This window comes from Xyrauchen texanus, chromosome 31 (assembly GCF_025860055.1).
Source record: "Xyrauchen texanus isolate HMW12.3.18 chromosome 31, RBS_HiC_50CHRs, whole genome shotgun sequence".
NCBI lineage: Eukaryota > Metazoa > Chordata > Actinopteri > Cypriniformes > Catostomidae > Xyrauchen > Xyrauchen texanus.
This window is the reverse complement of record NC_068306.1, coordinates 12,711,746-12,855,924: the sequence shown is the minus strand read 5'-3', so window position 1 is coordinate 12,855,924 and position 144,179 is coordinate 12,711,746. Positions and strand designations below refer to the sequence as shown.

General features: G+C 38.8%; 1 protein-coding gene across 1 annotated transcript; it reads left to right on the top strand.

Moving 5' to 3' along the window:
- Window positions 1-37,082: 37,082 nt before the first annotated feature.
- LOC127624766 (splicing factor, suppressor of white-apricot homolog) lies at window positions 37,083-134,510 on the top strand. Its single transcript, XM_052099634.1, has 19 exons — window positions 37,083-37,416; window positions 39,649-39,812; window positions 44,449-44,579; window position 46,098; window positions 48,739-48,818; window positions 52,274-52,499; window positions 53,048-53,157; window positions 55,819-55,966; window positions 61,192-61,477; window positions 62,535-62,696; window positions 62,816-62,909; window positions 83,545-83,629; window positions 84,838-85,074; window positions 91,252-91,436; window positions 116,028-116,335; window positions 123,804-123,950; window positions 127,822-127,983; window positions 128,719-128,791; window positions 133,866-134,510. Exons 1-19 carry the CDS (start codon window positions 37,223-37,225, stop codon window positions 133,929-133,931), a joined length of 2,859 nt encoding a protein of 952 aa, XP_051955594.1. The 5' UTR covers window positions 37,083-37,222; the 3' UTR covers window positions 133,932-134,510.
- Window positions 134,511-144,179: the final 9,669 nt, after the last annotated feature.

Below are 144,179 nucleotides of genomic sequence, written 5' to 3'. Positions count from 1 at the left end.
ATCTCAGTAACTTGACATAATGGCATAATGGTGCCATTATCAGGGTACTTGAAGATTTGAAAGCTACATGCTGTTGACAAAATGTTCTGTATCTGTGTTCCGATAGAGCCGGGTGTGGGTGTGGTTTAATCCGGAAGTGAGTTAAAACTGGAATGTCCATTAATAAATGTTACTCTTACGTTTATAGTTGTTATGTTTACCCTGTCTTGTTTCACTGTTGCCCTCTTGTTTGCCATTTTGTCACTTTTGCACTTCTTAGTTTTCACTTTAGTCCCTTATGTAACTCCATAGTCCTCTGTTAGCGTTCGTGTTCCCTGTCATTGTTTTCACCTGCCCTCATTAGTTTGCCGTTTGCCTCTGTTAATCACCTTATTATCTTGTTTGAGTTCTGTTCGTTCATTGGCCCCTTTTTCCCTTGTTTATGTATTTATACCCTGTGTCTTTGTTTAGTCTTCGTCTATCGTTGTTTGATGTTAACCTGGTGTATCTTTCCTTCCCAAGTCCCCTGTTTGTTCACATCGTGTTTAGTTTAACTATTCTATGTTCCTTTTCCCCATCGTGGGTTGTTCCTTTGCGTTTACCTGTTTGTTTATTTAATAAAGTTCTAACTGCGTTTGGATCTGCATCTCCTCGTCTGCCTCGTTACTCAATCGTTACAATAGTTTATATTAATAAAATATACTATGTGTAAGCCTTTTCATAATAATAACCTAATAATTATTATAATAATAATAATTACTACTATTATTATTATTTTACAATTATTATTTAATTAAATGATAGTTAAAAAATTCTTACCAGATGAAGCTGAATTTGTTGGCCAGATTAACTGTTGTAAATATGTTGGTAACTTTCTCCTGGTATTTCTGATAATAATATCTGCTTGAAACAGAATTTCCGTTCATCTGTTCATGTATAACAACATTATTCTGGAGGCAGAAGGTGTCAAGAAAAATGGGAAATGTCATGCACACATTTTTCAGTGAATTCAGTGAATTTGAATACAAATTCAAACAATAAAATAAATATAATATATTAAATCAATATAGCCTACAAACAGGTGAAAGTCCCATAAGTCTATCAGGGATTTTATGATAGGACACTATTATTTAGTTAAATAATAATAATAATGTTAAATTTATACAAAGCCTTTTCAGAACTCAAGAACACTAAACATTCTCAAATTTAGCACAGTTTAAAGGAGACCAAGAAGAAAAAAGACAGAGCAAGTTTCAGTTTCTATGTTTTACATAAGCAGAAATATTCCAAATAAATATTCCAAATAGATGAATACTAAATGGAGCATATAAATCTTCATGGAGAATTGTAACTTTTTGCAGAATAAATTCTTAACCAGATAATCACCTTAATCGCTGATGTGAATATAAATGTGGTCCACATTAAGAGATGGATAGACGAGCTCTGATGTGAAATTATCACTTCAGGTCTGGAATTTAACATATCTGGATGCCTTTCTCCGATCTGTTGTTTGCCTGTGGATTACTTTCCCTGTTCTCACCGCTGATGTGTCATCCATCAACTCATCGACCATCCAAATCACCTCAGTGCTCTGCAACCTGTGCCAGAAATCTCTGGTCATTATTTCATCACTGCATTTATCTCTGTGTTTTAATGAAGAAGCATTAATTTATTCCGTCTGCATCAGGGTCCTTCCTGGTGACAGAACAATCTGGCCATCCATGGACTAGCAGAGGGAACATCACTACACACAGCTATCTCACAGCAGGGGGCACTCCTTGGTCATCATCAGGATCAACTCACAGACTCCAGTCAAGCCATTGAGGAAATGGCTGGGTGGAAAGCCGAACTCACATTGCAGTTGGAACAACTTCAGCTCTCCTACCTTGCCGGTTCCACAGTCAAAGTAGCAGCGCCTTCCACAGCAGCTACCACCCTATCGAGACAAGGCAAGGCCATGAAAATCGGGAGAGCTCGGCTGTCCCCCAAAGATGACACCAACACTTTATCAATGGCCTCTATCTGTACTGTGGACGACCAGGGCTGTAGCTTCCTATCCATTAAAAGGCACTGCTCAAGGTCTACCAAGGCTTGAGGGTGGTGTTCAGTAGGTCCCGAGCTGCTTCTCTTCCTCCTCAGAGATCAATCTCCTTCCTGGCACTTCTCCACCTCTGGGTCATCTGTACTCCCTCTCTGCTCCTAGGAGGGAGGCCATGGAGAAGTAATTTGGCGATTCTCTAGCAGCTGGTATTATTCGTTCCTCTTCTCTGGATGGGGCGGGGTTCTTCTTTGTGTGGAAGATGGCTCTTTGCATCCCTGCATAGATTATAGGAGGAGAATGATATCACAGTAAAGAGTTGCTATCCTTTGCAATTGATGTCTTCAGCCTTCTAACTCTTTCAGGGATTTTCTGTCTTCACGAAGTTGGACCTTTGCAATGTTTATCACCTTGTCCAGATTAGGGAGGGGGGAAAATGGAAGACGGATTTTAACACCCCAACAGAGCATTTTGAATATTTGGTAATGCCCTTCTGCCTTTCCAACACATCGGCCGCCTTCATGGCATGGTCAATCGGTTTGTATTTGTCCACCTCAGTGAGATTTTGATCTTCAACCCAAAATATGTGTGACCATGTCCAGCATGTCAGGCGAGTTTTACAGCAACTGCTGGAGAATCACTTATTCTCCAAGTTGGAGAAGTGTGAGTTTCATGCATAGCCGGTTCTGTTACTGGTATTTATACTCTCACCCGACAGCATATGAATAGACCCTTCAAAGGTGAAAGCAGCTGCCGATTGGCCTACCCCAGATTCACGTAAGGTTTCTGGGGTTCGCCCATTTCTATCAACGGATCATTTGAAAGTTCCGTCAGGTCGCCGCTCGTCTGACGAGTCTTACCTCCACCAAAACATTTTTCAGTTGGGCCATGCAGACTCAGTCTGCATTTGAAAAGTTAAAGAGCTGCTTTGTTTCAGCCCCAATTCTTGTTAATCCTGACCCATCTCATCAGTTTGTGGTGGAGGCTGATGCATCAGAGTTAGGGATTAGGGACATTTTAGACCATGGTCTCACATTGCCATTTGTTTCAATAACAGATTACCCCGTCCAGTGGCAACACAGTCAGATGACTGCTGTAGACTGGTTCTCGATGGTGGCTCATCTTATCTCCCTCCCCAAATTACCTTCAGTGAGGGTGACAGCAGTTGTAGTCATTGATCATGTCTTTTGCATTTCGCATTCATGGCCTCACAGTAAATGTGGTCTCCGACGGCTCCCCCATAACACAGAAGGTCTGGTTGTCTGCTCAGTTTCCTTTAACCATTTTCCCTATTTAACATTCCTATATATTCTTGCTTGTATGTGGTGTTTGTTTCCAGATTGTTTTAGTGTGTCATGTCTATGCAGTCTTGCCTCCTTTTCAGTCTTGTTTGTTTTTACTCTCTCCCAGTTCTATTTCCTGTGTGGATTACTCCCGATCAGACTTGCTCCCTGGACTGCCTTTCTCTGAACTATGGTTTGTCTGTGTACTACTTCCACTGTTGTCACCATTTATTTCTTCTCTGCCATTCTCTGCCCAGGTGTCCCATGCTGGTTCAAGCCATCAACTCATTAATCATCCATATCACCTCAGCGCTCTACAACCTGTGCTGGGAATTCCTGCTCATTATTCCATCACTGCATTTATCTCTTTGTATGAAAAAAGGCTCATTCTTTGATTCCCTCTGCACCTGGGTCCTTCCTTGCAAACACTGCATGACATATATAAAAATAATTACATTTTTAATTTATAGGATAAAAAATTTTCAGTGTTTACTCATAATTTTTCCAAATGACGATGTCCCTAAATGACACCAAAGGGAGACTTTGTCAGAACTAACTCCCTTTTGGGGACAATAAACCCCAGACTAACTCAGTACATACACAAAAATGCACACTTGTGAATACACAGCAGTGTCAGAGCTTTATAAGGAGTTCATCGGTTTCTCTGTGGTTGAAAATATTCCATAGCAAAAACCATATCACTTTGAAGCAAATATGATCACAAAATCTGAAAAAAAGAATAATGCTCCTTTCAGTAAATAGATGCTCAGGTCTCAATGAGAATACTGGATGAAGACATGTCTCTCAGCCTTTTTACATCAAAAACCTGATCTTCTGAGCATACATGTTCACCCTGTTCAATCAAAGACTTCAGATCAATGGAAGTCCAGAGAGCATGTTGATCTGTACTATCAGCCTCAGGAGAATCTGGGGATTTCAAATGCCATGAGAGTAAAAATCAAAAGGCTTTTAAATGAACACATAAAATGACTTCTCACTTTTCAGGAGTGCTCCTGTCATTCATAAAAAAATATTTCAAAATAGATATATACAGATGATTATAGAAAAAAATTTGATCTCAGTGATTTCGACCATGACATAATTGTTGGTGCCAGATGGGTTGGTTTGAGTATTTCTGTAACTGCTGATCTTCTGGGATTTTCACGCTCAACAGTTTATAGAGTTTACTAAGAATGGTAATGGAAAAAAAAAAATATCCAGTGAGCGGCAGTTGTGTGGACTGAAGCGCCCTGTTGATGAGAGAGGTCAGACTGGTTTGAGCTTACAGAAACGGTACGGTAACTCAGATAACCCTCTGTATAATTGTAGTGAACAGAATAGCATCTCAATATGCTACAACAGCAGAAGACCACAATGGGCACTTTATTAGGACCATAGTGCTCCTAATAATGTGCTCTGTGTGTATGTACGAAGGGTACAACAGGGCTAAAGTGTCACGAACCCCGCTCCCTCGCTCCGCCCCCTCGAGCTTCCACACTCGTTCCACCCCCTCGAGCTTCCACGCTCGTTCCGCCCCCTCGAGCTCCCATGCTCGTTCCGCCCCCTCGAGCTCACACGCTCGTTTTGCTCCCTCGAGCTCGCATGCTCCTTTTGCTCCCTCGAGCTCGCACGCTCATTTTGCTCCCTCGAGCTCGCACGCTCGTTTTGCTCCCTCGAGCTCTCATGCTCGTTAGCAGGTCTCCCTCCTCGGGCTCGCATGCCCGCTCTCCTATCACCAGTATTAGTTTCACCCACACTCGTCCCAATCACTAGATCATTAGTTTCACCTGTACTCGTCTCATCACCCATCATTGGTTACACCTGCACTCGCCCCTATATATATATCACAACCCTTTCGTCTCACTGCGGTTGGTTATTGTATTTAGTTTCCCGTGTCTTTGCCCCCCCGCTAGTTTCGTCTAGTTTTGAACTCCTCTTGTCCTCCTCTTAGCTTGCCAGCTCCCCTTGTTCCCCTGTCTTTTGCTCCCCACTAGTCCCGTCTTGTTATTCTTATTCTTATTACCCCGGCTTTGACCCCCTACGCTCTCGTTGACCACTCTCTCCCGGATTTGCCCCTCCATTCTATTCTGATTCCCCGGCTCCGACATCACGCTCCCCTTTGACGCCTCTTCACTGGATTTGCCCTGTTTGTACTGTTGCCTGCCTTTGTTGGAATAAAGCAGTTTTCGCCGACATTGTGACTGTCTCGTCTTGTGTTTGTGTGTGCGGGTTACAAAATAACCAACCCTTACCGAGACAGTCACATTGCCCCGCGCTGAGGATTTACGCAGCTCACTAGAGCGGATGTTTTCAGCGCACTCTGCGACAGGATCTACCGTTGGGAGTCATGATCGCGTGCTCACAGCCCAGGGACAGCAGGTACGTGCAATTTTTGATTTTTGTCACCCTGTTCTACCTGTGTCTGTCCCTGAGCCCGTTTATGCTCCCAACGCATTTCTGAGCGCCGTGAGCCTTCAACCCCCTGAGAGGTTTGACGGATCTTCGGGCACTTACCAAGAGTTGGTTATGCAGGGCAGCGGTTATAGAACGAATAGCCGTGCCCTTAACATTATGGACACAGCGGCCCAACTCTTGGTTTTGAGTCAGGGGAGTCAACCCTTGGAGGCTTATGTTGTGGATTTTTGTGCCCTGGCTAACCAGGTGAATTTTGATGAGGTGGCTCTGAAAGACATTTTTCAATATGGACTGAATGAGCCAGCCTCATCATTCATGCCTGGTGGTCGCTGCTCTCTCAACCTGGCTCAGTTTATTGACCTCGCCCTACTGTACGCTGGTTCCTCGTTTACTGTGGGGGAGGCAGAATCTGAACCAGCGTTCCATACCACGGCCCCCGTCTCGAAGCCTACCACGGCCCCCGTCTCGAAGCCTTACACGGCCCTAGTCCCGAAGCCTGACACGGCCGTAGTCCCGAAGCCTGACACGGCCCTAGCCCCGAAGCCTGACACGGCCCTAGCCCCGAAGCCTGTCACGGCCCTAGTCCCGAAGCCTTACACGGCCCTAGTCCCGAAGCCTGACACGGCCCTAGTCCCGAAGCCTTACACGGCCCTAGCCCCGAAGCCTGACACGGCCCTAGCCCCGAAGCCTTACACGGCCCTAGTCCCGAAGCCTTACACGGCCCTAGTCCCGAAGCCTGACATGGCCCCACTCCCGAGGCCTGACAAGGCCCCAGTCCCGAAGCCTGTCACGGCCCCAGTCCCGAAGCCTGTCACGGCCCTAGTCCCGAAGCCTTACACGGCCCTAGTCCCGAAGCCTGACACGGCCCTAGTCCCGAAGCCTGACACGGCCCTAGTCCCGAAGCCTGTCACGGCCCCAGTTCTGAAGCCCGACACGGCCCCATTCCCGAGGCCTGTCACGGCCCCAACCTCGAAGCCTGGCACGGCCAGCGAGTCAACGCCCATGCCCGCCACGGCCAACGAGCCAGCGGCCATGCCCGCCACTGCCAACGAGCCAGCGCCCATGCCCGCCATGGCCAATGAGCCAGCGCCCATGTCTGCCACGGTCAGCGAGCCAGAGCCTGTAGCCTCGACCGTCCCCATGGCCACATCCCCTGTTGGCCGAAGATGTCAGAGAAGGAAGAGGGCCCCTTCTCCCCAGTCTCGTCTTGTACTCAAGACCGCAGAGGTTCCCTCAGAGTCTTCCACGGCTCTGCTGGGCTCTGCTCCGCCCTCAGAGTCTTCCACGGCTCTGCCGGGCTCTGCTCCGCCCTCAGAGTCTTCCATGACTCTGCAGCCTCTGCTCGGCCCTCAGAGTCTTCCACGGCTCTGCCAGCCTCTGCTCGCGGCCTCCGCCTCACGAGCCTCCCAAGGCTCCTCCTCTCGAACCTCCTAGGGCTCCGTTTCTCGAGCCTCCCAGAGCTCTACCTCCCAAGCCCCCCAGGGTTCTGCCTTTCACGCCTCTCGGGCCTCCTACGGCTCTACCCCCCGAGACTACAGAGCCTGCCAGGTCGTCGCCTCGGGGACCTCCCACGGCGCCACCTCCCTTGGCTTTACCTCCAGAGCCTTCCAGGCCTACCTCGCTAGAGCCTCCCACGGCGCCACCATCATTGGCTCCACCTCCTGAGCCTTCCAGGCCTTCGCCCCTAAAGCCCCCTTCGGCTCCACCTCCAGAGCCTTCCAGGCCTCCGCCTCTAGAGCCTCCTGCGGCACCACCTCCCTCTGCCCTGTCTCTTGGGCTCCCTATGGCGCCGCCTCCTCAGCCTCTCAGTGCCCCGCCTGCCGAGTCTCTCACGGCTCCGTCTCCCAAGTCCCCCACGGCTCCGCCTATCACGGCTCTTCCCTGGGCCCCTGACCCCATCCGGTGGCCTCCTGACACTCTCCCTGTCCAGTGGCCTCTTCCCTGGCCTCCGGACCCTATTCCTGTCCGGTGGTCACCTTCCAGACCCCCGGACCCAGTCCCTGTCCTCCAGTCGCCTTCCAGACCCCCTGACCCAGTCTCTGCCCTTTGGATGCCCCCTAGATCTCCCGACCACCCGCCTGTCCGCTATGTTCCCCCTGACCTTGCCTTGAAACTGCCCATTGACCCCATGGACTGTCTCATTTCCCTCTGTGCCCCTTGGACTGCCCTCAATTTTGTTTGTGTGTTTTGTGGGTTGTCTGTTCAGGGTTTTTTGTTTGTTGGGATCATCCAGCACCACTTCCCAGAGGTCGCGCTCCTCGCAACAGAGCGCGGCCGTCAGGAGCCGTCCGTTTTAGAGGGGGGAGTACTGTCACGAATCCCGCTCCCTCGCTCCGCCCCCTCGAGCTTCCACGCTCGTTCCGCCCCCTCGAGCTCTCATGCTCGTTAGCAGGTCTCCCTCCTCAGGCTCGCATGCCCGCTCTCCTATCACCAGTATTAGTTTCACCCGCAATCATCCCAATCACTAGATCATTAGTTTCACCAGGCTATTTATTATCATTAGTTCTCATCACCCATCATTGTTTACACCTGCACTCGCCCCTATATATATATCACAACCCTTTCGTCTCACTGCGGTTGGTTATTGTATTTAGTTTCCCGTGTCTTTGCCCCCCCGCTAGTCTCGTCTAGTTTTGAACTCCTCTTGTCCTCCTCTTAGCTTGCCAGCTCCCCTTGTTCCCCTGTATTTTGCTCCCCACTTGTCCCGTCTTGTTATTCTTATTCTTATTACCCCGGCTTTGACCCCCTACGCTCTCGTTGACCACTCTCTCCCGGATTTGCCCCTCCATTCTATTCTGATTCCCCGGCTCCGACATCACACTCCCCTTTGACGCCTCTTCACTGGATTTGCCCTGTTTGTACTGTTGCCTGCCTTTGTTGGAATAAAGCAGTTTTCTCCGACATTGTGACTGTCTCGTCTTGTGTTTTTGTGTGCGGGTTACAAAAAGGCACAACTTAAGGAAACATTTTTTTTTCTCAGGTCAAAAAGTGTATCAAGATTCAAGGAATACTTCTATTTAAATTAAATATTGATGGAGCAACATCATTTGTGTGAAAAGAAATAACATCAGAATGATGTTTTGAATAAAATTCATAAAAAAGTGGCAAGGTTGCCTTTATCCCACATCTGGGTAAAATAAATAAATAAATTAATTAAATAAAGCACACCAGGGAGAGTGCTGTGTTTTTTTTACCCTCCCTTTTTCTCCCCAATTTGAAATGCCCAATTCCCAATGCGCTCTAAGTCCTCATGGAGGTGTAGTGACTCACCTCAATCCGGGTGGCAGAGGATGAATCTCAGTTGCCTCCGCTTATCACGTGGCTTGTTGAGCGTGTTACCGCAGAAACATAGCACGTGTGGAGACTTCACACTATTCTCCACAGCATCCACGCACAACTCACCACACGCCCCACCGAAAGCGCAAACCACAATATAGCGACTATGAGGAGGCTACCCCATGTAACTCTACCCTCCCTAGCAACCGGGCCAATTTGGTTGCTTAGGAGACCTGGCTGGAGTCACTCAGCACACCCTAGATTCGCGACTCCAGGGGTGGTAGTCAGTGTCTTTACTCGCTGAACCTACCCAGGCCCCCATTTTTTATGCTATTTAGTGTTTTGAGACAAAAAATACTTCAATAATACACAACAAAAATACCCAAAGGTCCAGTGACCATCCATAAAAGAAAAAACTATTACAATTGCTTTGATTAAGAAGTGTCAGGCTTTGGAATTGAAAGGTTAAATTAATTAATAACCTTTATTTTACCAGGAAAGAAGACTCACTGAGATTAAAATCTCTTTTTCGGGAGTGTCCTGGCCAAGATAAGATAAATGAAAGAACCAGACCCTTTAGGGAACACATCAAAGTTTGAAGTATTGTGGCGGCTCTCCCTGTGAACATGTCAAATAATTTTTGAGATGATTAAAATGTCATTGAATGGATATGCTTTACTGACTATAATACAACATATTTGAACACCAAAGGAACTGTCTGTAAACATTTTTCAACTCTGTATTCTATTAAATTCGTTTAAACTAAGTGGGTGTTATGAATATAGAAATGAATCACTAAAGAGATACAAAAGAAACAAATAGTCATGATTTTGAATTATGATATTCAGTCATCATGCATGTCACCTGTAAACTGCACATACAAGGGTGGTCTTACGTTTAAAAGTTGACTCATATCACATGTAACATAGTACAAGATTATATAGTTTTGAATATTTTTTAAAGAAAATTATGAAAAGGTAACCTTTTTGTTTTACAGTATACAGGGGCTATATTCGCAAACAGTCTCAGGAGACAGAAGGGAATATTGTCATTGGACCAAGTGATTATATTTTGATGAAATTATTTATTTTATGGAGACCATTTTTATTATGTAGACAAACTGTTAATTTTTTTTAATTAAAATTTGTAATTAATTTATTTGTTTATTTATTTATTAATTAATGTATTTTTATTTATTTATTTATTTTCATTTTTCTTTTCAATAACGTGCACAGGTGAATCATGCACATTAAGACCCTGACTGTGTTTATAAAGCATAGGGTCAATTTTTATTTCATTTGAACTGTAAGACAGGAATCTTGTGATTTAATTCTGAATGCTGTGAAACCAAAGGTTGAAACACCAGACTTTGGGATTTTCTGTCTTCTAATTACAGACATCCTTAGATTGCAGAGGAAATTCTTTAGTTTAAGTCTGTTAAAACCCTTTACATTTTGACACAGTCTCTAAATGAACTGTTCTTTCACAAGCACACACTTTAAGTAATCAATGCAGGTCTTTTTTAAGAAGTGGCTGACCTTTTCCTTCTGACCTTTATCTTAAGCATGGAGCTTTATTAGAGAATCCACACCAGCAGGAGGAAATTACAGGTAAACAAACCCACCCAGCTGGACAGATTTCATAAGACATACACCGCCATCCACCAAGAAGTCAAACTGAAGGAGCACTCGTGACATTTTCAAATGTTATGCAGTTTTATTTTATTTTAATCAGTTGTGGTATGGTCTGATGGTATGGAATTTGCAATTTGAAACTGAATAAAAAAATCAAAATTTTGCCAAATATGCCAGACTGGGTACGGCTATTTTACCAACTTAAGTGGAATGCTTAAAGTTGGTACTTTTCAATGATCCACTAGGTGTATAGACATCAAAATATAATGAAATATTTTCAAGTTATATATTGCTTGCAACTACTTTTGAATGGATGTTAATGAAGAGAGATGCTTTTTTTAGGATTATTATGGTGTTGTTATTGCATCTCTTGCAGCTTACTGCCCAAAGCAAACCAGCCAAACCCTAATCCATTGATAAAAACAGGTCACACCCATCATTATTGTAATGGAAAAGTTTTTAGCAAGACCAACATTTAAATGAGAACGTTAGAAAGAAATCGAAGGAAACAGCTAAGGGTTACAGTCGTATCGTGACAGAAGACAGGTGGGGTTTTCTTGGTTGCCTTGGTTGAGGTCAATTTTTGAGGTATATAAATGTGAGAAATACAGATGTTACGCTCTCACAAAATGATGTATTGCCCAATTTGGTCCTGTGGTGATATTGCAGTCAGTGACTGGAGATAGATTAATTACTTCACAGCTATTACAGGCCATTAGAGACAGACAGTAGAGCATGACGAGGGCAGCACTGTAACAGTGCTCATGGTGTGAAACAGGAGAACCACAATTTCAGAACATACATTTGATCAGAATGTGGGGAGGAAAAGTAGTACAAAGTAAAAAAGGTATCATATTAAGAGAAGCGAGGTGAGGTGAAGGAATATAAAGGACCAAAAAGTAAATGGATGGAGCAAACTATATCAGCAGAATTATGTGTCCTATATATGTAGGTGCAGATATAACTGGGTGGCATGGGGTGGAAAGTGCCACTCTAAGAAAAAGTATTGCCACTCCATCTGCCACCCCAGCTTTTAGTATCCTAACGTATAAAATATAAAAGTAAGTATATTATAGTTGATGCTGATGTAATGTAAGGGTTTATTTATGTCGAACTGTCTCAACTTTAGAGTTTAGCAAAAGCATAAAGACTTTCAGGCATCCAACACACCCATGCACACGTGGTCTAACGTATACCTGCATTTTTCATTGGAAACTGGATGTGGGTGACAGACTGTCACAAGGGAACCCATTAAATTTTTCCTCAACCATGATAACAATGGACAGATACATGGAAAAATAGGATATTAGGATTTTTCTGTAATACCTTATACCTTAGCAGTATTCAAAACGCTTTACACTGCATCTCATTCACCCACTCACATACACATTCACACACCAGTGACGGCAGAGCTGCCATTGATATTGGGAGCAACTTGGGGTTCAGTGTCTTGCCCATGGACACTTCAGCATGTGGAGTCTTGTGGGCCGGGAACCACAAACCCTGGGATTAGTGGGCAACCCGCTCTATCACCTGAGCCACAGCCGCCCCAAGGTACCCTAGGATCTGCAACAGTATGCCCACTCACTGACATTCGGCATTTCCCACCAGACCTTTTTGCATCGGTTTCAGTGTGTTTACATTCCCACATGGTTCAAACAGCAGCACGTTGCGTCAGCAGCGTGAGAGACCCGGGATCGTATCCATGTTGAAACTAGGAAGTAATCGCATTCGCTTAATCAGTGGTGAGCGTGTTAGCACTCCCCCCCCCAACATTTAATTTTTACTCCACTAATGATTAGGTTTGGGTTTGGGTTGGGGGGTAGAGTCCACTCATCTTTACTGTATTACATCCTGAACTGCTGAAAGGATCTCGCTTCACAAATAGCTTTTGGTGACTTCTTCTGGTCATAAATGGAGCTCACTCGTGCCTGTACACCCTACAACACTTACTGCTTTGGACACTGGGGGAAGGGTTTTACATTTTGGCAAGAATATCCCATTTTTTGCTGAAGAAACTTGACCTACTCTTTCCAATTTCACAGTTAGATAAGGCTAAGAATAACATAGTCTGTACATCCACTCTCCATCCATGGGTACATCAAGTTTTAACAAATCAAAACAATTCGGCCTGTCCTTTACACTCCTTCACATAACCTGCCATTATTAATAAAGTTTTTTTTTTTTTTTCACGTTTGTTACTTTTTATGCCCTGTGTTTATGTCTTTTCCAGCCCCTATACTCATTATACTTTATAGTGTGATCTGTTAACTGACTTTAGATTACCAGATCTTAGTGTGAAATATAAAAATTTTTGTTTGTAAAAGGATATAATTATTGAAGCCAGATTATTTTGATATAGGGAAACAAAGGCTAATTGTCACATGGGGAAGTTGTTATGAGGGCTTTATTTTAGTAACCATTAGGAGAGTAAAATGTCGAAATATGAAAAAGTGTGCTGTGGCAGTGGTAATGGATGCTGGTTTCAAAGACCCTCTTAAATTACAATATTATTATTTTGTTTGTGTGTGTTAATTAGATCAAGGATGATCTCATGAATCCTATACCACTGGTTTAATGCCAGGTTCCATTGTAACAACTAACCCCTTGTGGACAAAAGGTGAATGTGTGTTCAGCAAATTGGGCATAGTTGTCACACTTTTTATTCTAGCAAATAGTTCGCAAGGTAGGTTTATTTTAAAGACAATTTATGACGCACCTAAAAAGTCTGCCTACTGAACATTTCCACCAGTATTGCCCATAAAGAAAGATACAGTTGATTGAATCCACGTTGACCCAATAGCATGTTCAATGTAATCACACTGTTGTAGATGGGGTAAGATGTCATAATGGAAAACTTCCATTACATTGCCTATTATCTGATTTAATTGGTCCTATGATTTATGAAACAGCAAAAATGACAATGCAACAAAAAGATATAAACCATAATGTTGGCCAACAGTTAATTAACAAAAAATATCCTAAAGTAAATCAGTTTTGAGCTAGGAGCTAAAAAAGAGAGAACAAACATATGTTTAATCTGATTTTTGACTCAAAACAATTGGTACTGAGATATAGGCTAGCCTCTGTGACAACAGAATTCAACCAAAGTTAAAATTCAACCAAATCTAAATCTGCTTAAAATCAGCAGGTATATTATTTACCAGAGTTTGGATTGAGGATGTTTAACATCTGCTGTCCCATCTTCTTGGAACACACTTTAAAACCCTCTAAAATTGCAAACTCTAGTGCCTTGGTTTTGGGACTTCAGTGTCAGTGGTTTAATGTATATTTATTTACATACTGTATATTTACATTTTCTTTTTTATATTGTGCCTTGTTTTATGTTTGTTGTGTCTTATGTTGTAATTTTTTACACTGAGATTTTGGCTAGATCTCTGTCGAGATGAGGACTAACCTGGTAAAAATAAGTTTTAATAATTAATAGTACAAGAAAAATCTAAGAAATATGTAGTAGTTGATCCAATAAAAAACAATAAAAATCATGTCTGTGAGTTGCACTTAAAAAAAATGAAAGTCCTTTCTCTTGGTGCTATAGATTTACATGTGTTGTATTACATTGATAGACCGTTTCATTAGTAAATTAGAAGATAAAAGAGACGTGCACAATAAAGTGGGCCATTTGGCCCTTCCCCATCCAAGCAGTTACTTTAATAACATAGCAGTCATACTGCAGTGCTGGCTCTCGTTGGCATCAAGCCAAATAGTAAAAACCTATGGAAATGAATATCATTCTTTACAAAGCCATCTGCCCTCTCATTTGTTTCCATTAGTTGAAATATTTTCTTAACATATTTCAAAGTCAATGAGGTCTCCATAGACCACAAAGCTGAAGTACTGCTGCAAGCAGCAGGCACTACACATGACTCTTGATTCAGAATGATCCACAAGTTCCAGAGAAATATAGTCTTGGGAAAAGTTTAAATGACAGTTATCTCTCTCAAGACATTAATGTCTGTTGACATTAATATTCAAATGCATTCGCATGGAAAGTGTACACATACATGTTTCACATAAAAATCCTAAAATTCCTTAGGAGAGATGAAAATAGACACACATTAGAGAAACATTGACAGTAAAAACAGAGAAATGTTGGATTTAATTTTGGAATCTCAGACTGTGAATGCAGACTTTAGTATCTTGGAAAATCTGAAAACACTTTTAGACATGTTTCAGGGACAGCTGTATTTAGCTGAAGAGTGTGGCCCATATGTGTTTGCATTTGTGTAAAGTAGTTACTAAAAAACAGTTTGTTTTCCTCTTTATTACATGCATTGTTTTAAGATTTGAGAAAAAAGATATTGGCCAAAATTCAATCAGTATTTAATAAATTTCACACAGGTAAGTCATCCCATGATTACACATTAAACTTCTGTAGCCTTCTATTCAGATCCTTCAATATTTTCAATCTAGTCAATAAAGTATGCAAATTCAGAGTATTCATACACATTTGTAGCCATGGTATCAAGCACAGACCACAAGCCAAAAATGTTGTCTTCTTAAAAGTCATGGTCTATCGACAATTATTCAACAAGTCACTATGTACTTGCCATATAAAAACAGCGCTGGTCAAATTGATCAGGTGAAATGAACAACAGGCAGCATGTTTGCCTCCATTGCTCAAGATGACATCTGCTGGACGTCATGATAAATTGCATTTGATTTGACACTTAATAAGTCTCCTGGATAAAGAGCACAAAGAAAGGGCAGATTGGTGTAAAGGAAGGGGGGTGTCACACTTTGGATGGAAGGAGAGACGAAGACGGGAGTTGGAGTGAACCCAATTGCAGCGTGATTAATAACAAAACAAAACTATGTTCAAAACTACAAAGAAAACACTGAGCACTATAAAAGGCAAAACTAAGAAGAATAACACTGGAAGGCAAAATGAAGAGGAACAACTACAACAACTAACACAGGGGCTGTTAGCAGTGCGATGAGGTATGGTGATCTGAGATGAGACTTGATGAAGACTGAGTGAATGAGGTGAGTATTTATAGAATCCTTGATGAGGAGACAGGGAACAGGTGTGCAGGTTAGAATGTGGGTGAGTTAGAGGATGATAGCCGGAGTTGGAGCGACTGATGGGAGCATGACAGGGGGAAAGGGAAGCTAAACCTTTAGTAATTCCCTTGTTCTGTTCTTGTTGTATTTGCACAGAAATGTCTCTGTCCAGTTCAATCAGCTCGGATGATGATCACAGGGAAACAAAGAAGATCGCACCAGTGTATTAGCCTGTTTGATTCTCAGATGTCGTGCTCTAACAAATGTCTCTGGATCAAAGAGATGCAAATAATTTCGAAGCAAAGCTCCCTATGTGTTCTTGTGTGTTATAGTTTAATTGTGGTACTGTTTAGCTTTGCAAAATGCAAGTAATACAGATTATATGGGTTGTGGATTTACAGTATATGGGAAGTCATGTGACTCTGAAACAACATTTTGCTATTTGGATCAAAGTTATTTTCCATGCAGCTTTTATTACCTGAAATCCTTGCATTGTAAGCATTCATAACAGATAATTATATTATATCTGTCTGTCTCTCCTGCGATGGACTGGCGACCTGTCCAGGGTGTCCCCCGCCTTTCGCCCAATGTTAGCTGGGATAGGCTCCAGCCCCCCGCGACCCTGTACACAGGATAAGCGGTTGACGATGGATGGATGTATGGATGGATGTCTGTCTCTCTCTCTCTCTCTCTCTCTCTATCATGGGATCATGTTTATGATAATCATTTATCTCTAGCTAGGCTAGACAGATTTTATGGTTTTAAGCATCAATTTAGTTCTTTTAGAGATAGTTCAATTACTCCTGTAAGTTTCTCTGACCATATTTTCAATCAGTGGGTCATGTATTTGAGTTTTAACTGGTATTTTAATAGTAATTTATAGTGTGACAAGCATTTTAAATATGTTTTAAAATAATTTTGGATTAATTCAAGAACAACAAAATCCAATTTTCAGTCTTTACAGCAGTGGTGGGATTTTACAAAAACACAGATTAAGCAATTATGTCAACAGTATACTTCCAACGTCACGAGAGACATAACATATTCAATAAAAGTAATAGAGAGAGAATTGGTAGATCTTCAAGAGCTTATGGAGACCACAAAAAAATAAGACCAATTATTGGTTTCTTAAGGAGAAAAATAATCTCTTAGCTGACTATGTACTGTGACACAAGGAGCTTTGGTTTGGTCACTCTTTATTGATGGATCCATCCATCCATCTTCAACCGCTTATCCGAAGTCAGGAGGTGGGGGCAGCAGCTCCAGCAGGGGGCCCCAAACATTCCTATCCCAAGCCACATTAACCAGCTCTGACTAGGGGACCCCGAGGCGTTCCCAGGCCAGTGTGGAGATGTAATCTCTCCACCTAGTCTTGGGTCTTCCCCAGACCTCCTCCCAACTGGACGTGCCTGAAACACCTCCCTGGAAAGGCTCCCAGGGGGCATCCTTTCCAGATGCCCAAACCACCTCAACTGGCTCCTTTCGACACAAAGGAGCAGCGGCTCTACTCTGAGCTCCTCACGGATGACTGAGCTCCTCACCATCTCTAAGGGAGAAGCCCCCCCACCCTTCTGAGGAAACCCATTTCGGCCGCTTGTACTCGCCTTGTAGTTCTTTTGGTCATGACCCAGCCTTCATTACCATAGGTGAGGGTAGGAATGAAAATTGACCGGTAGATCGAGAGCTTTGCCTTCCGGCTCAGCTCTCTTTTCGTGACAATGGTGCGATAGAGCGAGTGCAATACCGCCCCCGCTGCCCCGATTCTCCGGCCAACCTCCCGCTCCATTGTCCCCTCACTCATACAATATCCCGAGGTACTTCATCTCCTTCACTTGGGGCAATACCTCCTTCCCTACCCGGAGTACGCACTCCATCGGTTTCCTCTGAGAACTGATGGATGTACCCTCAAATTTTTTCTTCAATTTGGAAAAGAAGTGATGTATGAATAATTTTCCGACAAAGGTTTTTTTTTTACAATTTGCCTCAGATATTGAAGGAAGCTAATGCTGAGCTTGGTAAATATTTTTTTTCTTGAGGAATTAGAAAGAGCCCTCCAAAGCATGGAGTGTGGCAAAGTACCTGGCATTGATGGTTTAACAGTTGATATTTTTAAGTCTTTTTGGCCAGATGTGGGGCTAGATCTAATGGATGTACTTAATGAAAGTTTAGTTAATGCCTGCCACTGAGTTGCCATAAAGTATTTCTCACTCTGTTGCCAAAAAAGGGGACTTAAATGATATTAAATATTGGAGACCAATCAGTTTGCTATGCAGTAATTATAAACTGATCTCAAAGGCTCTTGCTAACAGATTAGGGGAAGTTTTATAGCAGGTTATCCACCCTGATCAGACATATTTTGTACCAGGAAGACACAATTATTATGATATCTCTGTTATTAGATATTTTTAAGATATCGGTAAGCAGCTCAATTTGGATTTTGGGATTGTATCAATAGACCAAGAAAAGGCCTTTGACAGAATCGAGCACAATTATCTATGGAATGCTCTGACAGTGTTTGGGTACTGTGATATTGAAAGAATACTGAAGGTTAATGGTGAATTTGGTGAACAAGCTAAGTACAGCATTGCATGGTTTGTACATTCCCATTTGTACAAATGTGTTTAAACTGTCAGCATATGCTGACAATGTTTTAGTTTTCATAAGTGGCCAGAGAGACGTAGAACTAATGCTAAAAATATTACATTATTTTAATGTTCTATCTTCTACCAGGGTTAACTGGTCAAAAAGTGAAGCTATACCAGGGTGCGTTTCCCAAAAGCATCATTAGCGAACTATGGTCTCAAATTTCATTGTTACCAACATAGTTCAACGATTTGGTGTTTCCCAAAACCGCAGTTCCAACAAACATTCACTGACAGTGTCGCAAATTTGTGTAGTTGGCACTGCAGCTCTCCACCTGTGGTTAGAAGCATAGTTCCTAGTCAGTATGCATTGTCGACGTCATTGATTTTGCTGCAGCTGGGGTGTGACTATTCAGACTTATCACCTTTCAAAGACTTCAACATCCACTCTGAGAGCTTTGAAAGGCTAGAAGTTGTGGTGCTCAAAGTTATATTTATTGGAAATTCAGTTTGAAATGATCTTATAACTTGATTGTCACAACTGTTCTCCCTTCAAAGTGACCTCCGAAGGCACTATTTATGACGTTTGAAAACACAAGACTGGCTTTGTTGTCGCATAGAAAAGGTGAGTTATTTCACATATGGCTATATATGTAAAACACAATATGCATGTTAATGGTTTTCACTGATAAAAAATATTATCTGTGCTGAACATATATGCAACAGATCTGCAGTACTTTGAGTATAGTATCAGAAAAGCACTATGTAAATGTAAAATTCATTCATTTACATATTTCAAAATATTGCAATTTCGTATATGTAAAACATAATTTCCCAAATCATAGTGTAATTTTATATGGCCAATATGCCTAAATAAATGATCAATAATTGTAGAAATATACATGAATGACCATATATCTGATTTCTGTTCTGGATAACATGTCTGTGTAAGTGGTTTAGTGTTTATTGTGAGGTGTTCACAGAGGTAGAATATAATATGGAATATTCTCAATAAGCTTTGTTATAGAAGATGTCTAGGTTACTGTTGTAACCTCTGTCTCCTGATAGAGGGAACGAGACTTTGTGTCAAATGAAGCAACACTAGACTTTCTTGAAGGCCTCAGTTACCTCTGAACTTGAGAAAAGGCCAATGAGAATTTGGCAAACAGAATTTGCATGTCCCTCCCCCAGACATACGGGAATAAAAGGAGGGAATCGTGCATCTGTTAATTCAGGTTTTGCACTGGGGAGCTGAGAATAAAGTTTGGCCGTTACAGTGGCTCGGTTCAGCGTCGTGGCCGGGGGGACACAACATCTCGTTCCATCCATCAGGGAACGGAGGTTACAACAATAACCTAGACATTCCCCATCTGTCGCTCACTCGACATTGTGTCAAATTAAGTGACACTAGGGGTCCCTATTCAATCACGCCATGCGCTTAACCGTGTACGAAAGGTGCTATGTGCATTCCTAAGTTCTATGTGCCCGGACCTGAGACACGGGATGAAACCGACTCAACCCTGAGATTGTAAAATCTCTTAAAGGTATTGGGTGTTGCCCAGCCTGCTGTTCTGCAAATGTCTTCTAGGCAGGTGCCATTGGCCAGGCAAGTGTCACTGAGAGAGAAGGCTTGCAGGTCCCCAACCCTATTGATGGAAGCGAGCACGATCAGGAGGGCCATCTTCAAGGAGAGGGCTTTGAGCTCGACTGATTCTAGCGGCTCAAAGGGGGGTCTCTGAAGGCCTGAAAGGACCATGGAGAGATCCCATGAGGGGAACAGGCATGGCCTGGGAGGGTTCACCTTCCGAGCGCCTCTAAGGAACCTGATAATCAGATTGTGCTTCCCTAGGGACTTACCGTCCACTGTGTCATGGTAAGCCGATTTGGTGGCTACATAAATGTCCAAGGTGGACCTTCAGTCCCCCTCCAACCTCTCCTGCAGAAATGAGAGAACTGACCTGACTGTGCATCTCTGTGGGTCTTCAGATCGGGAAGAACACCAATTCGCGAATAAGTGCCACTTCAGGACGTAAAGTTGCCTGGTAGAGGGAGCTCTGTCTTGGTTGATCGTGTCTATGACACTAAGTGTTAGGCCCCTTAGATCTTCTGCATCCTGTCCAGGGGCCAGACGTGGAGGTTCCAGAGGTCTGGGCACGAATGCCAAAGGGTGCCCCGTCCCTGAGAAAGAAGGTCCTTCCTCAGGGGAATTCACCAGGAGGGGGGAATGTCACGCGAGGAGCGTGACATCCGAGAACCAAGTCCGTGTGGGCCAATAGGGGGCCACTAGAGTGACTTGTTCCACGTCCTCCCTGACCTTGCACAGCACCCATGCAAGTAGGCTCACTGGAAGAAATGCGTACTTGCGCAGCCCCACTATATACTTCTTGTTTGCAGTACTTTTTAAATTAATGTTTGCAGGGGAGGGGGGTTGGGGGCTTAGACCAAGGTAGGAAATTACACAAAATATTTATTAACACAAGTTAAGTCAGTCAGATGTAGTAATAGAAAATACAGTAACTAAACTCTATTTAAAAATGAAAAAGGTTACCAAACTGTAACACAGTTGAAGGATGGGCAAGGAGGAGGCGAGAACCGGCTTGTCAACATAAATTATATTTTAATGAGAAACTTAAACTCAAAAACACATAAACAAACACACATGACGGACATGTCCGTAATTCTCTCTCTCTCGAACCATCGTCACCGGCCGCCTTTATCCCTCGCACGCCTCATCAGGCTGATTGGGGACCGGGCGCGCGATATTCCGACCGGCCCTGCCCCCTCCGCTCCACACTCCTCCCGGCGTTATCTCAGGCCGGGTGCCACCGGCATGACGTACACCCCCTATCCCTGGGGCGGGGTGTATCTTACGTCCCGCGTGGTCATCCCGCCTTCCTCGCCCTGGGAGGAGACAGGAGGGAAGACAACAACAACAAAACAAAATAGGTGCGGGAAAAGGCCAACACGGTGCGACAGGGAGAGAGAGAGAGAGAGAGAAAAGCTCACTCACCGGTTCTCTGATGTACCGTCAGCGTGGTCCTCGAACACTCCTCCACACTCAGGCGGACGACAGCCGCTCCAACACCGGGCGAACCGGAGTGAAACCGCCGACCCCCAGCGGGTAGAACGCACCTCCGCTTTTCTGGCGGCAAATGGGGACACTCCTCCGCCCCTGGCAGCGGCTCTACCACTCCGGGCGGTCGGAGAGTTTCTTCCCTCCTCCCCTCGTGGACGGCGGTCTTCCCTCGACCCCTCCGCGTCTCTGGGGACGGCAGGGCACTCCTCCGCCCCCGGCAGCGGCTCCCTCGCTCCAGGCGGTTGGGGTATCCAGTCCCCACTTGCCCCGCGGACGATGGCCGTACCCCGCATCCGGGCGGTCGGGCTACTCCGTCACCCGGCAGATGGCAGCGGCGCTCCCCTGGGTGGACGGCAGTGTCGAGGACTCTGCGACGGGCATCCCTCCTCCTTCCCGGGTTTCAGCACCAATGTAACACAGTTGAAGGATGGGCAAGGAGGAGGCGAGAACCGGCTTGTCAACATAAATTATATTTTAATGAGAAACTTAAACTCAAAAACACATAAACAAACACACATGACGGACATGTCCGTAATTCTCTCTCTCTCGAACCATCGTCACCGGCCGCCTTTATCCCTCACGCGCCTCATCAGGCTGATTGGGGACCGGGCGCGCGATATTCCGACCGGCCCCGCCCCCCTCCGCTCCACACAAACATTTTCTGAATTAAATGTTCTCTGACTTCTACTGCTGCAGGACGTATTCTGTCTTGATGTGATCATCATCATCAGCAGCATTTTAATCATCATCAGCACCAGCATGACCCCCTCTTCTTCCTCAAGATGTTGAACTAATTTCTATGACTGCTATGTTTTGACAGGATATTTGGGGAAAGTCAGCGTGGTGTTCATAAGCTGTAACAGCAAAGGTGCTACTGCTTTCACAGCCTTGCTGACCTAAGACATGCTGAGCCACAGGCCATCACCAACCACCTCCATAAAATTTCCCACAGCACAATAATGCAGTGCAGCTAAGAACTGCACCCCTGGACTTAAGGCGTAGTTTCTTCTTGTGGCCCTCTGAAGGTGTGGATTCACAACCTGCAGCAATTCATGGATCTTGGTCCTTGGAATATGGAATTTTCTAATGATGTTGTCATCAGATAGAGAGTCAAGTGAGGAGACATTTGTCCTTGTTTAGGCATTCATATACAATACCTGGCTTCTGCATTGCCTTCTGTGCTCAAGCTGTAGGATTCTTTGTAAAGCCGCCATTGTTGAGCATTTGATACACACATACATTCTGTATTTATTAGGAGAGTCAATAATACACCTGCTACTGATGCACTATTATTATCTAAATTAACTAGCTAAATGTGAGTATTTCATCACAAATTTGTGACAGTAATAGAGAACAGCTTATTTTGATTATCACATTATTGTATTCATCTGTTAATGGGTTTTAAAATAGGCTGCTTTCATGCTGTTTTTTCATAGATTTCATGCTGTGGCTTGGGAAAAATGAGAAGGCCTCTCTTTAGGATTTTCTGAGGATTTAATTAAAGGATGTGTTTTATGTCATGGTTGACTTCTATTATCATGACTATTATCTTGTGCATTGAGAAAATCTTTATATAGTAAACTTAAGATACTGTTATATTTTATGTGATGATGGATCATCACCTCTGCATCATACATAGGATTCTTAATCACACTTACATTATATAATTTATTAACGACATTCTAATGGTAGCTGATAATGAATTAATGACATTGCATGACATGATACGCACAATTATTTTTTACATTTGATCTGGCATTCCAATGCTACTGTGATGCACCAAGTCACAAGTATCACATATTATGTGGTCATTTCTACATGTTAAACTACTGGATGAATTCCCAGAGTATTAGAAAAGCACTAAATAAAAACACATAAAAAATGACAGAGTATTTTTGATTATCAAATGGTATATTATATGTTGTATTAAAATTTTGATTGTGAAGGGTTTTAACTTCTGTCACTGAAAAGCAACTTGAAAAACATATGTTGCCATGCAGCACCACACAGCTTCACCAGAGGCCCATTTGACAGACCCATTTTTTCACTCCATATATATTTAGTTCGATTTATCTCATTGTGTTAATAATAAAAGTGACATTCTTATTGGTTTTTAAAAAGTGTTCTTATGTATGTGCTCAAGTGCGGTAAAGTGAGGTAAGAGGGAAACCCAACTATTGCTGCAAGAAGTCGTGATGAAAAAAAAACACACCAGCAACAGAGGGGCATGTGAAAATAAACAGTGGAGAACAGAAAATAACAGAAGTAGTCATCAGATGCCATATTCATTATTTATACCAGCGTCCTGGGGAAAAAACGTTGCTGTAGAGCTGCATACTGACCGAACCGCTTGTATACTGTAGTAAGGATGACAGAACTTACAAAGTGCATATCAATGTAAATGTCTATTTCGTGTCTCAAGCAGTTTTTTCACAATAAACAGCTTTCTGTCCATGTAAATGAGCTGTTATAATTTGATATCCATTCGATCTCTGTAGAAGTTATTACTCCACCCCCTGAATACCGTCAATAATGACAGCTCTACATTGTTGAACCAACATGGTATTAAACATGGAATAAAGTTATTAGGGTTTCGGGGAAACAGTAGTGACTAGCTAGATTGTTTCTTTAATGATGCATCATACTACAGTAGTTAAGCAGTGAGTTACGTCCTTGTACAGGAAACGAACTCCTGGTTGGGAATTGGTAAAATGAGGAGCCAGGTCTCCCTTATGGTTTAAATCTGAGCAGGAAAAGTTTGAAATACCTTGGGGTTTTTCTGAAGAATGTATGTACGAAATTTTTTTTAAGGGGTTGTTGAAAAGACAACTTGTCTTGAAAAATAAAAATGTTTGCTCTCAAAGATTTTCACTAATAATGAAGTTGCTTCTGCCCTCTGGCATCAGTTAGCTTGTGTAGATACTCCACTTGAACTTTTGGCAAAAATTCAATAAATTTTAGTTGATTTTGAGCTTCACTGGGTACCAAAATATGTTTTATATTTACCTAAGGAAGAAGGAGGACAAGGAATTATATACACTTGCAAAGCAGAATGGTAGCTTATACAAAGATTTTTGACTGGTTCGGTGGACCCAAACTACAGTGGCGGAGCTAGGGGGTGGCCACTCGCAATTGCTGTTTTAGTCAATTTTTTGGTCATTTTTTGGGGCACAATTTATTTCTTTAGAGGTGAAACCATCTCTGTACAAATGTACAAACTTCACATGTGCGCACACCAAGGTCACCTGCTTCTTAATACAGGGCAAATAACACTTGGACACCTACTACAGATAACAGGAACAGGTTTAAAGAATGCATTTATACATTGCTGTAGATTAAAACATCTATTTATTGTATTACGGAAATTATTTAATCGTTTTAATGAGGTGTTTTCAATGGAAATTTTCATTGGTGGGTTCAAATATGTTCGGCGACATAATTTTCGATGTCAATTGTTGAATTTACTTGCTAAGCCAAGCTAAAATGGCAATTTATGCTAGCAGGAAAAGAAAAGTTGAATAAAATGTCATTTTTAATTCTGAAATGGTGTTTTCAAGTCTTAATTGACTTCAGATACTATAAATCTATGAAAGACATTCTGTCGTTTGGATTGATCTGTTTTTTTAAGGGAGCTTTGTGTGAGGTATGTGATGATAACCTGTATTTCACATATGTGTTTACATTAAGGTGTTTTTTATTTTGTTTTATTTATGTGACTTCAGATCTACCCTTCTTGTTGGCTATTTATCTGAATTTGTGATTGATTATGTTTTGAATGTTATAGATAAATGTATTAAAGTTATTTTGTCTCTTTGAACACAAGCCTGCACAGCTCCACTGTCGACAGTGGAGGTGTAATTATATGTGAGACAATTAGTAAATTGTGAATTATTAGCATGCAAGCAGGTCATACTGTGAGAACCAGACATGCCACATACTGTATTTATAAATACAGATAATAGTTATTAAATGTACATACAGTACAGTTAAATATTTACTATTTTTACATATGTTTTAAATATTTTAAATATCAGATACTGACAAGGTTGGTGTGCTTGTCTCTGCAATAACTCTGAGCTTCAGTCCAGTTTTTGGACTGTTTAACAAACACTTAAACACATTTTTTCCTCTTGTGTGTTTCAAAATAATAATTTGAAATAAATTATGAAAATAATTATTTGATGAAAGTGATACCATTCTCTTAATCCTAAATAAACAACAGTCTAACTGCACTACTCACTTTCATAGGAAATTAAAAGAAGCAACATTGAACATGGAATTTCACTCCACATCATGCAGTAATTCTTCAGAGGCACATTCCAGTTTTCTGGTTGAATACCAGTTTTAAAAATCTCCCCTCACACTTAATTCCCCAATGACCACCTCCAGCTGTTCAGATCATCATACAGTCCAATCCAGACTGAGCCATTGTAACTGCCTTTAACTGTGTTAATCAGACTGTTAATTTCATCCATGTTATCAATAGTGGCCAGATCAGTGTAATTCTCTCTGCAGTGTCTCTGAGCTTCAAACCAGGTGTAAAAGACTTATTATCCAACCCGTCCTCACTCCCCTGCGAGTTACTGTAGTAATGGCAAAAACACCTCACACTGTTTACTGACACGGCCAATAAGCTCAAGACAATCTTATATGGAAATGTCACAGTCAATCTTTAGATATTATTGTGTGTGTGTGATTAATCGCAATACATTTTATTGTACTAAAATGTTAACTTGTATGTGTTCCTGCCTGAGCCCTTCCTGGAAGTTTCCTCTTGTTTATATCGTTTGTTTCCCCTTGTGGTTGTTTTGTTTGTTCCAGTCTTGTTATTTTCAATAAAGCTGCACGTAGATCTTCACTCCTCGTCTGTCTCGTAACAATGGCGAACAAGGAACATGATCGTTGAATGATCATTGAATAAAATAGTTTTAATTGTTTTGTTCTTCAGACAAAGCAATCAGATTTGGAATACACCCGGAATGAAACATGTTACTTGAGCAGAATGTGCACAGAAAACAATGGATTAAACATTAACCACTCTGAATAAATGTTGCAATAAAAATAAAAGAGTTAAAATAAGAAAATGAATACCCCAAATTATCATGTCACTACAACAATATTTTCCCCCAAACATGTATTTTCAGGATGATAAATTCTGATGTCCTTCGCGCCAATGGCTTCTAATTGAAAGTAATTTGCTTGCTTTCCATGTTGCAAGACAGATGATAGAGGGTGCTTTTGGCATCTACTTTGTGACAAGCTGGACTCTTGCACATGTGTCAATATTTGACACCGTGTGAGTGAGTAACCCTTGCATTATTAGCTTTAATAAGAAAACAATATATGGAATATAATGTCTTCGTGTATTCAGTATTCAAATGAAAATCAAGTAATATTGAAGCAAGGGTACAATGAATGTGATTTTGCCAAATGGCAAATGTTCCTAGATCAACATCCTTGTCTGTCACGATACAATGTAGATTGACGAGGACTCAAGCATTTGCCAGGTCCAGCAACAGGGCAACTAGATTGCTTCTGTTTTCTTGGGCTTCCCTAATCAGCTGGCTCCTGGAATCCTCCCGTCTGCACTGAGGGGTTGATGTAGTTATTTTTTGAGAAGAAACTCAGTCAACCTTCAGGAAACAATGCTGAAAAACTCTTTCCCATCGACACTCAGCAGCAAGACTGACCGAAATTCGTTGATATCCCTTGAGTTTTCCTCTCTGTGGATCCAAACTCCCTCAGCGCACCTTCCACTGGTAAGCCACTCTCCCTCTACACCATATCACCCTGAAGATCTTCCATAGTTGCCGGAGGAGCTCTGGGCAATGCTTGTAAATGACATAGGGTACACCACTGGGGCCTGTAGCTGAGGCTGAGCGTGCTACCTTAATTACCTCTTCAACCTCCTTCAGGCTTGGCTCCCTCAGGTCGAACTCTGTTGTTGGTTGGGCTAGGCTGATATGTTCGGTTCAAGCCACTGTTCCCTCATCAGATCGCTCAGGGTGCCATGGAGAAGCGACTGACCTCCTCAGTTGAGCACACAAGAATACCACTACGCTTGTCTCCAAGCAGCTGTTTAGTAAAACCAAAAGGATTGGAAATTAACACAGCAAGCTTTCTGGCTCTCTCTCTCCTCCTTCTGCTGTGCCACTCTGCTCTACGGAGGGTCATAAGGCTTTTCCTCAGGATGTCTCAAAGTTCGGCTAATGCTAGCTTCTCCTCTTCAGCGGAGGTCTTGTACTGCTTTTTGATGGTTCGGAGCTCCTGTAGCAGTTGGTGTATTTTGGTGGCCCTACAGTTCATGATGTAGATGGTGGGTTTGATATGACCTTTTTTAATATTGCCAAACCTTTCAGAAGCGTAATTAACAAAGATGGAAGTCATGGTTTTGAGTCGATTGTCTGTATCACCTTTGGCTGTGGCTTGAATGATGTTGGTCATGTTTCTGTCAAACTGTCAGGAACTCGATTTAACATCTCATCCAAAAGACTCTTTACTGTACAGCATCACTGTACTGGGGTGTTAGAGCCCACACAGACAGAGCACCCCCTGCTGGCCTCACTAACACCTCTTCCAGCAGCAAACTTAGTTTCTACCAGGAGGTCTCCAACCAGGCACTGACCAGCCTCAACCCTGCTTAGCCTCAGTGGGTAACCAGTCTAGAGATACATGGTGATATGGCTGCTAAGTGGTGTTGTTGTGATATGTTGGGGAACTTCAGTTGTGTGCACAAGATGACATACAGCAGCCAATCAGAGGCAGTGTCTTAGCAATTTAAACAAAAATTAAACAATAATAATGAAGTGCTACACAACTGAAGTGTGTGTTTCTACCAAACACTGGATTTTAAATAAAAGTGAAAGAGGGTAAAGTGACAGATGACAAAGTGCTAAATTAACTCTATATTGTAATATAGGAAATGGATACTGGTATAAAAAAATATCTCATCTGTCCATCAACCTGAATATCTCTGAATGAGAGATAATGCAGTACAGGACAAGGAATGGCTGGTCTCCAGTTCTCATAACTGGAAATCTGATAGTCTGAAATTCCACTGGTTACAATTGTGATTGAAATATAGTTCGAATTTTTTAAGGGTCTAAGAAGAATTGCTTATGTATTTTACACATAGTTGTCAGTTATAAATGACAGTGCGGACTGTCTTGATTTTATGTGAACATTTTACATGGGTGTAAATGGTCAATGTGCTTAAGCTAACAACACACAAACAAATATAATCTTTCACGTCTTTATTGACCACATCCAAATAAACATTAAAATGTTTTTGGAAAAAGTAAGTGAACTGTTGGATTTAATTACTGGTTGATCCTCCTATGGCAGCAATAACCTAAACAAAGCAATTCCGTTAGATGGGGATTAGAAGTGCACAATGTTGAGAAGGAATTTTGGACCATGCATCCTTTCAGAACTGCTTCAGCTCAGACAAGTTCTTAGGATGTCTGGTGTGAATGGCTCTCTTGAAGTCATTTCACAACATCTCTATTGGGTTAAGGTCTGGGCTCTGACTGGGCCACTTCAAAAGGTGGATTTTCTTTTTTTCTCTAGTGGATTAACTTCAATGTTTAGAGTTATTCATAGGGATAGGGATAGGGATATCTGTCATAGGGATATCTGGAAAAACATGAGGGAATAAATTTTTCCCTCGATGATGGCAAGCAGTCCCGGCCCCAAAGCAGCACAGCAGCCCCAAATCCTGATGCTCCCTCCACCGTACACAGTGCTGGGAGGGTTATTTTTTAAATGATTCCACTATAGATTACAGAATACATGCTTTCCCATGCTCTTGGGAAACTGGGCTCTCCCCAGTTAAGAGCATCTCTATTCTCGGTATGGAGTTAGACTTGTTCACAAGGATAGCGCGCCTCACAAGCGAGCGTGCACAGTCGGTGCTGACCTCACCCTCTACAGTGCACAATATAGTTAAAATATTTAAGTAATTTGGTCAAATCTCGGTGCGTAAAGTGCAAGACGAAAACCACCTCTGAATGCGCGTGATCTCTGATCCCTCAGACGTCACTGTCTTAAAAAACGGCATCTGTAATGGAGATCATGAACATGGGCTTGGGATAACTTTAGTAGGGTGTCTAAACCCATGGCATGGGTAACTCGAACATCTGTGAGAACACCATGAATGCAGACAGATATATGCAAATTTTAGAGCAACATATATTGCCATCCAGCACCATCTTTTCCAATGAAGTCCCAGCATTTTCCAGCAGGACTAATTCAAAACAAATACTGCCCAGATTACAAATGCATGGCTGTGTAAGCAGAGTGTGTGGGTGCTAGATTGGCCTGCCTGCATTTCTGACCTGTCTCCAATCGAGAACGTGTGGCACATAATGAAGCACACCATATGGCAACAAAGACCACGTACAACTGTGCAGCTAAAGACCTACATAATGGATGAATGGGGGACAATTCCACTTTCTAAACTTAACAAACTTGGGTCTTCATTGCCCAAATGCTTAATAAGTGTTATTAGAACAAATGGTGATGTTTCACAGTGGAAAACACTCAACTGTCCCAAGTGTGTTGCAATCATCTGATTTGAAATAACTGTTTTGTTTTAAGTTGTATTGCTTTCAATATAGCAAAGTGTGAATATAAATCACAAATCAATAATTTTTATTCTGTCCCAACTTTTTCATATTTGGGGTTATACTAGTTTGCCTAATGGCAGCTTTACTGTATATTTAGTCAAAATGTTTGCCTAAGAAACCCTTGAAAAGAACATCTGTAATTTAAAAGACTGATGTCTCAAAGTTGATTTAGAAATCACATTATCCAATAATTTCCCTTGGGTTAATATGGGGCACATGCATTACTTATTTTCCAGGCTGATATATTGTATACTCACCGTTGTAGCAAAGGAAAGTTAACTCATAATTGCAGTTTTCATCTGTCCATTCTCCAAAGTCCCTAAATGATACTGCACTGCAGTATTCACTGTTTCTAGCTTTATCTGGCTGTCCTATCCTCCAGTTACTGAATGAAGAGTTGCTCTGATCTGACCAAGATCTATTTCTGTACATACCAATCCAACTATAGTATAAATTAGATTGGATAAATAATAAGATTGGCTCTTCTGGTTTTCAATGTCATTCCTGATGCTGACAAGGTCTATGTGAACCTGTCTGCAGTAACTCTGAGGTGGGCCAGATTATCCAATGGCATTATGGGCATGGGCCCAGGGGCCCATGCACACTTGGGGCCCAAGCAAGGGGAAGAAAAATAATATTTTCTTTCTTTCTTTCTTTTTTTTACATTACTGATAACTGAGGGCAATGTCTGGTTGGGACAAACAATATTAAAAAGGACAGTTTTTTAAGGCAGTAGGGTGTGTGGTTCTAGAAAGTAGCTTTTGGAGCGTTCGACCCAAGTTCAAATCCGCCTTTTGCCGAACTCGCTCTTTTCCCATCACATATCAGCTCGGAAAGGCATTCATTTTCAATAAAATGAAGAAAATATTTGTGGAAATAAAGTGCCTAATGACTGTTTAATAATAAATTGTTTATCGGTTGGGGTGTATTGAGGGCTTTATTATCCATTTAATAATTTTTATAAATATAGATATTAACATTATGTTATTATTTCTTATACTGCATTTATAACTGCATCATGTTAATGTACAACAATACTGAGGTGCACATAGTATCTGCCACTATTTATAAGTATAAATAACATCTAACAACTCTTTGCACTTATTGCAAAGATCTGCTACTTTTATTTTGTGTAAATTGAATATATCACTATTTATTTTCACTTAGTGTAAATAGCATATCGCTAAGAAAATGCTGCTACTGTCACTTAGTGTAAATAGAATATATTGCTTTTTTCACTTAGTGCAAATAGCCGCTGCCTTCAGATAATGACACCTAACCAATAAAAAGCACCAAGACATTGTGCTCAGGGGCCTCTGGAATTTTAATCCGGGCCTGGCTCTGAGCCCCGGTCCTGGTTTTGTACTCTCTAACCACAACATAACTAACACTGACATTTGCTCTTCCTGTGAATCAAAAAATGTGCACATTCTTAGAAAAAGTGAGCAGTTCAGGAATTTTTTAATAGTGTGTTCTTATTAGTTTCTTGAAAGTTCAACAGCAGTTCTCACCATCACAGCAAATATAGGGAAGTGTACTGGAGCAAAAAGGTTCACTCCATCTTCCCTGGTAATATGACAGGTACATGCATAGACTATGTCCATTCAAGTTCCTTGGTTGTTGAACATATCAGCTTTTAAAACTTCCACCGTACTCTGTTTTTTAAAGACCATCTCCAGCTGTTCAGATCATCATAGAGGCAAATCCAAGTTGAGCCATAGTAAGTCCCACGTACTGTTTTAATGAGCCTGTTCATTTCAACCATGTTATCAATAGTGGCCAGATCAGTGTCTATCTGCCGTATCTCGGAGCTTCAAACCAGGTCTTAGACTCAGACACAAAGTGATACTGATGGGGGTTACATTAAAATCCTGAACATGTTCCTGTAAATTGCAAATATAAAACCCAGTAACATTGTATTACAGGGGCCATGAAATGGAATTCTATCTTGTGAGATAGACAATTTCAATGTGCTATGACAATGCAATGATCACAGTGCAAAGCTTCCAGCATCTCATCCAAGAACATTTATTTTATCTTGCAAAAACATGTCATTCAAAAACCTTCATGGTTGTGACATCACCGGCTATGTTTACACATCAACGGCCTGAAAAAAACTTGATTAGTGCTTTTTGCAAACCTTTTCAACATAAACAGTATTAACATAAATGAGTTTAATTAGGGGAATTGGCCCAACTTCATGTTATTTGTCATTTGAATACACACTGTAATTATATTAAAGAGGCCCTATTATGCTTTTTGGGTTTTTACCTTTCCTTTAGTGTGTAATATAGCTGTTTATGCATGTAAAAGGTCTGCAAAGTAACAAAGCACAAAGTTCCCGCAAACGGGAGTTATTCTCTCCCACAGACAACACTGCTCCTGAACTACACGAAAGGCCTGGTTTATAGTCTAGCCATTTCGTCCATAAAGTATCTAAGTCACTATTTGCATAATGCCCACCAAAGGGCTACTTTGTCCTGCCCACAAACAAAGGTAATTATAGCCGAGACCAGGATGAATTGGGTTAGTGTTGTCGCCATGTCGAGAAGACACTGTTTTCTTCATTGCAAAAGAAAAACCTCTTTGTATGGACTCCATACAAAGGCAGACGAATTGAAGTATCAGTGGTTAAGATTTATTGTTACCGCTATTCCTCAGCAGTACAACCACAGCCAATTCCGGATTTTCAAGACGGTTACTCCTGAATGGTGCAGTTCCCACTTTTTGGGACAATCTGGCGCTTCAGGATCACAACCTGTATGTATTTTTGATTATTTGGAGTTTTGTGTTTTAGCAACGGAGTACACCAGTGTACAGCCAAAGAACTCTGCTAACACTAACACTGATCAGGATGCAGACACACTCACTGAGTTTAAGTCTATACTAAGACTCCTGTCCTGAGGTCACCAGAACCAGCTGGATCCAGCTCCATTCCTGCTTCATGTTGGACTCCACTGCTATGTTTCTCTGAGTGATGACGACTAAATGCAGACGGTGCCTGCCAAACTTCACTTCAGTCTATTACGATGGACTTCAGAGGATGAACTGATGACAACTCCAATGATAAGACATGGGATACATCATATGCCTTTGCCTGAACCTTGGATTTAGGATAGACTTCAACAAAATTACCGGCCGGTTAAACTGCGATGCACCTCACTGATCTCTGCCTGCATCACCTTGGTCTAATGATGGACACTGACCCTTAACTCTAACATAGATGTACGTATTTTAATAATGTAATAATTTTAAACCATGACATAATTAAGTAATATTGGCATTATTTTCATGATGTTAGCCAGAGGGTAACGGGCCCCCACAGTGAGCCTGGTTTCTCCCAAGGTTATTTTTCTCCATTAACCAACATCTTATGGAGTTTTGTGTTCTTTGCCACAGTCGCCTTCGCTTGCTCACAGGGTTTCTAAATACAGTTATTATTTGATTACTTGTTTATAAACACAATTCACAATCATATTTTATCAAACTACACAATGATGACTAGATATCATGGTTTCATTTTCTGTTAATGCATGATTTTCTGTAAAGTTGCTTTGAAAGAAGTGTGTTGTGAAAGGTGATATACAAATAAAAATGACTTGACTGATTCTCCGTCAAATTTCTCATATTGGTAAGATCTGTGTAATGCTCTCTGCAGTGCCTTCAAGCTTCTGTTCAGTTTTCATATTGATAAACAAAAATATAGCATTCAGTAGCACTCTCTCTTCCTGAAATATATTAATGCCATACTTTAGCTAAGTGAAATGATTGTTATTTCAAATTAAAGAACAGTTGTAGTATCAAGCCACACAATCAAAATGGCTGAAAAGTGTTCAAACATACTGTTACTCATACTGTTTCGTAATGCAACAGCACAATTTTTATAGTAACTTTTACTCTTCAGTTGATCACCGGTATCTAGAGAATAGCAATGTTCCTTCTAAATTAAAGGTGGTTTTACAGGGGACGTGGTGGGTGGCAAGATTTGCTTGCATTATTGTTATAAGCTCATGCTTGCTTACTGAAATTCCGCCAACAGAGGTGTGGAACGCTGCAAAAGCTGCAACATATACTTTTAGTGTTGGTGGGGGGAAACCCGCATCCAAGCGCTCTTGCAGGAATTGAAGCATCACTTTTACCGAGTACTCTGCTGGGTTTTCATCCTGTAGTGAACAACAGTCTGAAAAACTTGCCACATTAGTGCATGGAAGCGCTTGGTAGAAGGGGGCGAATGGGGGAAAATGCTTATTTGCGTTTCTCCGATGGTCATTTGTTTCCATTTTCTCGATCTGTGTGGAAATGTAAAAAATCCACAGGGTTTTCATACCGAGATGAATACCAGACTGTAAATACATGCCCTTTTCAGGCACCAGTTTTCAGAAACCAAAACTGGTTGGGCCATTCCAGCGCAATCCATAGCCTTGTATCCTTCCTTACCTCTGATTTTGCACAACGTTTTGTTGAATCAGATATATGAGGGAACGCATATTTGCATTTCTTCACTCATGATTTAAGGTGTCCAAACCCAGCAGACCGACTCATGGGTGAATTCCTTGTTGCAAGAGCAGGTCAGCTCCGCAAGTCAGTTGGCTGGGAAAGTTTGAACTGCTCTGACAAATTCAACATTTATTTCAGAGCCAGAAAAACTGCCAGTTATTTTAGGCACTTTATATGCCATATTAGCCCTACTGGACTTGTTTGTGGTGATCATACTGAGTTTGGTCATTCAAAAAATTCCTTCATTTCAAGTACACAGCACGGCTGAACAGTGGCGTGTCATTAAGAGTCTCTGATATCATGTAGTGACATAATACATTCTATAGCACTCTCACACTGACCCACATTGAAGGGGTCTCATTTGCAGTGAGCTCAGCAGTGTGTCAGCATCTGGGGCAACCATTAACCCAAATGCTTTCTGAAAAGTTTTCAGAGGAATCATTCTCCCCAACTTGAAGCTTTTCAAGTGATGGAGAATAAATTGACTGCGAGTGTCTGCGGAGAACTCTTCGCTGAGTTGACTCTCAGCTGACATAGTCAGGAGAGCTTCGGCTGGCCCAGGGGGTTTTCCAGTCATGTGCGCTTTAGTCTCACTACCAGCTTATTGCCGCTTGGCAGAGCTGAAGCTGTAGGAGCATTCGTTTTGGCGGGGTGTGGCCCTGACGGAAATTGTGAGCAAAGCTGCTTTTCAATGGCTGCAGCACGAATAGGCAGGACATTTTTCATAGCCTGCGAGTGCTTCTGTGCAACTTGGAGTTTTTCTGAGAGAACGTTTTTGCATCTCCAAACAAGCTCAGCGAAACCAGAGAGTCAGGAAGCCTTACCTTGTTTGCCTTGCACATCTCTGAAACCCAGAGATACCGGTTGAGCACTACCGAACTTTCAAGTGATCCTCAAGTGATCCTGGTTTGGGCAGTCATTTAAGTTGTGTGCAATGCGATGCGCACACATCTCTAGAGATTCCACTTATCCATGTCCTCCAGGATTTTACTTGAAAGACCTGCAAAACTGCAGGTCTGATCTGACTCATCCAGGGGCTGTGGGAGTGAAGGGTGTTCCTTATTAAAACATTTCTACTACACATGGTTCAGCATGGTAGAGGCATTCAATCCTGAAAATGTATATAAATGACTTTGAAGTGCACATCTTCAACTTTGTTTGAAATACTAAATTTATAAGGATAACCAAGACTTTTTCCAATCAAAGTCGAGATTTGAGCATTCCATTTATATGTATAAATTTTTCCATCTGAAATGACTAAATATTAAATGAAACAAATGACAATAAAATGCAAAGTAACCTCTCCAGTAATCAAAATACTTTTTGAATGTAACGGTATTCTAAATACCAATGATTTAAATTGTAACTGTAGTGGAATACAGTTACTAATATTTTGTGTTTTAAATATGTATTCCCAGTACTTGTATTTCTTTACTTCCAAAGCCTGCCAATAAGCATACATTTCTGTTATCTTAGACAATATGCACGCCTTATCTGTTTGCCAAAATTAGTTATCGGACCTTCTGGCTTCTTTTTAATAGTGGAATCTTGCCGACTAGTCTATGTTATAAAAAAGAACATTTAATCCCTTTTATCAAGAAAGTGTACATTTCAATAGAGTAGTTTAACTAATGATTGTACCATCCAGTGATTGAGGAACGCTTCCTCCACTGTGTACCATTCTGTATAATATTGCTGCACAGAGGAGTTTCCCATAGCATAGTCATGTAGGCCATGCAGCCTTAAGAGTTTTCCTGGTTTACATAATGCCCAGGCTACTCTACATATATGTTTTATATGTTTAATAAAAATATACTTACAGTTTATCTCTGAAAGGTGTCATATATAGATTGTGGAGTATGTGGGAAACTTTTAAATTCTGCATGGCAGAATTATATCATATAAATATATATAGATTATATCCACACAAATGTGCAAATTGCCAATCAAATTTATTTAGTCAGATATTAAGATTTTAAAATGATTAAAAGGTCTTTAAAATGTATTGTCAATAAGTAGAATAACACTTTACTAAATTTTATTGTGAACTTCTTTGTATTGTAAAGCCCCCAACTTTATACCGTACTGTATACGCTCCTTTAATTGTACACAAATGGAGAAATTATTATTTGTATTATGTATTTATTTATTTTTTCTTCTTTCTCTCTTCTTCAAATTAAACAGTGTAATTATATAATTTCTATACTGATGTATCTGATTTTTTTGTGAACATAAAAAAACATGTTGTTTAAGGCAGAGATATCTTGCTATTGGGAAAGAAAAAAATAATATCTGACAAAATGTGCCCCAAATCATTCTCTGGAGAAATCATTATTTATTTCGTCTTCTCATCACATCTATCTACGTTATTTTAACTTGTAAGAACATGTTCACTGTGGCGCCAATATGCTCCTTCATTTCATTTTCACATTGACATTTTCGGCTAATACGCGCCAGAATAATTTCCTTCTTTACTGGCTAAGTGCATTTCATATTATATGAAAACATTAAAAAAAGCTTAAAACTTATATGTGAACATCCAAACATGTTTACAAACCAAAACCGCAGTACTACATTACATTTTCGCTTGACACAAAACAACGAATCTGAGACTCCGAAACTCAACATTTCTCAACACGTACACCATATTTCCTGAGCAGTGTGTTGCAATGTGTTGTTGTGTTTGTTAGCACACAGCAATTTAATTCACTTTCCCCCACTTTAACAGCAATACTCATAGATTTCTAAACAACTCATCATTAATTTCGTGTCTTGTGGATATTATTTGGAATGTACCGGCGCGGGGCGAGCAAGAAGGATAAAAACAAACCGGCTAAGGAGCAGAGCGACTGCAGCAAGTATGCAGAGCTGCTGGTGTTCGGCTACGCCTGCAAGCTGTTCCGGGACGCTGAGAGGGCCAACTTCCACGATCAGGGCAAACATCTTATCCCATGGATGGGGGACAAGAACGTCATGATCGATAGGTCGGTTAAACAAACCTAATCGGATTCATTGCTTAACCAGCTTAACGTCTTCCAAAGGGGACATTGGATGTTGCCTTTTTGTTTTGCAGCACAGGAGGAGCTGGTGGCCAAACATGAATAAAAGATATTTGGCAATGACAGCTCTAAGATAACTTCGCTTGGATTGTCATTTTTGTACTGACAGCTGTGAAAATGGTTATTTTAAGTTAGTTCGGGGATGTTAATATCAGAATCAGAACCTTCTTATTACAGAAACAGAATCCTTGCTTATTATCAGGCCCTGGATAGAACAATATATAATTAATTATCATTTAAAAAGGATGGGGCAGAATCTCTCTCTCTCTCTCTCTCTCTCTCTCTCGCTCGCTCGTTCGCTCCCTCCCTCCCCTTTCCATAGACATATACACACCGATCAGCCACAAAACAGTGCCAACCTGCATTCTTCTCACCACAATTGTACAAAGCAGTTATCTGAGTTACAATAGACTTTGTCAGCTCACACCAGTCTGTCCATTCTCTGTTGACCTCTCTCATCAACAAGGCGTTTCCATCTGCAGAACTGTCGGTCACTGGATGTTTTTCTTTTTTTAATTTTTTTTTTAGTCTTGTGTGGGAAAATCCCAGGAGATCTGCAGTTTCAGAAAAACCTGCCCAACAATCATCCATGTGATTATCAAATCAGCCAGTCGTGTGGCTGCAGTGCATAAAATCATGTATATATGGGTCAGGGGCTTCAGTTAATGTTCACATCAACCATCAGAAAGGGGAAAAAAATTGATCTCATTGACTTGGACCACGGCATTATTGTTGGTGCCAGATGGACTGTTTGAGTATTTCTGTAACTGCTGATGTCCTGGGATTTTCACGCACAACAGTCTCTGGAATTTAGTCAGAATGTTGACAAAAACATAAAACATCCAGTCAGCAGAAGTTCTGCAGATGAAAATGCCTTGTTGATGAGAGAGATCAACAGAGAATGGCCAAAGTCTATGGTAACTCAGATAACCATTCTGTACAATCATGGTGAGAAGAACAGCATCTCAGAACAATTTTATGGGAAAAAAGATGCCATTAAAGTGAATGGTGAATGAGATTGTCAGTCCCTAAGAGTAGTATCTCCTTTTGTGTTCCAAGGAAGAATAAAAGTCAGAGATAGAATGTACAGGAGAGTAAATTATGCCCAATTATTTTTATTTTGAGTGAACTATACATTTTAATCAAAACCACAGCAAATTCAAGTTGGGTTTACTTACTACTGTAAATGAGTCTGCATTAAGGTGGTTCTTAAAGTATAATGATGATGATCCAAATGCTTTTGTGTGTGTGTGTGTGTGTGTGTGTGTGTGTGTGCGTGTGCTTAATCCACTGTCTAACACTGTTCTCTTACAGGATATTGTAACATGTGATCTGTCATTGATGTTCTCCCCCCATCCTTACAGTTTAACTGCAGCCCTTTAAAAAGAACTGACAGTGGCTATAGAACCAAGAGTGCTTTGCAGCGATTTACATTGAACCACCTTAATCTGCATGGATCTGTTTCCAATATGTATGTGTGTCTCTCTATAACGTAACGTAGAACTTATTTCCTCAGCATTTAAGGCTAAGGGGTCCCACCAGGCCCCGCTTGCCACCTCATCACCCACTTCTTTCTTTTGCCGAAGAAACTGGAACTGAGAAGTGGAATACAGCAGCGAGCGCAGGAAAATTTCCACCATATGGGTTCTAACGGATAGGTATTTATGTGCTCGGGCTTTTGTGGATGTATTTCTTTTATGGTAATTTTTAGGATGGCAGTCTCAAAAAGTCTCAGTTGTCTGACAAGGGTACAAGTTGGAATGGTTTATTGAACCATGTAAGGTAAGAAGAGAGTTGTTGTTTGCATTTTAATGTATTTCTTCTTTACTCAGGCCTGTTGCATCTTTTTAAGGTTTTAGTGAACAATTAGATGGATTTTGTAAGTTTATCATACAAGTGCACATATTTGTTTACCTGTGCACCCTCTGGAGTGCAGCATATAGTCCGTCTGCCTTTTTCCACCAAGGCAATGTTCAGTTCTTGCATCTCTTGAAAAGCTTGGAAGTGAAGAAGTAGAATCTTGGTAATAGAAATGCATACATAAATGAATATATAAACAAGTCTCTACTTATAGGGTTCCCCAATGTGGTGAGTATTTGTTGTAGGTGAGTTAAAGTTCATTTCACTTTGTCTTTAACCAGGTGATTCGTATTGCAGGTACGATGGCCGCGGTCATTTACATGACCTTTCGGAATATGATGCAGGCTCGTGGAATCACGATTACCAGTTGTCAGAGGAGGAGGCCAGGATAGAGGCTCTGTGTGATGAGGAGAGGTATCTTGCCATGCACACTGATCTACTGGAAGAGGAGGCCAGGCAAGGTAAATGCATAGTTATCTACCACGATTAATCAACTGAATCAGATGCTCTGCAATTATATACTTAATCTGTGTTTGGCATCTCTGTAATCTTTAGATTAATTTGAGAGGTAGAATTAAATACCTGTTCCTTGTTTTGGGTCATATTGCAGCTAATAGGTCAGTCTTACTGGCCTGACAAGTTTTGCTTCAACTAAACTTCAGACCTGAGCCACTGCAAACACCTTTGGTTAACTGAATTGTTTTTTATTCTTGGCGTACAGCTGTCCTCCATTTAAATTCAAAGCTTTTCTGTTCTTCACCCTCAATAGAGCACAGCAAGCATGAGCCTTTTCAATGGTATATGCTTCTGTAGAAGCCACAAGTTGGTGTGATTTAAAAGCTGTATTCCAGGTGAAAAACCACACTACCCGTAATCCTGAAGAGAGATCCTATATGGAGAAAATCAATCGGAAAGATAATTCTGGAACCAAGAACACTGGCTCTTATTATATACTTTATTATTTTGGCATTTTTACGGTATTGAAAAATGTATTGTAGGGGCAGAATTTAATTTTAGTTCCTTGTTTAGGCTTATATTGCAGCCAAATAGATGAGCCCTTTTGGAGTGATATGTTGATCTGAGCCATTGCAATGTTGACCTTTCTTCAACAAAAACACTTATGTATCAAGAAAACTGGTTTATAAAATGACTGATAAAATGTCAAAATATATGGTACCAACAAATATAATTTTATTTTAGAAATTGAAAATGTATTGAAATTGGCAAGTACATGAAAACTTTAACACAATATTTATTTAATCTTCCCAAAAGCATTTTAAATCAGTTGTTGTGTAAAACCAGCCTGTCTGGCACCAACAATCATGCCCAAGTCGAAATCACTAAGATACATTTTTTATCCCTATTCTGATGGTTGATGTTTACATTTACTGAAGCTCGATGCATGATTTTATACATTGCACTGCTGCCACACGAATGGCTGATTAGATAATCACATGAATAATAGGTGTACAGGTGTTTCTAATAAAGTGCTCGTGTACAGTATAAAGGAATTATAATGCAAAAATACCAAGTAAGTACAGAAGCACTCTCGTTGTGGAATAAATGGAGCTGGAGCTGCCTCTCCGCTGAATCGAAACTTGCACTTTGAGCGTCTATAAAGGAAACATGGCAAAAAATAGTTTTACAACAATCTGTCGCGGGGACACTTGTCCCTCGAGCACACAAGCTTAATGCATCTAGATTATAACGTGATGGCTCGCGACTTATTATATCATAATATATGTCACTGTGCATTTCTTATCGTGAAGAAAATTGGCAATATGCAGCGTTCTTAATATGATAATTTTTTTTTTTGTGAGATAAAGATGGATTGTAGTGACAGGTGTGAGAGGGCAGTCTTAGCCCCATTATACACTGCAATACAATACGTTTATGATTTGTTTTTGTTTTGGCTTGTTTTCCAATATAAATATCTAAAACTCTTTTAAAACAACGTAAATATTTTTTAGCAACTATACTGCTGAAGAAAAAATTGTTATCTGAGAATGTTGAATATAATATTACAAATTCAAATATTTAAAAATATCAAAAAATTATTTAAAAAAAGATGCTTTCACCTGAGAAGCAGCATATAAGATATTTAGACTTGATTTTAGAGAATAGATCTTGAATATAAGAATATTTTGACTTCACTGCAGTCGCAGAAGTATAACCAAGTAAAAAATACACTTGTATACAAAATACACTTACTGTACATTTAAGATACATTCTCTTAAAGCAAGTCTAAATATCATATATGTTGCTTCTCAATTAAATATATCTTGTTAAGGATGTTTAGACATTTTTATATCGAAAACAATATTGATAACAGTAGGATTTTTTTTTGCAGTGAATTTATTTACTGAATTAAACAAATAAAAAGTATTTTTTTCCCCTTTAATTCAGTGAATGTCATTTAGAGGTATTTTTAAAAGATGATTTTGTCCTCTTTGTTGTTAGTAAGCACGCTTAATGCAAACTTTAAGTCAGGACACAAGCTGAATAATTGCTTGAGCTAATGATTAATTGTAATAATTGCTGAATAGTCGAATTATCATTCTACTAATCGTTAGATTAATCGATTATCAAAATAATCGTTAGTTGCAGCCCTACTCCACAGATTTCATATTAGTAAACTATAGTTTTGGCAAGTTATTTAGGACATCTACTTTGTGCATGACTTGAGTAATTTGTCCAACAATTGTTTACGGACAAATAGTTAAACTTTTAACCGACTATCACAATTCCAGTGGGTCATGAGTTTACATACACCAAGTTAACTCTGCCTTTAAGCAGCTTGGAAAATTCCATAAAATTATGTCAAGCCTTTAGGCAATGTGCTTCTGATTAGCTTCTGGCTAATTGGAGTCAATTGGTGTAAACTCAGTGCCTCTTTGCTTGACAACATGGGAAGATCAAAAGAAATCAGCCAAGACCTCAGAAAAAAAGTCTGGATCTTCCTTGGGAGCAATTTCCAAATGCCTGAAAGTACCACGTTCATCTGTACAAACAAAAGTATGCAATTAGAAACACCATGGGAACACCATGAGATGCATTCTGTCTCCTAGAGATGAACGTAGTTTGCAGAGAAAAGTGTAAATCAATCCCAGAACAACAGCAAAGGACCTTGTGAAGATGCTGGGGGAAACAGGTAGACAAGCATCTATATCCTCAATAAAATGAGTCCTATAGTAACATAATCTGAAAGGCTGCTCAGCAAGGAAGAAGCCACTGCTCCAAAACTTCCTTAAAAAAGCCAGACTACAGTTTGCAAGTGCACATGGGGACAAAGATCTTTCTTTTCGGAGAAATGTTCTCTGGTCTGATGAAACAAAAATTGAACTGTTTGGCCAGTATGAACATCATTATGTTTGGAGGAAAAAGGGTGAGGCTTGCAATCCGAAGAACACCATCCCAACTGTGAAGCATGGGGGTGGCAGCATCATGTTGTGGGGTGCTTTGCTGCAGGAAGAACTGGTGCACTTCACAAAATAGATGGCATCATGAAGAAGGAAAATTATGTGGATATTTTGAAGCAACATCTCAAGTCATCAGCCAGGAAGTTAAAGCTTTGTCACAAATGGGTCTTCCAATTGGACAATGACCCCAAGCATACCTACAAAGTTATGGTGAAATGGCTTAAGGACAGCACAGTCAAGGTATTGTAGTGGCCATCACAAAGCCCTGACCTCAATCTGATTTGAATAAATTTAGATAGATTTGTGGGCAGAACTGAAAATGCATGTGCTAGCAAGGAGGCCTACAAACCTGACTCAGTTTCGCCAGTTCTGTCTGGAGGAATGGGCCAGAATTAAAGCAATTTATTGTGAGAAGCTAGTGGAAGGCTACCCAAAATGTCCCAAGTTAAACAATTTAAATGCAATGCTACCAAATACTAACAAAGTATATGTAACTTCTGACCACTTGGAATGTGATGAAAGAAATAAAAGCTGAAATAAATCTCTACTATTATTCTGACATTTCACATTCATAAATTAAAGTAGTGATCCTAACTGACCTAAGTCAGGGAATGTTTTCTACAATTAAATGTCAGGAATTGTGAAAACTGAGTTTAAATGTACTTGGCAAAGGTATATGTAAACTTCTGACTTCAACTTTATATTTGCATTATATTTGCCATTGGCCACCCAATATTAACATAATCAGAATAAACAATTCCTCCATCATTAATATAGTTCACTAGTCTAACTTTAGGCTGTTTGCAGTTGCCAAGTAGTTAACATCCATTAACATATAATACAGTGTGATGCAAAAAGTCCACTACTGAAAATGCTTCTATTATGCAATCTTTTATAATTTAATTCAAATATTTTCATTACAAATGCTATTATTCTTGAAAATATTTAGATAAAGGTTGAAAAACGAATTTCTGAATTTCTTAATATTTGCGAAGTCCCCCTTTTTCTTTGATGATAGCATGAACTTGAGCTCCAAAAGTTGTCTAAATTTATTCAGAACATGATGATCTATGTTTTCCTAGCATGAGTCAATAATGCCCTGCTCTAGCTATTTAAAACTCTGTAATGCAGAGGTGCAAAGTAGGTGGGAGTGAAATATGGTGTCCTTAGATGGTAGTTATGGTACGCAAGTCATTATTTACATTTACATTTATGCATTTGGCAGACGCTTTTATCCAAAGCGACTTACAGTGCACTTATTACAGGGACAATCCCCCCGGAGCAACCTGGAGTTAAGTGCCTTGCTCAAGGGCCTAACAGTGGCATCTTGGTGGTGCTGGGGCTTGAACCCCCGACCTTCTGATCAGTAACCCTGAGCCTCAACCACTGAGCCACCACTGCCCTCATTATCTATGTAGTCATCATGTTGATTCGCCCTTCAGGGGGAATTTAACCTCATTAAACCAGGCTATAATCAATCTGTCAACATTAACATCCTATAAATGATAATAAAGCATTTGGACTGTTCTATATTGGACTGTCCTTGTCATTGTTGCAATTTTAATAGCTATGCTATTCTGTATTTAGTGTAAAAACTGAATATATCTGGTACAGAACCACTCACATTGTCTTCAGAAATTGTTTGGTTTATGGATTTGTTTTTCTATTTTATTTGCAGAGGAGGAGTATAAAAGACTAAGTGAAGCTTTGGCCGATGAAGGGACCTACAACGCAGTGGCCTTCCGTTACAGCGCTGACTACTACGACCCCTCCCAGCCCACTGAGGAAGATGGGGCGGCAAAGAAACAGGTGGGAACCATACAAGTTCAGAAAACATACAACTTCAAAGCCCACATTTTGAACTGGTGGCTGTGAGTGTGCCTGAGGAGATGCACTTTCTGAGAGAACTGTATGTGATCTCAGATATACTTTTGCAAATCAGCCTCAAAATGCTCTGGGATGAAACAAGGCCATTTTCCTTAGGCCAAGTAAAAATCGTTTTGAAGCCCTGAGGCAATAAAAAGCTCAAAATCTTCTAAAGAGTGTGCAAGGCAGACAGTTGAAATGCAGAGACTGTTAATGACCAGCAATATCCTGCAGTTTACTGCTAAAGAGTTTCAGCAAAAACATCACACTCCATGGCTGATAGCTATATAAACAGAGGCTTGGAATTTGTTTCAGGCCTGGGAGCTCATCTCGAGTGGGAATTCAGCATGCGGTGACAAGTGAGTTTTTAAAGCAAACAGTTATCACACGCCAAGCATTTGTTCTGCTCATTCACACCTGTACAAGCCTTTGTTAAGGAACAGGATGCTTGGCCTGAAGCAAATAGTCCTGATCCCCCGTCTCATTACAAGCACACAGACAATAGTTTTCATTGATGTCTTTATTGTGACTTTATTGTGAAGTTGTAAATTGTGAGAGAGCTGAATTTGATGCCAGACAGTATACCTTCCCTGAATATCAGCGAAAGAACATTGCAAGGTGCCTCCAGTTTTGATGTTTGCCACGGCCGGAATTGCTGCTTATGGTCGATATGCCAGATTTGACAACCAGAGAATGGTCAGAAGTGCTTTTACAGAGTGCTTGACCTTTTCAATGTGGTTGAAAGGTTTTTACCAGGACTACTTGGAATTACTTATATTTTACTGTTACAGACAGTTGTATGCTTAAGTTTGCTTTATTGAAGTTTAATCATTAAAAATAAGAGGGATCTTAAAAAGATTTTAAGTGTCTTTTGTGATAGTTGTTCATGAGGTCTGCTTTGACCCGAGCAGGGAAGCTGCCCACTCTTCTTAAGAAAAATCCTACAGGTCATGCTTATTCTTTGGTTTTCCAGTATCTTCTGCACATTGGGTTATTCCCAACAGTGACTATTTGATCTTGAGATCCAGCTTTTGACACAGGACAATTGAGGGATTCATACACAACTTTTACAAAAGGTGCAAACATTAATTGATGCACAAGGCTATATTCAAGGGATAGTTGACCCAAAAATGAAAATTCTCTCATGATTTTCTCCTGATATCCCAGATGTGCATGACTGACATTCTCCTGCAGAACACATATAACCTCCATATAAAGGGAGCCTATGAGTAACTCCAGTGGCTATATCCATGTGTTCAGACATAGTGTGTGTGTATGTGTGTGTGTGTGTGAGCGTGTATTTATCACTTTGTGGGCACCAAATGTCCCCATAAGGATAGTAAAACCCGAAATGTTTGACCTTGTGGGGACATTTTGTCGGTCCCCATGAGGAAAACAGCTTATAAATCATACTAAATTATGTTTTTTGAAAATGTAAAAATGCAGAAAGTTTTCTGTGAGGGTTAGGTTTAGGGGTAGGGTTAGGTTTAGGGGATAGAATATAAAGTTTGTACAGTATAAAAACCATTATGTCTATGGAAAGTCCCCATAAAACATGGAAACACAACGTGTGTGTGTGTGTGTGTGTGTGTGTGTGTGTGTGTGTGAAAAACAGATCAATATTTAAGTCATTTATTTTGTCATAAATTATCCTCCCTTCCCAGTAGCTGAAGAATATAAATCTCCAAAAACATAAGAAGAATGTTAAAGTGGAGATTGAGTGACCAGGGAGGAGAATGTATAGTAAAAAAAAATACTTTTAACATTGATCTGTTTCTCTCCCACTCCTATTACAGGGCTCGACAATAAGGACTGCCCAATGGACTGGGGCCAGTGTGAGAGAGATTCGGTCCAGTTGCTAGAACTGCCACTTGCCCGATCGGGCCAGTGCTGCATTTATAACGTTAGCAGATAACAAGCGAGAGAGCACACAAAATGCACGGAGTGAAAGAGTGTGATTATATTTAGCTTGCAATGACGCGTGAGTGCATAATATACTGGAAGATGTGAGAAACAATCTCATGAGCGCACGAGCGTGCAGACTCCGAGCGCGCTCTCCTAGAACTGTCCTCACTTATTTCCAAGTGTCTTAGCAGCAGCCATCGGCATTATTAGTCCTTTTTTAGGAGGGCTTCAGCCCTGTTGTGTGAGCCAATAGTATTGGTGTGTGGGCTGTGAAAGACCATATCATTGGTTTGAGCCACTGAACTAATACGCCCCATTTCCTCATACAATTTATTAATGAACAAGGATCAGCGTCTTATGACCAATTGACAGAGGAGGCATGTTGCTCGTTTAGTTCGTTAATCCCGTTTAACAAGGAGAGAAAGGAGCTGGATTAATTAAAAGTAAAAGTGACTAATGACATCAGGACATAATTAAAACCTGTAATTACTTTCAGGCTATGTTGTCTTTTTTGTATATTGCTTGATGGTCATGCACAGCCATTCACAAAATGATATGCTTTGTTGTAATTTGCAGGGAAAACACTTATGACATTTAAACACTGATAAAGTCTCTTAGTAGACACGCTGGTTTGAATAAAGTATAATTAGATTTGTTTCGGCCTCTGTGCTTTATCAATGGTTTAATGACTCAAACACATGAAATATGTTGATTTGCTGCTACCTAATTGTGATTTACAGAAATTGTTATCTGAATGAATCGGTAAACAAATTTGAATGAATCATATATATATATATATATATTATTAAAAAATATATATATATTACAGACACTGGCGGACAAAAGTTTGTACAGATTTTGCTGTTTCGGAAGGAAATTGGAACTTCAAAGTGGCATTCAACTGATCACAAATTATAGGCGGGACATTACTGATCTAAAAAACAGCACCATTACTATTTGGGAAAAAAAGTCATTTTTGATCCAATCTAGACAGGCCCTATTTCCAGCAGCCATCACTTCCAACACTTTATCCTTGAGTACTCATGATAAATTGATCATTTGATACTAGAAAATAACTTGCCATTATATCAAACAATGTTGATTTGGTTCGTTAAATTAAGCTTAACTAAACCTAAGAGGATAAGTACATCAGAGTCTCTTGTTTGAAAAATAGATGCCTCACATGTCCTCAGCTGACAGCTTCATTGAATTCTACCCGCTAAACAGCAGTTTCATGTACAACAGTAAAGAGAAGACTCAGGGGTGCAGGCCTTATGGGAAGAATTGCAAAGAAAAAGACACTTTTGAAACAGAAAAAGAAAAGGTTAGAGTGGGCAAAGAAACATAGACATTGTACAAAAGATAACTGGAAAAGTATGTTATGGATCTTAACCTCATTGAGCTTTTGTGGGATCAGCTAGACTGTAAGATGCGAGAGAAGTGCCATACAAGACAACATCTATGGCAAGTGCTACAGAATGTGTGGGGGAAATGTCACCTGAGTATCTGGACAAACTGACAGCTGGAATGCCAAGGATCTTCAAAGCTGTCATTGCTGCATGTGGAGGATTTTTTTGATGAGTAGTTTAAGAAGTTCTGAACATTTGCTTCAAATTGTTTTAGTAATTTTTCACATTATTAATGTCCTGACTATACATTGTGATCAGTTGAATGCCATTTGATGAATAAAACCTTTCTATAAGGGTAAAATCTGTACATTATTCCAAGCTTTTGTGTGTGTGTATATATATATATATATATATATATATATATATATATATATAAAATATTTAGCTTTGGACAATATTTTTAAGCCATGCATATTTTTAATCAACTATTTTTCATTTTTGTTTTGGGGCCAGTGAATGACAGCAAATGTCTGAAGCACTGGCCAGTAGAAAAAAATCCTTAGCGTTGAGCCCTGTATTATGTAGTTTAAGAAGACACTGATTTAAACCACTGGAGACAAATGGCTTTCTTTTATGCTTCCTTGATTATTTGTTTGAACTTCCAAAGTTTTGGTCACCATTCATTTGCATTGATTTGACCAACAGACGTGAGAAATTCTTCTAGAAGTCTTTGTGTTCAGCACAAGAAAGAAAGTCATACATATCTAAGGATGGCCTGAGGGTGAGTAAATGATAAGAGAATTTTCTTTTTTTTTTTTGTTAACTCTTTTATTTCACTTTGACCTCAGATCAAGATCAGCTAGAGGAAGAGAGTGAGGAACCGTTTGTGGCGCCCCCTGGCCTCGTCATCCCTCCGGACGTTGAGCTGGTGAGCTGATTATAAAGTATACTCAAGCATGTGTAACTTAAGGGCTTTGCTAATACTGGGTTAGAATAATCATTCTTCATTTGAGCTAATAATTCATCTTTGTCAGGTTCTGAGATTTTTTTTTTAGTGTACATTTGTAAACCCTGGGATTACATTACTTTTTGCATGTTTACAAGCACTCGCCCCACATGCCAGTGGTGGAAAAAAAATTGATCGCAATGCCACTGGTTGAGCCAATGTTGCATTGGCTTGCTTATAATAACGTGCTTCTAATTGTCTGTACATTTTAAGATGGAATAGTACTTTTTTTTTTTAATCCCTTTTTCTCCCAATTTGGAATGCCTAATTTCCACTACTTAGTAGGTCCTCGGGTGGCGCAGTTACTCACCTCAATCCGGGTGGCGGAGGACAAGTCTCAGATGCCTCCGCTTCTGAGGCTGCCAATCCACACATCTTATCACGTGGCTCGTTGTGCATGACACTGTGAAGACTCCGCATGTGGAGACTCATGCTACTCTCTATATTCCACGCACAACTTGCCACATGCCACATTCAGGGCTAGAACCACTAATCGTGACCACGAGGACGTTACCCCATGTGACTCGGCCCTCCCTAGCAACCGGGCCAGTTTGGTTGCTTAGGAGACCTGGCTGGAGTCACTCATCACACCCTGGATTTTACCTCACGACTCCAGGAGTGGTAGTCAGCGTCAATACCAGCTGAGATACCCAGGCCTCCGAATAGTACATTTTAACAGAAAAATTGCGCTCTTCACCTTTTAAGTCTTCTGAAACCTACTACAAATATAATACAGTTTCATTATAACTCCAGTTAATGCGTTTGCTATAATTTTATGCTGACATTTTTAACCGTATCAGTCAGCTGTAACTAAACACTGTGTATGAAAGTGTTTGTGACATCATATAAAGTGCATGAATGTTTAATGAGATAAGCACTGAGGCACTTTATGATTTGGAAAAGTGTTAACCCAGGGTTAAGAATAGCCTGATTTTGTTGCCTGTCAAATCATCATTGTGTCTTATCACTATTACTTAATTACTTCAACTATGTATTTGATTTTAATAGATTTCCCGAGCTGGTGGATTTTGGAATTTCATCTGTAATAAAAAGTAGCGGTCGACTGATGTATTGCAGAGAGCGATAAATCAGTTGAGATTCGTAATTTTTTCATTATTGTATTGGCCCAAAGGTTTTCCAGTTTGTCTGATTGGTTTCTCAAGACATGAGGGTGCCGAGAATCATCTGCTATGCACATGAGTTATCTGAGACATGTAAATGACCAATCACAGTTTTATTTTTGCTGTTACGTGACATTGTGTTACCACAATAGTAGACTGCCATTCAACAAAGTCTCATTTAAACTGTCCACATTGTATCAGCCTGTCCCTCTGACTCGCAAATGTTGCAAGATGATCAGTCTATGACACTCCATGCAGGTGATCAAGGGCCATGTGTAAACTGAATGCTGTCAGTAGACTGCTGCTTGCTGCATTTGCACTTTGCATGTGCTGTGAGTAAATTTCATATTCACTGTGTACTGTACAGTATGTACAGTGTCTGTAATTAGTATGATTTGATCTTTTGTGGCAAAATGAGATTGCATCATCCTTTAAATAACCCATATCGGTCGACCACTCATTTAAAGGTTGCAGACCCCATTTAAACTACACTTTTGTGGTCCGTTTTAATTAATGCCAAAATAACTTCCAAAAAAGCTTTAGGGTGCTTTCACACTAGCATTTTTTCTGCACACAGGAGTTCGAATGACATCAAAGTTTCATTTTGTTTGGGTGGTGTGAACGCTGTTTTCCAAACTTGGGTGTGCACCCGCAAACTGCACCCGAGTTCGCTTGAAATGGTGGTTTGGGGTACGGTTCATGTGAACTCCGGTGCGGTTTGCTGCTAATATAAATGCAATCGTACCACATTGTGGAATTGAACCGCTATAGATGACGTATAAGTTGCATCTTTGCAGGCTCCTGATTGCAATTATTATGGTTTAATGTATTTCTCAAACCAGCTTGTGTCCAAATAAATCACCTTCAGACAGCAGCTCACATTCTTCACATCTCTTTCAACACATCTGCGGGTTCGTGGCAGACAAACGCTAATATTCCTCACATCATTGCACATTCAATGAATCCCTGGCAGACAAACATAATTGTTGTTTTGTGTATGTAAAGTGTTGGTGGTAAATCCAAAGAGATGAATGCTTTAATAACTCAGCGAAGCTGAAGTATTTTTGAGTTGTTGCCTAGTTACAGTGGTAAACAGCTGCCGCTTGTACTCACGTTGATGATGGTGTAGTGGTCTAAAGCACATAACTGGTAATCTGGTAATCAGAAGATTGCTGGTTCGATCCCCACAGCCACCACCATTGTGTCCTTGCGCTCTTAACTCCAGGTTGTTCCGGAGGGATTGTCCCTGTAATAAGTGCACTGTAAGTCGCTTTGGATAAAAGCGTCTGCCAAATGCATAAATGTAAATGTAAATAATCAGACCGTGGTTCGGATGCCAAAAAAAGAATGTGAACAGAGACCAGCAGGGGACAGGGTTTGTCCAAGCAGTCAAACCAAGTGTGAAAGCACCCTTAATGAACTTGGATGCATTTAGCAACACATTTGGATTGGTACTTTGGAGAAAGGAAGGAGGCGTCAGTGAGGCACAAAGAGGCGGACCATTTAGCAGATGCTGTTAGCAGTGCTGAATCAACAAAGAACTTCACAGTAGCAGCAGCAACACTTCTGCTGGGATTCCACTTTTATATACATAAGATGAATGTGATGCCTAAAGATGCGGCCACACTAGACTTTGAGAATATAAATTCAACCCACAATGAAAATGGGCAACAGGATACAATGTCAAACTCTAGGTCAACTGTTTTGATTAAATTAATTATAAAGTAATAAAAGTCAACATATTAATTAACCTCTACATAACCTTGACCATACTTTTTAAATACTTAATGTGCACAGATTTATTTTTGTCTCTGTATAATTTTTATTGAAATGCCATCATTTGCTCCGCCTCTGAAAAAACGTTGAACTCTGCAAAGGGCCATTTGTGACACAATCCCTCAGCTTTGGTTTTGTGGCATATAAAGAAACTATTGTGTTCTTATTAAGTTTCATAATTTGCTTATGACCTGCTCTGACTACCATTATTTATTGTAAGGCATTGTAAGAAATCTTGAGAAAGAACACTGGCTTGTTCATCTTCAAATTAGCTAGTCATTATTTGACTTTCAAAAGTTTTAGAATGAAAGATTCTGTGCATGAAGTAATTTATTATAGATGCATTTTGTATGCAATTTTTTTCCTATCCAAATTTTTCTAGTTAATCTGATAATTATTCCCTTTTCCCAAAAGTTGGCCTACTTTCTAAGGTATCTCAGATTCTTAGCCTTGATAGCTCTCTTTGTTGTCTCCTCTTAGCCTGCGACCACCAAGACTCATGCCATTATTGAGCGCACCGCCAGCTTTGTGTCCAAGCAAGGGGCCCAATTTGAAATTGTGCTGAAGGCGAAGCAATCTGGGAATTCCCAGTTTGATTTCCTGCGGTTCGACCATTACCTAAACCCTTACTACAAACACATTCTTCTAGCTATGAAGGAAGGGAGGTACACACCGGCTTCAGAAGGCAAGCAAGACCAGCAACAGGGTAAGATTTTCCAGTTTTTAAGCATTTGTTAAAGTCAGAATCATATTAAAATGGACCCTATTTACTTAAAGCTGAAGTGAAGTTTTGAACCACTAGCAACATCAAATGGAATTGCAAAGTTATTGTTTTCAAACAGGTTCCTGAACTCGAATAGTCTGCTATTATTTCAGGCTGGTTGACCATCAGCTGTATCAGGCTGGTCAGCCACATTGGTCAATTCTAGTATGGAACGCCCATTTTTCGCAATCCAAACAATTATTTTCTAGTTTAACATCCCATTTAATTATCAAATGCGTCAAATTACGGAAGTAAAATGGGTTGTGAATGCTGTTTCGTGCTGACTGTAATTGTTTAATTTAATTTCTCTGTGTGCTAAAATAATTTTTGCCATTATTGTGAAGGGCACATAATAATGTTTAACAAGAGTTACATTTGACCTTTCTATGATTAAAAAAAAGAAAATTGGATTGATTGTCTAAGGTTTATCAACAAATGTGACATTTTTTAAGGTGGTTTACAACCCAAACAAATGTCCCCTTTTGAAACAGAATCAAAGTCAAATGATTCTGATGACGACGATGATGACGGTGATGGAAACTACCTCCACCCGAGTCTGTTCGCATCCAAGAAGAGCTCTCGTCTGGAGGAAATAATGAAGGTATGGCTAAAACACTTCCCACTGTGCTTTGAATTATTAATACACTTGTTTGTCATTTTCAGACCATTATCTGTTCACCCTGGATATCAGTTCATACTATCATCTGTGTTTATGTCCAACAGAGCAATGAAATGTAATTTAGCCCCCTACTGTGCATCAAATCCCTAAATATACATCAACGTCCTCTCAGTTAGTCCAACAGTCCATGTGTTTCTCTATTTAGGCCATTTAATAATTTTTCTAATTCGATGTATGTTACTAAATGTTCAAAGCCGCACACTTCAAAATAATGTCATATTACTGTTAAGTTGTTATATTTCTTGGCAGAATTGGGCCTGATATCAAAGCATCTGACATCAAAGCATTCCTTTTTTATATATTTGTTCAAAATAAGGAGACATCAGATGCTTATAACTTTGATTTTCTTGATTTAATATTCTGTATGTTTAGACTGAGTTGTTTGTGTCATTTTGAAAAAGTGGCGTAAGGAGAGAGAAGGGAGATAAAAGCTTGTAAAATAAACTAATATGTTATCTGATTTGGTTTCCTAATAATAGACATCAGCTCTCTCGCCTTGATGGTATAAAGTTTGCTTTTCAATTATAAACTTAATTTTTCTTTTCTTATTTGCAAAGGAAGAGTGACTGTAGAACATTCATCATCACAATTCTAATGGTTGATATCTGAATTTCCTGATAGCCAGTTGCTTAGCCAGCCTGTGTTTTTTGGTTCTTCTGGTATAAGGGATTAATACCATCCACATGTTGTCCTGGATTGTTAATTTAACAGCAAGTCTCCAATCATGTATGCTTCATGACAAAAACAGCTTCATCGTGCTTGCCGAGCAAGTGAAAATTAAACTACATCTGAATCAATGTGAAAACACCTTGTTCTGATTCTGTCTGGTGAAAAATTTACTTTTTCTTTTTGCATACACGGTCTCAAGCTTTGTTCTAAAGACATTTTTTTTTTTATTCTATTCATTCGTTTTATTTTTCCAGTCTCATGCATACTTTTCTTCAGGCTCCATTAGGTAATTTAATTGAAAGGTAAAGAAAGGAGCTAATTTCATTCTTGCGGTGTAGATCATTTTAAGAGCCATTCAAGTGCATTTAAAAAATTAGCCCTTGAGCAATGTTTGCTGCAGATATGATGATTAACATTTAGCATACAGTAGTCAGAGACCTTACTTGTAACATACAGTAAAACCACAAACTGTATCTTTAAATATATGTGTTTTTATATACAGGACCTACTCATTACTTATTGTGACAATTTTTCAAAATTAGTCAAAAAAAAAAAGTAAGAAAGTCTTCAAAACAACACAAATGAAAATGGAAATTATGTTGTGACAAAAACAAAAAAGTAAAATAATTAAAAACCAAAATTTAGCTTTTCCAGAGTAGCAACCCTTGGCCTAGATTACAGTTCTGTGCACTCTGGGCATTCTTTCAGTCAAATGAATGAGATACCGTCTAGGATGCTTTTTAGTGAAATATCACTAAGTTGTGGTGGTCAAGCTGTGCTGTGGCAATTTGTGTAGACTGGACAGGTTGAAAACAGACAATGCACTGGAAGACACTCATATGCTGTCTTCTTCTGATGAACAGTAAGTACTATAAAGTCCACTTCCTTAAGGGACTGAGGGAAATCTAGTAAAGTACTTGCTCAGGATCCAGACCGAGGATCCAGATCTTCAAATTCAAGTAGTCTGAAAAGAAGTGATCTCACAGGGCTAGCAAAGAAACCATTCTTTCAGGAAGGCAACTTGCAAAAATGACTATAGAAGGGATCTACTCGTATGTTTGTATCAATTAGAATGCAACAATAATAGTCCTTCTACAGTATCTGAAGTATAGACTCAAGCCTGTGAATTTTGCATTAGGTATTAAAGTATAAATGCAGCTGAATAGACTTGCGGATGTCAGTTATGTCAATAACATTTTAGGAATGTTCCAGGTTCAATACAAGTAAGCTCCATCGACAGTATTTGTGACAATGCTGATTACCACAAAATAAATAAATAAAATAATAATCATTCTGTTTAAGCTTGTTGACTGGCCCCATTTTCTACCATTGTAAGTATCAACTACTGAAAAACCATAGATTTAAGAATGCAAACGCCCATAATGCATGGAGTGACATCCGCTGACAGAAAGTACTGTGGAGAGAAGAGTGTAAATTTAGAAATTTGTCTCATAGCAATGCCAGTATGTCAGAGAAAGACTTATTGGTACAATGTTTAACTGGCTACCACAGAGCCACCAAGCACAATTTAAGCTGTCTCTGATCCCATGCACAAGGTAAAGAACAAAGAGCAGCCTGAGTCAGAAGAGGGATTGGCAAATTGTGCAAGAAGCTTGGAAGGATCTGTCACAGTGGCCACCTGAACAAACTACAGAAAAGCATTTTAAAGTGAAGTGCTTCCAAGGGGCCACACAAAATACTGGCTGCGTTTAATACGTGATTTATTGACTTAACATAAGCATATGTTTTTTTTTACAAGCAAATAAATCCTTTTTGCCGTGTTTAAACAGCTGCAAACATATTTTCTGGGTTGGCCTAAGACTTTTGGAAAGTGCTTACACTGTATATACTGTAGAACATGTATACTGTGAAAAGTAGTACACAGCCCATTGACCTTGTGTGTTTTTGTCATAGCCTTTGCAGGTCATTGACCCGGATCACCCTTTGGCTGCACTGGTTCGGAAAGTCCAACAGGAGAATAATGGTGCTGCAGCAGTGGCAACCAGAGTCGAGGGAGATCAAACCTCAGTAGTAACCACACAGGCAGGATATACCACTGATAGTGAGTATGGCCTCAAATCAGCAGGCGATCTATATGGTTAAACAAAAATCAACAGACAAGCTTTTCAGCCTGTGATTAGGGACCTTAAAGCTAAAGTGTCATTTCTGCACCAATAGTATCACCAAACAGAATTGTAGAAATAACAGATTCTAACAGATTCCAAGAAACTCCCCATCTTCCATTGGTTGCACAAACAGATAGCTAGATATATAATTTTGTTTTAGGGGTTTTACCTTTATACAGTTGAAGACAAAATTGTTAGCCCCCTATGAAATATTTAGTTATTTTTCAAACCATTCCCAAGTCCTGTTAAATGGAGCAAAGATTTTTTTCAACATAGAATTTCTAAACATAATAGTTTATGTAGGCAACTTAGAGTTTATAATACAAATAGAAACAAAATTATAACCAAGAATAAAAAAAATAATTTTAGATTTTCTATTTTTGATTCAAGTCTGGGCTTTGTGCAGGCCAGTCAAAGACATTCACTCGTTTGGAGGTTGTTCACCAGAAGTGAGGTATGCTTTGGGTAGTTATCATGATGGAAGACGAAATGTCGACCCAAACCAAGTTTTGTTGCAGATTGCCTTTCAAAATCTTCTCATAGTCTTCCTTTTTCATGATTCCTTCAACCCCGATGAGATGCCCGTTCCAGACACACTGAAACATCCCCACAGCTTTATACTCCCACCGCCATGTTTCACTGTGAGAACGGTGTTCTTTGAGTTGAGTGCCTTTCCCTTCTTTCTCCAAACATAGGCAACAACAAGTGGTGAGCGCAATCGGAATGTAAACCAGGCCAGACTAAAACCTGTGAGCCAACAGCTCCTATATGTCCTGAGCTTGTGTGCAACTACTGTGCCACAGCTCTGACAAGTACTATTTTTGGATAATAGAAGTTGTTTTTTGGCAAAGTATATATGAGTATCTCCTTGAAATTAGCCTTTAATGGATTGGGATGACTACTGCAATGCCAATTCTTGATAGACTGTGGTAAAGCATTAGCATCTTGCATTATTTTAGGGTGATTGATTTTTAGGGTGTCCTTGAGTGAATGTGACAGTGCTGCTGACCCTGTTCAATATGAGCAAAGTTCATTAAATTAAGTACTAAAGCAGGCAGGGTGCCCATTGTGCCTGCTTATCTTCAGTCATTTATTATCTACTTGGCAACATAAGGTGAATTTTTTTTCTTTCTGTGTTAAAATACTTTCTCTTCTCTCTGCTTAATAAGCAGAGATAACCCCTAAAAAGTGTAAACTCCGTGGCTCTGTTGCACTATCAAAATATCGCTCCCTGACTAGTCTGACACTAGTTGTGCAAAAATAATACACTTTACCTTATAAAAGGCATTTTGTTTCCCATCACAAACCCTCAAGTTGAGCCCTGTTACATGCTGAGGTATTTGTCCTTTCACCTATTCTCATTGAAAAGCCAACACTTTGGAACGGCCCTTTTGCTAAATTGAGTTGGCAAGCACTGGCACATTTGTTATACCAAAGAGAATAAGAAGGTTTTTGACCTATACAGCCCCATGGGTCTAAAACTTCAGTTTACATTTAGTCTTTGCTCCTGCTTAAAATTGGAAGTATTTTTAAGGTACCGTGAGGAATGAAAAATTATTTTTTTATTGAAAATATAGAAATTAGTGCTCAGCTGTTGAGACTCAAGCTGGGAGCTCTGATTTGTCTTAATTAGCCTGACTAAAGGAGCTCTTCTGGTTTCTTGAGGACGGTATTGAAGGATTACTGTGCCCCAACGCAGTTCAGCGGCCAGTTTCTCTGTGTAAAGCTACTTTGATTGCAAATGTGTATTTTCTAGGATTAACAGCATGACAAAGAGACGTTCTGTGGGCTTAACCACAGTCATCCTATAATCTGAGTCCAAATTTGAGGGTTATTTTTTTATGGCTTTGGCCTGGATCTGAGGTTTTCTGTATATTTGTCTTTAAGGCACTCTTGGCACTGAACATTGAAGTTTGGTTAAACATTGTTCCCTCTCTGCCCCACTCGAGTTTGAATTAGTTTATTTTCTTGATATATTTAAACTGGTTACCATCAACCCAAGCCCAAGTTCCCACCATGTGGGATGTGGAAATAAAAAATGCTTTAAGAATACAGATTCCTCTGGTTAATGGGCGGCAGGAACTCATGGTGCTAGTGGAAGTGCACACTCAGCGAGCTCCAGGGACGTGCACGGCTGGCTGACCCCAAGCTTTCTTGTATTTCCTCTTTTAAGAAGGCCCTAGATTTATTACGTTAAGCACGCCATTCCACTCATTCATCCCAAAATGCTCTGCTCATCGCCCATGAGTCACCCTGGCGCCACACCACATGCCATGCCAACCTTTCCCTCCCGATGGGAAGGCATCACTCATCTACTGAAATGTTCAGTAAACTTCACTGATCCACATCCATTCAACCCACATGATGAATGTAATTTATTAAATATGTTGACAGTTGGGAGGTGTGAAATTTGAACTCTTCAATTACTGGACCAAGCGGCTGCCAAGACTGCAATCCCAGCAGAATAAGTTGTCTGTTGTTTTTATCGTCATGTGTTGTAAAATGGGCCATTTGTTTCAATGAGCAGGATTCCTTTCTAGGTGGGTTTACAAAAATTGTTTTGTCATAGTGGAACACACAACACTCCAGTTAGGATTCTGTTAGTTTCGGCACTGTCAGTTTATGGACCATCTGATGAAAATTGCACCCAAAATTGGCAAACACTACTTGAAATTGTCAGTTCTGTTGTGATTGTCTAGCTTCACACAACTTCTCGGAATCAGGGTGCACATGACAGGTTTCTACCTGTCTGCATGCTAGAAGAACCAATTACTTGATTTGCCAAAGTTTGATAGGTTTGTGGCATCAAATCTTTAAAAATAAACCTTGAACTTAGGAGCAAGTAAGATAAACAACACATAAAATATAGAAGTCCTTTTTATGTTGGTGAAATAATCAGGACTTAATACTTTTGGACAAAAACAATTCAGATCGTAATTTTAACACATTTTACCCACATTTTTTGTGGGCAGTTCTTAACCAGAAAAAAGCCATAAAGTCCTACTTAGCAAGTTTAGGGTTCTGTCAACGGCACCGCACTATTGGGTTTCAAATGCTGGTCTAGATGATGATCAGCTCCTCATCTACCATTATCAGTAGGACTTATCCATTGACCTTTATAAGACAATTCCTACTCCATTCAGGTCTTTCTTATCCAACCAAGATTGTTAGATTCAGCAAAATAAAACTTTAGAACTCACTCTGTCAACTTAACAAACGTATTTGCCTAAATATAAATTTGTTTGTTTTTGCGACGTGTTCCCCTACATCCCCAGGCATTCAGGATTGTCTGTTGATTCTTCAGGCTAATCTTGCCTAAATACCACTTGAGTTAAATCTAGCAGCACATGCTGAGAGCTCAGCTCCTCTCCATCTCCAGATCTTCCACAGCTCGCTGCCTCTTTAACTCCACAGGGAGATGTCATGAATAATTAGATCCTATCGATGAATATAAAGCCTGGTTAGTTGGAGCTGGAGTTAAAGCTCAGTTGTTATGAGAAACGTGAATTTTAGTGTGGTTATTATTGTTGCAATGGTAACACTTTACAATAAGCTTCCGTTTGTTAACGTTAGTTAACAACATTGAGCAATTGAACTCAATTTTAAACAAATATAGAAATGCATATTTAAGTCTGTATTATTTTGAAATATTTCTGTGGTCTTATATTAAATAATAATAATAGTAATTAAAAAAATAATATTTGGGCCCCCTAGCTAATGTGAACCAAAATATTATTTACAAACTGTTGAACTATTTAACTTATTTTAATATTATGTCATACTACCATGTGGAAGGAAATCCATCCATTTTTATTTGTTTAAAAAAAATAAGCAAATGCTATAGCCCTTGCTCTGCCACATCTCAAATAATATTTACACTCGCCAAACAAGTCTCATTGTGCTTTTCAATCACTTCTTACAAAATATCTTTGTTGCTTTCTCTCCCCATGCCTTATTTCTTTCATGGCTCTCGCTCTCTCTTGAGCTCAGTTTCTCTCTCTCTCACTGTCTCTCTCTCCATCTCCATCTTGCTGTCACCCCCACACTCATATGCATGCTCACACACCCCAACCAGTGGTGAAGTAAATGTATTTGTGTCCAGATCCCCAACGCCCCTTTCCTCCCCCTCCTCTTTCAGCTCCCTTTGATGTGTAGCTGCAGTCAAACAGAATGCTGAACTCACCTAAATAAGCAGACTGAGTCTATTGGTCTCTATCGGTCTGGCTTTCTTCCAGGGCTTGAACAGCCCTCGTTTCAAGTGTACCCAGGAGATGGCATCACTTTTAATTCAGCTGCCTTTCAATTTTTTCATTATTATCATTTCTTTTGTAGTTTTTTTTACCTTTTTGTTGCCTTTACCTTTTTGCAAACTCTTCAGTGCTCACTAGGGCTGCACAATTTCAAAATAGTCTTGCAATTAGGGACTGGTAACAATGCTCGATTGCTGTTGTCCAAATAACTAATTTGTCCTGTTGTAATTTTTTTGTTTTGTTTTTATAACAAGTCACTCTATAATGTTGTTCATACTTAAGTGCCCACTTTAATATCTTAAGAATGTGGATTTGCACCACACTTTTACTTTATTTGATTAACAGCACAGAGTTGCTTGTATTGATCTTAACAGAGCTTGAACTTGTGGCTCTGTTTGTGTTAGGTTTTTATTGAACTGCATTGTTTTTGTTCTTCTGAGATCTTTTCTGTCATCTTATAACATTTGACTGAAGGAAAAAGCATACCCTGACGTTAATAAAGCTAAATTAAGTGTGTTTTTCAAAATGTCTAAGTCTTGCTTGCCATCTCAATATGAGGGGAGAACAAAGGAATGTGATTTTTCTCTTCCACTCTCGTTTTATCTTCTGCTTTAAAAGGAAATGTAATTATGAGGAGAGATTTTGAATTTGCGTCAACAGCAGAGGTCCCTCATTGTGCTTCCTGCCATTCTAAGTGAAACAAAAATGCTATCAACAACCTGTTTTAATGTATATCTATTTTGCTCACCCACACATATATAAACAACTAAGTTGTCACTTTCAATACAAAGTTTTTCAGTAAAGGGGCAGGCGAGCATGAAACAGCAATTTCATATTGTAATTCATACAATTTAATTTGCCCTTGTTGGACTTATTTCTGATTTAGTCATCATATTCATATTTTTCCACAGCTAATGTGGCGGCAATGTACTATGGCTACTGTATGCTGCCTGACGGTACATACTGCCTGGCCCCACCGCCTCCTGGAATTGATGCCAATGCCTATTACACCTCACTGCCCACAGACATGATGCTGACTCATCCTTCGACTGGCCTACCACCTCCCCCTGGCACCACACCTACCTTGGAACCTGTGGTTGCAATCCCATCAGTCTCTGTTGCAGGTCCAGTCACAGTGTCAGCTCCTTCCTCTGCTCCTATCACCCACACTGCTGCTGCTGCCCCTCCAGCTTACAGGTCTGCATTTAACTCTCTGGTTTTGCTCTCTAGTACCACCCAAGTAGGCAGAACCTTAAGGGATAGTTTACCCTAAAATTACTATTCTGTCATTATTTAGTCACCATCGTGTTTCAAACCATGTATGCAGAATGACAGCCTCCATCACCATAATTTAATTGTATATATATATATATATATATATATATATATATATACACACACACACACACACACACAATGAAAGTGTATGGTGACTGAGGCTAACATTCTGCCTAACATCTCATCTTGTGTTCCACGGAGGAAAGAAAGTCATTCAGAACAACAAAGTTAATGCATTTACATTTATATTTACATTTATGCATTTGGCAGACGCTGTTATCCAAAGCGACTTACAGTTCAATCCCCCCCCCGGAACAACCTGGAGTTAAGTGCCTTGCTCAAGGGCACAATGGTGGTGGCAGTGGGGTTCGAACCAGGGACCCTCTGATTAACAGCCCTGTGCTTTAGCCACTACGCCACCACCACTCCGACAGAATCTTTTTTTTTTTTTCTCAGTGGAGTGTTTCTAAAAGCCTGTATGTGCTTCTTCATTAGGAGCCATTCACACAGAAACCATTTTTTCATTTGGAATTGTTTTTGTTTTGTTTATGTAAACATGACCTAGATGGACGTATTTACCAGCAACTGCAATTTGCACCGCATCTTGTTTTTCTTTAGCCTTTTGCACAGGAGTGCCGCATTTTTAAGATGCATGTTAAAAGAACTTAAACATTAACCGTATATTGAACCGCTACATGCGTTCGCCTTTTTAGCTTTTTATACGTGTGTTGTTGTTTTTAAGTCCCTTAAAGTGCAGCATCATGCAAAAACAAAAATGTTTGATTAACAGTGTCATTGCAGAAATGTGCTAATCACAGTCATGAAAGATTCAGTTTTTGTGTTAGTAAGTGTTTGACGATTGGGGCTTCGGCTGGTGATTCAAACCTAAACTTACCTAACACTTTAAAACTTTTGTTTTGCTAGTATAATAGTATTTCTTTCATCAAATGCTAATTGTTTTTCTTTAATCCTTTAGCTCTCAGCCTCCTCAAACCACTGTCGTGCCGGCAGCCGCCCCTGTCGCAGCCATCATCCCCCCACCCCCCGACATCCAGCCTGTCATTGATAAACTAGCTGAGTATGTGGCCAGAAATGGGGTGAAATTCGAGACCAGTGTACGTGCCAAGAATGACCCACGGTAAGCAATTACAATCCTCCTCGTTAAGCCATCCTTCAAATACGGCAGTCTCACTGCTCCTGTTAGATCACTATGACGTGTAATAACTATAAAATGTTGGTGTCTTTTACACCCTAAAGGTTTGACTTTCTGCAGTCCTGGCACCAGTACAACTCATATTATGAGTTCAAAAAGCACTACTTCATGCAAAAGGAAGGCCCGAGCGTGTCAGAGGTAGTTACAGCTATGCCTCTTTACCTTACTTCACCTTCTCCTTCCTTCCTTTTTCACCCCATCACTTGTTTCTTATAAATTCATTCATTATTGCAATTACTAGTGGTGGTCTGATTTATTGGCCAGGGTAATTGACCATTACCCAAGTCTGGTTGGGTGATAAATAGAACAGGTATGTCAATGGATAATAGATCATTTCATAATTTTGGCATACAGTAAATAAGTATTTAATTTAAAAAAATGTGAGTACTTCTAATTTTTCTTGTTTTTAAATTGTGTTAAATAAAGTGTTGTTTGCTATATATTGGCATTACATTTACCATCGTCTATTGCGCCTTTTGATAATGGTATCGGCAGTGGCCAATAATGTTGTCAAATAAATATACCAACACAAATTAAAGGGATAGTTCACACAAAAAGGAACATTTACTCTCCCTCATGCCATCCCAGATGTGTATAACTTTTTCTTCTTCTGAACACAAATTAAGATTTTTAGAAAAATATCTCTCATTCTGTTGGTCAATTTAATGCAAGTGCTAGATGATCAGACCTTTTTATAGCTCAAAAAATCACGTAAAGGCATCATAAAAATAATGCATACGACTTTAATCTATATCTTCAGAAGCGATGTGATGGTATGGATGAGAAACAGATCAATATTTAATTCCATTTTTACTACGAATTCACCACCATGCCCAGTAAGTAGCTATGTGCATGAAGAATGTGAATGCCAAAAACAAAAGAAGATGAATATGGACGTGAAAGTGGAGATTTAAAGTAAAAAAAGGATTGAAATATTGTTCTGTTTCTCACCCATACCTATCATATCTCTTCAGAAGACATGGATTAAACCACTGGAGTCTTATGGATTAATTTAATAATGCCTTTATGTCCTTTTTGGAGCAACAAAGTTCTGGTCACCAATCACTTGCATTGTATAGACCTGCAGAACTGAGATATTCTTCAAAGAATCTACATTTTTGTTCAGCAGAAGGAAAGTCATACACACATGGGATGGCATGAGGGTAAGTAAATGATGAGAGAAATACAATTTTGGGGTGAACTATCCTTTTAAGACTTTTTTTATTCAGCTCATATTGATGTTTCATTACCTCTCAAGGTTTTAAGAATCTGTGGCTCTTCTCCAAGGATAGTTTTCAGATTTTTGTATTACTGATTCACTCCTGTCTGTCTTTGTTCATTGAAATTGCACATTTTTACCAAGAGAGCCTTGAAACGAGATGTCCACATGACTTGCATCAGTGCATTTATTCAAAATACAGTAAATTAATTTAAAAAAATAAATGAATAAAGATTAGGTGTGTTATCTCTGTGACTAAAGGTTACTTTTGTAGCAAATTCGAGCATAGGTACACACAAGCAGAATTATAATACAAACAAAAAGCCTAAAAATAAGAGCTGCACAAATTTTGTATAATCCCCAAGGTTAATGTAGACAAATGACAAGTCATTGCAGTAAACTAATTAGCACCTTATGGTCCTCTAGCATTGTAGAAACAGCATGATACTATGCAATGCAATTCAGTGTAATGGCAATTCAATAAGGCAATTGAGGACACCATAAAAAGTGTAATATAAGGGCAATTAGTAAACAGTGAAGGTTTTGTGCAGTCGATACAGAAGCAGATTACTTTGATCCTCTCACAGATGTTTTGTAGAGGGACCGAGGGATATTTTGCAGTTTATCAGAGCAGAAATATTGCAGGATGCTAATCACTCTTTGAAGAAAATTATTTTACTTGGTTGCCTTGGCTATTTGCCAGACGTAAACAAACACTGAGAGAGAAAATTGCATCTTGATACATTTATCAGTCAAATGGTCATGGTGACGTGACAGAAATGAAATTGCTGCTTGTCCTTATTTTTCGTCACATTTGTTGTTGTTGTTGTTGTGGTGTTTTTTTTTTTTTGTTTTTTTTTTCATATTTTGTTTGCTTTCTGCCTCTAATGATTTGTGTGATGCTGTAAATCTATTACGCTAAGACGACTTGTCTTTTTCCCTGTCATTAGTGACTATTAACTCGCTGGACATTTTTAATGGACTGAGAGGCAAGATGGACTTAACTGTGCATCTGTGCATTATTAAATATCAAGAGTGAATTTAATTACAAAGAGGACGCTTTATGAATGCATCTTTCCATAAGTGCTCACACTGGCTTTTTGGTATCTTTCCCACGCATGGCACTGGCTAATACAAATTTCGTAAACAAATGCTAAACATTGATGGACTGACATAATGTTTAGTGTAGTTTGGAGGCGGAATTCCTTGCGTTAATCATATGCGAGTTCATTAAGAAGAATGCATGCTTTAAATTATTATTTGCCCATGAACTCTGTTATTGAATCTTATTCTAGTGGACACATTTTCAGCTTTAAATTGCTGCCGCGTTTGTGCTGTTTAATGTAAATGTGATCTTAACCTGCATTTTATTTCCTAAGAGGAAATTGTGTCAGTTGACATGATTAGGAGCACAGTAAGTGGTTTCAGAGTGAGCTGAGGACTGCGTTGAGAGTATGGAGATAGCTGCTGTCTGTCTGTGTGTGTGTGTGTGTGTGTGTGTGTGTGTGTGTGTGTGTGTGTGTGTGTGTGTGTGTGTGTGTGTGTGTGTGTGTTTATACAACACTTTGACTTAAGAGCCTCCTTCACCTGAAGAGACCACCTCAGTCCACATCAGGCACATTGACTTGGCTGTGTGCCTCCATTTGTCTTTGTTAAAGTTTGATGGGGCATTTACAGATAGCAGAGTTGTTGGTTTTTCCTATTACACAATGCACTGATGTTATTGGTAGACAGAATAACATGCCAAAGCTTTTTAAAATCTAATCTCGAATGTGATGTATTGCTGGTAAGAATAAGATGTCATTTTAATTTCACAAGGAATCAATTTCCTTGCCACTATCAACTAAATGGGATAGTTCATCCAAAACTGAAAATTCGGTCATAATTGACCCTCATGACGTTCCAAACCCATATGACTTTCTAACTTTTGCGGAACACAAAATGAAGACCAGTCACTAGTCGACTCCAAGGTTAGTCAGGATTATAGGGGAAGTTCCAAGGGCATGTTTCATTTGTGGTGTTGCACTGATGGATCTGGGGTATGCAGTTTCTCTCGAAAGATACCGCAAGCCCTGAGTCTGATAAGGATCTTACATTTGAAATCAAATCAAAGCAGCCAAGCTTAAAAAACAACCCAAAATTATCATAAAAGTAGTCCATGTGACTCATGCATAAGATTTTGTTGAAAATCAACTCCAGAAACAAACTGAAAGTAGTTTGTCTTGAGGTCTATTGAATGTTCATCATACTGTTTAGCTTCAGAATACTTAAAATAAGACACATGAGTCGCATGGATTATTTTATGACACTTTTGCCCTCTTTTTGAAACCTGGTGCTTGAAATCACTACCCACTGCTTTTGTAATAAAAAAGACAGACTGGGTTATTCAATAAAATTAGGTAGCATCTGTTACCTACAGCTCTCTAAATGGAAAGATAGAAAGTATTAAGGATTTAATGGAAATAAGAAATTATGAATGTGTAGAAAACATTATTATAGTGTATTAGTGCTGTTCCAGGAGGGCTTTTTTATTTGCTGCCATTCCAGAGACGGAGCTGGGCTGCTGTTTTGGGTAATTATGTCACTTGATCAGAACTTTTTGCACTCTAATCTTTGCAGTTTTATCATTTATTTTGAACGAATCTTAATTGTGCTTCCAGCTGGGTGGCAGTCGTTCCAGTTGTCAGATATTGCACACCCAGCCCAGCCCCTCAAAGTTTTGGCTTTGGTTTGGGTGCATAAACTTCACCACTGCTCTCATCAGATCAACTGGAGAGTTTTTAAGATGTCTTTGGATCACTGTTGGACTGCTACTAAATATTTTTAAATAGGTGTGGGAACCAGCAGGGGCCTGGCGATGTGATATTATGTTGTTATCTGGGACGCAGTACAACGGTTTTGTGCTTCTTTATGTTTAGTGCATTGCAAACAAAGTGTACTGCAATCAAACAAACAAATGTTTTTTAATAGTGCAATAGTGTATCTTGGTTCCAGTGTTTTATCAAGTTATGGACTTTTATGGAGAAATGGTGTTTGCATCTTGCTCGAATAGATATAATTGAGATATAAAATATAGATATATTGAGTGACCTAACTACATTTTGTCTTCTTACACACTTGTTCTTTAAAATATTAATGTGAAAATGTAAAAAAAAAATATATATATGGATTATTGTTGTTATATCAATATAGTATCTTAAAGAAGAAAGTCAAAATTATTCCCCCCGCCTCTAGTTTGACACCCTGTCTACACCGGATGCATTCGTTGATGTGAAGCGCCGCTCCACAACAGCTAAGAGATGTTCAGATTGCACGGACCAATCAGCTGTTAGCTCATATAGACTTCAGCAATGGATAAATGGTCAAATAACCAATATTCTACTTTTATGTTTTACTGAAATTCACGGTTATAAACATTTACTTATTATACAATTATTATTGTAGTGTTATTGTTGCTAAAACTGTTTATAAATATGGTTAGAAACAAAATATTTTTTTTCATATAGTAGACCAGAGACCAGAAGCCTCACAAGCTGGGTTTAATGTAGCAGTCAGAATGTATTTAAATTTGTAACAAAAAAGTTAAAATTGTGTCATCCATTTACTGTTGACACTACTGTTAGAAAAAAAGTGCAATTTTTTTTTTTGTACCTTTAGGGGTACAATGGCTTGTCACTGGGGCAGTAACTGTGAGGGTACAACACAGTTGTAAGCTGTACCCTATGTGATCACAAATGGACCCCGAACGTACCCTTTTCTCTGACAGTGTACGCAGGCCCTTCCAGTGTAGACAGCTGCTTTGATTAAAGTTTGTTTTTGCAGCAGATTTTTCTCTCCAATTTATAATTTATTGATTTTCTCTTTTGAATGTTTTGTTAAAGCAATGTTGCCTTAAACTACCTGTTTTATCACATCATTAGAGTGAAAAACTGAATGCTGTCTAAGTATTCATATTGTTTTGTCAGTTGCAGTGAGTTTGCAGTCAGCATTTGTGCACACTACACTGGTTTCAACTCTGAGTTTGTTTGGAAGACTTTTATTTCTGTGATTGGGACAGAAATCCTGCAGTTCAAAGGAAGGACAGAAGAAGCCCTAAGCCTGTTAGAATCAATTTGTTCTTGTAACTTGTGTACATGCCTCAAGGACACCATCCCAGAACAGTTGCTTTGAGCGCATTCCACGCAATTGGGGTTTATTTGGTCTGTCATATTTTACCAACACCCACAGCCTCATTGAAAATTCATGGTCTACCAAGTGCCTGAAAGCCAGATTTATTTATTTATTTATTTATTTATTTATTTTCACTTTTGGATGAATAAAAGCATAAAATGCAAGGTTTTATTTAAATTCAAATTCAGAAGAACCACAATCTGAAATTATTTTCTCTTTTAACACTGTTTGAAAGTGTGTGCGGATGTTTTAAAATTATTTTTGGGTTGAACAGATCACAACTAATACTTAATATTTTTCAGATATCTCAGTTTTCCCTTTCCACACAGCAATGGGAAGACGGTGTTTTCAAATGTATCCACTTGCAGAGTCTGAAATTCAGCGCGGTATTGCGCATAGTTTTAACCATTCCCGCAAGTTCCACATTCATAGCGTGGGAAATTCCCGCACACTTTTATTCACTTTACAGTGCAGAATTATTAAACCAGTAGATACAGATATAGTCCCCTCTGTCTGTTTGAAAAGCCTCCTCACCAGCTAGAAGCCAAAATTGTGTATAATTATTTAGTTAATCAAGTCTGAGAGAACACAAAGTCTAATATAACCAAATGCTACAAGGTAGTTAATAATAATAATATAAAATAATTATATCTGGATAAATAGCCTTGATGTTAAATAAAACATTATGATACAATAATAATTTTACATTAACCACTTTTAGTGCATGAATCATAAATCTTGACTAATTTACTAAAATCAATCAATTATTGACAAAAAAAAAATATTTTTCCATTATTTTATTCAATTGGCATGGAGTTACTAAGTTTTTATTTTATTATTATTTTTTATGATATTTGATACAAAAATAATAATTCTCCTATCATTTACTCTGATACCCTCATGTCATCCCACATGTGTATGACTTTCGTTCTTCAGCAGAACACAAAATACGATTTTTTGAAAAATATGTCCGCTCAGTAGGTCCAAACTATGCAAGTGAATGATGATCAGACATTTGTAGCTCCAAAAATCATATAAAGGAAACATTAAAGTAATCCATATGACTCCAGTGTTTTAATTTCTGTCTTCAGAAGCGATATAATAGGTGTGGGTGAGAAACGGAACAATATTGAATTAATTCTTTACTCTAAATCTCCACTTTCACTTTCACTTCCAGAGTGAAACTAAACAGGCACCACATGTGACTTTCAGATGTGGAAGTGGAGATTTGAGTTAAAAAAAAACTTTTGTCTGTTTCTCCCCCACACCTATTATATAACTTCTGAAGATGTAGATTTAACAACTAGAGTCATATGGATTACTTTTATGTTACCATTATTTTATTTTTGTAGCTAAAAAGTTCTGATCACTACAGAGCTGAAATATTCTTCTAAAAATCTTAATTTGTGTTCTGCAGAAAAAAGAAAGTCATACACATCTGGGATGGCATGAAGTTGAGTAAATGATGAGAGTATTTTCATTTTTGGGTGAACTATCCATTTAAGCTCCTCATTCCAAATCTGGAGAAATGCTGTCATCATCTCCTCCATGTCGATGCATTAGTTTTGTAGGCTTTTTTATGTTAATTTCATAGCCAAAATACGTGAATGAGAGTTTTTTTTTTCCAGTAACAAAGCACATGTGCAATGTACAGATCATGCAATTATGTAATTATTGAAACATGGCATTTTCAAATTTAATTAATTGCTTAAATTATAACATAAAATGAGGACATGGTCATTTTATAAGGATAGAATAGAAAAACAATTGCCCCTGTAAAAGTAAAAAATAGCCCTGGGAATAAAATGTTTCCTTAAATTTAAAAGTTTATTTATGACACAGGATCAATCTGACCTATACAGGAATTGAGAAAAGTCCAGTGTTATGAGTGTTAACTCATAAAGCCCCCCATCCCACCTTTTCAGAAATGAATTTCAGGCCCTGACTTGGGAGAGCGTTTTTGAAAAGCTCCCATTTTGCTGGACAAAAATGCCATCTCAGTGTGGACTGAACACTAAATAATAGTGATAGATGCGTTTTCAAACGAAAAATAATTAGTGTGGACGTGGCCTCAATCTCCAAAAACTTGACGGCCATCCTAAATGGCAAACCCAAAATTATTGGCCACAAAAAGCATAGGATTCTCCCCCTTTTTTTTTTTACTTTTTACTGAGTCTAGAGCTGTCACAGAGACAGGTGTTATTTACCTATTGCAGAGATTTCTGTCAGATAGAGATTTTTATGTGTGGTGTTGCTTACATAAACTGCCCAGACAAGATTCTTTCTTACATTCACTACATCCTTGCAGTCTATGGGGCTCTTTTGTTCTTTCTTACTAATTAGGAATCCACAAGGAACTTGAGAATTGATTTGCAAAGTTCAGCATTCCTGTGAACTCATCAACCACAGCCAGCATTTAAACAAAGTTCAGGGACTGTCTTCAAAGCGAGTGACATTTGGTTCAGATTTCTCTCATTCTCAGTCAGACTTATTTAAGCCTGCTATATTTAACCACATTTATTTAATAGTTTTTCCCCCCACCCATTCTGTGTTTTGGGGGTAATGCGCAAGGGAGCATGTTCTTTAAAACATTTTACAATGACGACATTTCCTGCATACTCTTAGAGTGTTATGATCTGACTTTGAAAGGTAAATGTTTTTAACCAAAATTAATTATGTTTAATTTCAAGTGATGAATTTGACCTTCAAGTTGGCAGATTTTGAAAATTCCTGTTGCTTGTAATTGTGGCCCATATCTGTTCAATCATCATCTCTGTTCATGCATTTTGTCACTGTTCTTGAAGTCTTCTCCTTGAAGAACATGTATTGGCCTTTAATGAGGCCATTTAATACATGGTAATTGGCGTTCTGTAACCCATTGCACTGGTGTATTCTCCTTTTTACATCTTTTTAGGCTAGTTTTCCTCATCAGTTCCACCAAAATCCCTCTGAGATTGTGGAGCACAGAATTTTAGGATGAAAGCAAAACTGTGTCTGCTGGAGCAATAGCAATATGAAGCTTCTTTAATGGATTTTATTTATGATTGTAATTTTAAAACATAACATTTTTGTCTTCTTTCTCCCTTTATACCGTGAACAGCCCAATATTCTCCTTTATTCATTTGAATAGATCTCTAATAGATCTTTTGTCCTTGTGTGGCATTCTAGAACCTCACATGGGGTGTTTTTGTGCTCCGTTTGTTGGAGTCCTCGTTAATATTTCCATGCATAATATAATCAAGGCGTTTGGCCGGTCCCTTGCCTTTCATAAATCATCTGTATTGTTTTTGCACCACAGCTTTTTGAATTTCATTGGTAAGGCATAAATGCTGCTGCACTTATGGTTCCAGCTCTGAGGTTTTGGCACGCTCTTATGTGTAAATGAAATGGTCGGCCTTTTTGCTGCTTTTAATGAAAAGTGGAAACATTTCTCTCCACTTCCAGACCTCTGTGTAACTGAGCTTTCATTTGATGATTATGTTTTCTTCTTTCTGTTTATTACGAGTAATGGAAAGAAATTGGTTGATATTTTATTTGTATAAAAGTGCACAACAGTTATACCACAAAAAGGTATCCATCTCTTTTTCCTAAACAGACACATTGCCATGTTATAAAAAGAAAAAAAAGTTGAACAAAGTGTTCTCATATCGCCTACATTTCCACCCTATGTGAAGATAACTATAGTGGGCTTTCTGCTATAATGCAGTAGAATCTCTTCTATCTTCTGCTTAGAATCGGTTGTTTTGTAAGTCTCTTAATTGAGTCTAGTTTTCCCTGCTTGCCTACTCCGGTGTTTGGCTCTGCCAATTTGTCCATGTCCTTCTTAAACTTAGTATATTAAAGCTAGAATTTTTAGAACTGTTTGTTTTTTACCCTCTGGCGTGGTTTCAATATTCCCTTTAAATTTCAGCAGACTGCCTTAAAAACATGAAAAGAAAGAAAGAGGCATTATCTTGGTTTTTGGGGTGGGAAGGGTAAGACATATTTGAATGTTTTTGTAAATACACTCACACACACATAGTTTAGTTAGAATGGTGCAAATTATGTTAAAATCACATTTTCCAAATTAGAGGTGTTTTGTGTAATCAAAGGAATACAAAGTGTTCACTTAGGCGGTGGATATGGAGCCGATTAAATGAAAGCTGTAATAATTTTCTCATTTTTTTTTTAATGTATTTTTTTTTGGCAGAATGAAGCATGGCGTTCATGTCAGTGACTCTGAGAATGAGTATCTCAGTTACGCCAGTGGCGCTTGGAGGCAATCTGCACAATTCTAGCAGCATGCTATTTTATAGCTCGCTTTAGGATACGTTCTCGCAGTTAATCATTTTTGTTCATGTGTCCCAGTTGTGTTTTATTTATTTATTTATTTATTTATTTATGTATGTATTTTCAATGCGACTCATGATAAAGTTACCGAGTTCCACATGGCTCCCAGAGAATGAATAAGGAGAAGACAGACCACTCATTGAAAAATCAATTGTTAGAAATAATAATGCTTTTTAATGGTGGCTGTTGCAAAGTCACGCCTTTTAAAAGAACTAATCACCTTTTCGGTAAACGCATTATTTCATCTTTTAGCTCTAGATTGCATTCGAAGGCAGCAGTGGAGCAAAGAGAGTAATCATATGCACTCACCTAAACCGCTCTCTCTCTATAAATGTGGTGGGTGATGGCGGTAGACGTGTTGGGTGGTTTGTCAGGCCCCACTCCAATACTCTCTAACTAATTTTTTCAAATAGTTACTGGTTTAAGAACAAAACAAAGAAACCAGTTAAATAATAATTATAGAGATGAAGGAAATGTTTGCGTATTTCTGCTTTGCTGTTGGCTTCTGTTGTTGCCACTTGGACAACACCTAAGCGCAAACAAACACATGTCTCAGGCTGACAACCATCAGTCAGTAAATATGAATGGATTACTGAGATTAAACTTCTTCGGACATGGATACCTTGTCATCTACTCGATCACTAAACAATCTGATCACCCCCGTCGCGGCACGCCAAGCAAACAAAACAACATTGTCATCTGTTCGAACACCAAACAAATTGAACTCACCCATCGCGGCACGCTGAGAAAGCGTGATTACCAGAGAGGCTGCAATTGGCGTGGTTTCGGTGTTCTCTTGACTTTGATTTTGCTGTCTGGTGACGTACAATTGAATCCAGGCCCATTTGTTGCTGGCCTTTCCCCGGAGGGTGCATCGGCGGGTGGATTGTGCGTGCAGCCGCTGAGCTCCGGAGAGACGGACGTCTTCCCCGAGGTAACAGGAATTCCAAACAGTGACGGTATCCAATCAGTAAGGAAGCAACGAGAATTCAGATTTTTTCAGACTGTAAACCACGCACGGGTAATATGGGAGCCTATGTCTAAACCTAAGGGTATTCTAGGTGGACATCTGAACATTCGGAGTATATTGCCTAAATGGGATCAGATCCAACATCTGTTAATTGACTCTAATTTAGATTTTTTAGCGTTGAGCGAAACTTGGCTGCACAGTAATATCCAGACCAGTATGATTGATGTCCCTGGTTACATTTGTCATAGAAAGGATAGAACATCTAAAAAAAGGGGGTACTATTCTATGTTAGGGACACTCTGAAATGTAATGAAATCAAACTGGATACACCACTAGAATGTTTGGCTTTAAATGTTGTATTATCCCCTAAGATGAATTTTAACATTATAGTGCTGTATAATCCACCATCACATGATGTTTCATTTTATGAGAATTCAGACACAATTTTTAAATATGTAAATACTTGCACCGAATCTGTTTTTCTTGGTGACTTTAATATTAACTGGCTAGAGAAAAGTCAAAGAAAAAAATTAAAGAGACTGTTGTCAAAACACAGTCTTCATCAGATGATTAAAGGTCCAACAAGGATCACACGTTCGAGTAAAACTATGATAGATCTGATAGTCACTAACAGACCACAGAGAATTATCAGAACTTATAATTTATTAACAGGGCTTTCTGATCACAATATGACCATGGTTGTACGGAAACTTACTAAACAGCGTTTACCCAAATTTATGAACGAAAGTAAACCAGGGTACTTGGGTATCCCAAAAAACAAGTTGACACAATTTAAAAATGATTTAGATAATTTAGACTGGAATAATGTCTTACAATCGAATGATTTAGAAAATTGTTGTAACTCTTTGATGAAAAACCTCACAAATCTGATTGAGAAATATAGTAAGACATTTAAAGGTATGCAACGAAAAGCCTCCTTACCATGGCTGAACAATGACATTCGTCAGCTAATGAAAAAAAGAGACTATGCACTGAAAAAAATCGCTGCTCTCTAAAACAAATATCGATTTCCTAAACTTTAAAGGATTGAGAAATGCAGTAGTCAGAGAATTGCGTAAAGCAAAGACAGCTTATTTTATGCAGTTGATTGAGGAATCGGAAGGAAATAGTGCATCCCTTTGGAAGCACCTCAATAGCCTTACTAAACTTAAGCCTAGTTAACAAAAAACAATAGCTGAGTTGGAAGTGAATGGAGTTATCAGCACTAACAATTCAGCTATTGCAAATGAATTCAATAAATTCTTTATTCAGTCTGTGGAGGAGCTTGCTGAGACTTTTGAACCAGCAACCCTCTCACAGACTATAAAGTTTGATCAATCAGATCTTTGTCACATTAAAGAGGTTAGTCAGGAAAAAGTACATACAATTATTAATAAATTAAATAAATCTAAGGCAAAGGATGTATTTGGGTTGGATACTGCCTTTATTACAACTTACTGCTCTGCCTTGATTAAACCTGTAACCCACCTTGTAAATCTTTCCATCAGAGTGGGCAAATTCCCACAAAGTTGGAAACAAGCTATCATTACACCGATTTTCAAGGTTGGTGCAGAGAACCAAGTAAGCAACCATAGGCCAATCTCAATACTGCCGGTTTTATCCAAAATTTTAGAGAAAATTATCATAGAACTGTTAGTAGAACATCTTGAAGGTAATAAACTTATCAACTCCAAGCAGTTTGGATTTAGAGCAGGGTATTCTACAGAAATGTCTAATTGTTATCTTACCGAGAACATTAAGAGTAAGCTGGACAAGGGTAATGTTGTGGGAGCTGTGTTTATAGACCTAAAAAATGCCTTTGACACCATGAACCACAACATACTCTTGAATAAACTTACCACCTTCAACTTCTCTGAACATGCCATCGGTTGGTTTGCTTCATATCTGGAGCATAGAGAGCAACGTGTTAAAATAATCACCGAACTCTCAACATCATTACAATCCACAATGGGTATTCCACAGGGCTCCATTTTGGGGCCTCTGCTCTTTAGTCTATATATAAACGACTTACCTACATGCTGTCAGTCAGCCAACTGCCAAATGTATGCTGACGATACAGTAATTTATGCATCAGCTAGGATAACAACTATAGTAGCAGAGACCCTGACCAAGGAAATGGAGGGTATATCCCAATGGCTTAAAGAAAATCATCTGATGCTTAACATCAAAAAGACGGTATCTATGTTCTTCTCAATTAGAGTAAAAGCTAAATGTACTATTAAAATAGATCAAGAAGCAATAGAGGAAGTTGAGGAATTTAGATTTTTAGGTATTATTCTGGATTCCCAACTTAAATTCAATATACACATTAATAAACTCTGTAAGACTGTCCAGACAAACCTAAACTGTTTTAGAATGATTAGGCACCATATACCTGTCAAGGCAGCTTTGCTGTTTTTTCATGCTATGATACTCTCTCATTTATCTTATTGTGTTACTATATGGGGCCAAGCCTCCCAGACAACAGTCAAACCCATCATATCATTATACAAACAAGCACTGAAAATTATGGATCAGAAACCAATTATGTGGCATCACTGTTTAATTGTACAGAAATACAAGCTTTTAGATTTTGATAGTTTTATTAAGTTTTCTTTTCTTAAGCTGATTTTTAAATGCACAAATAATCTAGCTCCAGCCGTACTATGTCCTTTTGTGACAAAAATAAACACAAGGAGAGTTGCCACTAGGAGAGCAGCGGTGGCAACTGCATAGCAGAGGGGCTAAAACCACTTTTGGGCAGTCAAGTTTTTCAGTGATAGGGACCCATTTTTGGAATGATTTACCAACAGAAATAAAAACAGAAACTGACCTGAAAACATTTAATAGAAAGGTGAAACACTGGCTGAAAGAAAATCAAATATGTGGACATTGAGTCATTTTTGTCTGTGCTGGATGTGATGTGTTGTTTTGTGTAATGTGGTCGGGATTGTGTAAAATGTCAATGTTAGTGTTTATAATGTATTTGACGCATGATTGTGTAATCTACGCCATGTTTAGGTATATGTTTTTTAGAAAGGCCTGACCAGGGACTGGGGTTGCAAATTGGCTAGAAACATTTTATGCAACACATTTACACATTTTGTTATGGCTTTGCCTATGATAATTACATATGTAATAATGTGCGCTGCATTGTCCCTGACAAATAAACTAATAAAAAAATTTAAAAAAAATAGTGCTGTAAAATCCAAATTATTGAAGTGAATCGATTCTTCTGACGGTTCATGTGAATGTACCGGTTACAATTTGACAGACGATTCAATCATATTTAGCATTGGGCATTTTTAGCATACAACTCCAATTTGTTTTAGTTAGTCGGTTTGTTCGGATGGTAAATTAACTATTTCTCATAAATGATTCACTAATTCACTTGAGCACTTGCACAGCCTTAAAAGGACTTGGCGAGAAATTACTATCTACTTTTTTAAAGTGAAATATTTCGATAATTGCTGATGTTTATTACTGTATTTACCAAGATGGCCACCAAGTAAACCGGCTTTCCTTGTAAGGTCATTGGTATAGAATCAGAGTCCATAAAGTATGGAGCTACATGCATGCCAGTCTTGCTCCACCTTTGCCAGGAAGTCCTTTGCAGTCAGTTGGATGTTGAAATATAGCCAGACGTGTGTGTGTGTGTGTATGTGTATGTGTGTGTGTGTGTGTGTGTGTGTGTGTGTGTGTGTGTGCGCGCGCATGCAAACATATGTACTCATTATAATACATAGCAGCATGGACTTTGTAAGGCTTATCCTTTGGCATCCTGTTTATCAGCTCATTGTGTCACTCCTTACACCCTTGCATATGGGTAATTAATGCATAACATGTCCAACATCAAGATGGATGGATGGATGGATAGATGGATAGATGAAAGTATAAAGGAATGTATATTTGGTACTGTGGAATGGTATTGGAAAGGAATGGTACTGTGCATGTTCACCATTTCTTTTATTTTTTCACCATTTTTAATCACCTTTTTGCCTGTCCTAGTTTATTTTAAATGGTCCTGCTGTGTGACAAATACATTTTGAAAGTACAAATATTCCATTTATTTTCTCAATTGAGTTCACTAAAACTGCCTTCTTAATTTGTATGAAACAATTTGCCAAATGCTGTTTAAAATTAGTTCTAGATTGAGTATAGCATATCACACTGCAGAACATGTGAACTTTCCTAAGTATTTCATTTCAACCGTGCTGGCTGTGGCACACTATAGTACACTGAAGGACCAGCATACTGCAAATATGCCTGGGTATCTGCTTCCTGTCAAGTCTCAACACTGCAATACTCTCTCTCCTACCTACCCTAAAAGCAAAGTCTGTAATTACAGAAACTGGCAGGCCATTAGCAGCAGTACTAAAACAAACAGCAGCTCTTCTGTTCACTTCTGTGGTGATTCAGCAGGCATATTCACAAACCGAAACATCATTTTTAAGCCATTAAGCTGATTCTTTGCCTTCAAGTGACTTTGATTAATCAATTATAGATTATATATGTAATTAAAGTACAATGAACAAGGTTACAGAGCACAATTTACTAGGATTGCCAAAGAGACAGTATCTGATTTACAGAAAATTATCCAGTGTATTTTATTAATGTCTTGGCGATTATAATCGTACAATATGGGGATTTCTGTGTTTAAATGGTGATTTTCCTAAAATATGAAATGGGTTAACATGAGACTAGTGATAAAATCATTTTCTAACATTGACTTTGTAAAATTATATCCAATCTTTCAACTCCTGTCATGACTTTATGTCAGTAAATCAACTTTTTTGTATAAAATGCTCAAGAATACCAGAAAGGAGTGTTGGTAACTGGAAGTTCATATGCTTAGAACAGTAGTCCCACATTTAAAAGGATGATTAAGGCCACATCGACACTAAAGGTTTATGTTTGTCTTTGCACAGCGAAATTCCGCAGGCGAAGAGGGCGTGCATGCACGGACGTTGAGCGTGCGTGGAACCAGCAGACTATTTGTCAACTAGCCTCTTTTTAATGCTGCACTTGATACTCTGAGAGTGAAGAAACTCATCACTAAACTGATATCTTTGTCCATTGCGAATATCCGTTGTAGCTGTGTACGAAGTACCACCCACACAGAAGTCACTGCCAAACCAAGCAACTTCGCCTGTCAAAGATCACCAGACTTGAACTCCACGCAAAAGCTGCAGGGGAAAATTCTTTGCCACCAGAAGTCCATTGTGCAAATTTGCGATTGTGCAGTGTCCTATTGAGAAGAATGCTTTTCGCCCATGGAATTTCACCCTGCGTAGGTAGATGTGACCACGGATGAATCCATTTTTGTTTTTTATTTCCTAACATGAGTGTTTTCCAAAGTATGCTGTAATGGAGAGCGTTTTTGAAATGCTCCATTTTCGATGTTGGACAACGACATTCTAGTGTGGATGAGAGGGATACATTTAGTGAAATCATTCATATTTGTGTGGACGTGGCCTAAGAAAATAGCTGAAATGACATATTCTTACAAAAATTTGATTAAGCACATTAACAAAAATATGAGCAGTGCATTCCTCTAAACATGATTTTTCCCTGTTTTTACAAACTGAGAGACTAGTCAAAATTATTTCCTTTTTACAGATACTGTTTATAGAGCTTCCTTATAGATGCCTTTGCTTGTGAGGAACATTCCTTTAAAACACAGTCCACTTCTCCTCCTCCACCTCATCTTTCTCTCTCTGCCGCTACCTGTTTTTTGTTTCTCGTATTTTAAACCTATCCACACGCCTGTCATCTAACTTTAGCCCAGTTAGCCCTGCTCTCGGAAGCCATTGTTCTTGATTTGTGCCTGCATCCCTTTACTCCAGCTCACTTTTGAAGAGGTGAAAGAGCCAAAGAGTGCTTCAATCGCCTTGCTTTCTTTGTTTGCTTCCTTTCATTGTGTGTTCCTCTGGGGAAGTGAACCTTGAAAACACTCAGTCGCACCTACCCAGCCCCCCCATCCTCAACACCCTCCCTTAGCTTGTCATTTCTCTTCCTTGTTATTCTCCTTTTTGTGTCCTGTTAATATTGTTATCCACTGTTGTAGTTGTCTTTGCTAGGGGTAGAGGGAGAATGCTGTTGTGGGGTGGCAGTGAATTTGTGAGATCACAGAGTTGTTTCAGTTTATTGCACTTATGACTTGATTAGTGGAAATAATCGAGCTGTACAGAAGGCCTTCAGCAGCTCATTTAGACTGATTTGTTAAGAGATGCGGGGCGGCATTTCTAATGCCCTTTTTCCACCAAAATGGTGCTTGCACGAACCTCTCTCAGAACTGCTGCGTGATTCCACTGACTTGATAGGAGACTATGATGTAACTAGCCATGTACTTCATTACTTGTGCAGAAATAAAGAAGGCACATCACAGCCTTTATTTATGGGTCAAATACATTTTGGGAAGATATTTTAACATCCAAATTAATATGGCTCAGCATCTTTATGCTATCACGCCTTTTTTTTTCCAATTTTGTTATTTAAATTAGAAGTTACACATTATCAACTAACATAATCCTGCTCCACAGCCTCTGATGTTAGCGGTTTCTGGTTCGAGACCAGCAGGTTTAAAGAAAGTTCACCCAAAAATTTTAATTCTGTCTTTATTGACGTTTATTGTTTATTTGGTGGAACAATAAAGGAGGTGTTAGGCAGAATGACAGCCCCATTCACTTTCACTCTATAGAAAATAAGATGTAATGAAAGTGAACTTGTCATTGGAAAAAGGGGTTCAATAATTCACCAGCTCCTTCAAAGCAGAATTTTCCATTAGGTGCTCTTCTCTGTTTCTCTACTGTTTTCTTTTTTATCTTTGAAAATCTGTTTGAAAATAGTAATTTTTGCAATTCCGTTTGGTGATGCTAGTGGCACCGTAATTACACATTTCACCTGTAAGTTTTGGTAGTAAATCTGAAAAGAATAATAGGACAAACTTAAGTAAATAAATAAAAAACAGTGAAGCGAATTACACTTTCCATTTTTAACTTTTCATTAATGGTTGAAGTGTACCATGGTCAGGTGAAAACAGCCTGAGAGATGGTATATTAACTAAAGTGAGAGATGTTATTAGGAAATATATTTTTTTGTGACACCACCATTTAAAGAGTTCTGGAAATTCAAATGTATGCGATTTATGCGCACATGATCTTTTCTGCAAAATTCTGTTAGAATCATAATTCCCTCAGCATCATGACCTCTCTTTAATCCTTCCTGAGTGAAACCTACCATTTCACTTTGAATTACAGTGCATTAACTCTCACATAGTCATATTGCTTTATCCTGCTTAACTCATGTACACAAGGACGGGCTAAATGAAGTGTGTGCCACATGCTAACGAAAAGCTCATCATGTTTTGTTATTATGGAGGTACTTCCACATGCCACGGTCCATCAGCATGCATTTCTTCTGTTGACTTTACCCATAAACAGGATTAAGGGATTACCGCCTTCATATGAAAGGATGAAGACATTCAGTATGGCACCATCTCTACAGGGGGAGAACGTGTTCAAGGAAAGCAAAGCCTGAAGATGCAATGTCGCTCAGTGGGGAAGACTTTATAACTATATAACTTGTTATTAATGTTAATTTGATATTAATTTGTTAATGTAAATTGACAACAAAGGGCTTTAGTGAAGGATTCTCTGTAAATGGCATAGCACATTGGGAGTTACATCAGTAACACATAACCAGATGTTCGTCCACATAGTTCAGCAGAGTGTGAGCATCAGTCACCATTCACTTTTATTGTATGGAAAAAGTTACAATGAAAGTGAATGGTTACTGAGGCTAACATTATGTCTAAAATCTCCTTTTGTGTTCCTCGGAAGATATAAAGTCATACAGATTGTCCATTTGCAAATTTTTCTTTTCAAACCGGTGTCCCACATACTCCATTGTCCAGTAAAACAGAAACACCTGTCCCAATTTCGCACCATTAGTTTATCCAATGTTGCTATTTCAGGATGCTCAAGCATGCTCGGTATTGAAGTTCTCAATTTTGCTCTTGTAATTCTGAGCAGTTTTCTCTTTAAAGTCGTAGTAGGTGTATTGGAACATTCTCTGTCTTCCCAACAAAGTGTCTCTCTTCACTTTTTTATCGAATGTCCAGTCACAGATCCATTTCGTTGTTGTGGTGGTGCTTTTTAGAGATGCTCCCCTGTTGTAAAGCACTTTGGTCAACCTTGTGTTGTTTTAAACTGTGCCAACTGTGCTAGAAGAAGATCCAATCTCCCACATTAATTCCATTATCATCTCTTTCATCTTTGGGAGAGAGATGCTTAACTAAGTTTAATGGTCACCTGACCATTCATCTTACCCTGGTTTACAGTGAGGATCGAGAGACGCTGTAATAGAGCTGTAAAATATATAAAACTTCCATTATAGACACTAAACTTTTAGTATTTGCTTCTCGAGTCCATCTCTTCTGTTTTATGCACTCTTTTTTTTCTCTCTCTCTATATCGTTTTCACACAATTCTTACTTAAAAAAACGATAAGGAGATTATATGGGATTATCACAGCAAGTGTGATTCACTGAATTATTAGTGGCTATGCTTATTAACGCACTGCAGAATAGAATATTCATTAGTGATGCTTGCTACAGCATACTATGGCTTATAGTTAGAGTTAGTTATTTGAAGAGAACCCAACCTTAAACTGTAGCGTGTAACACATCTTTCTCGTTTAGGCTACAGACATAAATGATTCATCAATTCAATGCAGCGTTTTGGACAGGTGTGCTATTTCTTGTCTTAGCATTCTGACTGCAAAACATTAAAATGGGCAAAACCCAAAGCATACCAGAATATCATTGAGACTCTTGTGACTTTGGGCAGTAAGCAACACCCTAAAAACCTTAGCAAATGCATAGCTCTTCATAAAATATAAAAATCTAGTTTTTCTAGTTTTCTGCTGACTCACAACTGATTTAAAAACAACATGTTGGGTTGATGGTAGGAAAGTAACAGTGGAAAGCTCATTAGTTGGAAAAAGATGTTCCTCATTAACGTTTGGAGCCTTCACTAGCCTACCGTTGCTTATTCTCTGAACTATGTTGAGGTAGTATTAAAGATGTTTGAGGATGCAATTTGTTGCCAGATAGTTGATAAATAAGAACATCATCTCTGCATTTCTCTCACATATCACAGCCGTGAATGAGCCTGTGCAGAACGTTCCTGAGATTATACTCATCCATCAGCCCAGCTCCAAGTGTGACACTCAAGCCTTGCATCACATCTTAATATAGCTTAGGCCATACATGCCCATAACAAATGTTAAACTCTTTTATTTCTTCTTAAAACTGAAGTGTATAATTTCTGCACCACTAGCGTCACCAAATGGTCGAGCCAAAACAATGACTGATTTCAAGCAGGTTTCCCAAACACTTCTACTGGTTAGCCAAACAGCCAATCCTGCCCCAAACTTGTGCCACCTTTCGAGTCAATACTTAGTTGGTGTGGTCAGTATGCTCTAAGTAAACTAAGTAATGTTTTAATAGCACCACAGAGCCAGATTACACTTTGTAGGAAATCAACCTAGTACAGTTGTTGCATAATAAGCTGGGGCAGGAGAAAGTATTTTAACAGTGAACAAAAGTTTAAAAAGTTTGTGCCACTAGCAAAATACCTAATAGAATTGGAAAAATAATGATTGTATCCTAACAGGTTTTCCAAAAACACCATCCCCATATTTCATTGTTAAGAATAACATGTAGCTCTGCCTTTATAATATGCCATTGGTTGAACTTGACTTGTTGAAAATTGACACATTGGATACCTTTAGCATACAAAGAAATGGTTTGAAAGAGCCACAAAATTGCAGTATTTACACATTTTGGAAGTCAGCCTGTGAATGGCTTACTTGTATGTGTATATTAAACTGGACAAAGGTGAAAGTACTATTCTAAGAATTTACACAGGCTGAAAGTAACCACATATTCAGGTACAAAGCAAGTTCTTAAAATTCTAAAGAGCTTTTAAGAAACCATTTGTCTGTAAAACTGAGTGCTCAGGAATTTAATCTGATACCTGTGTCTTCCAAGTGAAGTAAGTCTCTCTCTTTCTGGCATTACAGAGTTCTCTGGTCTACAATGATAGGGGGGACAGGGCAGCCAACTGCTTTTCTGACAAGCAGCAGAATGAGGGCAAGCTCATTAAAGGTAAGTCAGCTCCGCACATCGTGATACAGATACTCCCCTCACCACTCAGCCCTGGAAGATTCTTGTCAGCCAAACCAACATTTCAGGCCATTCTCACACACTCACACAATTATGCTTTTCCATGTCTCTCCATCCTTTATTTTGTTGATGTTGTGGTGGGAATGTTTCACACACTCTGTATCTGAATATATGTACACTATAACCTACTATATAGTATGCAAAAGATGTACATCATATGAGTAGGATGTCCGAATATGCAGTATTCATGAAACGGTAGGCAAAGAATAACCGAAAAACCTAATGCATTTGCTGAGTTTGAAGTGTGCAACTAATGGATAAGAGCCACGGGAAGTGAGGAGACATCAAGAGCTCAAGAACTGAAAAAAAATATAAATAATAAAAATAGCAGAGAATGGTGAGTCGGCTAGATGTTTTCAAATGTAAGTACTAAAAGTACAAAAAGTTTTTACTCGTTGTTAATTTGTACTTGTTCAGTTGCAGAATAGAATATTCATTAGTGATGCTTGCTACAGCATACTATGGCTTATAGTTAGAGTTAGGTATTTGAAGAGAACCCAACCTTAAACTGTAGCGTGTTACACATCTTGCTCATTTAGGCTATAGACATAAATGATTCATCAATTCAATGCAGCTTGTTTTGGACAGGTGTGCTATTTCTTGTTTTAGGATTCTGACTGCAGAACATTAAAATGGGCAAAACCCAAAGCATACCAGAATATCATTTAGACTCTTTTGAATTTGGCCAGTAAGCAACACCCTAAAAACCTTAGCAAATGCATAGCTCTTCATTAACATTGCAACTCTCAAGTATATTTTTGTGGTTGTTGCTGTTAGAGCGTCATCGGTCAATGGATAAAACCCACATTCTAGAAAGTAGTGTGTCTATGAATGTATTTATTCAATACACCTGCATACATAAAGAACATACTATATTAACAGCCCAGAAGTAAGTTCTTCCTTGAACTCCGTAGTTTAAAAACGGAGTGTGGACAGTGTCATTTGTACCCTATCTCAGTGATCATGTTAATCAAGTTAATGCATGATGAGCTATTAGGCCTGACAGTAATAATTATGTCTTTGACTGTAGTGACAATCACCACTGAGTAAATTTGTGTTAAGTGAAGAAGGTTAACGACAATTGCCAAATAAAATGTTGTAATATATGTCTCTTATTGCCCACTTCCCAGCATCCTTTGCGCCCATCTGCTTTGCAATAAAGTCAAAAGAAAATGACTTGCTGCCCCTAGAGAAGAACCGCGTTAGGCTGGATGACGATTCGGATGAGGACGGGGTGAAAGGGCAGGGGCAAAAGGGGGCAGAGTTGGCAATGGGATTGGTTGAAGCTGCCAGAGAGCCTCCTCAGCCTCAATTACCTGAGGAGAGGAAACCGACACTCTCACAGGAGGAACTTGAAGCCAAACAAGGTACTTCATGATTTTAAAGGGACTAGACCCTGTTCAGGATTGTGTTAGCAAACCAGCATATTTAAAATTTAGTCACTACCCAGAGAGCACAAAAGTTAATTTTCTTGGGTGTTTTGATGCACTCATTCACATTCATGATTTTCAAGGCTATTGACTGAAATTGACTGAAAAAGTAGGTTAGAACATGTTCAGTCAGTTTGTGCGGTGTTATGAAATGTAATTTTTCCATTTAGTTTTTGATGAATTCCTAGACATAATTTTTGGAATGCCTAACGGCAGCCAGCGGTCAACACAAAACAAAATACAGCCTCATCACCGCTGCCTTTAAACACCAAGCGCGCCTCTCCTCTGGAGACTGGTCTCTACCTGATGGTGTCTTCACGGGTCCAAGAACTGAGCGGTGAGGGTCCAGTGCGAGTTAGGTGCGTCACTGGACCTGCACCCCCGGCGCGAGTTGGATGCGACTCCGGGAATTGGAGCATGCATCGCTCAAATGAAGCCACCGCCACACGTGCCTCGGACCAATAACATTTTACTGCTTATTTGAAATGTTCTTTTATCGTAATCTTGACCAACCATTTTGGGGATTTTGGTCTTTCCCTTCTAGTAAATAGGAGATGCACTGTCAAGGATCTTATTTATATAGAAATATAGCTGGCCAAACTGCTCGAGTGTTCCAAAAATGGTCACAGAGTGGACTGACTTACCTTGAAAAAGAGACTTTGTTGAAAAGATCCTGAAATATATTTGGACCATTCTAATTCATTTGTTTTTGTTAACATCCTTGAAAATAATTTTTTTTCTTCTCAACACATTTCTGCAATTACCGAACCACTTAACGTACTCCTCAATTCCTTTGTTTATAAATAATTTAGCTTTCAAATTTTTCAGCTCTGTGCAATTATCTTGTAAACTGTATACTTTTTAAGAAATGTAAGATTAAAGTTTAAAAAAAGGTGAACTGATTTAACTTGACACACCATTTTGCGATGCTCATGGTGCAAGACGCTAAAAAACAGTTACAGAGATATAATCTTTTATACTGAGTGTCGATGTGACAACGGCAAAGTTTCTTTGATGTGACTTGTCATTTACACATAATCAAAACCTAAGCTTACCTAAAACTTTAAGGGGCCATTCACACCGAAAGCATTTTTGTGTCCATCTGTGCTATTTTCTATTATTGTCTTGTAAACATATGGTGCCGCACATCACATTTTTTCAGCCTCTCATGCAGGAGTGCTACATTGTTTTATGCACTGTATCGGGTTAATAAGAACATCAACTGTTAATGTATCTCGAGACACCCGTGTTCTGCTCTGTTCATAGGGCTGTGTCTAGCTTTGTTTAGCGCAAGGACACATTTGGAGTGACTAGCCCCCTAACACTGTCCTTTTCTGCCTTGCAGGCACTGGTATTTCTTTAAGTAATTGCAAATCTATTGATAGTTTTTGTCATGACATATTGGTATAGTTAACAAGAGAGGTCTATTGTGACATGTGCATTTTGTGGTGGTTTTTTTTGTTTTGTTTCCCATTATAAATGAATTTATTTAAACTATCGCTGACATCAAATGAGCCCAACACCATATATGGCAGACACTGCCCAAGCACTGAGCGGTAAAGCTCTTGGAACACAGAGATAATTACAATAATAAGACTAGATGCCCGGTGAAAGTTTACTGCATGGGGAAGTGAAATAAATGGTGCTGCTGCAGAGAAGGCCTCACTCAGTGGCAAACTAGCTTAGATTTCATGACTATCGACCCGTCTGGGGGAACATAATCCTTATTGATGGGCTGTTAAAAGATCACAGATGCACTTTGTGATTACAGGAGGCCTGATTCAGCAAACACTCACTCTGTTTCCATGTGTCCTTCTATTACCTTGGTTTTATTTACTAAACAGAGTGGAAACATTAGGGTCCATGTGCCTTTTTGTGTGAGCTTTATTGGGTTGATTCTCTGCTGTCCCATGTGTTTATATACTGCAATAAGGAAAGAGAGGAATGATTTTCACCCCTTGTGTATTTCCCAGGGCATTACTGTCTATGTAGCAAATGTATTTTCAAAAGCAAACCTCAGAAGGTAGCCTTATTTTGTCCAAATATTATTTACAACCTCTGCTGCACATTGACTTCTGAAGTATATGGTTAAGAAATTATGTGAGAGAAGGGAGTGCTTGCAGAAAAAAATAACAGAAAATGTCTGGAGCCATTCCTTTTAGACTAACCACAAGGAAATAACAAGTGCCAAGTGGGTAGTATCAAAACACACTTCACTTATAACAACATTATTGCTATGTTAGGATTCTCCACCTGGAGCTGACAAAGCTTCTGCATACTACTGAAAGTTGACATTTGCTGATTGAGGGGGAAAGGAACGCTGTTCCATATCCTAGTGAGCTGCCTTGCTGTTTGTTGCCTACATAGGAAGCTGAAGTCTAAAGGGCCGTTCACACCAAACAAGCTGTGTGCCACATCTTGCACAGGAACGCTGCATTTTAACGACACCTGAAGAACTTGAAATTATAAAAGCTCATTTTAAGACCCCTGCATTTGCTCCATTTGTTGCGCTGCATCTAGCTTTTTTTTACTCAAGAATGTGTTCGGTCTGAATGGCACCTTAGCCAGAATTTTATTTGAAATGGAACATCATAAATGACATAGGCAGCAACTCTGTGTTCCCTACAAATAATGCTGCTTACGTGAAGTGTGCTGGAGACTCTAAATTGATTCGGATGGCGTTTGATGTTTTTTTTTTTATATCCTGGTCACTCTTGTCCATGTAATGAAACTGAAAACGGACTGTATAGCTCTCATATCAAATATGGCACCATTGTTGTCATTTAGTTTTTGTTAGATACTCTTGAGAATCAACTAGGGATGAGCACGGATAGTCGACATACGGTTAACCGTTCAACGCTTTAATATTCGAATACCAAAATCACTATTATGTTATTCTACACATGCAATAGAGGTCTTCAACTAGCTTCAACTCGATGGTTTACCAGCCAGGTTTGGGTCAATTTTTCAAGTCGGAAAGTTGGGCTGTTCAAACATTCTTTTGTGTGTGTCTGTGCATTTTTCTATTGTTAACTCGCTGCACGGACATCTTTGACTGTTGCGCTGAATTTCCGTTTTTTCTTTCAGCGTCTTGCACAGGATCCCTGCATTTTTAGACACCAAATTAAGTAAAAAATTACTTTATTTTTATATTGCATATTGAAACGCCTGTGTTGTGTTTCATTCTAACAAAGTTCAGGTTGAAATGAGGACTTGCAAAGATGTGACCGTTACACCTATAAACATACAGTAATTCCAGGTTGTTTTACAGGGCAAAGTTTCAGCACTCGATAAACGGTAATACAGTGTTTTTTTCCCTTTTGCTCTGGTGTGCATACAGTGTATACATACAATAATTAGAATAAGTTCAATGCCATTTGATTTGAAACCATTTAAAAATCAAAGCACCCCGAATAGGCTATTTTACTGCAGTAGTGTAACTCCACACACATGACAATACTTGCATTCTCTGCCTCATGGAAATGTTAATCTGCCTGGGCAGAGCGCATAAAGCAGTGACCGTGTGATTATTCTCTTATATTTCTATTAATCAAAAACAGTGTGTCAAAATGAATGGTCTAACGTTACGTCATAAGTGTGCTGATGTTGGCTGTAAAAGGAAATGTGCCCCAAAACATAAAAAAATGTGTGTATGTTTGTGCAAATCATTTTACACCAGACTGCTTTGTGAATGAGTGTCAAAATAAAGCAGGATTTTCAAACAATTTGATTCTCAAGCATGGATCAGTACCAACAGTTCACGTTCCAGCTTTATATTCTGAAGATGTAAGTAAATACACTTTATATTTTGTGAATGTTTGCACATCGCCTTTCCGAATGTGCTTGTTAGCTGATTCTATGGCTAATGCAGCTAAAGGTACCATTGTCTCTGATTGTGTTCATGGAGACCAGAACAATGTCATGGGCGGGGAGCAGTAGCTCATTTGCATTTAAAGAGACACACATGAAAACTGTGTTTTTGATTCCACACAAAAAGAGGCATTTACAACATGGTATAATAAATTATCCATGGGGTATTTTGAGCTGAAACTTCACAGACACATTCTTGGGACACCTGAGACTTATATTACATCTTCTAAAAGGGGGCATAATAGTTCTCCTTTAATGTGAGTTTGTATCATTTGAAGAAATATCTACTGTGCTGTTTAGGCTCATAAGTTACCGTACACTTTCTTTGCTGCAATATTTAGTGTTTGAGGAAATTCTTTTGCAATAAACATTCTTTATTCAGGTGTCGTGACTCCCAACGAAAAATCTATTAACTTGTTTGTGAAACCTTGCGTTAACCAAATGTTAAAAATGGTAACCATGCACATCCCCAGATTCAGAGGCATCAGTTGTCAAATCCGAGTCCATTTAAGAGCTTCAGCAGAGTGGAAATGTATCGGTGTATTATGACTTCAATTTTGGTCTGTTTTAATGCTTTTGTACAGCTTCAGGCATAGAATGTAGTGCATTTAAATCATGTGGACTGCTTTAATGATACTTTAATGGTGCGTTTTGTGAATTTTGAGCTTTACAGACGACCTGAATATTCTTCAGGTTCTTCACTTTTTGTGTTCCTTGGAAAAAGTCTGTCCAATGAGGTTGGAACAACATGAGGATGAGTAAATAATGACCAAATTTTCATTTTTGGGTGAGCTTTTACTTTAAAATGCCATGTAATTAGGCAGCTCACAAGGTATTGAAAAAATTATTTATATTTTTGACCACAGAGTCATTGACAGCTGTCATTTCCTTTACAATGGACATCCGCAATGATTTAAGTGTCAGTGCTCTTCATTTTACTGAGGTTTGTCTGCGAGCACTCTCATTAAGACAAGGGCACAGTGCCGTGCACTAACAGAGGATTAAATTAAATCGAAAAGGGACAGCAAGGCTGCAAGATTGTTTTTGTTTCAAGGCAGTGAAAATAACTCTTGATTGTCGAAACACTTGCAAGAAGGAGCTGTGCTGATTGAGGCACAGCTCACACAGTCTGAACAAGTTTAATTTCCAATTCTTTATTTTCTCTGTTGCTTTTCCTTTTGCTGGATAGCTCTCTCTCTCACTCTCTCTCTCTCTCTCTCGCACTGACATTCTATTACGGCTTGTTCGTTCGTGACGTAGTGAAGGAGGAGTCTCTGTTCTCTCTCCAGTTATGTATGTTGTATTTGATTGTCTGTGGCAGGGGGCCTATTTTTAGTGAGGACAGTTTTAGTGACAGGGCCCTCCTCTTGTTCTTGCATAATGTAAGTACTTGTTTTTCCCTCTTTTCTTTTTGTCATAATTGTTTCCATGTACAAAACACAAGTGCATTGCCTACTCAAGCTGAAGCTCAACTGAGATGCTGTTGACTGTCTGCAATCCGTAGACACCTTAGCAAAAGAATAAATGTCAGAAAGGATATTTCTGTTGGGTTAGATATTAAACATTAAACATCATCTTGTAGCTTCTTAAGCTTTATGCAGCTTTTATGAGGTTTTATGGCTGGCAAAGCCATGCAAGTTCTCAACAGCGTGATCTATCACGAAATCTATCAGAAACATTTTCCATTTGCTGAGTACCAACAAACACCCATTGATGTAGCATACAATCTTACTCAGCCATAATGGTTTTTACAACCACAGCATATGGTATGTGTTAGGGGGTGGGCAGTATGACCAAAAATGTATATCATGGGTTGAGTACTTTTAAATCATGGTAACAGTATCCATCACAATATAGTCATTTTTGCTGAAAATTGTGACTGTCATAATGGCTATTTTTCGATAACAAAGGGACTTCAGATGTTATTTTAAAGTGTCATGTAATTTGATTCCGAGCAGTTATACATTATGATGATTAATAATATCTGATGATTCACGTTTGAAGCTGTTGTAAAATTGCTAATGTATGCACACTTTTTGCTACAATTTGCAGAAGAATTTTGCAAAATATCGGGTTAAGCTTTTAAATATAACACAGTATAACAGAACTTCCACTGGATGACACATTCTACCTTTGCACATTTCTACTTTTGCACAGAATTTACTGTCATACTGCCTATCCGTAGTGTGTAAAATGACTAATGTGTGTTGGTTGGTGTGTGTTTCATTCCCTCTCGCTTTGCAGCCAAACAGAAGCTGGAGGACCGGTTAGCGGCAGCAGCAAGAGAGAAACTGGCTCTCACCTCCAAAGAGTCCAAAGAGAAGCAGCTCCAGGCCGAACGCAAGAGGAAAGCCGCCCTCTTCCTGCAGACACTGTGTGGCCCTGAGGCTGAGATCAAGCGGACTGAAGAAAGCGCTGCTCCACCTGAGGTTTGTGTGTGCATGAACCTTTACCACCACATACTCCCAAAAATAACAATTATTTTATAATTCTCTCCCTCTCATGTCAATCCAACCAAGGAACACATAAGAAGTTTTAAAGAATGCTCATGCTGCTCTTTTCCGTACAATGAAAGTGGATGGTGACTAGGGGTTGTCACTCTTCAAACAGGACAAAAAAAGCACCATAAAGGCATCACGAAAGTAGTCTATGCTTCTCGTTCATTATATTATATGTCCTCTGAAGAAATATGGTAGATTTGTGTATGGAATAGACTGTAATTTTGTCTTTATTCATAAAAAAACTTCCTTGACAGCCATGACACCATTCACTTCCATTGCATGGAATAGAGCTGCTTGGACAACTCCTTATATGTTCCATAAAAAGTAAAGAAAGTCATACGGGTTGAGGGTGAGTAAATGATGACAGAATTGTTATTTTTGCGTGAACTATCCCTAATGCATTGTTGGACGTGCTTGTTCCTATTGCAGTTTTTAACATGTTCGCTCCACACTCAAGAATCATTCAACGTGCAGTCATGGGTGTAGATTTTAATGTTTTTATTTCATCAGTCAGCATCACATCAAGAGTTCTGCTCGATAACCCTGTTCTAGTTTCCTTGAGATTTGTTTAGTCAAGTCCCCCGTAAAGAAAAACAGCTTAGTTTATCGATCCATCAAGAGTCCAGGGGAAATGCTCATTACTGCAAAATGATTCTCAACAACCATTTTCAGCATTCTCCAGGGGAAGAATGTGACTTTGCTCGCTGACAGGCGAGATGATGTGTGTAAAGACATTGTTAATCCACCTCCCAGTTGTATCTTTATGGACTAGTGGAAGGAGGAGTTCCTAATTAGTTGTGCTGACAAGGCTGGGGTCTCCTAGGAAAAGTATCACTTTGTCTTTTGAAAAGTTTTGTTTGTGTATTTTGAGTCTGCGTTTTTAGCCTTTGAAACGGCCCTGAGGATTCCTGTGCATCGATTTTCATCAAAGCTTTGACTGAAAATGTCAAAACAACAAATAAAGACGACGTGTTGCCTCTAACTTTATGGTTGGACACCTGTTCACATTTGCAAACACTGTGGTCAAATGTGCCCTTTTAAGTTTATGGGAATGGGAGTTAGGAATAGTTCACCTAACAATGAAAATTCTATCATCAATAACCTGATGTTGTTTAAAACTTTCTTTCTTCCATTGAACAAATGTTCCAAACTTTCTTCCATTGAATGGCAAAAATAACAGCACCATTACATTTGCTACACCACAATGTAAAAACCAATGTCATTTGGCATCAATGATTTAAAATCTGGCAGAGGAGTACCTTGATCATTCTTTAGAATTTCTTATTGTGTGTCCCATGGAAGAAAGCAAGTAAATTTGGGTTGGAACAACATGAGAGTTGGTAAATGATGACTTATTTTTTTTATTTTGAGTGAACTATCCCTTTAAACTATCCTTACTTTTACTCAACATGACTAAGTTCCTATTAGGATCAGCGTTCTGCCTTGCGTATTGTGCGTAGTTTCTCAGCTGGTGTATCAGATCATAGAAGTGATGTTTCTCCTGCCCTCACTACAATAGCCAACGCTGCCTGTGTTCTGCTCACATTTCCCCTGGTCCTCTCCGCAGCCGGAAAACACTGTTTGCCTAGAAAATTTTGCACCATGGTGTCCATGGAGGGGAAAAAGAGAACAAGTAATGAGAAAGCATTAGAGAAGCTGTGCAGAAAAGAGAGTGGGAAAGACTACGAGTAGGTGAGCAGTGAAGACTAATTTCGGCGATTGTCTCTACAGGCGTGCGGTTCAGTTCCACATTAATGAGGCCAATGATGCATGAAATCAGGAGAAGCAGCTGGTGGATGCAGGGCTGCTTCCGCTGGGCTTTTTACCTGAGTTTCTTGCACACACATACACAACACAACATGTACTTTCCTGTCCAGCTCATCTATTATGAATGTCCCTTCTGCTTTTTTTTTTTCTCAGACTACCAAGTACTTTTTTTTTAGTCTCCACCTTATTACTTAACTTAAGGCTTGGTTTTTCAGCATGTCATGACACTTAAATCAAAGAAGCAGTCTTTAATGGAAGCGTCCATTGATGCACCATTTCTGTTTTTGACAGCTTCTCCAGCTGTCTAAAATAAAATGATTTAACTATTATTATTTATACATATGTGTGTGTGTATATTTAAGTAATATCACACGAGCAAGAGTGCGATATGCCCTACATCAGCACTGCTGTGATTCGGCCACAGGCACGAGGCCGCAGGCCGAGTACCGTAGGTAATTATATCATATACATTTTTTTTTTTTTAAACGAGTATGTTCATAAAAACGCATTTGTGCATGGAACTACTTTCTTAAGTGACAGATCAGAATCTGCTGTTGCTAGTTCAAAAAAAATTATGCATCCAGGCCTTCATTAGTAATTCAAAAAGTTCACTTCAGAAATAGTATCACGGCTTGTGCTGTTTCTAACAAGTTATTGGATAAATGAGGATGGGTGTGTGTTTGCGTGCGTGTGTGTGTGTGAGAGAGAGAGAGAGAGAGAGAGAGAGAGAGAGGGATAGAGAGAGATGGAGCATGTGCGATCACCTGTTGCCATTCCCAAGCAGAGATGCTGTCAGCGTTCTGAAGGTCAGCTTTCTCAGTGGAAAAATAGCATCCAAGCGGATGTATTTCTCCCTATTTCATAGTAGCCATGCAAGAGTCATTCACTATAGAAACAGCGATGTCCTCCGCCATTTTAAACCGTGTGTATCCAATGTGGAAACTCAGTAAGCGCCTCAAGTTCTGTAATCAAACAGTCCATTGTGTCTCTCAGCTGCAATGAGCCTTAATCCTGAAATTGTTAATTTAAAGCCGTTTAAAACAATGTCCTAACTTAAGTAATGTAGTGGCAATTCGAGCGATCACAGTGAGCTGTTCTATGTAAACAATGACTAACGGATTCAATTTACATCACTAACTGGCTCATATTACACACAAAAATTATCTTTTGCCACCACCTTCTGACTAACATTTGTAAATTCAAAACTAAATACAGTAACTCCTAAAAGATATGCACTGCTCTTATGCCTTAGTTTAGAACGGCATGAACACAAGCGGAGTGATACACACAGCGAAGTGTCCGAGTGCTGATGCTGTCAGACCATCAGTGGTCATGGAACGTCTCTCATCCAATCAGATTTGAGGACAGGAACTAACTGTTGTGTGTGTGTGTGTGTGTGTGTGTGTATATATATATATATACACTCACCTAAAGGATTATTAGGAACACCTGTTCAATTTCTCATTAATGCAATTATCTAATCAACCAATCACATGGCAGTTGCTTCAATGCATTTAGGGGTGTGGTCCTGGTCAAGACAATCTCCTGAACTCCAAACTGAATGTCAGAATGGGAAAGAAAGGTGATTTAAGCAATTTTGAGCATGGCATGGTTGTTGGTGCCAGACGGGCCGGTCTGAGTATTTCACAATCTGCTCAGTTACTGGGATTTTCACGCACAACCATTTATAGGGTTTACAAAGAATGGTGTGAAAAGGGAAAAACATCCAGTATGCGGCAGTCCTGTGGGCTGAAAATGCCTTGTTGATGCTAGAGGTCAGAGGAGAATGGGCCGACTGATTCAAGCTGATAGAAGAGCAACTTTGCCTGAAATAACCACTCGTTACAACCGAGGTATGCAGCAAAGCATTTGTGAAGCCAACCTTGAGGCGGATGGGCTACAACAGCAGAAGACCCCACCGGGTACCACTCATCTCCACTACAAATAGGAAAAAAGAGGCTACAATTTGCAAGAGCTCACCAAAATTGAACAGTTGAAGACTGGAAAAATGTTGCCTGGTCTGATGAGTCTCGATTTCTGTTGAGACATTCAGATGGTAGAGTCAGAATTTGGCGTAAACAGAATGAGAACATGGATCCATCATGCCTTGTTACCACTGTGCAGGCTGGTGGTGGTGGTGTAATGGTGTGGGGGATGTTTTCTTGGCACACTTTAGGCCCCTTAGTGCCAATTGGGCATCGCTTAAATGCCACGGCCTACCTGAGCATTGTTTCTGACCATGTCCATCCCTTTATGGCCACCATGTACCCATCCTCTGATGGCTACTTCCAGCAGGATAATGCACCATGTCACAAAGCTCGAATCATTTCAAATTGGTTTCTTGAACATGACAGTGAGTTCACTGTACTAAAATGGCCCCCACAGTCACCAGATCTCAACCCAATAGAGCATCTTTGGGATGTGGTGGAACGGGAGCTTCATGCCCTGGATGTGCATCCCACAAATCTCCATCAACTGCAAGATGCTATCCTATCAATATGGGCCAACATTTCTAAAGAATGCTTTCAGCACCTTGTTGAATCAATGCCACTTAGAATTAAGGCAGTTCTGAAGGCGAAAGGGGGTCAAACACAGTATTAGTAAGGTGTTCCTAATAATCCTTTAGGTGAGTGTGTGTATATATATATATATATATATTGGGGGGGGGGTGTATGTTTATATGTTTGAAAGAATTTCTATAATGTAAAGAAAAAAAATTTCTTTAATGTAATTCCTACCTGCATGACTGAAGCCTGAGAGACAGTTTTTGTTACAGTTATTGTGTTATCCTAAAGGCCTGATTTATGCTGGCATATTTGCTAGCTTGTAAATATGGATACACCCTGTCTTTTATCTGCTGAGTGGATTCCATTGCACACACTCCATGGCTCCAAGGCTTTTTGCTGTGTCTCCAATGCAAATCATTCTTTGATGCAATCGGTCATAGCTCATGACTGCTGTATCATCATTTACATCTCCCTACCATCATCTTTTCCATTTCCTTCCTATGACTCAGCTGTTGTAATGATTTTAGGCAATTTAAGCTTAATGCCAGCAGTGATCTCTGATGGTGCTGATTGCCAGCATTGATCTTTGCCGCTTTTGCCTTTCTTGAACCCTCCTTAAGACTTTTAGAGAAGGCAGCAAAGCTGAGAGACACATTCGGAATGCACAGAGCTCCCTCTGTGTTTGTAGCTCCCACTTGTCTTATTTACTGGTGCTTTGCTGATTGCTATGGCAACAAAGATCTAATCTAACCATTTCCGTGTGCATCAGGTCTTCTAGTGGCTTATAAAACAAATAAAAAATGTCTCTTGCCACTTTTACTTCATTTATTTTCATTATGAGTCTTTAATATCATAATTTATTACAGCCATACACGTCATTTAATTACAGCCATACACATTCAGATGGATGACTTTTGCAGATGCATCATGTTTCACGTTGTTTTGTTTTTTTGTGTATTCTGCCACACATGTCAGTTATAAATAGTCCAGCTTTTAAAAAACATGTGGTTTTAAGGTAAATATTAGATGGAGGTTTTAATGAGTAAAATGGACCTCCCTAACCTAAAACTTTTATGTAAACCTCACCAATAGTAGGGATGGGCTCAGGTACCCATGAAAACCATGATCAATGGTGATCATGTATGATGTGAATTTTCACTTAATATGAAATTTAATGACAATTACCTGACAACTAAACAACTGTGTCAAAGAGAGAGTTAATTTTTTTTATTTTCAGATTGATTACATTGACAATCAATGTACCCCTCAAGATCACAGAGACATCTCCATAGCAACCAAACTGATATATAATGCTATCGTTACAATAATAAAAAGAGTTTTTGAACACCTGTCTCTGCAAAACGTTTGCTAAACACGTTTTATTATCATTTAATGTAAGAACTTTGACTCGTTAATGGATAATATTTAATAAAAGTGAATGTTTGTCACTGACTGTAAACCTCCCATCCCTGGTCGCCAACATGCTTGCCTGAAGAATCTTGAGGAAATGGGAGTTGAATATTTCCTCATGAGTTTCCAAGTTAGAAGTCGAACATAAAGTGTCATTCCGTTGCACTTTCCCGATTTAAAAGGTGGAAATTCAGATGAATGGAACTCTTCATGAATCATCACAGTAACAACAATACAGAGCATAGCGGCTTTCCCCGCAGGAGCGAACACGTGGGAAGACACACACACACACACACACGCAGTGGACTCAACATGCAGAAACAGTGCATATACAGCAGGCAAGTGTTTCAAACAGCTAGACCGAGCTTAGCTAAATGGAACAGAAATCACCGTCTTCAAAACTGAACTTTTACTTAACATGCATATTAAAAATGCGATGATTATGGCGTCTCCTGTTAAGCCAACCGCGATTTGAAAATAGACGATTCAGACAGTAACTAAACAAACTGGTGCTCACTTACTAAGTTTACTACATTAACCTGAAGGAAGAACAGACAGAGACGTGCGTTGTGCACATTCTTTCATTGAGTTGGGCAGCGAATCTTCACATAATGACAAAATATGTAGCATGATCTTTTGTACATTTTGTAACAGATTGTTTTATAACAGCTTATAATAATTAATTAACGATACACTGGAACAACAAGACGCAATGCAGCAGCCAAAGATGTTTGTCAGACATGTTATTATATATACAGTTATGTACATGTTATTGCCCCCTCGAGTACTTGAGTAATTAGTCTGAGTACTCGAGTAGACAAAATGCCCATCCCTAAACAATAATGATCTAAAATAAAATGAGAGGTAGACACAAACATCCCAGACCCAGATATCCTTAACCTTAACTAGCACCTAAACCTAACTGATTGTGTCCAAAAACAAAAAGAGATATAATAAGTAAATTTTAGCACATTTCTATGACACTAAAATGTCATCTTGCGTGCTTGACTGGTTTCAAACCTCGGTCTTCCGAGTACGAAAATCAACACGCTATCGGTTGAGCTTCCGTGTAAGCTAATCACATTGGAATAAATGTGTAAATGTTGGTCAGTCTGTAATGCATACGGTAAAATATATAGCTTTTGATATATTGCATCGTAAAAGTGTTTCGATGTCATAACATGGGGGGGGGATGAAATAGTGGGAAAAGTGTTTTTAAAGTCAGCAGCCTTTGTACTTATGATTTGTGTGAAGAGGAAAAAAAATGCACTGTTGTTCTAGCGCATCTAGTTCTAGCACATCGGGTTAATTTCACCAGGAAACTGTAGCAAAACGTAGAATGCGGCACGTAAAACTCAGTTTGCAAAATGTAGTTATAGTAACTTTCATTCTATTAGACTAGACGTTTTTTTTTTAACAGTTCCATTCCTTTGAGTTCCGTCTAACTGTTTTTACCGCAGGAATGCATCTCACACAAACACCCCTTAAAAAAAATGTGTGGCCATTACACAGGGCTTCCTTATGATCAACAAGTCATTTAGACAGCCCACATACTAGTCGAAGTTGAAAATATGTAGTTTTCCACATCCCGTGGAAACGTGCCCAAAGAAGCAACATGGAGCGCTGACAGGTTCTACAAGGCCTATTTGATTAACAAAATAGCTTTTTGTATATCTTCGGAAGACACAAAGTGCGCTGAGCATCCTCTCTGCATCTGCAGCTCCCACCATAGTGATTTCTACCTCTGGCGCTTTACAGATTGCTGTGGCAACAAAAATCTAATCTAACCAATTCAGCATGCATCAGGTCGTCTAGAGGCACATACAGCTACTTGTTTAGCTCCCTACTGTTCACCAATCCAAAGATTTGCTACAAAGTGTATAGATTATTTGCAAATAGCTGTGTTTTATAGGGCACTCTATGGAGGCCAGGGCAGTCATACATTTTCGCCGTGGTGAACCAGCTGCCCTCTCGTTCCATCACAGTCAACCGTGACTTCAGCACTGTTTGGACTATGAGAGTTTTCTGTTTCTCCTGCACATAATGTGGATTGCCTCTGGCAGCGCTTGTGTTTGTTGCAATTCATCTCTTGTTTGCCGTAGTATACAGTCATGCCACGATATTACTGAATCAAAATGTGCAAAGGGTGAGCATGCTGCAAATAGCCTTGATCTGCCTTGCTGTCCTGAGCTTGGAAGGATAGATCCGGTGTGACATACAGGAGCACTTTAAAGTGGAACTAGGACCCTGCTAATTGTTTCATGTTTAGCTAAAGCTTGTCATCACGATAAATGCTGTTTGGCAGGTCTCTCTTAGAAACTGCCAAGTTTGAAATGGGAAATGTGGACTGTCATCTGTGCAGCCAGGTGGCACACGGCAGAAAAGCCTAGTGGCAACAGCAGGACAAGAAAGTGTAGACTAAGATCTCTTCCATCAGCAACTTGTTCCAAAATGCTCCAATGTTTACAACATAAAATCACATTGTTAAGCAACATAACATGGTGTGTTTATGACTTGCTTGTTTTTGCTTTATTTACTCTGCCCTTTCTGATTTTTATAACTTTTTTATTTATTTATTTATATGTATTTTTTTTCTTTTGTGTTTCAATTAATATTATTTTTATTTTTTTATTTTATTACTTTTGTTTTACTCTTCAACTAGCACATTCCTATTATTTTATTTTACTTATTATTTTATTTATTGTTTTGTTTTATTTTGTGTTTTAATTTGTTTTATGTGTGCTTATTATTTATTTATTATCAGTCTTGTTGCCCCTTTTTATTTATGTATGTATTATTTTACCTTTATTTAATGAGACAAGGCACTTAAGAACCAGATTTTTATTTACAATAATGACCCGAAGAGAAGTCCTTTAAAGGGGTTTGGAAAACGAGTAGAAGAAAAACAATAGATAATAAAAACGAAACAGACAGTACATTCATACAAAATAAATAAGGTTAAAACATCTGCCAAACCACAGTCTTTATGTGATTTTTTACTCAGACTGCCCAAAGCATTAGCAAGGGTTGTAAATGAATCAATAAAATCCAACACAGATATACAATTGTCCAATTTCTGTACTTTCTGCAATTGATTCCAGCCATTGCTGGCACCACATTTCAATGCATATTCAGACAATTTTATTTGATAGGGACTGGATCTCTTTGCACTATTTTTAGCTTGCAAAGAGTGAGGGGGGGGTGCGTTTGGGACACGGCAAAGGATGAATTTGAATGTGCATCTCCCATATTAGCACCTCAGGCTTAACATGCCTCTGTTTCTTCAGGGGCTTTCATTTACAAACATTATAAGGACAGTATTAAACATTTGCCCATGTTTGTTTATGATCATTGTATAACTTTGTTCTGGGCTTTAGAGGCAGTGTAATTTGGAACACAGCTTGTTCCTGCTGGCATCAGCTTTGTCAGAAAGATTCTTCTGTCTCTTTTGTGTCCGCTTGAGATGTGAAGAAATAAATAATGGTTTAGCTTTTGCATAGGTGAATGGAATGATGGATAAAGGCTGCTTTTTTTTCAAATAGGGACCGGTATGCAGTGTTCATCCCCATTGCTGAGTAAATCACTCATTGTTGAATTCTAAAAAGCATTTTCTCCAGGTAGCAGTTCACTAAAACCTTTCATGTCCTCTTTAACGTACATGGTAGTTTGTTAAATAGGCTTTTTCAGAGTTGTGGTATGTAGTACATGTGCACTGACTGGTCGCACAGTAGAGCCCATGCAGATACCTTTCCCCCACTATCCCAAAATGTAAAATAATAATACAAAATCTATATATGTTTTATATGCTGTGATATAGCAGACTTTACAGATGGAAATCACCAGGTCTTATTGATAAAGAATGAGATGAGGTTGCTTTGTCGCTAGAGGTTGCTGCATGTGCGAACGTGGCTTTTATTGGTTCTAGTCGACCATCGTGAACTATCCCTAAAATGTTGTGCAAAAAAGTTAACTTTGTTGTCTCAGACAAGAAGAAAAATAAAAGGCAAATTAGCACCTTGGAGAAACCATTTGTAGGCTGCTAAGTCATCAGTGCTTTGCTTTGCATCGTTGCTATTGGAGGTTATGCCAATAACGCTATTGCATCAGGAGCAAGGCCTGCCAACATATGGTCTGGAGTTAACAATGTCCTCCAAGCACAGTTTTGGTGTCAGGCATTGGCATGATTACTGATAAAACAAAGCTGCCCACTGTGGACACCTCAGAACCGTAGTGGATTTGTGCTTCTGGAGCTATAACTCTGAGAGAGATATCAGAACAGTTTATGTGCAAGTCGCTACTTGTTGTCTCCATGTGCTGCCACACACCTCTCTGCACTTTTTCTTTAAACAAAGATGTGGCAGACAAGCCTCTCTTTCATTGGGAAAGGAGGAAGCAGGAACCAGATTCACAATCAAAAAGACTTATAAACACTGTCAAAGGCTTAACATAAACAAAAGCGCACACACAAAACACTGCTGCATGCGTCTCTCTCTCTCTCTCTCTCTCTCTCTCTCTTTCTATCTCTGCCATCCCCGGCACCTCCTTTTATCTCTCTCCCGTTGATTGCCAACTCAGCGCCGGGCATGAATCCTCTCGGTCCGGCCAGGCCCTCCTCCTTGTCACAAAAGACTTCGCTATGCAATGTAATCCCACACTTAACACCCACAGCCTAACGCTATTTTAGCATTGATTTAAAGGCTCAGACAGATTACAGTTTTAAAGACAGGTATTCCTACTAAAACCAACTGACCTTCAACATGTAATTCTGATTCTTCTGTTCTTGCCTGAAAGCAGTCCTTATGGGCATTTGCCATACAGACAAAGCCAGCACCAATGGCTTCACTGGAAATCTAATTTTAAGAAACACCAAAAAGTCTGGTGTTTTATGGCTTTTGGTACTCTACATATCTATTAGCTTTGAAGCCATCTGCTTGTGTACTAAAAGTTCACAAAATAATAATAATAATAACTTTTAGCAGATCTTTTGTTTTCCTTCCCTGTGAAAATGGACAACAATAATGATGACTGATCTAGCACTTGTATGCAGATTTGTCCAATCAAATGCTTTCTAGAATGAGAATGTCCCTACCTCCTAATAACACCTGCAACCAAGTAAGCAAGTAGCAAATGGCTGAGACGTGTAAACTACAGGCTGTTGTCTACTTAAAGTAATGAGCACTTTGATATGTCCGGCCTAAATGTCTTATTTCAATAGGAAATCCATCAACACAGGAAAGAAAGCTGTGCTTGTCGTGCAATTTCATAGATTATATTATTAATAAATAAAAAATAATTAATTCCTTACATTTATATAGTGCTTTTCTATGCACTCAAAGCACTTTACATAGAATTAAAAGAATCTCCTCAACCACCACCCATGTGCAGCATCCACCTGGATAATGCAATGGCGGTCATAGTGCAGCAGTACGCCCACCACACAGTTATTGGTGGAGAGGAGAGTACAGTGATGTAGCCAGTTCAGATATACAGGGGACTATTAAACCTGATTTGTACTGTGGAGGAAGACATTTTTTTCTCTCCTTGATGATCTAAAGCACCCTAGGCGAACAGAGCCGGGATTTATACTAAACTCAACATCGTTTTAAAATTAGTTTGTTGAGGGTGATGCGACAGTGTTTAACATACTTTTTCATCAACGGAAGTAATGTCAATAATGCAGGTTTTTATCTCTGTAGATTTGTGCTTTTAGCTCTGCATCACTTCTTTGCTTTATTAAAGTTGTCACGGAGCCCTTTCAACTTTTGCAAGTTATAGAAACTCCAATCTCTTTCCACACATTTGTTGTGGCCATGCTGTCTTTGTGGAGTTTGTGCTGCGAATCATGTAAAAAAAATGTATTTAATAATAAGTATGCTTTTGCACAATCTCTGATAGACGGGCTTCAAAGTTTTACATTTTAATGAAATTAACCTAGGTAACAACTCCTCAGCTGGCACGTGCGATTGTAAATAAAAATGTCACATCCAAGCCACACCCACTATTAATTCTAACCAATCATAAACGCAATTCGGCCAGCCGAGTTCTCCTAGGCAAAGAATTATAGAATTATAATTATAGGCAAACTAAGCAAAGCCTGTTCGCCCAGTAAATATAGCCTTTAGAACATCATCATGGATACCTATGGCAAATTTAGCCAGGACACTGGGGTTACACAATTTCCCTTTACAAGAAGTGCCCTGGGATTTTTATTGACCACAGAGTGTCAGGACCTTGGTTTAACGTCTCATCTGAAAGACGGTGCCTTTTTACTCTAAAGTGTCCCTGTCACAATAGGCAGGCGAGAGCTGCAGGGTGCTATGCTGCTGGTTAAATTGTTGTTGCTATTGTTTTTGGAGCCCTGGCTTATTGGTTAGTACATAGGATCTCACATGAGCTTAGCTTGTGTTAATGTGGGAGACATGGGTTTGTATCTGGTTTGTATCATGATCTAATTTTCCCTCTGGTTTGTATCATGATCTAATTTTCCCTCTGGTTTTCTGTCTAGATTAAATAGATATTAAATAACCTTCATTTCCTTGAAGCATTACTGAAAAATTACTTTTTTTAAATAAAAAAACATTTCAGTAACGCTTAAAGAACACAATGTTTATTATAGACAGACGACTAATGAAGACAAGCACAGAGGAGTTGTGAAATTGAAAACCTACTATGAAATGGAGGGCCTGCTTTTGGTTTTCTTTTACTGAAGTCATCCTTTTTCTGCATCTCACAGTCACAAAACAGAATTAAAAGGGGGAATGGAATCGATGGACCCCCAAGGAAATGAGGCGATCTAAAACTGCCGCCACTCTGTCCGTGTTTGCTCTAATTAGTTTATACATAAATCCATGGCAAAGATTTAAGACCACACTCTACATTTTTGCCTGGCCTTAAATTGAGTAAATTTGCTACAGATTAGCTATCAGCCAAAAGAGGAATTTTACCACAACAAAGGCTTTGTTGTCATTGGGGGGCCATTCGTCACAGAACCTTGATCGGTATCAGCCCCGATACTGAAGCTTTTAGACCGATCAGGTATCGGTCCGACGAGCCTGATCCAAATCCGATGCTGTGTGTTGGTCATGTTCTGTCAAGCTCCAAAAATGACTTAAAAGAACCATAAAAACACAATTAAAGTAGTTCATATGACTTGTGCATTTTATTCAAAGCTGCTTGAAGACGTGCGATAGCTCTATGAATCACAAAAGGCTGTACTTACTAAGTAAATATATAGTATGCGCAGCGCATTAGTGAATAGTGCTGCTCTGTTGACACACACTCACGCACAGGCTGGCAGATGCACTAGTGGCTATTTTTAGCCTTCACAACGGTGCGCAATATTTGAGCACTACTCAAGAACAGCATCTCAGATGTAGTTGCTCAATAGTTTAGTTTACTTATAATATGCATTTAGAATGGTGCTGGAGGGGAATTTTACCAGAATTTGAATAAGAAGTGAATTAAACTACTGTAAACTTGCCTACAAACAGACACATACAGGACTTCCTGGAGAGTTCAGAATGTCAAAATAAAAGTGTGATGATTTAAAAAGTGCACGATTTAAATATATTACTGTTGTACTTAAAATTCAAATTAAAAGTCAATATTAATCGTTAGTATTTGTTTACATTTTATAACTATATTTAAGTTGAATGGGTACCAAAAAATAACTGTGTGAAGGAAAAATGGATGGATGTCTTATAACTAAATTGAATAAAAAGGAGATCTGAATTCTTTAAAGTCCAGTTGCAAGTTGAAACATGTTTGAGAAAAAAAAAGACAAGAGAAATGCAAAAAAGAAAACACCTTTTCTACTGAAGATTGGAATTACTGTTAGTTTTGCTGATAAATTATCCAGTATACTAGTTAATAATAAAGTGTTTCTTAATAAGCTATACATTTATATTGAAATAATGTGTAGTTAAAGGTTTGTGTTTCTTTACATATTAAAGAGTACACCCAATTAGTTCCACACAATAATGTAAAGATATTCTAAACTGATTATGCAAAAAAACAACACTGGTGTCGGCTTGGGATCTGTATCGGCCTATACTGAAATTTCCAATATCAGAATCGGATCGGAAGAGAAAAGTGGTAACGCTGCATTCCTAACAGCAATGCCCTGGCAACTATCCAGAGTGTTGCATGGACATGCACCATTCACACACACAAGGATTCAAAATCTATTCAGGACTGAATGCATGTATGTGTGGATGATAGCAAAGACCATGTATTTTGAGAGCTTTTGTCAGTCCCTGGTGTGCTGGCATTTTTATCACAGAGCTCCTACAACATCGGGATGGCTGCGTTTGTGTTTGCATGTGTAAATGCTTTTGAATGTGTTTGTCTGGAAAGCTGGTTGCTGTGGTGGCTTCAACAGCATATTTTTAGCATAGGCACCTTCTGGCTCGCACAAAGGGAAAATCAGGATTTTGCCCCGTGTGTTGGCAGAAATCATTCCGGGATGGGTTCTAAATAAACAAGGTGTATGTAATCATTAAAGCCATATTTTTCACCTCGAATGTATTAAAAATAATTAGGTAATGTGTTTGCCTGCAAAAATCTTCCTGCTTAGCTGGTTGTTCAGCTGTCTCGCATCTGACGAATGAGTCTTAAATTGTTCACGGTGGACTCGTTGATGTACTTCCGACAGACCGCTTTATTTCTATGGCTTTTACTTTAATCCTGTTTCAAATTTTTGACCTTTCATTATTAGATGGATTGTACAGGAATGGTGTACTAGCCAGATTCCATATCTTGCAGTGAATTGCTCTTGACATTTTTGTGTTATCCTATTGAAAGAGAGGAATCATAGATTTGACAAAATGGCCAACTTGTTGACCTTCATACTTCCTTTCGATTTAACATTTTCACACAGAGCACTTCATGCCATTTAAATCAACCACCAACCCAAATGCATTCCACCCCAGTTTGTGAGGACAGTAAAGAAATAGTAATCAGGTGAGTTCCACATTGTTATATATGTGTTTATTTATTTTATTGTGAAGTAGTTCTGCATTTACCCTCAAAGAGCAAGAGCCAGTTGCACAAACAAGCCCTTTAAGTTAAGAAAACCCTTGGTGATAATGCCCTTATAATTATAAAGTGAGGTTTTCTTAGCATGAAGGCATAATTCACCCAGAATTGAAAATTCTGTAATTATTTATTAACCCTCTTGTTACTCCGATCCCTTATGACTTACTTTCTTCTGAGGAACACCAAATGGTTAGGCTGAATTATTAGCCTCAGCCACCATTCAAAAAATGACACATTTTCTCAGTGACACCGTATAAGTTTTATTAACAACATTATCAAACATAACTACATTATGCTAAACTAATATTTACATAGTTTATGAATTAACTACACATTCTTGGCCTTGTCCTGAATGTATTGCACACACTGAAAGATTAGGATTTGCTTAAAGATAGAGGTATAGAATCAACCAAAGATGATTATTCCAGTACACAAATTAAATACATTTAATTTACATAAATACAAATTTATTAGGGCTGTAGATTTAACGCGTTAATTCAGTACGATTAATTTTACAAAAAATAACGCGTAAAAAAATTTACGCAATTAATCGCATGCCCACGGATTGTAATAAGGAAGATTCCTGAGAAATGCAAGCTTGTAGTACCATCTGTTTACTCCAGAGGGCAGTATTTGAAATTTCAGCTGTATGAGCAATGTGTAGTTTATACAGTGAAGAAAACAGTCCAGTAGGCAGAACGACAAACATGCGTTACGTTCTTGCGTTCAAAACACTCGAAGGAGCGCAAATGCGATCTAAGGGATCTCAAGATGTGTTTAAAGATTGAGTATTAAACTATATTTAACTTGACACAGTGACCTAAACATTTTATGTTTATGACACAACGCACCCGAGACGTCTGAAACAGGTGTAAATTGACGGGACCTTAAACAAGCCCTCATAATAAATCTCCAACTGATTGACAAATTCACTTGTGAAATGGATTGCTGTGAACTGTATGCCAATGATTCGCTTGTGTTCAATAATATGGTAGTAAACAATACATTGTATTCTAAAGCCGCTTTTTGTGTTGTATTATCAATGATTAACTGTTCTGCCACAAGAATGTAATGCATTTTAATTATCTGAATATTTTTTTATATATATATATATATATGTATATAGATATATATATATATATATATATATATATATATATATATATATATAATTTTTAATATTTAAAGATAATTATATATTGATATAAATATGTATTATCGTTATATTGAGTTATTGTTATATGAGGGGCTTTCTCAGCAAATATTTGTATATGTGATTAATCACGATTAATTTATCGGAACACAATGTAATTAATTTGATTAAAAATTGTAATCGATTGACAGCCCTAATATTTATATAATATTTAGTATAGTAATTGGATGGATGGATGGATCGATAGATAGATAGATCACATTTACTGTACACCATTTTACATCTACCATATTAGCCTTTATGTGAGGCCGGCATGAGCTGCTTAATTTTCCCTTGGTGCAGGTGTGTGTGTTCATGATCCCAATTGCTCACACTCATGCCCCAGATCCATGGTTCTTCACTTCCTCAGATCTGTTATTTACTATTCAATTGATTGGGCTCTTTGTGTCTGAGCTGCTCGGTTTAAAAGAGCCTCTCTTGGGAGAGCTGCTTTAACAAGACGGTCTACGCTCAGGAGGGAGCATACTCCTGATTAGTGACAAAAAGCTGAGGCTGAGATCTGGATTTTTAAAGCCCTTGTTTGTTTAACTATCTGCTCAGAAATGGTGTGTGCCAGGCTCTTAATTTGCCTGGAGCCTCACATTTAAACAAACTCGAGCTTATTCATGTTGTTTTATTATTTGGCTCGTTTAAAATGGTTTTTGATTCAGTTTTTTTTTTCTTCTGTATAATTTCATGTAATTGCACTTTACAGTTTTTGAATGGCAATGATTCAACAATTTTTCATGCTTATTTGCTTTCAGCAACATCATTGTTATGGCTGGTTCTTTCGTGATTGCCTGGCAGTTAAATAATCAGTGCGTTTCTTTTGGAGTTCAGGTCCCTAGTGGGAACCTTTCCAGAAACCTTGTGTGTGGTGGTGTTGGTGGTGGTGGTGTTTTACCTAGAAGCTCTTGACAGATGTCCATTCACCATATTGGCTCATTGCTGAAAAACAAGCCAATTATTTTGACTTATTTGGAATATTTCTACTTAAAATAAGAGCTGCATGATCTTAGAATTACTCTTGGATTATTCATCCTAAATTGTGGTTCATTAAGGTGGCACGTTCCTTCTAAGGAGTGATTTCTTGTTGCTCAATTGTTAGAGCATGCTGCTAGCAATGCCAAGATAATGGGTTGGATTCCCAGGGAATCCACATACTTACTGATAAAATCTATAGATTGAGTGCATTGTAAATTGCTTTGGATTAAAGTTGTTGCCAGATGCATACATTTAAATGAATGCATTTTTTTAGATTATTCATTGTTCCCTTGATTAATCCACGATTCTCTACTCATCCACCAGTATTGACCAGAATAGTGAAGGACCGAATTCAGTTATCTTGTTGAACTGGAGCCAGTTGCTTTTAAACCACAGATGTTCTAATAGCCCCGTTTGATGGGAATGGGCCATTTCCAATTTCTAATCTCCCACTTTTGTCACTCTTCCTTGGGGTTCCGTCATTTTGGATGAAGCAAAAAACATTAATCAATGACACAATGTGTTACAAGACATGATGTGCTGGAACAGGGAAAATTGTTTGCATAGACTAAGGGAATTTACCCTTTGTGGTGAGGCCAGTGATCATCTTGGCAGGGCAAGTAAAAATCCAGCTGGGCCAGCAAAAATAAATAAAAAATCCAGATTGTTTAACCCTGCACTCTCTCTGTCCGATGGGCACCCAGAGTGATTTGGCAAGCACCCAACCATGTGTACAGAGCAGCAGGATCCACATGGCAGCTTTCAGAATCTCTGAAATCTCTTCATCATTTGACCTCAATCAGCACAACATCAGAGATGCTGTGGGAGGCAAGTGTCCTAATGCTCAGTATGAAAGTCAAGAGAGATTAAACATCATCTGAGTTATTGTGCATTCCCCCTCCTTTTAGGTTGGTCACAGATTTTAAAGAATTAAAACAAATGCTTGAAACTGATGCTTCCGTAGCTTAGAGATCATGTTGCTCACATGGTGCATAAATGCATGAAAATATGATGTCTTGAATTTGTGTTCTAGAGGAAGTGAAATCTGTTCCCTGAAGTAGCTTTTGAAGAATTGGACTCCAAACTCACCACATGCTCCTTCAGAACTAAACAAATTGATGGCCTTTCATTTAGGGAAGCTAAAAATGATCAGCAATAATATTTCATTTCACAACACACTAGATAAGTAATCCATGCATAGCTGTGTGTCACCTCAGTTGTCTGTGCCAGAGTTGCTGTGCATCAGCATACAAGGAACCCTGGGAGAGCAAAGTAAACTTTGGCGAAGATCAAAGAGACTCATTCTAGGTGTTTCTGTATTCTTGCTAGTTATGGGAGAGAGAGGCATCAACTTTCCTAAGCTTCTTGCATTTAAATGTCTCATAAGCCATGACAAATCTCCTTTATGTGTGAGAAAGTAGCCGTTAAAGGGACTGTTACTTATCTCCCTTGCAAACAAATAAGGTTTTGTAGAAATTGTCTTGGGATCATCAAGCATTGAAAATTATATACAAATCAGTAATTTTTTGCATTGTATGCCATCGTTTTACATCCATTTTTTGGGGGAGGGCCAGTGAAATATTTGGCAGGGCAAGTAAAAATCAACAGCAGAAAAGTACAGCAGAAAACAAAAAATACTGCTGAGCCCAGATGCACATCAAAAGTCAAAGGAAGATCAATGTGCCATTTCCTCTGGCAATGCTCTTCCGCCTTGTCACAAATCAGACACAAGATCCAGATGCGGAGGCACAGTTCACGGAAATTATTAAAGCAAACGCAAACCATGCTGAAGAGCAAGGAAGCTTCAAACAGTGCTGGTGGATAGAGAGGTGCATTGTGGCAGTGTGGAACGTAGATCCGCAAGGAATCCTCTGGAGGAGAGTGTGTTCGTAGGCATGTGTGCGCCATGGCAGTGTAGAGGGAAAACCAGTGAGAAATCCTCAGGTGAAGTGTCAAGGTGAGTGAAAAGTCAGACAGGAAGGTAACCGCAGTCCGGGAACACAGGAGGGGACTGGCAACTGACACAGAGTACACGTAACAGGACCGACTAAGGCAGGGGAGTTAAACAACACATACAACAACTATCTAGCAACGAACATGAGACAGAGTGGGGTTTAATTAAGCAGGAAACAAACAAGAGACAGGTGGTTGACAAGGTTGACATGTTCAGGGTTGAAACAATTAAATAATCAGGGTTCCCATGGGAACGCTGATTCCGCATGCCAGCGGCACCTGAAACACATGAGGGAAAGAACACCAAAACAAACAGAACAAACCGGTGGACTCACCAAGCCTGTGACGCTACCCTGTGCATTCTGGAGTGTGCGTTTTTTGTTTTTTTGTAATTTTAATCAAGATATTGGCTATTGGATGTAATTGCATACCACTAGCTGAAGCATTTGCTTTACCAACTTTTTCATCTGCATGTTAGTCTAAACACTTAAACACCATTGGAGATGATTAAAAAAATAAAAGAAAAATGTGTTGTGGTTAAACTTTGGTTGCTGAGAGTCTCTAAAGAATGTGAACTAAATAGCAGCAATTTACCACATTTAGATTTGTTTTCTCTTCGATTATGGAGAAAATGGATTAAGTATGCTGTACATGTCTCACTGTCGACTGAACAAATGAATCTAGCACCAAGGTTTTAATGACTGCCTATATATTTGTCCCTCTGTTGTTCTAGGTGCCACCTCAATCCATTGCCGCCTTGTAATTCCCAGTTCGCTTCTAATGTGTTCATTGTGTTAATTTAGAACGTCTGCAATCATGATACTTGGAATATTTAGTCTTATAAGTAGTGGTCAGCTGTTATGGGTTTTTCAGTGGTAGATACATTGCCATATCTAAAGGGTGGCTGTTACGTCCCCTTTTGAATGTCTTGGGGTATTAGGGAATGCAACATCAAAACTATCAATTTTAAAATAAAATAAATTGGATCACCACTACTGGACATGTGTTGAAATGAAATAGGAGACTGAAGAAAGTTAAAGTTTTGTATTGAAATAATAATGGTAAGTTGCCAATATTTACAGACACCAGTATCAAAATAAACAATTTAAAATGAACAATAGAGAGACTATTTACACAATATTTACAAAGTCAGAACGCCAGAGAGAGGGATAATGAGCGGTGCCAAATCAAAGAAATAAACAAAACCAAAACATCAGCTATCTCTCCCTCCCACAATCTCTAATCTGACTAATGAGTAAACACAAAGACAACAAATAAACAATCTTCAGCGCCGAGGCGCTCTAACTAAGCTACGCTATCTATATAAACAGAAATACAGGTGGTGGCCTGATGTGTCTATACAATCTCAAACTCTTCGGGTTGTACTATGTATGTCACATGACAAACTACAGCGGTCTGGTAAACCGCAGAAGGTCAGTTCTTGTGGATGTAGAGACAATGTCACTATACAAAAGTAACAAACAAACAAAAGTAAAACATAGCAAGAGAAAAATAGAAACGTTTTAACATTCATTAAAGAACACAAACGAGGTAAATCTCAAGTTATTAGCAAAAATTAAAAAAAATTCAAAACAATCAAAGAGTGAGCACGAGCGGAATAAATAGCAGAGCTCCCTCCTTTCACCATTTCCGGGTCTTTATACGGTGTGACGTGATCTGACTGGTTCTTCGGGTAGTGACGTAAAGTTGACTGATGATGATTGACGTGATAATCAACCAATCGTGAAACCTGAGAGTGAAAGTGGAGAAAAAATACAAACAAAACAGAGCTCTCGGGTCGTTACAGTGGCCAATGTAATGCAGTTTAAAAGTGAAGTGTGTATTTTGTTGTTGTTCATAAAATACTTCTGTAAGTTGCTTTCCCCCAAAAGTGTAAACAGTGCAGCTATGTGGCTATGGCAAGCCAAACTGACATTTTATCACGTGCAGGATATAAATTCTAGATATCAATAATTACATTTTCACTAATTAAATTAATATTTTTTTTTTATTCTTTATAAAACAATTGTGTCATTATTTACGGAAATACTCATTCTTGATATAAAAAATTGAATGTCAGCTAGTTAAAGAAAATAGTTGCTATGAAATCTAACTTTCATTAGTAGAAGTGGTAATTTCAGATATCAGCCATTCTTGTTTGGATGTGCATAAGGTCTTACCTACCTACAAATTGACTTTTGAACTGCAAATGAATGATCAAGATGGACAATATTCAAAGATTCTTAACCACAGCATATTTGGCAAGAATTGTATAACATCTGTCAATAGATACAGAATATTGACATTTATTTTGTGAACTATTAGCCAGCATAGGTTAGATGTTTTTCTGAGGAAACTACCACTTCTGTTAATGACCCTAGTGGGCGTGTCATGGGCTGATCATTACAGAAATGGTCAGATATTGGCCAATTAATCAGTCTATCACTACTTCTAATACATAATACTGACTTGTTTGGCACTGACATAGCCCCAGTGTCCTTATCATGCAAGAAAGGTCATGATTAAACTCAAATAACAGAAGAGCTGTCAGTTTTATGCCAATCACAGTATTATTTTTTTGTACCCAGGCTGATTCTGCCCTTTTATGACTCTCTGAGAACAAACTTTGTGTGACCTATTTATTGATCAATAGATCACAAATACAGTCACATTTTCTCCCATCTTTATGTGTGTGATTGACCAAATGAAATCATTTTACAAAGAGATGAAATGTTAGGCCTTTGCATCTGTGTTTACACCATTCCCCACTCTTCTCTTGCACTCATTGTTTCTCTCCCTTTCACTTGTTCTTTGGAAGATTACTGCATAATAGAGTTCCAAATGCAATACAGCTCAGCAACTGGTTTTAGGACTATAGGGATTTGGCTGGACAGTTTGTCATTTTTAACACGCTCTCTTACTTTGCTGGCTTGAAAATCTTGGCTCCTCTTGCTGAGGAAAGCAATACTATTACTGTTTCTCATACTTAGGGTTAGGGATGTCAACAAAAACCTAACCCTAAGTATTAAACTCATCCCACACCATTTGTGCTCAAATTATCCCGCTTTTGTTTTGAAAAGGTGCGCTATTATTTTTCTAAGCGATTAAACACTATTTTCGCTTGGTGGATGGTAAAATGAACACACAAAAAACATTCCATAGACTACATTAAATGAGGGACGCGCGCAATGTCTAGGGACCTCAACATTATAGCGACTTGGGGGCGGCCACCTTTTACTTAATCTATCATCATGGTGGCAAGTTTTTCATGGAATACACCACAAGTATTTGTTCTCCATGTGCCTATTTACGTAAGCCCAATTGATTAAATGGCCTTAAGTATGCCTGTCCTACACGTGACATTTGGGAGGGCCCATTTTTCCCTATCTCTCAAGAACAGAAGTGAGTGACTGGACACTCATGCCACGCTCTTAGTGATTATCTAGCCAAATGTCAACCCAAAGCCCCTGAAATCAAACTCAGCCCTGTGTCACATTATGTAACTCTTGCTAGTGTCCGATATTTAGAGATGTGGGTTACCAAATTGAATATGCTTGCTAATCTTTTTATGTACAGCACCTACTAGGCACAGTCTTTTCCTAGGCGGTGCTTTCTTTTAGTCAAGAAAAATGTCCATCTGAGGAAGAGAGAGAATAACACTATTTCTAGATTAATTGGGACACATTTATAAATACGCTGGAAAGACATTGCGTCCTGGTTCCATTAAATCTCTCCAGAGCCATTCGTATGACCTGTAGTGCCTATATGTCAAGACTGACTGTGGCAGATCTTGGCACAGATTTTAATATAGCACAGAACCAGTGGCGGCTGCTGGTCTGTCAAAAAGGGGAAGCTCATTTTCGGCCTACATTATAAACTTATTTACCCTATTTTTTGCACTAAATCAATCTTAGGTGTTGATCTGCCCTGCTGTTTAATTCTAATTTTTTCCTCGTAAGGAAGACTTTCAAATGGATTCGCCAAAATCAGGTCGACAATATTAGCACCGTCTACCATCGTGCGCAGTTTCACCCGTACTGACGCTAGCCTAGCCTACTGTATGAATGAATGAATGAATGAGCGAACGCAACGAACGCTCTAAAACAAAATATATTAAACTTGGTAAAACTGAAACAAGGAATGTGGTGTATAATTGTGTGAAATGTATTATGCAAATTGACTAGCAATTTCACCAAACAAATATAAAGAAATAGGTTGCAGCAGTTTGTCTTTCGACTACACTTGAGAAATCCGTGATGGGACTGAGCTGAAATAGCTTCAGTGACTTCTTATAGTACAGATTAGCTGTCAATCAAAAGGAGATGCAGTCTTTCGACAGATCCTCCAATCATCACGCGGAAGCCCGAGTCTGGGCCAGCCCACTCCTCATTCACCCCAAGAGACGCTGAGCGTCTGGGCGGGACATAATCGCAGCATTTATCCAATGACCGTCTATTTTCGAGCACTGAAAAAAACTGTTCAGAGCAGCCCCATTGAAGTCAATGGACGCTCGGCTTCAACAGGGAAATGCACTGATGCTACGGGAATGTATGAGAAGTAAATCGAGTCAGCCGACCTGCTATATGTAATGTAGCTGATTCTGAACGAACTCGTCTTCGAGATGAACGTGTTCTAATGCATTTTTAGTCAATAAATTGTTTACACAATAGTACATATTTGACCATTATTTTTTTGACATTATAGGGGAAGCTGAGCTTCCCTTGCAGTCTTAAAGAAATCCCCACTGCACAGAACACATGCAAGAGCACTGGTTTTTCCATTTTGTTCTTTTTCTACTCATGATAAAATAGACTTTTATTTCCTCATATGGTTTGAACCGAGATCCGCAGATGTGGCTATAACATTGATTAATGAAATCCCATTTATGATGTGAATTCAAAAGCAAAAGGGGAACTCATTTAATGAGACAAGACACATATTAAAATGATTATGACAAAGGAGGCCATATTATGCTGTGAAACAGTCAGTATTTTTAATAAGCACTATTTGTAGGAGGAACTTTCAGGACCCAGTCAAAAAAGACATTGACACGGCTCACAGGATTTTTAGCGATCTGTCCAGCCTGAGTGCACACATACACACTAACATGCACGGCCATCTTACACATGCAGACATACACTGATGGCAAAAACCTTTTTAAATTGGAAACGGTCTCAGAGACCGCTCAAAGCCAGTTGAGGCTGTATTGATTAGATCAGATGCACAAATTTTGAAAACCAGTGTGGCCGCCTTTCATCTCATCTGTGTCATAATTTTGTCCAAGGAAAAGGACCCTGATTGGATTATGCTCATTAAAATGCAGATCTCTTTCATGTGCTGTCTCACTTAAAGGGGTAGTTCACCCAAAACTGAAATTTCTGTCATTAATGTACCCTCATGTTGTTCAAAACCCTTTTTACTCTCTTTTGAGAGAGTAAAATGTTAACTGAAATGTTAGTCCTCGTCACCATTCATTTTCATTGCATCTTTTTTCCTTACAATCAAAGTGAATGGTGACTTAGACTAACATTCTATAAGAATGAACTTAGTATGGGTTTTGAAACAACATGGGTGTTTAAATAAGTTTTAAGTTTTGGGTGAATTTTCCCTTCAAATCTGTGGTTCAGGTCTCATGTGTCTAATCCCTCTTCCTTTGTTGTCTCTCTACAGCCAGTGGTGTCCACCATTCCCGTGAGTGCTGTCCTTCAACACATGTCTCATATACCCGGTTTAGAATACCAACTTCTAGAAACCATGCCAACGAGGAGCACAGACACCCCAAATCATCATACGACCACATTTTACTCCTCAACTTCCTCTCGTGGGCCTGAACGGGACAGAGACAGGGATCGAGATAGAGACAAGAGGAAGGAAAAACATAAGAGAAGGTCTCGATCCAGGTCCCGATCACGATCCAGGTCTAAATCCAAAACCAAGCACTCTTTGCCCAGTGTGCACTGCACCTACAAGAGATCCAGGTACCGGCAGCAGCTTAGGAGTTGTTACATTTTTCCAAGAACTATTTAAACTGTTAAAAATGCTCATTAATTGCTAATGGCCTATGCCTGGGGCTACGTGGACTGAAATGTAATTATGTTTTTATACAGCTTTTTCCATCCTTTTAGTCTTCCTAATATGTCTAAATCTATTGCCCTTTTAAGTTCAATGTAAAACATGGTTTTAGGGCGTAAATGTTGGAATCAATCACTCAAAATGTAATTTTTCTGAAATATGTGTGGGTGGGAGGCTTGTAAGGCCATGGCGATAAATTCTCACAATATTGCAATGACACTTTAGATCCTTGTATCTGTATTTTCTATGTATTTGTGTTTACATTCATATCACTTCCTACCATTCAATTGATAAAGAAGCTTGTTGTTTAATGAGCAGAAATGTTAAACACCAGCATTTATCAGGACGTTATGTGCCAGTTCTATGCAAACTACTGAAATATTTCAAGCAAGCAGTGCATGAGAGATTGTGCAACTGATTCAGTCCATCACAGATTTTGGCCACTGTTTCAATTGTGATGCATTAAAATGTGTCATGATTTCATATGAATCATTACAGAGTGACCCCCAAAACTATTTCAACACTTTACCCACTCTAAAATTTATGAATGTCATTGCATAATATGACACAATATCAAAGGAAGCTGCTTTTTTAAAAGATGTATAGCACAAACACACATTTGTAGACGTATGTTAGGTTTGAAATTATAAAACAACAGATATGTTGTTCAAAATTAAGATAAAGTTTAAAGGTAATTGCAGAACCGACAAAAAAGTAAAGTTATTTCAAAGAAAATGTCCAGCATCATTTGTCTGCAAATGCTGCTTGGTTTTATATTTTTTATTTAATGCAATAGCATTAATGCATTTACTGAAAGTGTGCATATACTTAAGTGTTGCTGAAAGGTAAGTTACCCAAAAATGTTAATTCTGCCATCATCTATTCAACCTGAGATTGTCCCAAACCACTATGACTTACTTTCTTTCATGGAGCTCCAAAAGAGATGTTTGGTAGACATAAGTCTCAGTCACCATTCATTGTATGGAAAAAAGATGCAACGAAAGTGAATGGTGACATTTTACCTAACATCTCTTTTTGATTTCCATTAAAGAGTCATACAGGTTTGGGACAACCTCAGAGTGAATAGATGATGACAGAATTTAGATGACAGAACATTTTGGTTAAACCATCTCTTGTCCAAAAGTATCCAAATAAGTTTTGGGGCCACTTTATGCATTGTAATGTGTATCGAATTGTGAGGTAGTTGGTAGCTGATACTCATCCCTCATGGCTTGTAAAAATTTAGATCCAAGGAACTCAAGGCACCAATACACCCCCCCACCAACCTGTCAACTCTTGTTCACCCCTCAGCCGCCCTCATTTATTTAGAAATCAAGGCTGATTTGTCATTAACCACAGTTGAAGTTGCAGTAATTATAGTCCGCTCATCACGCAGTCCTGACACTCCGTAATATAATATCTGGAGATTAAATCATTTCTGCCCCAGGATTTAAATCCTTTAGAACTGTGTAAAAGGCTAGATTGAATATCCCCCTCTCTTTCTCTCTCTCTCTCTCTCTCTCTCTCTTACTTTCTCATTATTTCTCCGTCGCTCACTCTTTGACATTTGGCTTGGTTCTATTTACATGCAAGCTTGCCTAAAATTTTGACTAAGACAGGTATACTTGCTTAAGGTGAAATATCGTAAGAGTAAACAAGCTTTCTGTAACAGCAGATAAGGAGTGTCTGAGAATCCAGCCCCCTCTCCTTCTAAATTTTTTCGAAGAATAAACCTTGTGTCTATGCAAAAGAGAGATTGAGATGAGTTTAGTATGGAAGTGCTTCTTAGACTACTAATCTAGTTTGGCTGAGTCCCTGTGGGGCTCTGTAGATATCGCCCTAGCTTTAGCCATGTTCTCCAGCTAAGAGCTATGAGAAATCTTTCTATCCCTTGTGGTTTACTTATTTCTCTGTTATCGAACTGTAGTTCATCCGCTTACTTCATAGCCTCCGCACCGATGTGCTGACTGCAGAGTCCTCATTTACACAGCAATATCACCTACGTAACTGCAGCTGCTCTTAATCCAGATCTTCTCACCTCTGGACAGGCTTAATTTCTAATCAAGTCCAGCCTCACCATGCCCTGGCTATGTTGCCACAGTATCAGCCTCAGACGTCACGCACATATGGCACTTTTCCACTGCAGGTTATGGCTTGACTCAACTCTACTTGCTTTACTTTTCTGAGTTTGCTTTTCCACTGCTGTTTAGTGCCGCCTCAACGTGAGTGGGATTATTGGGTGATCGACATAGTTGCGCTGCCTCTACTGCCGTGACATCTTAAATGCAACACAAAACAATAAACAAAAACATGACCACTAGCTGTAAGCTTCTAGCTCATTGTGCTGCATAAAGCAGTTGTTGCATGGTGATTTTACACAAGTGTAACAGTTAAATTGGCCTGGTTGTTTTAGAAGCAAGCTTTCCAGTTGCTGGACAACAAAATAAAGTGAACGTACCATCCTCCATCATGGACTCCAACAACGTCAGCTGAGTCCAGGGCACTCTCCCTCCCATTGCTTGCCGGTCTAGATGGCGTCCATTTGGTCGAACCCCTTCCAGTTTTCCTTGATGGTTCTGTCGTCACTTAATTTTATACTTTTCCCTACACTGTTGGTAGTTAACCGTGTGCAGTCAACATCTGAGACACTTCCTGAACTTTTTTTTTTGTTTTGCGTCGTTCCGTTCGTCGCTAATGGGAGGAACGTCTGCACCTCGTTTATTGACCAGAGCGTGGTTTTGCACACAGCCATTTCTTTTTACAATTCGAAGGTTGCGTGAACAAATGATACTGTCATCGCTGTAGCTAATTTTAAAACTAGCAAATCCAGTGACGCTGGTAGTGACGATTCTCTCTTACCAAACAGTGGTCTGCAGGGTTTTGACATCTCGGTTCACTTGGAACCTCGACCGAGGTGGTAATAAAAAAGTACCAGGTACTATCCACAGTGGAAAACCTCCCAAAAAATAGCAGAGTCGAGTTTTACCATGAAGTGGAAAAGCCCCAATAGACCACCCAGTGTCCATTTACTAACCATCTCATTGATATAGACTGCAACTGTTGCTGCTCATTTTTTCTGATATTCATCTACATTAGTTGGTAATTAGCCAGTCAGGCTCTCAGGTCGGACTCATGGGCCATGTGGCTTTTGACCTTTTGGCCTGATTGCTGCGCAGTTGTATATGGACTATAAGTGTTTTTTACAGCATGTCAGCAGGTCTCAAAGGGTAAGCTTGTGTTCGGTTGGCTGAGGGAACCCTGTTCAAGTGTGTCTAAGTGTCGCCACTTCAGCTAAGGCAGGAACAGACTGCTGAAACTGTTCAGTTAGCACCTTTTGCACTGTTACCCCGTAATTTGAGTTCAAGTGAGCAGATTGTGAATTTAAGAGCAAGTTAATTAACTGTTGAATCTTGTGGACCGAAGAACATCGAGGCAAGGGTCTGAAGTGGATGAGTCACGTTTTCAAATGCTAGGAAATGATTATTTTTTTTAAAGAGTGCTCTCTAGATCAGGGGTCTCGTTTGAGGTCGAGGGTCAGATTGGATAAAATGGCACTTCATGTAAACCAAATAACTTTTCTTAAACTGTTGTGCATGCAAATGCATTCAACATCATTGTGCAGCCAATTCTATTTTGGCTTAATAAAATTGGTATAACTCAACTGCATGCTGATGTAATAACTTTTATCACCTTTGAGACAAAGCAAAAAGGAACTGTGTGGAATTGACTGAGATGGGAGTAGGGGAGGGCGATATTCCGGTAGACATGATAAACCGGTAGAAATTTGGCAACCGGTATACATTTTGGATTATTTGCTGTATCACAGCTACGCAAAACCATCACTGCATGCAATACATGTGCACATCATTCTATTCATGTAACACATTCTGTCTGAGAAATATAGAATGAAGGTGGAGCAGCTTTATGTGTGACTGAGGAAATTTAAGAAACTGGGTTTTTTCAGGTACTGACCACTTTTCGGCAGCCGCCCAAGCTAAATTTCAGGCGGCCAAAGCAAATTCAATTACATTAATCTCGCATTCTGAACATGCTTCTCTTCAGAAACACGCAGCTTAGTTTCACGTAATTTTTGCGCGTGCTATTTCTGAAGCATGAAACCGTGCGATAGTCCAGTTTTCTTCCTGAATGGGCTTGGGAAACTTGCGCTAAACAACCCGGTTTCTCTCTATCAAGGCACAAACATCAAAACTTGCTTGACCCATTTGAGCCTTTTACCTTAAAGGGCTATGGAGGAAGTTAAACATTTCAAACGGCGAGAGACATTCGACCTGACATTCTAAACAACACTGACGAGGAAAACAGCTAAAGCGATGTAATGCGCCCACAATTATGTGTCATCTGTCATGCAGATTTTTTAACCGCACATCACTCTTAATAAAAATTCAGTTCGAATGATGTTAGAGATTAGAAAGCAAATCGGCTTCACTTTCAGATATTCAAATATTGTTTACAGAGATGACTAATTAAACCAATAAGAGCCTAATGAAGTGTTTTATAATAATAAAACTAGTCAACAACATCAGACTGTAATGTGTAAAGTCTTAAAAAATGTAAAATTATATAAGAGGAAGTAGTTTTCATTTATAAAGTATTTAATTCAATTATTGGATTTTTCAAAAATATGCATTACAATATTGTTACTTAATAAATACATTTATTTTTTTGTATTTTTTTTATTTAACTGTATCGTGATATAAAATTTGTGATAGTGTGATATAAGATTTTGGTCATATCGCCCCCACCCCTAGATGGGAGGCTTATTAAAGGAATGTTCCCGGTTCATTTCAAGCTCAATCTAAAAACTTGATTACTTAAAAAAAAAAAAGTAGAAAATGTACACATACCTTGTTTCTTTAAAAAAAAAAAAAAAGAAGCAAATATCGCTGTTATAGGAAGGCACATGCAATGGAAGTGATTGGGGCCAGTCATTAAATGTTAAAATACAAGCTGTTCTAAAAGTGTAGCCACATAACTTAACATTAACGTTAACATGATTTCCATGTGATAAGGTTGCTTTCTAACCATATCTGTGTAATTTTAAGTGCAATATTACATAGTCATCATAATGACGTATCACCAGTAAGCCCTGTAATCCCCTATAAGTGATTTTCTCTTGAAAATCATGTAGAACAGAAATGTTATCAGACTAAAATTATGTTATCATACATGATACAATATGTATAATGTTGACGTCTAGTGGCTGTACTTTTGAATGGTTGTGCATTTTAAAGTTGGACTGGCCCCCTTTTTCTTTCAAAGAAGCACCAAAAAAAGCATTTGAAATGTAACATTAGCCTGATAATATTGTACACCGAGGAGTCTCATTTTTATTATAGCATGCATTAATAACAGGCCAATATCTCAGTTGGACTCTGTTTAATGAAATTAGTATTACTAGGCTGGAAAATAATTACAATGTGCCTGCTTTCTGCCTTCAAACATGGCCAGTCTTGTGTCTCTAATTTTTGTATTGCCTAATAGTAATGCTGCCAGTATGTAAGCTATTCACTCATTTTTATTAACTTTCTCCTGACACCTGACATCTCTTGTCTCCAACCAGCACATCAACACCAGAGACCAGTTGCAAATTCATTTTTACTGAGTATCTCTTAAGGTGTAGTGAAAAATACATGAAAAAGGAAATTCACATTGAAACGCAATTATAATAAGTGGATGCAAATGTACTTTAAAGGAAGGAAAAAAGCACTTCTTTCCTCAAATAATATCTTTGACACCCCTGCGCTAGTTTATTAATGGCTAGTGATGTCTGTTTTTCTTTCTCTCTTTACAAATATATTTATTTTTCATTCTCTCTGCCTGTTCCTGACCCCACACTTGTCATTATTTTTCTTCCTGCTAGCACCATCACAGCTTAAAGTGTGTGTGCATGAGACATTTATTTGAATTCACTTTATCCTTCTGTGTGGATATATGAAAGTATGATTACATTTCAACCTATGCACACCTGTAATTAACGCTCCATCCATGTTAGTACAGAATTGTCTTCGTCGACATAAATTGTCCATTTCCAGGATTCAGTAAGGTTTGTTTCTTAATGTTATGGAACTAAAAGTATTTTGTTCAAAAGCTTAGCCACCATTACATATAGATAAAATGAGCAAGGAAGAATTAGATTCCACTAAAACAGGAGACGTGCACCCACTGATGTGGTCGTGCCCTGCAATTAAACACAGATAGGAAAGCAGAGACTCTGTCTTCCTGTCCTTTGCAATGTCCCCAGTTCTTGTTAAAATTGCATTTGTTTTATGTGAAACAAAAGCTCAGGAGTGTCAAACTGTTTAAGCATTTTTCAAATGGGTTAAGTAAATGTTCTTAAGAGGATTGGACTATTAATTGGTCAGATGAAGAAATGATAGATATTTGAGTACTTTCTCTTAAAGGGACAGCTCACCCAAAAATACAATTAACCTGAATCGCCCAAAACGCATCTTAATACCAAGTGTAAACAGAGCCTTGATGGCAACAATAAGCCTAACTTGAATCTTTATATTTTGACTAGATTTTTTCTTTTATTTTTTCTTTAACCTGTTGATACGCAATCGACCGCACACGGTAGTGACGTCACTCTGCTTACATTTAATATATAATTTACCGTCTATAAATGTAATTAATGTTAACAAATTATGCATCTTTTCAAAGGTCTTAGGGTTCAACATTGATATCCGATTTCTGTTTTACTATAGCAATGCTTCAGAAACAGCAATTCTAGTTATTTGTGCCAGGAGTACAAATGAAAACATGCAGTATCAAAACGGGACTTCATACCTTTTTTATGAAAACATGATCGGCAGATGAATCCAGTTCGCCACACTTGGGTCAATTTTCCATGACAAGCATTCATTGAAAAACACTCCAACAATCCAATATCACTTTTTGTCCATAAAAGTGATAAATCTGAGAAATATTGATATATTCTCCATTGTGTACATGAGATCTCGCCTGAAAGAATTACCCTTCGTCATCGTTCTTCAACAAACTATGCAATCTGAGCAGCATTCATGTTGTAAAACTGTATATTATCTTATATATTAAGAGTGTCTCCAAAGTCTATTTTTAAAAATAGGGTGTAGTTTTATTCATAATAGCCAAGCAGTGCAGTCAGATTTTGTGTCGTCTTGAAAGGCGGAGCCTAAAAATTAATTCTGAAACTTGGGAAATAAAGCCCAAAGTGTCTTTTTTCCAAAAGATACTACAACTGTGTCCATACTCCAAAGGGTTCAGTAAATACAACCATTTAAGTTCAGGTATGCCATTTTCATGGTTTGTGCTCAAAAAGTGGGTGCACATCAACAGGTTAACCCCCACTTTTCTCCCATTTCTCTTCTCTCTCAGGTCTCAGTATCGTTCCCCCAGCCGACGGGATCGCCGAGCTCGCTCTTCGGAAAGAAAGCGGGACGAAAGGGAGAAAGAAAGCTATGGCTCAAGTGCCTACCGCCTTGGCAGCAACCAAGGACTGGGCAGGAAGCGCTCTAGATCAAGGTGGGTAACAATAAAGCTCTGCTGGTAGGCAGGCAGATTCTTTAGTTACAGGAAACCCCATTAGCATTTATTTATGGCACATAATATATCTGTAGACCCAACAATTATCAGTGGCAGCTGCAGCTCGCAGTGATAGCATGGATTGGTGTACAGTGGCCCCAAAAAGTATTTGGACATTTAAAACACTTAAAAATGCATGAATGTCTTTGAATTATATAATTAATTATGAAACCAAGTGGCATTTATTTTAAGTGCACTTCTCAAGCAAAGTCTTTGTTAGGTTTCAAATGATAAAACAATGAGCTTTGTGACCTGCCCGACAAAGCAACATTGGCTCAATAATGGGTTGGGGCTCAAACAGTTTGGGTCGGGACTGTCTGTTTGAATACTTTAAATACTTTATGGGGCCACTGCACTTTATCACACTCATGTCTAGATAGATTTACCTATCCAAAATGGATCTACCCTCCTCCCCAACTGCTGAAGTGATGTCTTTGCATTAACTGCAGCTGTGATAAAGCTTCATTGTAAACCCTCGAAGAGTATATCATCATGAAGAGCAGTTTTGCTGTTTGTCAGCATATGTCGGGCCGTTCACGGTCGTGGAAAGTACTTTCATAGTGTTTTCCCACAGCCTCCACCAGCATGATCTGTTCAGTCACTTTAATCTTTGAATTGAAGAGGACAGTTGTCAATCCACTCCATGACACTGCTATCTCCCTCTCTTTCATTTCCTCTACATTACCATTATTCTCATACTGTCACCTCTAAGGTGCTAAAGCACCACAGAAATAGGTCACGATGACTTCTCGCCCAGCTTTTATGTCACTGGCCTTTATCTGGGCAAACATGCTCTCTTCAGCACTCTTCACAGCTTACCCGAGCTGTTTCTTCACATTCTGCTGTGATGGAGGTTACCAAAAGTGACGACAAGCTTTTTACACATTTCCTTCAAAGGAAAAAAGGTTCAGCATCTTTCATTACACCCTCATCCCTTTTTGCTTAGATCTGAGGGATGAATTTAGGGCAACACATAGAGCACTAGAGCACTTGCGATGTTCAAGTGTAGCTGAGAACTGCACTGTAGATGTTTGGTTTAGTATGTTGAGGGGAGATAAATCACAAATGCAGAGCCTTTCTTCTATGCAAGCGAAGGATGATCCTTCCGTGAGGCTGCCCTGGATCCACCAGCAGTCATAGTCATGGAAATGCTCATTTGTTTAATAGGGATGGGCACAGGTACCAGAGTTCTAAGAAATTTCAGCAATGATCGTGAGAACTCAATATTTAGTTATTGATTTATAACACAATAATTGCTTCAAACTTCTAACTTTTGAACTTAAACATTTCACACTGATCGAAATCCAGTAACAACTGCATGAAAACTTGCCGAAAAGGATGTATCTTTAATTGTGTGATTTGTTATGTGCTTGGTTGATTTATATATTGAGTACTTGAGTAGATAAAATGACCAAAATGTCTATTCTTGCTGTCATGCAAAGTAACAGTGTTGGGGAGTAACTAATTAAAGGTGCACTCAGTAACTTTTGTCTTTGTATCATTACAGTGACACTTAGCGGCTTGGATGCAGCATAATTTAAACTTAATCGTTTTTAAATTGTAAATGGTCTGCACTTATATAGCGCCTTTTTAACCATAATGGTATTCAAAGCGCTTTACACTGTGACTCATTCACCCATTCACACACACATTCATACACCAATGGCGGCAGAGCTGCCATTGGGAGCAACTTGGGGTTCAGTGTCTTGCCCAAGGACACTTCGGCATGTGGAGTCGTGTGGGCCGGGATTCGAACCAGCAACCCTGCAATTAGTTGCCGACCCACTCTACCAACTGAGCCACAGACGCCCTAGTTGCATTGAAAGTGTCAAATAAAAGGACGGTTAATGAGATTAAGCATTGTAACACTGTTAAAGGATGGGCAAGGAGGAGGTGAGAACCGGCTTGTCAACATAAATAATATTTTAATGAGAAACTTAAACCAAAAGCACAAACATAAACACACATGACGGACATGCCCGTAATTCTCTCTCTCTCGAACCATCGTCAGCGGCCTCCTTCTTCCCTCGCGCGCCTCATCAGGCCGATTGGGGACCGGGCGCGCGATATTCCGACCCGGCCCCACCCCCCTCCGCTCCACAAGCATGTAGTATTCGGCTGGCAATTCTAACATGGCATACCCATGTGCGGAAGGTTACTGATATGACTGGAGTATTCATTGTAATGTGAGTGGCCAAGATTTCCTATATATATATATATATATATATATATATATATATATATATATATATATATATATATATATATATATATATATTGCAAAATTACAATTAATGTCTTAATGTTAAACTTTTTTATTGAGGAAAAAATGACTGAGTGCACCTTTAAAAGTAGCAATACTACTCACTTTTTCAGTAGCATAACAGTAGTCCAGCTGCAGTATTTTCACAAAATTGTAGCTTTTCCAGTAACGAGCTGCATTTTCAAGGACCACTGTAGTTCACAAAATATTTAAGTGAATCGCTTCTTTCGGGCAGTATATGAAAATTAACCGGTTAGAATAAAATGATTCACTTATTTAGTGTTGAGAACTCCAATTCTTTTTAGTGAGTCTGGACACTTCATGTAAATGAACGATTTCACATAAATGATTCGCTAAAGTAACTGAGCCCCTGCAGACCTGTTAAAAGGTTCTTAAAGTGTTCAAGTTCATTGCTGCTGTTTTGTTTTTTTTTATAAGTGTATTTCGACTCGGTTTTATAGAACAGGGGGATTTATAGTTTTATTAGTTCATGTTTTGGAAAAAATGTATGTTGTATTTAATGTTGTCACTCTAATTGTTCAATTTCACCCTAATTAAATAATATCATCTGATCATTATATATTTACAAATGTTTTCTTCTTTAAATAGATTCAAGGAAGTTAGCAACTTACATTTTAGTTCTTTATAGTGTAGCTATGGTAACTACTTTTTTGTAGTTTGACTAGTTAAAAGGTGCACTCAGTAATTTTTTTCTTCATTTATAGTCATTTTTAAGCATGTTAAAATAATGAACTGAGATGAAGACTGCAGTCATATCTGTAACTTTATAAAAGCTGTTTTGATTCTACATTGAGAGGGTCCTCCCATGAGGGCTGCCATGATTATATGAGCAGCCAAATATGACTTGTTTAATCTCCGTAACCTCCCTGTTATTGGACACTTTCACTTAAGGATTCAATTAATCATGGTTGACGGTTAACAGTGAATTTCTAAAATAGCTGAACTATTGCGTTTGAATGAGGCTGCATCCACGCCCTTTGGTGTCAGTGTAGGCGTAAGTCAGAGACGACATAAAGTTAAAGGCACACCGAGTCATTTTTTAAGTTTAAGTTTAAGCCTAGGAAGCTACAGTTTTAAAGTAGCCTCCCATATTCTGCAAACTTGGTATTGGCAAACAGATGGGAAAATTGTGTCTCCAAGAACTTCATTGATTCACTCTCTTCCAAACATATTTAATCATCTTGTGACGTTACCACAGGTAATTACAGGTAAAAAATATATATATTTCTTCCAGAAAGGTCATGGCCATATTATTCAAATTAAAGTAGTCCATATACAACTAGTCTTCTGATGCATATGATAAAAATAAAATTTAAGGGATAGATTTTCTGTGATCATTTACTCAATCTCATGTTATTCCAACCTCAAATGGCTTTCTTTCATCCATGGAACACAAAAGGAGATGCTTGGCATTATATTAATCTTAAGCACTATTCACCTTTATTGCATCGTTTTTTTCCATTCAATGAAAGTGAATTAATTTTCATTTTCTCTGAACTATTCTTTCAATAGCTCTCTCTCTTTCAGATCGCCTCATGAAAAGAAGAGAAAGAGTTCAAAGTCATCACACCGTCTGAAGGGTTCATCTTGTTCGCCCTTTGCATCCCCTGACAGAGGCGGAGCAATGACCAGAGTCTCTGCAAGCCCCTCCCCTGCCACAAGCCCCGTCTCCAGCCTGGGAAGATCTAGGTAAAGGGATATCTCACTCAGATTACGTTAGTGAACAATCAGTCAGTCAAGACAGCATTTCCAACTAAACTTCAGTCTGCTCAAGTCAGAATCATAGATTTTACAACTTCAAGCATATTTTTTTACTATGTTGCAATATTAATTTAAGCTTTACCAAGAGCATTGTGGGCCTATGCTCGTGAGACACAAAGACGGCCCTTTCTGTGACTTTTTGATTTCGTAGCTAGAATGGTTTTGTTATGGTTTGACAACATGACTAATTATCTGTTGAATGAAGCAAGAAAGCATTGCACGTAAAAACACTTGTGGTGACGTTTTGATATAAAATCATTTTTGACAACGTAATATGCATGAATGTGGAAGGACACAGATCTCATTGTTTCTAAATTACGAACGGATTTTCATTCAAAAACCTGAAAGAAAACTGCTCTGAATGTAGATTATTCAATACAAGCATTTTTTTTTTTTTAAAGCAACTTTTTGAAGTTTCATCAAAAAGTTGCTTTAAACTCCCTTGGCCTTCAGCTCTTTTTTTTTATTTTCTTTTTTTTTTTTGTCCTGTTGTCATGTCTCTTCAGGCACTGGGTGAATATTTCATGGCCACCATTGGTCGCTGAATTTCAGGCCTGAGATGTCTGTGTGGGTTTATGTACTTATGTAAACTGCCAATTGGCAGACCTCTATTTATCTGTCACTCACTCTCTCTCTCTGTGTTTTTCTGTGTTTATTAAACAGGGATGGTTCTCAGGAGAAAGACAAGCAAGTGTCCTCAACTATTGTTTCTTCAGTTCAAAATAAAATCACTCAGGTATGTCATTAACAAATGATTAACTTACAAAACAGTGAATGTAAAAACTAGTTATGATTGTTTTTCAGTGGTACATTAAAAAGCATGTCTGATCAAATTATAATCTTCCATTTCCAGGCATTGTGGGTTCAAGCCTCACTTATGACAATGGAAACAAACAAAAACTAAAAGCTCGATTATATCAGTGTGAGATGAGAGATTTCCGAAAATTATAATTCTGTCACCATTTTCTCACCCTATTGTCGCTCCAAACAACTCTGACTTATGGCACTTTTCCACTGCACCTTACGGTTCGACACAACTTGACTCTACTTGCTTTACTTTCCTGAGCTTGCTTTTCCACTGCTGTTTAGTTCCGCCTCAACGTGGGTGGGATTATATACTGATCATCATAGTTGTGCCGCATCTACTGCAGTGACATCATCTTAAACGTGACACTAAACAATAACATGACCACTAGCTGTAAGCTGCTAGCTCATTGTGCTGCATAAAGCAGTTGTTGCATGGTGATTTTACACAAGTGTAACAGTTAAATTGGCCTGGTTGTTTTAGAAGCAAGCTTTCCAGTAACTGGTTAACTAAATAAAGTGAAGCTTTCAAGCAGAATATGGAGTTATCGTACCATCCTCCATTGTGGACTCAAGCCATGGCTGAGTCCAGGGCACTCTCCCTCCCATTGCTCGCCGGTCTAGATAGCGTCCATTTGGTCAAACCACTTCCTCTTTTCCTTGATGGCTCTGTAATCACTTAAAAAGAATTGTATCATCACATTTAGTATTGGCTCGGCTCGTTTGGAACCTCGACTGAGGTGGTACTAAAAAAAGTACCAGGTACTATCCACGGTGGAAAACCCCCAAAAAGGATGTCCCAGTAATACAATAGAAGCTGATTTCTAAATAGGTCAAGTTTGTCAATAACTTTTTTGCCTTGGCAAAGCCTTGTCTCATTGATGGATGGATGGATGGAAGGAAGGAAGGAAGGAAGGAAGGAAGGAAGGAAGGAAGGAAGGAAGGAAAGAAAGAAAGAAAGAAAGAAAGAAAGAAAGAAAGAAAGAAAGAAAGAAAGAAAGAAAGAAAGAAAGAAAGAAAGAAAGAACATTTTTGTTTAGGGATTTAAAAAATGACTCACATTAAAGATGGATGGATGGATGGAAGGCAGGCATTTTGGTCTTGGTTAAGGGATTTGAAAAAAATAAAAATAAACCATATCTATATTAACTGTATTGTCTAACCAACATAATGGATCATTTGTATGTTTAAAAAAGGACCCAAATGTGTCAGAAAAGTAGTCTATGTGACTGTGTTTCAGGTTGAATAATTTCTAACTTTTGGTTTAGGAGTTTAGAGCAAATCGCTTTCCAGAATGTTTAAGGAATAATAATGCAATGCTGCCTTGCAAACACAGTAATGAGCTCAATAAACAAACCAAAAAACCTTTCTTTCATTCCCTCTCTTAGTTTAATTCAGTGCGGGGGCAAAAAAAATTGTGTAGCAGGGCTGATGAGACACTTAGATGTTTAGTAAGGCTTTATTGTATGTAATTTAGAATCCAACAGTCTCAGTAGTCCATTTTTGCTGAGTGTCATGTGCTGAAACTGAGAAATACAGTGATTTGGTGCATGACCCTGGGGCAGGTGTGTGTGTGTGTATATATATATATATATATATATATATATATATATATATATATATATATATATATATATATATATATGTGTGTGCAGTGTGTGTGTGTTTACTGGAGAATAGGTGCTTGTTGCTATTGCATGCTGATTCAATGCAGCTGTCATTCTCTACAGCTCTGTTCTGATCCCTGGCCTTGTGTGGCGAGGATGAAATGCAAAGAGAGCTTTGTTCTTCATTCTTTCCCTCCCTCTACATTTTATTTAGCTTATTCTTCCACCACTGCAGAACAGAGGAATGGTAGGTCTTAGAAGCCATGGTAAGAAAACAGCAGTTGCAGAAAAGGATGATTAAAATGTGAAATAAAAGAAGATAAACAAATCTAGGGCACACTCTCAGGAGTTTCACTTACAGCAATCTGATCTTCAAAAAAAAGTCAGCTGAGTAACAGCCTTTTTATTCTATTGAAAACAAAACCGCGGTTTTGACGTGGTTTCAGATATTTGGAAACTTAATTCACTTCCCTTTTCTCCCAGTGTGCAGAATCAATTCTGACACCTCGGAACTGGGGCAAAGCTTCCAGGGGTCAGTGTCTTTTTAAAACCAGAAACTGTTGTTTGAATCAACAGAAGGTTCACCTTGATAAATAACTCGACCGACAGGCTTGTACATACATGCTTTTAAGTTACCAAGTTGTTGCATCAGGAAGTCCCTCTGTCCTGAGTTTCCCCCTCTAGCCAGGCAATGGAAACTCCAGGCTGTGCAGACCACCCGTAGATCCTGTTGTAGGGGAAGCAGGTATCAACTCTGCTCAGTTTGATCCTCGCCTGCAGCCCAACCTCACGCAGCTACAATCAGATTCTCCAGAGGAGAGTGTTCCAGCTCTGACATGCACATCCCAACTATTGATAGAGGAAGAAGTGCTCTCTGGAGGCTCTCCGGAGGAGAATGGCAGGGTTTTACGACCGGCAAATAAAAAAGCTGTAACATTAAAGGCTAGTGGAAGCGTGTTCTCTGTCTTAGCACTACTCTCTTGGGATTTTATGAACCTTATATCTGCCTGTCAGCCGAACAACAAGGGAGGCTGGTTTATGATACTCCCTGTGGAACAAAATGGTCTTTTTATTGTCTTTCTTTTCCTGTGCTTTACACTCTCCTCTTCATCCTAAAAATTCAGTGTTCTTATTTGACAGTGTTTATCATGGGCTGCATGTTGAGGGTGGTAGGTGACTGATCGTTTGATTAGAAGATGTTTATGGGGGTGGCAGAGTATAGTTCTTCATTTGAGGTCGATGGGTGATGAAAAGAATGATGAAGAGTTAAGTGTTACATAGATTCTCTAGTACATCACTGTGACTTTGGGAAGAAAATGACTCGTATAACTCACTGAGTCAGAGCATCGGTTAAAAATAGTAAAAGGAGTTCAAATAGAAAAAAGATGGTATCTAGTATCTAGGACATGGGTGGATTGCTGAGCTTTTAGCAACATTCTTCGAAATTGCTTTTATATGACATGGGCCTGTCACCATAGTGCCACCTCTGTGAACTTGAAGTGCTTCAAACATCCTTTGAACAGAAAATGTGACTAAGAATTTGGGTTATCTGTCAGATTGATGGAGGTTTAGACCCAAATGGCTACTGCAAAAAGCAGTATTTGTTCTCAGTTGCGTGTCTATTTGCTAGCTCCCGTTAGGTAATTTCACGTCAGAAAGCAACAACGTTCTCATATTATGAGGGAGAAGAGATTTGCGGTCACATTCACAGATATCCTCACACTTCATCCTGCTGTGGTCTCATAATGAGCTCCAATCATGCTGAAGATATCCTCCTTTCATTGCAATAATCTGTTCGGGTCAGCTAACGGCTTAGAGAGTCCTTTATCCCAGCTTAGTCCTGTCACTCGAATGTACTAGATCAACGTATTATGTTCGAAGAGCCATATTCTATCTTCCTTTTTGGGTACCCTTGGTTTTTAGGCTCGACATGATTAAGTTGTGGATTGTAGTAGTGCATTTTGTTGCTGTATTGCATTTCAGCTTTCGATACCGATACTGGTGTTGGAATCGGGTCCGATACTGTGCTCATGTACTTGTACTCATGTTTGTAAAAATACTCAGATAGCAAAAAACGATAACATCTGACATACAAATGTCATTCCTTAAACATTCAGTGGACAAATGAAAATCACATTATGTCCTAGAGAGATTATTTAACTTCAAAAGCTTGATTTAATGAAATAAATATGTAGTTTGCATGTACGGCATGCTTCAAATATGAGTGCTTGTGATTGTATGGAGCCAGTGTTGTGCAGACAAAGTCACAAAGTGCTCAAACCTTTTAGAGATCCTTGACACATACACTGAAAACACCATCATGAGCATTGCACGCTTTGTTCGCAGCAGATGACAGAGCAGAGCACTAATTCACTTTGTAGCACGATGCACATAGACACTACATATTTGTTAAGCAGCCTTTTGCATCTCATAGCGACTGACTTTGAAGGGAAATCGACCGGTGAACAAAGATTATCAAAAGAGCTATGCATCGACCACCCACTCCCATGACGCACTATGAATGACCCAATTGAATCAGTCTTCCTACACTCTCAAACTGCTTATGTATTTGCATGCATCTGTATATTTTGCAATAAAATACAAATATATTGTTTATATACTTAAACTAAACCTGTCAAAATAAGCTTTAAATCGTTTTTAATTTGATTGTCATTCATTGAAAGCAGCAGTTTTGAAGCTTGAAACAAATCTATGCTGGTGTGGCAGCAAAAAAGGTATTCAAGGCGTCACTGCCATTAAAAGGCATAGATGTATCAAACTGAGTCTCACTAACCATGATACTGTATGTGCGGAAGAGTGAGCGTTAATTTGTTTGTGTATTTATTTGCACATAATAATAATTATTAAGTCATTGACACCTTTGGAAATCATGCAAATTAATTTGAATGAAAACAGTGACACCATTTAATGTGCTTATTAAGTAAACAAATGCATATTCAAGTGCCAAGCAATGCAGACTGTAGCGTAACAATGGCCCTGTGGGCTCTTAGCATGCAGACGGACTCTGGATGTAGATAAGTTAGCATGCAAGTCACAGAGGATGAGAAGAGTGGGGTTGAAGAAAAGAAATCCAGCCCCGGCTCCTGATTGGCCCTGTCTTCTATAGGATGCTACTAGGCGTCTGTATACAGATTTAGCAGCTTGGATTGTCATAGTTACAATGCCAGAAGGGAATCTGAATTTCAAATCTCACCAAGTGGTCTGTAAGGTTGTTACAAATTCATAAGTTTCTGTTTTCTTGTCCTTGTGTGCTCACTTTTATTAGATTCTCTCTTCTCTTGCTTTTGCTATATTTCTCTCAGCCCTCTCTCACAACCTCTGGTACTCTTTTTTTACTCATACTAACTTTTTCTTCACTCCATTTCTTCTGCATTATAGGACCTCATGGCTAAAGTGCGGGCAATGCTGGCTGCCTCCAAAGGCCTTCAACCGAACCCTTCCTGAGAGAGTTTCAGTCTGGCTGAACAGAACATCCAGGCACGTTCCAGCTCCAACTACGTTTCGCATGACAACAACAACCTTCTGGCCAACTTCTGCACTACACTATGCTTTTATCCCTTTATGTATGGCTCATTAGATCTTGTGTTAGTTAAATGTTTTTATTTTTGCCTCCAGATTAGGCATGTTGACTCCCTTTATTTTTTAGGCATGGTGGAACCCAAGCAGGTTTAGAAAGAAACAGACCAAGCAGCAGATGGTTGGATGGCTTTTAGCTGCAAAAAGGCAACAAGAATTAAGTCATGGAGAAGTTGAGATGTAACAAATTTTAATTTCCACTTAAACTGATGACTGTGCTGTTTTCTTTGTAATATTGCCTCTGCCAGAGGTGCACAGCTATATCCTTCTGTGAAGGATAATGTTAATTTTCTCACTCTCTTACATTGTTTCCTTTTTCCAAAATAAAAGTCTTTCCTATTTAAAGTCGCAGTGTTTCTCAGTTCTTTGGATTTGGAATACGTGGCCTTCGGTTTTCCGTTTCTAAGTTTGTACAGGTCTAATTTTGCAGCTACTTTGTAAAACCTTAAACTGTCAATAAAGTTTGAATTATTGTTGGCGGTTGTGTTGCCTTACTCTCTGCAAGTGTTATGTTGTCATGTTCCCCTTCACTCCGTCTGCTTTTCATTTCCTGCACCTGCGAGACTTAGCCTTTCGACCATCAGTGCATGTATGGCATCCCAGCATGCATTCTGCATGCTGATTAGCTTTGTCTTCTGCTGAAGGGTCTGTGTGAGTGAAGCTCTCCAGAGAGGGGGAGCACAAGAGGGAATGGTGGAAATTATGGTTATTTTAAGAGAGCCTTTAATCTTGTGGCAGTATAGACCACAGACGCTGAGTGCCGTGTTTCATTTGGTCCTGTGTGAGAGTGAAATGGACTGGTTCGATATCACTGGAGCTGGTTGTTCCCATAGAATTTGTATTAATCCAGACTTCCAAGCTCTCTGGAAATGCAGAACTAACAATTCCCCATGTTGTGACTATATATAATTCCAGGGAAAAAAACTACATGCTGTAAAGTTCATTTTTGGAACACGTACCATGGTTTTTAAAACCATGATTTTTTTTTTGGCCACAATATATGCAGGTTTACTATAGTGAAACCATTGTCAATTTCCATAAGGGAAGGATAAAAGGTATTGATTGGTCTGTAAAACTATTTCAAAAAATAAATTACCTCCCTGACTTCCAAGGGGCTCCATCAAAATGATTTTATCAATAGTTTGAGATTTCATTGTGAGGTTACAAGTTTGTCAGCGTCCTTAGCTCCAATCCTTAGCTAACTCTGAACAAGACTAATTAAGAAGTCGTTTTTTTGATTTGCATTAAAAAAAAAAGTTATCTATGGTAAATTGATTCTTAATGTTACTTAATTTCACCAATCACAATTCACTTTTGACAAAGGCACTTTTAAAGTACAGCTAATAATGAAGGCAACATTTTATTACTCTCATCTCAATCTTGGCAAGTGTCGTTATGCAATTTTGTGGAACTCTTGCTTTTACTGATAACTAATAACTTATTTTGCAAACCCAAGACTCACTAAAAGAAATGCATGCATTTGAAATGTTTCTATGTGGGCACTGAGCATTTGTAAGGTGAGTGCAGATGTCCTTCACTTTGAAACAAAGACTTGAAGCTCAATCCCTGATGTGTTTTAATGATGTTTTATAAATACTGATCATCTTTTTTTAATGATCCAATAACTATTAATTCACTTGCTTACATTTCTGTGTATGGAACCTTTATTGGAAATAAAATAATTTGCAAGAGTGAATTGCACCTGGATCTAAAGCCGGTATTAGCTGGAGAAACATATTTCATTGTGACACGGTTGTTAAGGGCAATTTTCAGGCCAAGTCTATATAGGCAATTAACTAATTGTAATCATTAAGTGGAACCATATTAGCTGGATTAAAACTGAAGAAAGCCATCACTGGAGGGCTGTTTCCAGCATCAGCATTGACCTGCTGTCAGAGCTGGTAGACTAAAGATGTGTCTGGTATGAGGCTCCTTGAGGGCCAGGCGTATTTTTTATTTTTTTGTTAGTTTTTCTCTCGCCCAAGAGCCTCTGTACATCATTATACTCCAGCAATCTGCTCAGCCATACTGAGTAAACAAATATCGAATTTTTGGCTGATGCTTAACTTATTCCAGGCTCATAATGGCTTCGATATTCTCTTTAAAAACTGAATTACCTCCCATAGCATTAAATAGTGATTTTATGAGCAATTAAATGCACCTCAAAACATCATTGATTTGATTCTGCAGGGCGACACTCAAAGTTTCACCCACTCGTACTGTCTGTATATGACAAATATACTATCTATGGGTCAAGAGGTCACAAGGCCCACTCTGGCCGAAGTGGAAAGGTGATTTGTTAACTTTATTGGATTTTGGGAAGTACTTGCTTCCATCTGGACCTGCCAGTGAAATAAAATGCTAGCAGAATGAATCTCCTGTTACTAAACCCTACACATTGAATTTTCAGCATGTGAGAATACAGTAGTGATGGTTAGGATTTTGATTCATTCTAGAGAGTTGAGTCTTTTAAATCTGTTCACCAAAAAGATTTGTCCAGTCACCCCTTTTGCAGATCTACATCTATTCGCCATTGTGCAGCGACAAATGAGTGCCATTATGTGTTATGAGTGAATCACTGAATCAAAGACTAACAATGAAAGTTATTGGGAATGATTTGTTCATCGTATGTGCCTATATATCATACATTAACTGTATTAGATGTGTTATGTTGTGAGTAATTCAGTCCCTGATTTATATGATTAGCTGAAAACGAGATGTTCACGCATGAAACAATGCAAGGGAACGATTCATTTCAACAATGCTGATTCATTGACGAACCAAACATTACTAGTATTTTAGGAACACAATCATGTTAAGTGAAAAATATTGGACAAAATAAATCACGAACATTAAATACGGATTCACGTGCATCTAAATAAAGAACCATGTCACAATATGTTGTATGCTCGGAGATGTTTTTTGCAAATTACAGTTTAAAACATCAAAGATGTTTGGCTTCTGCTGTAAACTAACAACAACTAGCCAAATAACAGCCACGTTCTCCATAATCGCAACAAGTAGCCAGTCGTTTACATTTATTGAGAGTAGAGGATTATTTGAAGAAAACTGTGTAAGATATTGAACCAGATTGGCATGATGTGCTCTCAGAAAGTAGAAATCACATTTTGCATATGTAATATTTGCATAAAAAGGCCTGCTTTAGGTCCATTGAGATTATTTTACATTGTGGCATTTTCAGTTACATACATTTTACATGCATGTACAGCACATTTAGTTTAATGTACATATATATTCCTACATTATGTGTAATTCAAATTGTAAAGTATTTCTACATCATAGCAGAACTGCCTTTTATTTTCGCCGATTTTATTGTAGAAAAATCATTGTATAATAGCATCTTAATTAATTAAAAAAAATACTGTTACGGTAATGAGAATCATCATTGAAAGCTATTGGAATATAATAAAATGTTTCCTAATCAATTATTGTTTTATTTCTGTAGCATTTTTACTGTCTTTTACTGTTAAAATTACAGACATATTTTAATGTGCAGATTTTGCTCTTAAGAAAGTAAAATGGTACTTTTATTCACCAAAGTGGAATTCAACTGATCAAAGGACATTAATAACGTCAAAATGTCCCAAAAAATCTACTTCAAAGAGTTTTCATCAAAAAATCGTCAACGTGCAATGAAAGCTTAACAGATCCTTGGCATTCTAGCTGTCAGTTTGTCCAGATACTTCCTGTAGCACTTGCCATAGATGTGACTGTCTTGTCAGAAACTTCTCACGCACCTTACCGTCGAGCTGATCCCACAAAAGCTCAATGGGTTTAAGATCCACAATACTCTTTTCCAATTATCTGTTGTCCAACGTCTGTGTTTCTTTGCCCACTCTAACCTCTTTCTTTTTGTTTTTCTGTTTCAAAAGTGGCTTTTTCTTTGCAATTCTTCCCATAAGTCCTGCACCCCTGAGTCTTCTTTTACTGTTGTACATGAAACTGGTGTTGAGCGGGTAGAATTCAATGAAGCTGTCAGCTGAGGACATGTGAAGCTTCTATTTCTCAAACTAGAGACTCTGATGTACTTATCCTCTTGTTTTGCACATCTGACCTTCCACATCTCATTCTGTCCTTGTTAGAGCCAGTTGTGCTTTGACTTTGAAGACTGTAGTGCACACATTTGAATGAAATCTTCATTTTGTTTTTTGTTGTTTTTTTTTTGGCAATTTCCAGCATTCATTCCTCAAAACAAGTGATTGACTGATGATTTTCTACAGAAAGCTGTTTCTTTTTTGCCATTTCTGTCTTTAAGACATGCCAGTCGATTGCATACTGTGGCAACTCAAAAACAAACACAAAGACAATGTTAAGCTTCATTTAATGAACTATATAGCTTTCAGCTGTGTTTGATATAATGGCAAGTGATTTTCTAGTAACAAATTAGTAATTTAGCATGATTACTAAAGGATAAAGTGTTGGAGTGATGGCTGCTGGAAATGGGGCCTGTCTAGATATGATCAAAATGCCTTTTTTTCAAATAGTGATGGTGCTGCTTTTTACATCAGTAATGTCCTGACATTTTCTGACATTTTACATCAGCTAATGGCACTTTGGTGAAGTAAATTACCAATTTCCTTCCAAACACCAAGATCTGTACATTACTACATACTTTTGTGCATGAGTGTGTGTGTGTGTGTGTGTGTGTGTGTGTATATATATATATATACACACACACACACACACACTCATATATATATATATATATATATATATATACATATATATATTTAGGAATATATATATATTTAGGATATATATATATATATATATATATATATATATATATATTTAGGAATATATATATATATATTTAGGAATATATATATATATATATATATATATATATATATATATATATATATATATATATATATATATATATATATATATACACTGATCCACCACAACATTAAAACCACCTGCTTAATATTGTGTAGGTCCCCCTCGTGCCACATTCAGAATAACATTCCGAGATACTATTTTCTCACCATAATTGTACGGAGCGGTTATTGAGTTACCGTAGACTTTGTCAGTTCAAACCAGTCTGGCCATTCTCTGTTGACTTCTCTAATTAACAATGTGTTTCCTTCTAAAGAACTGCAGCTCACTGGATGTTTTTTTGTTTTTGGCACCATTCTGAGTAAACTCTAGAGACTGTTGTGTGTGAAAATCCCAGGAGATCAGCAGTTACAGAAATATTAAATCCAGCCTGTCTGGCACCAACCTGATCAAGACTCTGTTATGGCCAGCCCAATCTCTAGATCTGAATACCATTAAGAAAATCTGGAATGTGATCAGGTGGAAGATGAATGGCCACAAGCCATCAAACAAAGCCGAGCTGCTTGAATTTTTGCCCCAGGATTGGCATAAAGTCATCCAACAGCAACGTGAAAGACTGGTAGAGAGCGTGCCAAGACACATGAAAGCTGATTGAAAATCAGGGTCATTCCGCCAAATATTTCGGAACTCTTCCTAAGTTAAAATATTAGTATTGTGTTGTTTAAAAATGAATTTGAACTTCTTTTCTTTGCGTTATTCGAGGTCTGAAAACTCTGCATCTTTTTTGCCATTTTGACCAGTTGTCATTTTCTGCAAATAAATGCTCTAGACTTTTATTCTATAAATATTTTTATTTGGAATTTGGGAGAAATGTTGTCAGTAGTTTATAGAATAAAAGAACATCTTTCATTTTACTCAAACACATATCTATTAATAGTAAATTTCAGAGAAACTGATCATTTTGCAGCGGTCCCTTAATTATTTCCAGAGCTATATATATATATATATATATATATATATATATATATATATATATATATATATATATATATATATATATATATATAGTTATGTATATATATATATATAGTTATGTATATATATACATTGTATTTTTTATATTTGCATTTATTTGGTGTTAATTATGACCAGGATATTTTCTTGACAGGTTTTATCAGAATAACCCATTCTACTTAACATGACAATAGTAGGCACCATATTATGAGAAATCATTTATTGTTGGTTTGTGAATGACGTAGCATAGTCTGTTCTGGGGCTTTATGTTCCTGCTTTTCCCACCACAGTGGAAGCCCAACTAAAATGAAAGGCGCCGCATGATGACTCGTTGGAAATCCAATCTGGATCCAATTCAGCATAAAAAAAATGTAGTGTCCCAAAGCATGTGCTGAAAGTTTATGATTCTCATGATGTGGTTGTTCAATGGATGGTTGTTGCACTTTTCAAAGCTGTGGTCTGAACCTCATGTGCTGCTTTGCTGAATTTCCAACAAGGGAAATAGAATCTCTTCCAGTTGTGATTTATCCTGATATGTTTGAAATAAAAAGCTAATTTTGTAAGAGCATAACATTTTCTGAGCGGAGAAGAATAAACATGAAATACGTAATCCTCAAAGATAATAATTTTATGTTGTGTAGGTGATGTTATTAGGAAAATGAAAGAATTTAGTGTGGCAACTGAGACATTTCTTATTTCTAAACCTCAATCCAAAAGTTGAAGAGGGAATTGTGATTCACAGAGAGGTTCATTTTTAAATAAAAGGCTTTAGATTGAAATGTTATGACTGAAATATGGTTTATTGTATGAGTGCAGAGTATGTGCATTACTGTTTTGAGTGGTATTTGAAAGTTTTCTAAATAAATTAGTTCTGCTTTTTAGTGTTCCGGTAATCCAGTCTTAATTTTAGCACGCATCACTATCTATTATTTGTAGCCATTTTCAAGGTGATCTGATTAAATTACATTGATAGTCCACTGTCTTTAATTCTCTCACTTGTCCTTCAAGTATCAATGTTATCCCACACTGGCTTACGGAAATGGGTTGTGTTATCTCTCCTGTGGCAATACCATGTGATCACCCTTGAATGGCTGTCTGTAGCTTTATCCTGCAGATGTGAAAGATTTGTGAGATGATATCACAGGCATCCAGTATAAGGTTACAGTTTAAATTAAGTTTTTGATTTGTATGCATGTGGGCTGGCTTAGTAAGCTTCAGCACAGCTGGTCTAATTCTCCACTGGCAAAAAGTACTGTATGTAGCACACTGAAACTGAATGCTGAATTGTTAAAAACTGAATATGCCCATCGCTGCCTTTCTACAAATGTTGATTTTTCTTTTTTTCTTTTTTTGAAAACCTGAGATCATTTGCAAATTGTTAATATCTCCTGAGATGCTGTTCACTGGATTTGAATCTGTAGCATTTATCTCATCTTGGGCTTTTGTCTACTCTACTTTTTCTACTAATTCTTTCCAGCGGCCATCTCCTTAACCTGCGTCATGCCAGCTTGCCTTTTGTGGTATGGAGATAGTGGGTTGAGGGGGAACAAAGATAGAATATTTTATTAAAGCCAGTGGCTGGAATCTTTCAACAGACATTTACAAGTCAAATATTCTCTGGGACCATCCTGGATAGAGCAAGGAACTAGGGAGATGTCTGAATGCTTAATTCAAAGGTTCCAGTCCTCAACCGTCTATCAGATACCTGCACTGACTTCAGCTGATGCTTCAAATAGAGAGTATATTTAACAAAAGAAATAGAGGCATGGCATTGAAACAAACTCAGTTTAATTTTTCATTTCAAATCATTTGTATAGCTTTTTGTTTACAATGCACATTTTTCCAAAGCAGCTTTACAAAGAATAGTGCCTTACAAACCCCCTAGTGAGAAAATGGTCTGCACTTATATAGCACATTTTTTAACCTTAGAGGTTAGCAAAGCTCTTTACACAGTCCAATTCACCCAATCACACACACATTCACACTCACATTCACACACCAATGGTGGCAGAGCTGCCATGTTAGGCACTAGCCTGCCATTGGGAGCAACTTGAGGTTCAATGTCTTGCCCAAGGACTCTTCGGCATGTGGAGTCATGTGGGCCAGGAATCGCCAACCCTGCGATTAGCAGCCGACCCGCTCTACCACCTGAGCCACAGACACCCCTCAGTGATCAAGGCAAAGTCTATGATGTAGATGAGGAACAGACCTTGATTCAGTTGGGGAACAACCCATAATACTTCATTTATGATGGCAAGAACATAAAATATCGTACAACTTGCCTTGTATGAAAAGGTATGTATTTTATTCCCATAGACACCAAACAATCAACAAACTGAAACTATCCAAATTTCCAATTTTATTTAAAGGAAAGGAATGTCTGTGAAAAACCTTTGGTATTCATTCAACATTTATGCAGCATAAACAACATGTATTTCGATAACTTGTAATATTCTTCTCCTGTTTCATTCACAAACCTGATGTTTTCTTTCTTCTGTGGTGTACAAAAGTTATTTTCCTATTAAATTCATGGTTTAGAATTGATTGTTAAGTTTAGGGTTGTATTAGGGTTTAAACTTGTAATAAATAAAAAAAAAATTGAGATAATATTGTTTGTTAGTATGTTTGTTTTTCTTTGTACAAGCTAACTTAAAGTATGGGATCTCATGCTATTATTACGACTTGCCATAAGACAGGGTTGGGAAGCCCATTTCCTAGAAATGGCACTATTTAAACAACTTTATACAAATCATACACAGATGTTCATTTGAAGATATGTTATATAGCCACGTATACTGTATGTGTTAATGATAATACTTACTGTATTTGTTGTTTACTTAAATATAATGACTTCTAATAAAATAGAATACTTTCCCTCAAAAAGGCTTTATTCAAGAAGGGAAGCTCTCTATACTCCTCGCAAATCAATTCTTGGCACTGAGACCTTTTTTTTTTTTTCAATACCTGAAAGGTTTTAATTTCCGGTGGATGAATAACCTCTCATCTGAGTGCTCTATATCAATTAGTCTTTTCCCTCCTCCCCACTCTTGTTTACAGCAGAGCTATTAGTCTGGACTGGGACATGTTTTGTGTTCCCTTTCCAAAAAGCATCTCATTTGTCCAGTTCTAATCTTGAGTATGGAGATGTTGATGAGGAATGATGGAACTGGATGTTAGTCTTGCCTTACAGCACAAGGACCCTGGCTGTACAATGTCACCAGACTTGCCATCAAGCTGAAACATCCCCCTCATATATCTGGACAAGCAGCTAGCCAGAACCTGCCTCATTTTGGAGGTACTGCCCATCAGTCACAGGTCACGTTGGTGAAAGCTGTAAGCGTGAATGTTAATGGTGACTGCTGGCACTGCCCACCTTATTCATTTGAGGACTCAATCAAATGGCACCCCTTTCCCCTTTGACTTCTTACTCGTAAATCTTCCTATCTGACCTACCCACTGTGCTCCTTAATGTGGTTTTAACTTACGACCTTGCGGTGGAGGACCGTGTAACATGAGAAGGGGAACGTGGGCCTCTAGACACCTATGGAACAAGCTGGCTGGTCGGCCCTAAAAATAAACACCAATCAAAATAACTCAGTTGCTGGATGTGGCCTACATTTATCCTCTCATGATTATAAGCCACCACTTGCCTCTACCTGGTATGCGAAACTGCATTAAGTTGGAATATCCACTAGCTTTTCTTGTGATTGCTTTGTTTCTGTCATTAACATCCCACTGAGTCCTGAGAGGATGTTTTCAATCTTGTAGTCTATGTATTTCTTGCTTAATCAGAGAAAAGAGCATGTAACTGTTTTAGATCACATACATTTTGCTCCTTCAGAGCAGCATGTTTAGACTGATAATATTGGAGAGAGCAAACAAGTGCCTAAAGCTTTGGTGTAGCTCTTTTCAAAGCCCTACAGGCAAAGAGTGACTTGGAAACGGCAAGCCTCTAGATTTTAAATTAGTTCTTTCCATTCTCACCCAAACTTGGTGTAATAGAGCAGACTGGACCAAGAGAAGTTTCAACAAGTAATACTGCTATCCATTTCTTACTACTCTCCAATATTTTGAGTATGCAATCCAGTTGGAGTATGGATAAAGCGAGAAAAGTGTGCATTTTGTGCGGTGTTTACAATGTCAGTGCATAACTCGACTGGGTGATCAGGATGAATATAGAACTTAGCCATTGATTGTGATCTGTGCACTTTATTTTAAGACACTACTGTAAGAAAGAGAATGTAAATGTAGTACAATGGGAGAGATCAATCTTATTGCTGTGTGATAGTTATTATTCTG

Excerpts from the sequence above, each read along its gene's own strand:
- LOC127624766 (XM_052099634.1), top strand. The coding sequence starts at position 37,223 with ATGTACCGGCGCGGGGCGAGCAAGAAGGATAAAAACAAACCGGCTAAG. Across the intron at positions 52,500-53,047 it reads CAAGCAAGACCAGCAACAGG|AATCAAAGTCAAATGATTCT; the intron begins GTAAGATTTTCC and ends CTTTTGAAACAG. Across the intron at positions 91,437-116,027 it reads AAAGCGCTGCTCCACCTGAG|CCAGTGGTGTCCACCATTCC; the intron begins GTTTGTGTGTGC and ends GTCTCTCTACAG.